The sequence below is a fragment of the Camellia sinensis genome, chromosome 7 (assembly GCF_055761805.1).
Source record: "Camellia sinensis isolate YWXY chromosome 7, ASM5576180v1, whole genome shotgun sequence".
NCBI classification, from domain to species: domain Eukaryota; kingdom Viridiplantae; phylum Streptophyta; class Magnoliopsida; order Ericales; family Theaceae; genus Camellia; species Camellia sinensis.
The window spans coordinates 186,908,676-187,052,854 of record NC_138967.1 but is presented as its reverse complement, the minus strand read 5'-3'; the positions used below and the strand labels follow the sequence as shown (position 1 = coordinate 187,052,854).

At 37.3% G+C, this 144,179-nt stretch overlaps 5 protein-coding genes, 1 long non-coding RNA gene and 1 pseudogene across 30 annotated transcripts in view; 4 read left to right on the top strand and 3 right to left on the bottom strand.

Moving 5' to 3' along the window:
- The first annotated feature begins 31,636 nt into the window (after window positions 1-31,636).
- Window positions 31,637-38,660, top strand: LOC114255912 (7-deoxyloganetic acid glucosyltransferase pseudogene; annotated as a pseudogene).
- Window positions 38,661-41,910: 3,250 nt separating this feature from the next.
- LOC114255872 (Rho GTPase-activating protein) lies at window positions 41,911-47,862 on the top strand. The gene is made up of 5 exons (XM_028195404.2): window positions 41,911-42,609; window positions 44,633-45,365; window positions 45,455-45,746; window positions 46,610-46,672; window positions 47,280-47,862. Exons 1-5 carry the CDS (start codon window positions 42,186-42,188, stop codon window positions 47,406-47,408), a joined length of 1,641 nt encoding a protein of 546 aa, XP_028051205.2. The 5' UTR covers window positions 41,911-42,185; the 3' UTR covers window positions 47,409-47,862.
- Window positions 47,863-50,506: 2,644 nt separating this feature from the next.
- On the top strand, window positions 50,507-54,323 carry LOC114255873 (protein METABOLIC NETWORK MODULATOR 1). The gene is made up of 3 exons (XM_028195406.2): window positions 50,507-50,757; window positions 52,658-53,742; window positions 53,843-54,323. Exons 2-3 carry the CDS (start codon window positions 52,717-52,719, stop codon window positions 53,882-53,884), a joined length of 1,068 nt encoding a protein of 355 aa, XP_028051207.1. The 5' UTR covers window positions 50,507-50,757; window positions 52,658-52,716; the 3' UTR covers window positions 53,885-54,323.
- A 2,038-nt stretch (window positions 54,324-56,361) lies between these two features.
- On the bottom strand, window positions 56,362-82,892 carry LOC114255874 (uncharacterized). 2 transcript variants are annotated; one of them, XM_028195407.2, is made up of 13 exons: window positions 80,794-82,892; window positions 79,362-79,483; window positions 79,115-79,275; window positions 77,428-77,539; window positions 76,676-76,710; window positions 76,259-76,334; window positions 76,142-76,172; window positions 75,318-75,601; window positions 74,600-74,860; window positions 57,922-58,023; window positions 57,729-57,779; window positions 57,490-57,577; window positions 56,362-56,913 (listed from the first exon to the last, which is right to left on the bottom strand). In XM_028195407.2, exons 1-13 carry the CDS (start codon window positions 80,966-80,968, stop codon window positions 56,732-56,734), a joined length of 1,680 nt encoding a protein of 559 aa, XP_028051208.2. In that variant the 5' UTR covers window positions 80,969-82,892; the 3' UTR covers window positions 56,362-56,731. The 2 variants fall into 2 exon arrangements, with proteins under 2 accessions (XP_028051208.2, XP_028051209.2); XM_028195408.2 differs by having other exon boundaries at window positions 57,490-57,565.
- Window positions 82,893-83,029: 137 nt separating this feature from the next.
- On the bottom strand, window positions 83,030-90,649 carry LOC114255875 (polyadenylate-binding protein RBP45). The gene is made up of 7 exons (XM_028195409.2): window positions 89,877-90,649; window positions 87,630-88,110; window positions 85,064-85,137; window positions 84,849-84,979; window positions 84,449-84,545; window positions 84,219-84,368; window positions 83,030-83,383 (listed from the first exon to the last, which is right to left on the bottom strand). Exons 1-7 carry the CDS (start codon window positions 90,261-90,263, stop codon window positions 83,381-83,383), a joined length of 1,323 nt encoding a protein of 440 aa, XP_028051210.1. The 5' UTR covers window positions 90,264-90,649; the 3' UTR covers window positions 83,030-83,380.
- Window positions 90,650-113,501: 22,852 nt separating this feature from the next.
- Window positions 113,502-116,107, bottom strand: LOC145794872 (uncharacterized). Its single transcript, XR_014334832.1, has 4 exons — window positions 115,963-116,107; window positions 114,654-114,758; window positions 114,174-114,550; window positions 113,502-113,729 (listed from the first exon to the last, which is right to left on the bottom strand). It is a non-coding gene; the product is annotated as an uncharacterized LOC145794872 (long non-coding RNA).
- Window positions 116,108-132,248: 16,141 nt separating this feature from the next.
- LOC114293941 (pre-mRNA-splicing factor ATP-dependent RNA helicase DEAH1) overlaps window positions 132,249-144,179 on the top strand; it is a 15,671-nt gene continuing 3,740 nt past the window's right edge. For 9 of the 24 annotated variants that reach the window (XM_082880140.1, XM_082880139.1, XM_082880136.1 and 6 more), the window contains exons 1-5: window positions 132,306-132,704; window positions 133,046-135,242; window positions 135,542-135,956; window positions 136,100-136,188; window positions 141,551-142,661. In XM_082880140.1, the coding sequence (XP_082736266.1) occupies window positions 133,082-135,242; window positions 135,542-135,546 (2,166 nt within the window). In that variant the 5' untranslated portion in view covers window positions 132,306-132,704; window positions 133,046-133,081 and the 3' untranslated portion in view covers window positions 135,547-135,956; window positions 136,100-136,188; window positions 141,551-142,661. Of the gene's footprint in view, window positions 132,705-133,045; window positions 135,376-135,541; window positions 135,957-136,099; window positions 136,189-141,550; window positions 142,662-144,179 lie in introns of all 24 variants that reach the window. The other 15 variants (XM_082880133.1, XM_082880132.1, XM_082880129.1 and 12 more) reach the window with 6 other exon arrangements.

The window sequence follows — 144,179 nt, the reverse complement described above, 5'->3', positions numbered from 1 at the left end:
TTTTGTTACAGGAAAATCCTTCTTACCCTCCCGCAGGTACAAGGCAGCGCCCCTTGTAGAGATCACCAGGTGTAGACACCCTATTTTTGACCGACCTTAAGACTCAGACGTCACCGATTGAGCGCCCGGTGATGGTGCATATTGTGCTCGTTCAGAAGTTTCAGATTCTCGGCTGCGAGCCTTGTCTCCAGACTTCCGGACTCTTTCATGCTTTGCCTCGGTTTGCGAACCAAGCTCTGTTTTCTCTGTTTTCTCTTCCCGAAGGGAGGGAGAGGTCTCGTAAATCATCTCTCAGTGGCCGTAGGCTACGTTTCGCGGTCGTAGGCCATTTCGCCCGTTGGGAGTCCGGTTTCTAATTTTTTCGGAGCCGTTGGCCGTGTGCCTCGGTTCGGGACCGCTTAACCACCTCCGTTTGCTCCGGTTTTCAGCATGCATCTTATTTGCTCCCTTTTGAGGGACACTGTGGCTCGAGAGACCAACTTCGTGGTCAAACACCACTTCCGGTGTGTAACAGTCAGTTTTCGGGGCCTCGGGCTGCGCGTTTCGGCCCCCGTACCTTCATTTTGCATCAGTTTGGGCTCATTCTTGGCAGGGACCTCTGTTTCATTGTTAGGGAGGTCGTAGAAGGGTGGGAGGCCAGTAATTGTTCTGACAACCAATTTTATTCCTCCATCGCCCTCCGTCGCCCGTTTTTCTCACTTGAAAGCCAATGTTGACCACCCTAAGGCCACTTTTTGCAGCCCTAAACCACATTTTGTATTGTACACACCTGGGAGGCCACTAATATCACATGGCCGGCCAGTAATTGTGTTTGACCCTTTTGAACCCCTCCTAAAAGTGGGCTTTTCTCTCTCCTGGTTTACTTTCTCCAGTTTTTGACCACATGGTTGTGTTGTGCACACATGGGAGGCCCTCTTTTTGGCATGGCCGGCCACTAATCATGATTGACCCTTTTGACCCTTGGCCGGCCAGCCATGGGGAGGGCCGACCGGCCACCTGCAACTTCAATAACCGGCCGGCCATGATCCCCACCTCAGGTACTTTACAGAAATGTATTCTGTTTCCCCCCAGATTGTGTATCCGGGGGGCTGCGCTTTTGGGGGGAAACTTGAATTCTTTCCCCCCCTTTTTTCCCCCCTTTTTCTCCCCTCTTTTGCCTATATAACAGCAGCTCCAGCTCCCATCTGAGGGTTACAAAAATTTTCCCTAAGCCACTTGCATTGATCCTCCCTCTTCTCCTCTTCCAAGCACCAAAACCTCTCAAGTCCTACACCATTTACCCTACACCCCTTAGCACAAGGCCTCCATACTCCGTACCAGCAGCTTGAGGCTGTTTTTCAGAGCTTAGGAGCACCCAAACTTGGTCCAAAAGGCTGTCAAAGATTAGTCTTCAAGGGTAAGTCTCTTTCTCCTCTTCTTGGCTCTATTTTTGCATACAATCTAAGCTATACTTTCTTGCATATTTGGGCTCCGACCCTAACTTAAAATAGCATTATTTTGAGCTCCTTTTCATGTTTGTTTAAGGGCCTCTCCCTGTTTGAGGCTTTCTTTTAACACTTGCTTCTTTACCTCTCTTGTATGCCTCTTTCTTGCATAGTATTTTTGGCCTATTTATAAACTGTTTTGAGCTTGGTTATAAACTGTGAAGTGGCTTATTTTGAGCCCTTGTTCAACATTGTTGAAGGGATCTTCACTGTTTGAGGCTTTCTTTTGTCACTTGCCTCTTTATCCCTCTTTTGGCCTCATTTTTGCATGTTTTGTTAGCCCCTTGTGCTTATATTTTTGGGCTCTGGTCCAAACTTTAAATAGCCTTATTTTAACCCCCTCTTCATGTTTGATCAAGAGACCTTTTCTGTTTGAGGTTTCCTTTTTACTCTTTGTGTTTAAACCTCTTTTTAGGCCTTATTTTGCATAGTATTTTAAGCTTGCATGTGCACTGTTTTGGGTTTGGTCACTAACTATAAAATACCATGTTTTGGGCCCCTCTTCAACTTTGTTGAAGGGCCCTCCTCTGTTTGAGGCCAGAAACCATCACTTGCTTCTTTGTCTCCCTTTTGGCCCATTTCTTGCACATTGTTTTAGGCCTGTTTGTGTTTAGATTCGTGGCTTGTTGTAAACTGTAAAGTGCTTCATTTTGAGCCCCTCTTCAACTTTGTTGAGGGATCTTGGCCATTTAGGGCCAGAAGCTGCTACTTGCTTCATTACCTCTCTTACGGGGCCATTTTTGCATGCTAGCTTAGTCCTATTTGTGTTCATTGTTTGGCCTTTCTTAAAACTGTAAATATGCTTGTTTTGGGGCTGCATTGAATCTTTATTCACACTTCATATTCGAATAATTCATGCTTTGTATAGCTATAGGCCATTGCGTGTGCCTAGTTTTGCGTTTCGGGTCTCATTTCATGCATTGGGTATCATATTGCCATGTTTCGGGGCCGTTTTGCATCATATTTCGGTACTAAAATTTGCATGCTAGTATGCCATATTCCATGCCTTGCCATGTCTTGTTAGAGTGGCATTTGGTGCCTTAGGTTCGGTCCTCGATTTGCGTACATGTGTGCACGCATTTTGAGTGTCTAATTTTTCATCTCATGGCCTCTTATGTGAGTGTGGCTGAGGTCCACTCATGTTGGTGTAAGTCCATTATGCATTGTGTATGCCATTTCATTTCATAGCATTGCGTGTGCTAGGTTGTATGTTAGCGCATTGTGTATGCCATGTTATCTCGTGCATCGTGTATGCCATTTCATAGCATTGTGTATGTTAGGTTGTATCTTAGTTGCATTTCATGCATATCATGCATATTGCATTGTGTTTGGGATAAGAGTTAGCCCGAGCACGGGAAACGAGGGACGTTTCGTACTTCGAGTGACGGAACGTGTCTCAATTCCCAGTCACCGACACTCCGGATTATCCATGATGGAGTCAGGTCTTGTTGTGTTTTCATGTGCATTCATTCTATATTGAGTTGCACAATTCGACTCCTCGGCCATCATGCATTGAGATGCGTGATTGGTGGCACGAGGATCGAGGCATGCATACATTTGTGAAAATACATTGCCATGCCCTTTTCCTGCTCTCTGTTGCAGCAAATCAGGAATCAGTAGTCTTTCAAAGGCCTTGCACGGCATTCCGGCATCAATCGCAAACAGAGGCTAATTGGGGCATTGTAGTGGATTTCTGCGCCAAAGCAACCCGAACATGCATCATTCATCATCCGAAGCGGAGTCAAGGCAGTCCCTAGCTTGCATGCTAGTTTACAGCTTACCTAGTTTAATTTGTTAATTAATTAGGATTTTGTAATTATTTGGACTGTACTATTTATTTGGGACTGTATATTATTTATTCGGACCCTCCGAGCGAGGGCACAACTGTAATAAGTGTGCGTGTGTGTGATGTATGTCTTCCAACCCCACGTCTTTCTCCCTTTTATTTACCCGCTTATGATGGTTAGATTAGGGCATGTTTCAATTAGCATACAATATGGTAGCATGTTTGCATTCATTCATCCGTTTTGCATGCACCGGGCTCGGCACATCATACTAACTGCATTGTATTTTCGATTCCAAGTTGAATGCATGTTAGCTGTAGCATTTCATATGCCATGTTTAGAATAGTCGAGCCTGCTATAGTTGCATTTCTGCATGTGTTGCATTAGGCATTTCCGTTTAATTAGGATCTTGCATAGATTTCTAATTAGTTTCTGTTTTGGCTTGGAGTACTCGGTAAGTTTTATGCTTTAGCATCCTTGCATGCGCGTGAGTGAATGCCATGAATAGCATGCTTACCATGAGGCTAATTGCTTATGTGATATAACTACCTGAATGCCTATGGGTGAAGGTTGGGTTATTTGGATTGGAACAATTCATTCACTGTGAGTTTTAAGCCCACTAGATAGTGGCAAAATCATGTTTTTCTAAGCCCACCTGAGGGTGGCAAATCCACGTCTTAGCCTACTTGCGAGTTGCACCATCAAACCATTTTCAAACAAACAAACATGAAATGTTTTGTTCCAATTCAGGCGATCCAGTCTATACTTGTATGTTGTGCACATCACATAGTAAATCTAGGCTAATAACCGGAATAAGAACGCATAATGTTTTCAAAAATAGATATCATGGTTAGTAAAGGCCGATCTTTGATCGGGCGAGCGGGGGTGCTCACGAAGTGACCTTCCCCAATCGTACCCAAGTTTCCGAGCTGAGGCAACTTTGGTGATGACGGACACGTGGCCTTAGGCAAACGAGTCAGGGTTTCCTAAATTTCCCAAAAATAAAATATTTAGGTGGCGACTCTGTATCTGGCAAAGCAGTCCATGTTTGGCACTTCTTTCAAAAATCTGTTTTCTCAAAATGATTAGCCGAATTTGGACTCTTTGGTTCAGATTTAGAACCGTGACAATTTTAGAGTCCTGAACTGTAATGACCCCAATATCGAACGGAACGGGGGACTCGTTCCTCCCGGGGCGTTCAGGGGACGTCTACAGTTTCTGGCGACTCTGCTGGGGATTTAGAGAACTTGACTCGAACTCATGATATCTGTTTTTTACTACACTTGTGTGTTTCTTTGCATTGCATTTGCATTGGTGCGCCTAGGACACCGTGTTTGCCATCTGCTATTCCTGAACGGTTTGCCAGAGGCTTGTCTTGTCAAGACATGACCATAAGGCTGACCGGTTGTGGGCTCTGCCAGTATGGGAACACAAACCCCGGTTTTACCGGGGCACCATTTTGACCATTCGACCTAGTGCATATTCGGAATCCATAGTGACCATTCCAAGCTAGGACAGGTTGCTTACCCGATTTAGGTTGTTTGAAACCGCTACGTGCGTAGTGAAACCCTAGCTCCTGACAAAATAGGACAGGGAAACCCTACCCCAACATAGGGGTGTTTTGGCTCTCACTTGTCTGCTATGTGCTTTTAGAGTGCGTCTCTATAGGAATGCATGTATCAGTCTACAAGTTTGGACATCAGGCCTGCGGGCACCAGTTTAGTAGTTTGGGCATCAGGCCTGCGGGCACCAGTTCAGTATTTTGGGATTCAGTTTACCTAAGGGTATCAGATTTGAGGCCGAATTTTGGAGGCAGAATTCAGTAAAGGGCACAGTCATCCTACTACACTCGTATCTATTTTGGTGAAGTTGAGCTGAGATGCTGCATGTTTTCTCTTTTGCTAGGTAGTCTGGGAACCATAGCTTCAGAAGGCTCCGATATCCCCCGAGGTTCATCGAACTTGTGCTGATAGACTTTGTCAGGTCAGAGATTCAGTTCAAGGGCAATCAGTGTTCCTTTGCCAGAGGCAGGGTAAAAGGGCTAGTCAGGCACAAATCACCAATTCAGCAGTTACCAGATCAGTGGCCCCTATCCACGCCACCACTGAACAGTCAGGCTGAGGTCTCAGTTTCTACTGCAGGGATAGATACCAGTCAGTTAGATGAATCAGCAGAACACATCAGGGATGGAGGCAATGATGCGCCAGATGCAAGAAAGTATGAAACTCATGCAGCAAGACGCTGCCCGGCAAATGGAATTTGCCAAACAGCAGGCTGAGATCATGGCCCATCAGGCTGAGCTAATCACCAGGCTGCAACAGCAAAATGGAGCATCTGCTTCGCACTAAGCCCCTCCCCCACCAGGAGTTCCAACACCCGGGGAGACGCCAAATGTCCAGGAAAGTACGGACATTCCAACAGGGCCGGCTCTGCCCCTAATCTTACCCCAGCTGTCTAAAGCACCAATCAACCCACTGGACTCTCCCTTTGAGTTCGAGGTAGACCATACAGCGTTGAAATTGAGCAAGCTTGAAAAGTTGTTCAAAAAATCCCAGGGGGTAAAGTCCATCCCAGACATTGAGGACGGGTACACCGACGCAGCTGTGACACTGCCGGACAGGTTCAAGATGCCTCACATCGACCGTTTTGACGGGTCAGGAGATCCCATGGTCCACCTGAGTTTGTTTTCAGATGTTCTGCGCCCGATGGGCTTGACAAGATTACAGAAGCTTTCCCTTTTTGGCAGGACCCTGTCGGGTATTGCGGCCATCTGGTACGCCAAATTGGAGGATTCAGTGAAACGAAGCTGGGAGGAGATGGCCGAGGCCTTCGTCGCACAATATTCATACAATACCCAAATTGAGATTACGACCCGTGATCTTGAGACGACGAGGCAGGAGCCTAAGGAGAGTTTTTCTGATCTCGTAGCCCGTTGGAAGGCCAAGGCTTCAATGATAACCCTGAGGCCTACTGACAAGGACCAGATCAGGATGATTGTGCGCAATCTCCAGCCAAAACTGATGCAAAAGATGATTGTACTCCCCTTCCCTACCTTTTCTGATCTGCATGAGATGGGGGTACAGATCAAGGACGCTATGAAGCAAGGCCTTCTTGACCAGAAGAAAGAGCAGCCCAGGAGGCCGTTTTCCCGCAATTCGAATGTGACCACCAGTGGTGATTCAGCTGCAAGATCTTCTGATGTGGGCATGGTTACCACCACCGTATCAAAAACAGCTACCCCATTCACCGGTGCGTCCGGAAGTAGCTCACAAGGAACCAAATACCCACCTCGAGTCAAGAGGGTTTTCACCCCACTTCATATGCCTTTGTCAAAGGCTCTAGAGGTCTTAATCCGGAAAGGGCATCTGAAACCGTTGGAACAACGGCCCCTACCCGATCCTATCCCTACATAGCATGATCAGACTAAATACTGCGCCTACCATCAACAAACCGGTCATGACACCGATAGTTGCTTTCGTCTGCGCCATAATGTACAAGATCTGTTTGACAACAGGGTCATTGCCGCACCAGGTCCTACAAAGTCTATCGGCACTTGATCAGTGAACTTGTGGGGGATAATGTGATTATGTGATCGGGGGATGAACCACCTGCGGGCGGCACTCAGTTTACTCCCGATGTGACGTGTGGCACGTACTGTTTTGAGCATTTGCGAATGCTGGTTTTTGTAGCTTCTGACTTGGGTGTTGAGTCAGTTCTGTAGTTTTGTTTTGAGTCTGTCTCTTTGTTTTGGGTTAGTCTTTTTGATTAAGGGTTTGTCTTATTGTATCGAGTCAGTCCTGTTGTACAGAGGTCGGGTGATTCCGGGGGTGTTACCTCGGATATCATTATTTTGTTTTGCGTCTGTCTTTTCGTTTCCTTGTGAGTCTGTTTCTGCCGAGGAGCCAATGGCACCAGAAGATTTGAATGAAACAGCAGTGGTTTTTCATGCTTTTGTGCTTGCTTCTGCCTTGTGCCAGTTATACCAGAAGTTCTGAATGAAACGACAGTGCTTTTCACCTGCTTTTCTGTGCTTTGAAAATCATTGCATTGACCTAAGTTTTTCAAAACCTTTTGAACATTGTGATGAAAACAAAGGGGAAGAAATTCCTCGGGATTTGCAAAACTTTGATCAATTGAGAGAAAAAGAGGCGTGCTAAGCCCTTAATGAATGAGATCATGCTTGTTAATGTGAGTACTGAGAAGGATCCTGGCTTGATCCAGATTGGTCCTACATTGTCTTCAGCGCGAGCGACTAGTCGCTTTCTTAAAAGATTTCGAAAAATGTTTTGCGCGGTCTTGCGAAGACCTGTGTGGAATTGCTCTTGAGATTGTGCAGCCTAGGATCGCTCTCAACCTCGAGACTCGACCCCTTGCTTTCAAACCTTGACCTTGGATTCGGAGTGTTTAATGGTCAACCGCGATATGAGGCCTGTGTGGCCAGATTTGAAGCAGCCCTCAAACAAGAGGCACCCGAAGTCAGGTTAAGAAGATTAGATCTCATCAGAAGAAGCTTGCGAAGCTAGAACAGCAGCCATTCTCCTGGATTCAGATAATTTCAGGATCTCAAAACCATTTGGCATGATCTTGTTATACTTTTACCCCTTTAGAGGCTCGCTGGGCCGAAAACTCGGAAAGGCGACCCAGGCAAAAGTTAGAGCAAGAAAAAGAACAAAAAGAACAAAAAAAAAAAAAATGCAAAGAATGAAAAAAAAAAAAAAAAAAGAAAAATGAAGAAAATGAAAGAAGAAAAAGAAGCAAAAGAAAAAAAAGATGAAAAGAAATGAAAAGAATAACAAAGCTCGCAAGGTCGAAAACCCGCAACGGGCGCCTTGGCAAAAGTTAGAGCGCAAAAGGAGAGGTTAATACCCGAGTGTACCTTAACCCCGAACTACGTAAGGCTTGATTCCCATCTTTGGGATACGTAGGCAACTTCATTCTGAAGTCCAACCGTAAAACACTCCAAATCAATTGTGCCCATGTAATGGTTTTGATCATCTTCGCTTTCTCTGTATCCGAGAATTTGGTTGTGTTCGTCACTCTGAGGATTGACTACAATGCGCTGCGGGGCCATTCAGACAAGGGGCAACTTTCCGTTGCCATTCAAAACGCCGCAGTGTCATTTCAAACAAGGGGAAACTTTCCGTTGCCATGCAGTGTCCTTCAGACAAGGGGCAATTTTCCATTGCTATAGGTCCGAGGTTGTGCATCTCAAGAGTAGGTTCCGTGCTCGTTGAGCAGTGGTCGTTTGCAAAAATAGTTTTTGAGAATTTTTATTGAGGTTGACTAATCTTCTCGAAAAGTACTCTATTTTTCAAAACTGGACCATTTCTTGGACCCAAAAAAGGAAAACTCTCAGTGCTCATAGCCTAACTTGCATGATTTTAAATCAGAAAATCGAACAAGCGCGTTAATCTAACTCTCATGTCAGTCAAAACTGTTTTAGTAGAAAGCAAAAATAAAAAATGGTCAAAATGATGAACTAGGGGCACAGTTGAGTCAGGCTTCCTGTCTTTTTCCCGTTGCCAATGCCTTTTCCAGAAAGGGCACCATACTTGCCAAGAAGGGCACTCTCCCTGCCAGAAAGGGCACCACTGAAGCTGACCACAAAAGGGCTGAAAGCTCTCTCATCCTCTAAGCGACGAGGTATCAAGACAAGTGGGAAGCACGAACTGGAATGGGGCGAGATATTCCACTCCCTCATCTGGACAGATCTGATCATGTCCGAACTTCCCAGCAGAGCATCATCAACTGATGCCAGCTACAGATTTGCTACATACCCAATTGTAGCGCAACCCCTATGTGGGAGAAATTCACTGTTGTGAACAAGAATCAAAAGCTGGTAGAATACCAGGGGCAAGGGCCCACGACTTCTTGTTTATCCATCAACTATCCAGGGGAGGGATTGAAAAAAACGAGAGATTGAAGAATAGAGAGATGTGCGCTGAGAGAAAAAGTGAGGAAAGGGCTTTTTCAGAAAAACAGAGCTTGAGGGCCGAGTGATGTGAGAACCACAAATGAGAAAGGGTGGGAAACACTACCCGGTGAAATAGGCTCCCTGTGCACGTCTGAGTGTCGTGTCTTTTTTGTTTTATCTCGATTCTTGCTTTGAGTCGTTCCGAGCGTGTCTCGATGTGTCTAGGTTGTTTTACCTTGTTTTTCTTTTCTTGAGTGGTGTTTAGGTTGTGTGTCTTTTATTTCCGTGTTGAGTTGTCTTGCTGTGTTCAGTCGTAGGCTCAATACCTGGTCAAAAACTCATCTCTCAATTTCAAAAATAAAATAGTTTTGTGCTCAAAATGTTGTGCCATTCTTCACGTTTGTGCAAAACAAGATTTGTTCTTTCATAAAACCGCATGGTTCAACCCAGGTCATGTGAGGACAGTAAAACCAGGATCTATCTGAAGCTATATGGGTTCTAGACTGCAAAGCAAAAGAAAAGAGGGAAAATCGAAGCATCTGAGTGTGTTTCTCCTTCAACAAATTTCGTGATTGTACTCCGGATGTACCTCCTCAGGCCTTGTCACTACTCTGAAACATGAGTGTATCTCGGCCCCAAGCTTAAGCCTATTCCAAGTCAGAATGGCAATTAAAGCAGCAGCAGATGTTGTCTCTCTCTAGTATGAACAGGGTGTGCCCGTTTTGAGCTGACTGTGTTGCAAACCCCTCCGAAAGGTAAATCAGAGGTCGCGTTTGAATTTGGTCTCGTTAAGGCTTGTATTCCCTTATTCGACATTTGGTTTTAAATATGCGTTGTCACGCACGTTCCATTTGCATCGTGATGCATGTTCCAATTGCATTGTTATGCACCCACTTCACTTGCATCGTGATACACGTTCTAATTGCATTGTTATGCACCCACTTTACTAGCATTGTTATACCTATTCATTGCATTGATTATGCACATCTATCTCGCATTGTTATGCTCATCCATTGCATTGTTATGCACTAATTCACTTGCAATTATCATTCTTTCTCCTCGCGTGTGCGACGGCTTAGACCTCCTTTGGTTTAGAGCATTTGGAACACGTTCCAATGCCCGCATCTTTTATTCTGAAACACCGGGATACGTCCCTACGTTTCTCTCCCTTTCCGAAACACCAGGATACGTCCCTAATCCTTGGGATACGTCCCTAACCTTTGGGATGCGTCCCTAACCTTTGGGATACGTCCCTAATCCTTGGGATACGTCCCTAACCTTTGGGATGCATCCCTAATCCTTGGGATACGTCCCTAACCTTTGGGATGCGTCCCTAACCCTTGGGATACGTCCCTAACCTTTGGGATACGTCCCTAATCCTTGGGATACGTCCCGAACCTTTGGGATGCGTCCCTAACCTTTGGGATACGTCCCTAATCCTTGGGATACGTCCCTAACCTTTGGGATACGTCCCTAACCTTTAGGATGCGTCCCTAACCCTTGGGATACGTCCCTAACCTTTGGGATGCGTCCCTAATCCTTGGGATACGTCCCTAACCTTTGGGATGCGTCCCTAACCTTTGGGATACGTCCCTAATCCTTGGGATACGTCCCTAACCTTTGGGATGCGTCCCTAATCCTTGGGATACGTCCCTAACCTTTGGGATACGTCTCTAACCTTTGGGATGCGTCCCTAATCCTTGGGATACGTCCCTAACCTTTGGGATACGTCCCTATGTTTCTCCCTATTCGGTTAAAAGCGTTCGGAATACGTTCCAATGCTCACACCATTCCGAAACACCGGGATACGTCCCTATGTTTCTCCCTCTTCGGTTAAAAGTGTTCGAAATACGTTCCAATACTCACACCATTCAGAAACACCGGGATACGTCCCTATGTTTCTCCCTCCATTCTGAAACACCAGGATGCGTCTCTACGTTTCTCCCCCTTCGGTTAAAAGCATTCGGAATACGTTCCAATGCTTATACCATTTCGAAACACTGGGATAAGTCCCTATGTTTCTCTCTTTGTCCCCTTCCTCACACGATTTCAGCGTGTCTGGAATTTATCTTAGGACGCATGGAACGCGCTCCTGATTATTTTCTTTATTCTTCCTCCACTCACGAGTCCAACGTGGTTGGAGTATGTCACCGTTTTGCATCTATTGCACCACATCTATTACATCGTATCTATTTTACTGTCTGGTCTAGGAGACCTTAAATCCTCTAAAGGTGCAATTCCTTTGGTGTTTGTCGTGCCCGAACGACTTCCAGTGGTCTGGTATAGCCACCTGCCTGTGTTAGCAGTGAGTTCCTAGGAGATCAACTAAGACGGTGGAAACTAGAGTTCGAATGGCTCTTGCCTAGAACACAAAGGTTCGGGATTTCCGAGACTAAAGTCTGGTTTAAATACCCAGAGGTATATTCTCGGCTTGAAATCTGTATGGCAGCCCCATAGATTGAGATAGCATGTGTATGCGCCTCAATTCTGGATACTGAACCAACCTAGTCTGTCACCCTGTTGGAGAATAGGGAAAGCTGCAACCATAGTCAGGGAGAAAAGTAGTACTTGTGGTTCAACTGAGAAGAAGAGGAAGATTCCCACATCAGCATGAGGTAGGACATTGCCGAGGTAAGTCATAACCAATTGCCCTTGTAAGGTACCTTTACCTCTTAGCTATTACATTGCATTTTAGCCACTACATTACAGTGCATTGCATGAATCCTCCAATTATCAAACCGGCTTCGCGTAGCGTATAAGTCCAATCTTCAAACCGGCTTCGCTTAGCGTATAAGTCCAATTTTCAAACCGGCTTCGCGTAACGTATAAGTCCAATTATCAAACCGGCTTCACGTAGCGTATAAGTCCAATTATCAAAATCTTCCTGCATATCATTTTGCATCTTGCCCCTCCCCCCCCGCCTGCGGGCATGCCTGCGGACACATTTCTTTGTTATTTAGTATGTTTGTCTAAGTCTTCGGCCTTGTCAAAAATGGGTCGCCTCTGGGCTTTGACATTCACTCCCGTCACGTGTGACTTTCGAGTTCTGTCAAAGAGGCGCAACTGTAGACACCCCATTTTTGACCGACCTTAAGACTCAGACGTCACCGATTGAGCGCTCGGTGATGGTGCATATTGTGCTCGTTCAGAAGTTTCAGATTCTCGGCTGTGAGCCTTGTCTCCGGACTTCCGGACTCTTTCATGCTTTGCCTCGGTTTGCAAACCAAGCTCTGTTTTCTCTGTTTTCTCTTCCCGAATGGAGGGAGAGGTCTCGTAGATCATCTCTCAGTGGCCGTAGGCTACGTTTCGCGGTCGTAGGCCATTTCGCCCGCTGGGAGTCCGGTTTCTGGTTTTTCGGAGCCGTTTGCCGTGTGCCTCGGTTCGGGACCGCTTAACCACCTCCGTTTGCTCCGGTTTTCAGCATGCATCTTATTTGCTCCCTTTTGAGGGACACTGTGGCTCGAGAAACCAACTTCGTGGTCGAACACCACTTCCGGTGCCTAACAGTCAGTTTTCGGGGCCTCGGGCTACGCGGCCCCCAAACCTTCATTTTGCATCGGTTTGGGCTCATTCTTGGCAGGGACCTCTGTTTCATTGTTAGGGAGGTCGTAGAAGGGTGGGAGGTCAGTAATTGTTCTGACAACCAGTTTTATTCCTCCATCGCCTTCTATCGCCCGTTTTTCTCACTTGAAAGCCAATGTTAACCACCCTAAGGCCACTTTTTGCAGCCCTAAACCACATTTTTGTATTGTACACACCTGGGAGGCCACCAATATCACATGGCCGGCCAGTAATTGTGTTTGACCCTTTTGAACCCCTCCTAAAAATGGGCTTTTCTCTCTCCCGGTTTACTTTCTCCAGTTTTTAACCACATGGTTGTGTTGTGCACACATGGGAGGCCCTCTTTTTGGCATGGCCGGCCACTAATCATGATTGAGCCTTTTGACCCTTGGACGGCTGGCCATGGGGAGGGCCGGCCGCCCACCTGCAACTTCAATAACCGACCGGCCATGATCCCCACCTCAGGTACTTTACAGAAATGTATTCTGTTTCCCCCCAAATTGTGTATCCAGGGGGCTGCACTTTTGGGGGGAAACTTGAATTCTTTCCCCCCCCCCTTTTTTCTCCCCTCTTTTGCCTATATAACAACAGCTCCAGCTCCCATCTGAGGGTTACAAAAATTTTCCCTAAGCCTCTTGCATTGATCCTCCCTCTTCTCCTCTTCCAAGCACCAAAACCTCTCAAGTCCTACACCATTTACCCTACACCCCTTAGCACAAGGCCTCCATACTCCGTACCAGCAGCTTGAGGCTGTTTTTTAGAGCATAGGAGCACCCAAACTTGGTCCAAAAGGCTGTCAAAGATTAGTCTTCAAGGGTAAGTCTCTTTCTCCTCTTCTTGGCTCTATTTTTGCATACAATCTAAGCTATACTTGCTTGCATATTTGGGCTCCGACCATAACTGAAAATAGTATTATTTTGAACTCCTTTTCATGTTTTTTTAAGGGCCTCTCCCTGTTTGAGGCTTTCTTTTAACACTTGCTTCTTTACCTCTCTTGTATGCCTCTTTCTTGCATAGTATTTTTGGCCTATTTATAAACTGTTTTGAGCTTGGTTATAAACTTTGAAGTGGCTTATTTTGAGCCCTTATTCAACATTGTTGAAGGGATCTTCACTGTTTGAGGCTTCCTTTTGTCACTTGCCTCTTTATCCTTCTTTTGGCCTCATTTTTGCATGTTTTGTTAGCCCCTTGTGCTTATATTTTTGGGCTCTGGTCTGAACTGTAAATAGCCTTATTTTAACCCCCTCTTCATGTTTGATCAAGGGACCTTTGCTTTTTAAGGTTCCCTTTTTTCTCTTTGTGTTTAAACCTCTTTTTAGGCCTTATTTTGCATAGTATTTTAGGCTTGCATGTGCACTGTTTTGGGTTTGGTCACTAACTGTAAAATACCATGTTTTGGGCCCCTCTTCAACTTTGTTGCAGGTCCCTCCTCTGTTTGAGGCCAGAAACCATCACTTGCTTCTTTGTCTCCCTTTTGGCCCATTTCTTGCACATTATTTTAGGCCTGTTTGTGTTTAGATCTGTGGCTTGTTGTAAACTGTAAAGTGATTCATTTTGAGCCCCTCTTCAACTTTGTTGAAGGAATCTTGGCCATTTAGAGCCAGAAGCTGCTACTTGCTTCATTACCTCTCTTACGGGGCCATTTTTGCATGCTAGCTTAGTCCTATTTGTGTTCATTGTTTGGCCTTGCTTAAAAATGTAAATATGCTTGTTTTGGGGCTGCCTTGAATCTTTCTTCACACTTCATGTTCGAATAATGCATGCTTTGTATAGCTATAGGCCATTGCGTGTGCCTAGTTTTGCGTTTCGGGTCTCATTTCATGCATTGGGTACCATATTGCCATGTTTCGGGGCCGTTTTGCATCATATTTCGGTACTGAAATTTGCATGCTAGTATGCCATATTCCATGCCTTGCCATGTCTTGTTAGAGTGGCATTTGGTGCCTTAGGTTCGGTCCTCGATTTGCGTGCATGTGTGCACGCATTTCGAGTGTCTAATTTTTCATCTCATGGCCTCTTATGTGAGTGTGGCTGAGGTCCACTCATGTTGGTGTAAGTCCATTATGCATTGTGTATGCCATTTCATTTCATAGCATTGCGTGTGCTAGGTTGTATGTTAGCGTATTGTGTATGCCATGTTATCTCGTGCATCGTGTATGCCATTTCATAGCATTGTGTATGTTAGGTTGTATCTTAGTTGCATTTCATGCATATCATGCATATTGCATTGTGTTTGGGATAGGAGTTAGCCCGAGCACGGAAAACGAGGGACGTTTCGTACTTCGAGTAACGGAACGTGTCTCAATTCCCAGTCACCGACACTCTGGATTATCCATGATGGAGTCAGGTCTTGTTGTGTTTTCATGTGCATTCATTCTATATTGAGTTGCACAATTCGACTCCTCGGCCATCATGCATCGAGATGCGTGATTGGTGGCACGAGGATCGAGGCATATATACATTTGTGAAAATACATTGCCATGTCCTTTTCCTGCTCTCTGTTGCAGCAAATCAGGAATCAGTAGTCTTTCAAAGGCCTTGCACGGCATTCCGGCATCAATCACAAATAGAGGCTAATTGGGGCATTGTAGTGGATTTTTGCGCCAAAGCAACCCGAACATGCATCATTCATCATCCGAAGCGGAGTCGAGGCAGTCCCTAGCTTGCATGCTAGTTTACAGCTTACCTAGTTTAATTTGTTAATTAATTAGGATTTTGTAATTATTTAGACTGTACTATTTATTTGGGACTGTATATTATTTATTCGGACCCTCCGAGCGAGGGCACAACTGTAATAAGTGTGCGTGTGTGTGATGTATGTCTTCCAACCCCACGTCTTTCTTCCTTTTATTTACCCGCTTATGATGGTTAGATTAGGGCATGTTTCAATTAGCATACAGTATGGTAGCATGTTTGCATTCATTCATCCGTTTTGCACGCACCGGGCTCGACGCATCATACTAACTGCATTGTATTTTCGATTCCAAGTTGAATGCATGTTAGCTGTAGCATTTCATATGCCATGTTTAGAATAGCCGGGCCTGCTATAGTTGCATTTCTGCATGTGTTGCATTAGGCATTTCCGTATAATTAGGATCATGCATGGATTTCTAATTAGTTTCTGTTTTGGCTTGGAGTACTCGGTAAGTTTTATGCTTTAGCATCCTTTCATGCGTGTGAGTGAATGCCATGAATAGCATGCTTACCATGAGGCTAATTGCTTATGTGATATAACTACCTGAATGCCTGTGGGTGAAGGTTGGGTTATTTGGATTGGAACAATTCATTCACTGTGAGTTTTAAGCCCACTAGATAGTGGCAAAATCATGTTTTTCTAAGCCCACCTGAGGGTGGCAAATCCACGTCTTAGCCTACTTGCGAGTAGCACCATCAAACCATTTTTAAACAAACAAATATGAAATGTTTTGTTCCAATTCAGGCGATCCAGTCTATACTTGTATGCTGTGCGCATCACATAGTAAATCTAGGCTAATAACCGGAATAAGAACGCATAATGTTTTCAAAAATAGATATCATGGTTAGTAGAGGCCGATCTTTGATCGGGCGAGCGGGGGTGCTCACGAAGTGACCTTCTCCAATCGTACCCAAGTTTCCGAGCCGAGGCAACTTTGGTGATGACGGACACGTGGCCTTAGGCAAACGAGTCAGGGTTTCCTAAATTTCTCCAAAATAAAATATTTAGGTGGCGACTCTGTATCTGGCAAAGCAGTCCATGTTTGGCACTTCTTTCAAAAATCTATTTTCTCAAAACGATTTGCCGGATTTGGACTCTTTGGTTTAGATTTAGAACCGTGACAATTTTAGAGTCCTGAACTGTAGTGACCCCAATATCGAACGGAACGGAGGACTCGTTCCTCCCGGGGCGTTCGGGGGACGTCTACACCAGGGTGTCCTGTTAGCCGTTCCGAGCGAGGAGACTATAACCTGGGAACTTGCCCCGACCTCCTAAGACAAGCTTCGCTTAAATTAGGACTCGCACGGCGGGGGAGCATTGAACCCACACCAAGTGCTGATTAGACAACTTGAGATCTAACCTCCTAACCAATTGTGCTTTGCCCAGGAGATTGGCCTAGGGGGGAGGGAATTGAACTTGTGACCTTGGGGCTTAAACCCCAAGCCTTAACCACAATGCCACCCACCCCTAGATTAAATTATCAATTACGCACAATGGAACGTGGATATCGCTTTGGAAAGATAAAGCCCCATTTCTCTTTCTAATAGTGATTAATAATTGGGCATTGCTATTCAAGTCCAAAAAGAAAAATTAGATTTACTTTTCAAATCTAATAATATGATAATTAATTAAAATATTTAAGGTAAATCACTCTCTCTCTCCCTCTCCCTCTCTCTCATATTTTAACTAATTATCAACCAATCATCTCATTTACATGTAATTAAATTAGAAAATGAATTTAAAAAGTGGACTTATATATATTATTTTTTTTAATTAATTTAGTGTGTAGTTTATTAGGGAACTCTACTCTAGCTTCTTTTTCTTTCTTTTTTTTGTGAAAGGTTGAGGCAAAGTGGGGGTAGCCCAAAATCTTACCCATTTTTCTCTTATATACACACACACATATATATATATATATATATTGATTGATAAATCTAAAAGCTAAAGTGCCACAAATTGAAAATATTTTTGCTAAACAAAATGTATCCCATGGGATGGGCCTGGCTGAAACAAATAACCCATCATTTTTCTGGGTTGGGTCTTGGAGTAGAAACATGGACATTGACTAGAGCCCAACATGACCTTTCATATTTTTCAAGGGGTAAATTACACTTTGCCCCTCTAAAGTTTCACCCATTTTCTACTTTGGTCCTTTAAGTTTGATTTTTCCTATTTTAGTCATTTATATTTGTAATCCTTCTCACTTTAACCCTTCATGTTTGCAATCCTTCCCACTTTACTCCTAGACTAACTTCCTCCTAGACTAACTTCCATCCAAATAAGTAACAGAATTTGTCGCATCACTAACACATCAGCTCCATATGTGATGTAAAAAATTCACTAAAGATGCAAAAAATAAAAAATAAAAAACAAAAAATTTTTTTTTAGTCTTTAGTGAACTTTTTTTTTCAAATGTATTTATAAACATTATTACATTATAGATGAATCTAAATTAAATGCAGCTAAAAAAATAAAACAAATTTAACTATAAAAAAAAAAGTTCACTAAAGACAAAAAAAATATAGTAAATTTTTTATTTCAGGATTGGCAATATAGGTGTTTAAGTCAATGTATTTTCATTTTTTTTGTCTTCAGTAAACTTTTTCCTTTTTTTAGTTAAATTTGTTTTTATTTTTTTAGCCGCATCTAATCTAGATACATCTATAATGTAATAATGTTTATGAATAAATTTGAAAAAAAAGTTCACTAAAGGCTTTAAAAAAATTCCAATTTTTTTATTTTTTATTTTTTACATCTTTAGTGAATTTTTTACATCACACATGGAGTTGATGTGTTAGTAATGTAGCAGATTCTATTATTTTTTTGGATGAAAGTTAGTCTAGAAATAATGTGAGAAGGATTACAAATATGAAGGGCCAAAGTGGGATAGATTGCAAACATGAAGGGCCAAAGTGGAAAAATTAAACTTAAAGAGCCAAAGTAGGAAGGATTGCAAACATGAAGGGCCAAAATGAGAAAAATTAAACTTAAAGGGCCAAAATGAGAAATGAGTGAAACTTTAGGAAGGCAAAGTGTAATTTATCCTCTTTCAAGACATCACATATATATATACACAAAATACAAAATAACTTCAAATAACTTTAACTTTAACACAACTTTAACAGTTTAAGCAACTTACAATTGTTTACTGGAATGAAGCAAATGTTTCTTCAAAACACATAACTTGAAAATAGAATTGCAGAATACAAATTATAGGGATAGCTATTTGTTTAAGGGATAGGAACTCTCAAATTGTCTAACTCTACCTTACAATGAACTGAAGAGGCTCTTTTATAAGCAAAAGAGGTTACTGTGAGCCTTGTGAAGAAATGTTGACTGAAAGAAGCACCTGGCAGCTAGCTGCAACTTTCGGTGAATGACTAAAGCTGATGGATGCTTTTGACTGTAGTGGATTTGTCTAATTGATGAATAGTGACTAGTAAATTTGACTTTTTCACTATTTATTACTTTCGGTGGAGGCATGTGACTGAAGGAATCAATATAGATATAAATATCAGCAGCTTTTCTCAAAAGGAGAGAATTGATTGAAGCTGATAATTATAGCTATATAAACTCCGTTGACTGTATCAAGCATATGGGTCCTGAGCATCTTGAAACTAGGGCCCGTAAGGATCTTGATTGGTTGAACTTTCAGAAGAGTCTGAACCCTTTGAACCTTCTTCTAAACTATCTTCATCAGTTTGTGACTTGGCTTGGGCCATGAGTAGACGAGCCATTTGGAGAAGCTCATCCTTTGATGATCTAGACTTGACTTTGGGCTTAGCCTGGGATAATGAGGGCTTGGACTTAGCCTTGGACTTTGTTTGATCAGATTTGGGCTTTGCTGACTTAGGCTTGGAAGAACTAGATGTTGGGCTTCCAAGATTGACTGGAGGAAGTTGGCTTCCTTGTGTTACTAAAGCTGTTGGGTTCTGCTGAGCTTTAACCATGGCAGGTGTTGGAGCATGAAAGTTGACTTGAAATTCTGCCTGAACTTGTTCAATGATCTGTGGAGTTTTGAAATTATCCCACCATTTAACAAAATGTTGGCGAATGATTATGTCATCAGAAATAGCATACCGCCACTTAAATATCCAGGGGACTTTGTATTTGGATATAAAAATGAGCAATGAAGGAAATTTATTTTGTTGTGGACTGAATGAAAAAATAGTGGAGAAATAGTTGACCTGTTCGAGCAAAATAAAGGGGAAAATATCAACAATAGCCCCATACTGAGTCTATCATCTTAGAAACCAAGTGGGGAATTCTGACTTGAATTTATGATCAAATTGAAGGAACCAGGAGTGACTGTTTGACTCATTTTGGTATAAGAGAACTTCAAACCAGGCGTCAATATAGTCATAATAACTATATTGGATTGTATGACCAAGTAAGTCTCGGAGTTGGAAAGGAGGACCCCAATCATTCAAAGAGACTATATTGTGAATATATAAAGAATGATACACAATTTTACTAGTGTAAGTTCAATCATAAATAGGTTTAATAGCAATGGACTGATGATTGAAAAGGATGCATTTGTAGTAAGTAATTGACTTTTCTGGATGAAAAGGAACAAAATGCCATCCAGAAGGAAAACAGGATTTAACCAGGTTAAGAACAGTATTGGTAGTTTTGTGACTGGGTTCTTTGAAAAAGAGATTAGTGGTATAAGATTTAACATAATCAGAATGAGCTGATTTAATAGGATTAGGAGGGTAACGAGTAATTGACTGAGAAGAAGAAACAAATGGGTCAGTAGCCAGTGCAGATGTATAACTAGGTTTAGAAATATTACCAAGAACTTGGTAACGATTGACTAATTCAGGATGGTATCTAGTGACTAATTCCAAAGGAGGAACTGGTTAACTAGAAAGATCAAGAGCCTTGCTGGAAGGTCTCAAAGGTTTCTGACCAGACATCTGTAGAACAAGTGAACTGAATTTAGCATCCACTGAGGATATCTAATTTGCTAAGATGATAATCAGCACAGTTAATGTAATGAGCAAGTAGATTACGGCGACTGCGAATTGTGTGGAAGCGAATAAATTGAGCACGTTTAGTAGATTTTTTGGCTAATTTGAGGCAAGCAATACGGTAAGAAGTTTGGTGAATGAGGTTTCTATAATGGGTGACTTGTAATTTATGATAGGAAATAAAAGGAGTTGGCATCCCTATTCCTCCTGTAAAAATTCTCTGGTAAGAAAGTCAGGAATAGAATTTTGACTACCAAGTATATATTCAATATCAAAATAAAAAATACTTAATATAGATTGCCAACAGGCAAAAATGTTTACTAACAAGATTTTGAACATCTTTTTCTAAAACATATTTAGCAGATTTACAATCAACCCTAAGTAAAAAATTTTGATTTAGTATATCATCTTGAAATTTGCTAATACATAAAACAGTAAATAAAATTTCTTTTTTAATAGTACTATAATTTTTTTGTGCTTTATTCCAGACACCAGAATGGAAACGAACGATTTGTTCGGATGACTGAGGAGTGACTTTTTTGAGAAGGATACCACCATACCCAATATTAGAAGTATCAGTCTGAATGATTTTAAAAGAATTTTCAGTAGGAATACCAAGACAAGTAAAGACTTGACATATTTCTTGACTTGTTGAATAATAGCAGTATGAGTGGGAGACTAAGGAGGAGGATTATCTTTTAACCGATCAAAAAGTGGTAGACAGGTTTTCCTAAGGTCTTTGTAAAATTCAGCAATGTAATTGAGTGATCCTAAAACCGTTGTAACTGGGTTTTATCTAGGATTTCATCAAGAAATTTAGAAGCATATTCAATAGATCGACTAATAGGTAAAATTGTATTCTGATGAATATCATAATCTAAAAATCTGACTTTAGTTTGAAACAATTTAATTTTAGGAGCAGAAATGACTAGACCATGAGTTTTTATTGTGTAAAAGAAAGCTGTAAGATGTTTCCAATGTTCACTAAGGGATTTAGAAAAAATAAGAATATTATCAATATAAGCGATGGAAAAATGACTAAAATGATTGAAAATGTCATTCATTATATTTTGGAATTCACTAGGAGCATTTTTTAACCCAAAAGGCATTACATTCCATTCATAATGACCAAAAGGTGTAGTAAAAGCAGTTTTATATCTATCTTTAGGATGAATTTGTATTTTCCATAATCCACTTTTTAAATCAAATTTACTAAAGATGATGGCTTGACTAAGTCTTTTGATTAAGTCTTTTTTATTAGGAATTGAATAGTGAATCCATTCTAAAACTTTGTTTAAAGGTTTGTAATTAATTACTAATCTGGGAACTTCTTTTTCTAATTTAGCCTTCTTATTAACATAAAAAGTCAAACAAGACCATGGTGACTTGCTGTAATGAATAATGTTATTGTGTAATAGTTCATTAATTTCTTTTTTACACATTTCAACTAATTTATGATTCATTTGAATATGTCTAGATTTAGTAGGAATTTGTTTTTCATTAAAAATTTTAATGTATGGTAATGTAACTACATGTTTTTTCCTACGCCAAAAAGCATTAGGTAAATTGGAACAAACAGTTGATTCTAATTTTTGTCTAAATTGTTCAATTTGAGAAGTAATAATAGGATCACTTAATTGATTTTCAATTCTTTTATAATTTACTTCTTCTTTAAGATATCTTAACTGACGGGTTAAATGATTAATAGATTGAGAAATAGAACAATCTTTTAATTGGTTTAATTATTTAACTTCAAGTGGAGACAAAAATTTAAAAGTTACTGTTTGACCAAAAGCTTGTGTAGTTATTCCTTGATTAGTAGTGGTAAATGGATAGAGTAAAAATATAAATGGGGTTTCTAAAATAACCTTATCAGTCATATTTCTAACTAAGACAAATGATGTTTTAAAACAAACATTATTTTGACAAATATGAACTTTTGGTAATTTATATTTGATATACATTTTACTACCATTAGCAGAGGTTAATTGTTCACCTGTTTTATGATAATATTTTGTGGGGAGTAATCCTTCTTGGATACAATTAAGATCAGCACAAGTATCTATTAGAGTTATAACCTCTAACTCAAAATTATTGATAAATAATTTGATTTTTGAATGGCATTTTTTAATATTAATTTTATTGGTAAGATTTAATCGTTTATTTTCAAAATGATCTAATTGGTGTGATCGATTATCAAACAAAACATTTTCGAGATTAGTATCTTCATTAGTACCCTCAGATTCATTAGATGAAATGGCACCATTTTGTTGAAAATTATCTAAGTTTTTATTAATTTTTAATGTAGTAATTTTATCTTCTAATATTTTATCTTTATTTTGTAAGTCTTTGATAATACTTTTAATCTGCTTAATTTCATTTCTTTGTGTTTAGTTTTAAAGCGTTCCAAAGTTTTTGTTAAGCTAATAATTGGCTTATCATGTTTTGGTTTATTATCTTTGTTGATTAATAAAGATTTTAGTTTTTCAGTATATTTTTGTTTTAATTCAAGATCTTCTAATTTACTAATTAATTCAATAAGAGCAATTTCTTCTTGATGTTGTTTAGTAAGAACAGTGATTTGTTTAACTGGTTTACAACAAGTATCATTACATCCTAATTCAATATTATCATCAGAAGTATCACTAGGTGAATGGTAATCAGATGAATTATTAGAATTGTGTAAGTCGGTAGAAGAGTTACTAGGAGATTGATTTAATTGGAAAATTTCGAATAATTGAGTTTTAGATTCATCATCAATCTGGAGTTGATTAACTTTATCTTTTAATCGTTGTTTTTCTTTGCATTTATTGGAATAATGACCATTTTTCGCACAATTATAACAAGTAATATTGGCAGGAGATTTAGGAGGTTTGGATTTTGATTTCTTAGTATATTTAGATTTAGAGTAAGATTTTGGTTTATCATAGTACTTATCAGAAGATTTGTAATTAGAATATTTCTTATGATATTTATGACTTGATTTTTTGGAAAATGGTTTATTTCTGTATGACTTTCTTTTTGAGGGCGCAAGAGGAGGTAAACCATATTGTTCGCAGAAATTTTCTAATTCGTATTTAGCCTTATGTTTATCTTTGGCAGTTTTTTGACTAATTTTAAGGTCAATACACATTTTTAATCCTTCTTTTTGAATAGTACTAATTATATCTCCATAAGTTAAATTATCATATTCAATTATACCAGTAGGTTGACTAAGAACATCTCTAATTTTATTAGCAAAAAGACTAAGTAATCCATTAATAAATTTTTCTTTCTAAAATGATTTAGTACAATCTTCATGAAGCATGACTCTGGATGTAAAAACATCTTTATACCATCTAAAATCACTTAATGTTAGACAAGTAAGGTTACTAAATTGATCATGTATGAGGGAATATATATTAGTAGGTGTGCCTATAAAATGTCTAACTATAGTATAAATTAGTGTATTAATACCATCAAGTCTATAATATCCAATAGTTTCATCAAATATAGGTAAATCATTTTCATCTTTTTGACTTGCATGTAAAATAGATTCGCATTGATCTTCAGTGAGATATTTTTCCCACCAAGATTTTAGCATACCAGTAAAACCAGAGGTGATTAATGAAACAATTTCAGGTTGAGTATAATCTGGATAATTACTAAAGTAACTATTTGCAACCATAGATAAATGATTTAATTTTTGAAGTATTTGATCTTCACTAAGACCATCTATATTCCATTCATATAGTTTTTTAGCAGAAACAGAGAGTTGATTACTAAGGTTGGTCTCTTTGTATTGAAGATCAGGCGGAGTAGGTCGAGAGTACCAATTTTTGGTAAGAGTTGTAGGATTTACCTTAGGATAAGTAATTCGGTTAAGATTGGAGGATTGAAATTGTTGAGCTAAAAGATTAACTTCATTATCAGAGGTTTTTGAGTTACTTATAATTTCTAAAGTGGGTTACTGGTTTAATACTGTAAGACCTTTTTCAGTAGAAGGAGAGGCTAACTTAGTGAATAATGGTTCTATAGCCTTAATAGTGGAACTATCCTGAGTAACTAAACTACCTATTTTGGAGCGATGACTGGGTAAATTAAGCAAAGGTTGTTCTCAAGGTTGTTTAGTAGAGGAATGACTAATAGCATATTCATCTAAATTTGTTTCTATTTTATCTAATTATTTACCAATTGTTTTTAAGCATTGGTTAGTATAATTATTTTGTTCAATGACTTTCTTTAATTCAGGCTCAGTACCAGCTAACTTAAAGGGAGAAGCATGAATAATAGATCCTTGGTGTTCTATAATTATGGCTTCTAGAGGAGGATGACTAGAACTAACAGTAGTATTAGGAGAAGTTTTCCATTTAGTTTTCGTAATTGTATTAACTTTTTTGTAATAATTTCTAAATTTTCAAAGAAAGGGACTTCTATACTATGTTCAGTCATAAATTTATACCATTTATGAGTAATCTTAGATTGTTGATGAGTATTATATTTAAGCCTGTAAGCTTAACGTTTAAGCTTATTGCTTTTGGATTTAAATTCAATATGTAATTTGTCTAAATCGGGAGCAAAAGTTTTACTAATGGTTAATAGTTGGGGATTAATAGGAGGTATGACTTCAAAGTCAGTTTGTGTTGGTGAATCTTGAGAGATAGTATCTTCTTCAGGAAGATGAGTATAACTAAAATAAACAGGTTTACTAATTTGAGAGGTTGTAGAATTATTTACTCCTTTCATTTTGCTTTGTGAAGTTTGACCAATATGAATTTGACTATTTTTTCTGAATGAAGGTGTATTAAATATTTCATCTTCAGTTTTAGAATTAGTAAGTACACTAGAAGTACTATGCCTAGAGGATTGACTTGATTTATTAAACTTAATTCGGACTGAGCCATCAATGAATGGTTGAATATCTTGGATATCTTGACTAGTGGATTGTTTTTTATTATGTTTGTAATTTTCATTGACTGTAACCCATTAGTCTGGGAGAGTAATATCTTTCCATTCAATCATTTTAGGAATATTTATATTAGTATCATTACTACTACTTTGAATGAGTAAAGTTTTGTCTTTTGGACTTTTGTGTAAGGCTTGAACATTTAGATTAGTTTTAATACATTTATAATAAATACGATAGATTAAAGCAATATTATGAACTTTTTCTTTCATGTTTGTAAAAGAACCATTTAACTGAATATTTAAAGTTAAAGCATCTAATATGTGTGGATCCCTAAGACTAAGAGTGAAATCAGGAAAGCAATTAAAATGGACAGGTCCTCTGTGGAGGCATGTTTCCATCATACCTATTAAACTATCATTATAGTCCAGAAAACGAGCATCTCGTAAGCATAATAAAACAGAAGTATTTTTACCTTATTGTGTTAGTGGTTTAATTCCAACTTGAATTAGTCCTAAATGAATAAAATTATGACCAGTTTTTAAATGGCGTTTAATAGTATTTGGATCAAGTAACTGGCATGTTTCTCTAGGTTTTTCTAGTGCATAAACCTGTTCTAAGGTTTTGACATGAAGATTAACATTAAAGGTAGATTGCAGAAAAGTAGTTTTGTAAATTTCTTTAATTGGTAATTGTGGTATATTCCAACTTAAATCAATTTTATCATTTTGTAATTGTACATCTTCTTCATTAATTATCAATCCTTGATTAGGTATAGAAGGTAAAGTTGTGGATCTAGAGCTGACTGAAGAGTTACTTCTAAATAATCGACTCACAATTACTTCTTTTAAAATGGTTTACAGTGATCTTAATACATTGTCTAAACTTATCATGTTTTCACATACTATGTTTTCACACATACCCTTTTCGGGAAACCCCTATGTGTCCTACACAGCCTAACCAAAGGACTTACTCTGGACCTGGAATGAAAGGTGGATGGGTGGCTACTAACAAAATGGAAAGACACAAATAAAATTATGGACAGATTAAGAGGACTGAAATCAAATTAAGAAAGAAGTAACAAAGTTGACCAAAAAGAAGGTAACAATTCAATAAGCAGACAAAATCAACAAATATATATATATATATATATTATTAAAAGTAGTGTTCTTTCCATATTTAGGTGACACATTATAAGGGTTTATTTTTTTCTAAGAGAGTTATATCAGCATGTATTTTCTTAATTACGTACATAAACCCAAACCTAATATAAATTATACTAACTTTACCTATTTTATATGCACTCTATTTAACAAATATTTCTTTTCCATATATTTTTCATGATAAATTGAAATAATTCACAAACTCAATACCAATTTTACATTTTACGTTTTTTTTTCTTAATTCTTTCAAGGGTATTAGAATTTTTTTTTTAATGCTAAATCGCCTTCTTCTTTTTTTCTTTTTCTTTTTTCTATATTCTCGTGCATTATTTTATACCCAATACCAATTTTATATTATTCTATGTTATAGATTTGTCAATTAAAATTTATAGTGATTCTATATATGAAATTATACTTTATTTCCTACATTATTTTATATAATCACAATTCACAAAAGGTAAAATTTGCACAACAATGATACTCTCGAAAACCTCTAAAGTTTGGATTTACTGCTTGCGTTACTTTTTAATTGTTGAACACTAAATTCTTTTATGCTTTGATATCATATTACAAATGATTAATCACTTCACACACTGAGATATATCTATCGTTTGAATGTTTGCATTATTTTTTCTTTTTGAGTTTAAATGTTTTTATGTGATTCTCTTGATTAGTCGTTGGTAAACTTCTTTTATATAATTGATATTTAATTTAATTAAAAATATTTATTTTATAATCTTATAATTTAATATATATATATATATATCATATAAAATCATTATATGATAATCTAACTACAACATATTTATATTTAATTTTTTTAATAAATTTTATATGATTTATATTTATAGATATTTTTATTTTTCAAATGAATATAAAAGAAAGTTAAATAGTTATAATTACTTTTAATTTTATGTTACAAATTCTTCTTCTAATTTAACTATTATTTTTAATATTAAAATGAATATTTATTTTACTATTTTATAATTTAATATATATCATACAAAATTATTATATGATAATTACACTTTTATAATATGATAGAATTAAAATTATCAAAATACACAAATAATTTAATTAAAATGAATGTATATAAGTATTCAAGTAACAATTTTATAGAACGATAGCGTCATTATTATCAAAATAAATAATTAAAATCATACTTTAATTTTAATTTTAATTTTAATTTTAAATTTAAATTTAAATTATTCTTTTATAACGCACATTATATCATCAAATATTTTTTTAAAAAAAAATAACACATGCATTGCACATTATATCATCAAATATTTTTTTAAAAAAAAATAACACATGCATTGCACGGGTCAACTGCTAGTAAAAATCTATATAATAAATCGTAAAGACATTTGAACGATTCAGATTTATTCAAACTACAAAGCAGTAGTTGAGATGCATTTTTTTAAAAATGTCCTACAACTTTCTTGCTTCTCTCTTATACTTTTTCATTTTCTCACCCATCCTCCCATTATCACATGAATAATCCCATGATCTCCCATTCCTCCCTCTTTCATTTTTTTTTTTTTCCTTTTTATTTTTCTCCCTATTTTTTTTCTCCTTTTTGTTCACTTATTTGTATTTATATTTATGCAATATATTAGTTATATTATATATATATATATATATATATCTTAATTAGGATTTAAATTTGATAAAAAAATATACGACAGTATAAATGTATATAATTATATATACATATTTCTTATTTTCAATGTAAAATATATATATATATATATTAACCAATTTAAAAAGAAAAATAAAAGTAGGTAACCAAAGCCCTCCCAAACTAGCCTTTTTGTCCGTCTTTAATTGACAAGTTTTGATAGGAGGCATATCTCCAACGCTTCACTAAATCTGGTATCAAATTTAAAATTTGGTGAAAAAATCACTTTTTTGAGCTCCAACGGTTTTACCAAATCGATATCAATTTGAGAATTCACCAAACCTTTCACCAAAATGAGAACAGGGGCAGCATTTCACCAAATCACTGTTCCTGACCATTGGGGGAGACCAACCGATCGACTAGCCGGTTGACCGGCCAGTTGACCACTAAAGGGTTCAAACAGTTCAAAAAAAAGTTCAAACAGTTAAAAAAAATTTGTCTTGCCGGTCGACCAACCGGTCGTCCCCGAAAAAGGTTCAGACAGTTCACTGAAAAGGTTCAAACAATTCAAAAAAAAATTTGCCTTCACCAGTCGACCAACCGGTTATCCCGGCGCAGATTTGATGAACCATTAGAGCCCTCCGTATCAGAATGAGAAAAAAGTCAATTTTTTATTCAGATTTGATAAAAATTTTAGTAAAATCGTTAGAAATGCTCTTATAATCTTTAAACCTCAAAAATTTTTAAAAATATTGTCCCGAAGTAAATAGGAGGATCATGTACACTGTCCTTTTTATTTGTGACATGTACTATAATGACTATAAGACTTCATGTGATGTCTAAAAACCGCCACCAACCATACTTTTCATGAGCTTTTTTTTTTTTAATATTCTAAAATAATAATAATTTAAAGAATTGATTCACTTTTCAAACTATTTGAAAAATTTACCTACTTTTGAAATCTTATTTTGAAATTACGATTTTGAAATTGAAATTACATTTTCAATATGTAATTTCACCTTGAAATAGCATGTTGTAAATGATTTCAATTAAAATCGCATGTTGAACATGTAATTTTACCATATCATCATAAATTGCATTTTTAACCTGCGATTTAAAGGTGAAATTGCATATTGAAAATACAATTTCAATTTTAAAATCACGTTTTGAAAATGTGATTTGAAAAAGTAGGTTAGTTTTCCAAATAATTTAAAAAGTGAGTCAATCCTCTAAATTGTTTTTTTTTTTTAAGGATATTAAAAAAAAAACTCTACTTCTCGTGCCCTAATATAAATGAAAGGGTAAATTCATCTATAAATAAAATTGTGTTCTTATCTCATGAAAAAATTATTTTAAAATACTATACATTAAAAACTGTTGGAATTTCATTAACCTACTAAAAAATTATATTGAGGGATTTTCAGATAAATTTTTATTTTTAAACCATCCTGACACGGGATGCTTCTAAATGGATCCCAAAATAATTGTTGGACATCCCCAAAATAATCGGGCAATCAATTTGGCACAATTAGGTCTTTTTTTCCTTTAAACAAAATTAGGATATTATTCAGTGTGTTTGCTTTCAATTTTCTGAAAATAATAATTTTGTTTTTCATATTTTTTTATTTTTAGTAAATATTTTTAAAGTTTTAAGTAATTTTTTTTAAAAAATTTTTTAGATGCACCTTATTTAGATGTATCTAAATACATTTAAAATGTAAAATATTTGTTAAAAAATTAATAAATATACAAAAATATTTTAAAAAATGTACGGAATTATATATATATATATATATTTTTTTGTATTTAGTAAATTTTTTAAATATTTTTTTTATAAATATTATATTTTTTAAGTGTATTTATGTTAGGTGTATCTATTTTTTTTTAAAAAAAATACTTAAAATATCAAAAAAAATCAGTGAAAACAAAAAATAAAAAAATAAAATTTTTAAAAAGTGAATTCTGAAAACTAAAACTAAAACTAAACAGGATGATTGTTTTGATGTAATGTTTATGTTATTTATTTCTTGTATTTTTTTTTTTTATGAGAAGATCCACATGATCTGTTTGCATAAATATGCCATCGGCAACGTGCGGGCCTGAACAAATGTACTTTTAAATTGTACAATATTAATTAAGATATAATAAACTAGGAAGAGTAATGTTATAAATTTTAAAAAATTTATTAAAATTTTTATTTTATATGGGTGTGAGATTTACATATATGAGACATTTGATAAAATTTTTGAAATTTCTAACATGTTTTAATTAGGAAAAATTACCAATAAGTGTTTTTTTTAAAAAAACTTATTATTGATTCATGATAAATTTTATGTTTTTGATTATTAATATTTATAAAATTTCACTTATTTGTAATTACTTTTCAAAATTACCTCCGAAATGAAAATAGTTACTTTTCAAAAACTACCAAAGAGGTACATAGGGTTTGTTACGTATCTTGTTTCGATAATCTGAATTATTTATTTTGTATATTGTGCCTATTATCCATGAAAATAGTTAGGTCAATTTGATAATGGTAATTTTTTCATTTTATTTCATTTATTTCCAAAAAAAAATGAAGGGCATTTCTATTCTAGCCCAAAAATTAGACTCACTTTTCAAATCAATTAGAATATTTAAGACTAGTGATGGCAATTGATAGGGTATGGATCGAGAGCTTCCTACCCCAACCTCACCTCCATTTCTACAGTTTGCTCCCAACCCTACCCGATTCACAACAAAATTAGAAATTTAACAATAATATTAAGACTCAATATTTAAAACTAGAAAATAATATTTATAATTTTCAAAAGAAAAATTCTTAGTGGCCCGAATTTGTATGGCCCGAATGGCTCGAATGTGTCAAACTGCTAAAAAATTGTTATAAATTGTTATATTATTATTTTTTTTTATAAAAAAATTAAAAATTAATTAAAATAGGTAATTTCTAAATAAGACTTAAATAAAAAAAAAGTTTATAAACAAAAAATAATTATGAAATTACACATAATCTTAATTTTTTTAAAAATTATTTTACGAGCAAAGTTTTCCTGTAAACAATGGATGATATTATGCCCCATTTGGAGACTTTAGTAAAAGAGAAGTTAAAAAATCATTATAAACTGTTGTATTAGCCTTTGTTTGGGAATTTTTTTTTTTAATTTGATTTTTTGATTATTTTAACTTGACTAAAAAAAATTTATTTAGGATGAACTTTTAACTCTTTTTTTTTATTATCATTTAGGATGAATTTTTCACTCTTTCTGATTTGAATGTGACATTTTATTTTATTGACTTTTTAATCTATTTTCTTTTAATAGACTAAATTAATCCCAACCAACTTACCAAATACAGCCTTTCTTTATTTTTTTAATTTCTTTTACAGTATAAAAAAATTAAAAACTACCTAAAATAATGGATTCGTATTTATATATTGAGCTTGATCTCGCCATTAACGGTCATATAGGAGCTTCTATTCTTTCCTATCTATCCAGTTGAAACACTGCGGAGCCGACTCCCAGGGAGTTTTTGATCTCTGATCGCCGGAGAGGTTTGAATGTCGCCGGTGAGTTGCATTATAGCCGATGGGTTTTTGAGTTTTGCTATTGATGTTGGTGAAGAAATTGGGATACCGGTAATTTCGTTTCGGATTTCGAGTACTTGTAATTTCTGGGCTTATTTTTGTGTGCCCACAAGCTCATTGAGCTAGGGAGTCTCCATTTGAAGGTTAGTCTATAATGTTGGATACGATCGTGATATGTTAGTATAATTTATATGAGCTGGTTATAATTTTTTGTTAAGAATTTGTGACAAATTGTTCGGTTAGCTTATGTTTATAGCTTACTCAACATAGATAATTTAAATAAGTTAAAAAAAATAAAGAATATTACATATATCTCTTCTTTTCTTTTTTTCTCAATCATAAGCCTGGTTTGGGAAGACTAAATAAGTCTACATTTTTTATATTTTTATCTTTTTTGGATCACATCAATCAATATTTTTTTTCTATTTTTTTACACATTTTTTTTATAAAAAGTCAAAAAGTACATTGAGAGGGTAATTTTTAAACAAATTGGACCGAACTAGGAAGAGTTTTCTTTGGGAGATGGGCCGCGTAATGGGCTGAGATAAGGGCTGGAGTATGGACGACGGGTAGCTCGGTCCCTTTTTATCTGAGTACCAAACTGGGCAAGGGCGTTGACCGAGCTACCTAAATACTAGGCCCAAGGGTTGGCCGAGGTGTTTGGTAAGACAGATGGCCAAGCTAGGTATAGCTCGGTCGATACTTCTATTCCATTACTTAGTTGAGCACAGAGCCGAGGTAAAGGAGGTAACATCAATGGCGAGGGCCGAGCTGCATATAGCTCGGCAGGGTGGCATTCGATAGATTGACTTTTGATTACACGGTCTGAATGGCAGGGAACCGAGATAAGTCAGTTCGGTCAGGAATGTATAAACCGAGGTAAAGGGTTCAGCCATCTCACTTGGCTTGCAGTGATGAGACTCATAGTAGGACTTTACTAAGGAGAGTAGAGTCCTACTAGGATTGTGCAAAACCATCTCACTTGGTTGGTAGTGAGTAGGGTGTGTGATTCCTAGGAGGACTCTCATAGGAAGAGTTGGAATTCTACTAGGATTGTGCCAAAGTAAAGTCTATAAAAACTCATGACCAGACCTTTGTACAGGTATTCCAATTCTTACTCTAGAATACACAGAGCTTATTGTCTATTGTCTAGTTGCTGACTTAGGCATCGGAGGGGTTTCCGGCACACACTCGCTAGTTAGCTTACGTTTGTGTTTTCAGGTGACAAAGCAACGTTGTTCGGAGGAGTGCAAACTTGATCAACAAGATCATACGAGAAGAATTATTTCGTGCTCGTATAATTGGCGTTGTCTGTGGGAATTTCACAAAGAGCAAAACCTCTTGATCAAGTTTTCCTCTCTAGTTGAAAGCAATGGCGCACAATGAAGACTTGTCGCAATCTGCTATTGATGAGCAAACACCGGAAGGGGATGGGAGGCGCAAAAGTTTACCTTCTATCCTATCCATGGCGGAATTAGATCCCCAGCGAAGGAATCTAAGGAGAGAAGCGAGAGAAAGGCAGGGCTCCAGTCCTCGTCGCTCCCGAAGCCCTGAGAGGCAGCGGCGAAGGTTGGATCCCCAAGTTTTAGAAGATCGAGTCAAGGAGCAAGATGAATTGATACGGAGGATGGCGCAAACATAAAGACTATGAAGTGCCAGATAAAGGGCATAGGGATGACGAAAGAAGATGTAGGCAAGAGTAGAGAGCACCCTCGCCTCGCAGAAGATCACGACAGACAAGTCACACCATCGCAAGCTAGAAGGAGAAACCTCAGGTCGGGTGATACACAATCAAGGACTTCCAGGACACGCTACTCCAAGCCTGAGAGAATGAGGACTGAAAGGGCTCAAAGGAAAGAAGACACTCAAGCTCGCGACCCCCGCACAGTCTCCGCACTACACCGATTGGTTCCTAGAACACATGGGAGTGCCGAGGTAGGAGTGCCAGAGCCACGCCTTGCCTATGAACCAGCAGACAAAGTGTTGGTAAGGTTGCAGAGCTCGCCGTTCATTCCGGCAATTGAGGACGCACCATTACCTGTAGGCTTCCATCAGCCTAAATTCACTACTTACGAGGGGAAGTCGGACCCCTACATACACTTGAGCCACTTTTACCAGGTTATGGCTGTGTATCGGCGAAACAAGCCTCTAATGTGTATCATGTTTCCTTCCAGCCTTGGTGACCTGGGTTTAACGTGGTTTGAAGGTAGCATAGCTTCGTGGGCGTATCTAGCGGAGGCATTTGTGACCAGATTCAGAACGAACACTAAGACACCAGTGGAGATTGACCAGCTTCTCTCCATAGACATGGGCGAGAAAGAAACATTGAGGTCTTACAATAACCGGTATTAAGAGACTTTTAATCAGATTGGAGATTGCCCTACAAATCTAGCTATTGCGCAGTACAAACGAGGTCTGTCGGCTGGCAATAAGTTAAGGGAGTCAATGACAATGACGCCGCCCCTTACTATGGAAGCCCTAATAGAGAGAGTGCACTAACACATCCGGGTAGAGGAAGATGGGACGCGCACCATGGCAGAGTCTGGCGCAATAGGGATACCAGACAAGAAGCTTTTTTACCAGAGTTAACACGGCTGACAAGTAGGATTGACCGCGTAAAAGTCTTTGCCCGACTAGGGGGCAAATGAGAAGGTTGGCAGGATTGGCCAACTCTTTCTAACAAGTCTGTGCCCGACTGGGGGGCAATCAAGAAGCTTGGCAAGAATGGCCAAGCATTTAGCTCTTCTTTAAGCCGAGATTAGGATCCGCGCTGAAGAAAGTTGGCTGGAAAAACCAACACTTCTCCTAAGCCCAAGATAAAGATCCAGGCTGCAGGACGTTTGGCTGGAAAAACCAAACACTTCGCCCAGAGTTGGCCGGAATAACCAACTTTGTACTCTCTTCAGCTAAGATTAGGATCTAGGCTGAAGAGGTTGGCCGGAAAAACCAACACTTCTCCTAAGCCCAGGAAAAGGATCCAGGCTGCGGGACGTTTGGCTGGAAAAACCAAACACTTCGCTCAGAGTTGGCCGGAATAACCAACTTTGAGCTCTCTTCAGCTAGGATTAGGATCTGGGCTGAAGAGGTTGGCTGAAAAAACCAACACTTCTCCTAAGCCGAGGATAAGGATCTAGGCTGCAGGACGCTTGGCTGGAAAAACTAAACACTTCGCTTAGAGTTGGCCGGAATAATCAACTTTGAGTTCTCTTCAGGTAGGATTAGGATCTGGGCTGAAGAGGTTGGCTGGAAAAACCAACACTTCTCCTAAGCAGAGGATAAGGATCCAGGCTGCAGGACGTTTGGCTGGAAAAACCAAATACTTCGCTCAGAGTTGGCCGGAATAACCAACTTTGAGCTCTCTTCAGCTAGGATTAGGATCTGGGCTAAAAAGGTTGGCTGGAAAAACCAACACTTTGCCTAAGCCGAGATAAGGATCTAGGCTGTAGGAAGTTGGCAGGTTTGACCAACAAGTCTTTGCCCTACTGGGGGGCAATCAAGAAGTTTGGCAGGAATGGCCAAGCATTTAGCTCTTCTTCAAGCCGAGATAAGGATCCGCACTGAAGAAGGTTGGCAAGAATAACCAACATTTAGCTCTCCTAAGCCGAGATGAGGATCTAGGCTGCAGGAAGTTGGCAGGTTTGATCAACAAATTTTTGAACTCTTTGGCCGGGATAATGGTTACCTCGGCCAAAGCAGGTTGGCAGGTTTAACTAACAATTTTTTTCCTGGACCGAGATGGTTATCTCGGCCATAGCAAGTTGGCAGGGTTAGTATAAACTGAGTTAGTCTGCTCAGCGAGACACAGAAAGAACGACTCGCTATACGATTGCAAACTCGAAGGATATATACGTTGAAGGCAAAAAGCAAGGCTATTCAAATTTTCGGCATGACGGTGGTAACAGGAGAGCGAGGATTTTGGGGGCACGCCATGTATCCTGGGAATGACGTCGTACAAGATTAGTGGAAGGACATGTTGAGCTACTGACAAGGCTTGTTGGGGGCCGAACAAACTTTTTAGCTCGGCAGAGTGGGGGCGTTCTTAGCTCAGCTGAAGGAAAAATAATCCCAATCATGCTACGCAGATGGAATTAAGGGGCAATTGAGAGGGTAATTTGTAAACAAATTGGGGCGAGCTAGGAAGAGTCTTCTTTGGGAGCTGGGCCGCGTAATGGGCCGAGATAAGAGCCGGAGTATGGACGACGAGTAGCTCGATCCCTTTTTATCTGAGTACCAAACTGGGCAAGGGCGTTGACCGAGCTACCTAAATACTAGGCCCAAGGGTTGGCCGAGGTGTTTGGTAAGACAGATGGCCGAGCTAGGTATAGCTCGGTCAATGCTTCTATTCCATTACTTAGTTGAGCACAGAGCAGAGGTAAAGATGTCAGCCGAGGTAAATGAGGTAACATCAATGGCAAGGGCCGAGCTGTGTATAGCTCAGCAGGGTGGCATTCGATAGATTGGCTTTCGATCATATGGTCCGAATAATAGGAGACCGAGATAAGTCAGTTCGGTTAGGAATGTATAAACCGAGGTAAAGGGTTCAACCATCTCACTTGGCTTGCAGTGATGAGACTCCTAATAGGACTCTGCTAAGGAGAGTAGAGTCTTACTAGGATTGTGCAAAACCATCTCACTTGGTTGGCAGTGAGTAGGGTGTATGATTCCTAGGAGGACTCTCATAGGGAGAGTTAGAATCCTACTAGGATTGTGCCAAAGTAAAATCTATAAAAGCTCATGACCAGACCTTTGTACAGGTATCACAATTCTTACTCTAGAATACACAGAGCTTATTGTCTATTGTCTAGTTGCTGACTTAGGCATCCGAGGGATTTTCGGCACTCACCCGCCGGTTAGCTCACGTTTGGCAAAGCAACGTTGTTCGGAGGAGTGCAAACTATTTTTTTACACATTTTTTTTATAAAAAGACAAAAAGTACACTTATTTAGAATATCCCAAACAACCCTATAGTCTATGAGTCAAACTTAGGTGGGTTCAACCCGAGTAATTCGAGTCCAGTTTGATTTTTTTTAGGACTTAGATAAGACATTTTTAAATTCAGTATGGGTTTGGCAAAAATTCAAAAAATCTAATTAAATTTAGATGGATTTGGATAAAAAATATCAAACAATCTGAGCAACCCGAAACCCGAATTATATATATATAAATTATTAGCTATTACATGATATTAAAATAATTTAGATCATTAAATCATATTAAATATATATTATATACACAAGTAATACAATACAAAATCTTATCTTTTTTATTCTCACTCATAAATTGTAAAGACCACCATAACAGCATGTCTCTTACATTATATAAATTAATTATTTTGATGTTATTAATAATGTTCTAAAAAAATAAAAATAGAGTCTTAACTTTAATAAATTAATAATTTAGTTGCACGTGCGTAGACACACCAAAAAAAAAATTTGAAATTTACATATAATTCGGACAATTCGAGTTTAACTCAGGTCAGTCTTGGATATACAACCTTGAGTTATAATTAGGATCTGAGCAAGTCTTAGTACAACTTGGGCCGGACGTGGATAACCGCCCAATCCGATCAAACCCGCCCAAGTGGTACCTCCACTCATAAACACAAATGAATGAGTTTTATGTGAATTTATTGATGTGAGCCTCATTATTTTGTGTTTGATAGCGAGAAAATGAGAATATGTATAGCATTGTTTGAAAAAAAATAATTTTTGAAAATTAGAAAAGTAGTGCTTTTGACTTCTATTTCCTAATACCAAACAGCTCTATGTCACATAGGCGTCAGACACATAAAAAAATGAAATTCACCTAACCTAAAAAGATTGTCTGGTTTTGTACTCAGTTTTAGGTCAAGTTTGGCAACTCTTAAAAAATTCAAAAAGTAAAAAAGTTACTATCCTATTTAAATCACATCATCTTATTTAAGTCACATCACCTCTCTAACACATCACTTCAAACCCAACCCATATTTCATAAAAAGTCAAAAAGTACACTTATTTAGTCTTCCCAAACTTAACCTTAGTGTTCCTCAGACTTTTTCTTATCCTTCCTGTAATTGAAACAGTTCGGATTTTGATTTTTCCATTTTATAGATGAAATTTTTCTACTTAATTATACAAACCGTCTGTAGGAAACAATTTGGATGTGCCCATAACAAGCATTCCAGGCATGAATGACAGAAACTTCCAAATGCTTTTACATATAACCCAACAAACCACTCGAGCACAAGCTCTGATATTCAACATTTTTGAAGAGTTAGAAGAGCCTATACTTTCTCAAATCCGATCTCAATGTCCAAACATATACACCATCGGATCACTCATGCACATATGAACAACAGATTCACATTCACAGGCACGACAACACTGATCTCTTCAAACAGTTTATGGGAAGAAGATAAGAGTTGAATGAATTGGCTCGATGCGCAACTGTTCAAATCTGTGATATATGTAAGTTTTGGAAGCATTACAACGGTGACAAAGAACCAACTCATGGAGTTTTGGCATGGTTTGATAAATAGTGGGAAACGGTTCTTGTGGGTTGTTCAGCCTGATTATGTGATGGACAACGATGGAGAAGATTAGATTTCAATAAAGCTTTTGGAGGGTACGAAGGAAAGAGGGTACATTGTAGGGTGGGCCTCACAAGAGGTCTTGACTCATTGAGCCATTGGTAGGTTTTTGACTCACATTGGGTAGAACTCGACTTTAGAGAGTATTGTTGCAGGAGTGCCAATGATTTGTTTGCCTTACCTTACAATAGTAGGTTTGTGGAAGAGGTTTGGAAATTTGGGTTGGACATGAAAGATAGTTGTGATCGAGTCATCCTTGAAAAGATGGTAAAAGATTTGATGGATGTGAGGAGAGACGAGTTTGTAGAATTGGCGGATGAAATATCAAAATTGATTACAAATGTCATTAGTGAAAGTGGGTCATCATATTGTAATTTGGATCGTTTGATTGAATACAAAAAATTATTTAGTGTCGAATCATTAACATAATTGAAAGACGGTATTTAGTGTTCCTAAAGCAGTAAACTAAGATTTTAAGACATTGTTCATGAGCATTTTTTCAATATTTTTTTGAAAATTTTGAGTGCATAATTGATTTGAAAAGAAATAAAAAGACGGTATGACTAATAGGGTTGAGCACAATCTCGATTTGATATGATATCAAAAAAATAGTTATTTATAATTGAGTTGTCTCTCTCTAGGTGTCTAATATATATATATATATATATTTTTAGAACGTTTGAATTTGATTGGAGTTAATTTGATTACATAAATGATTTGAACTTGAGCACATTCTAATTATTAATCTAACTCTGTTCATATATTATGTAATAGTATCAATTCTATTTGATATGTAAATATCATTTTTTTTTTTTAAATAAAAATTTAAGAGGTAGATTTATTTATTTACATCTATTATATTTATTAATAAAATGTCCTAGGATAATCATCTGACAAAGGCTACATAGACCTCAATTGGGTAAAGGCTCATTTAGTAATTTTTTAATTTTTTACAAAAAGATGTGTAAAAAAATAAAGAGAAAGATGTGACAATTTATAGTAAATTTTTGACTAAAATATATAGTTGACAAATAATACTTTAAATTGTATGAAACAATTGAGATGATTATGAAATGGTTGACAGATTTATGAATTTTTTTATTTTTAATGAAATTCACAACAACATTAATTTATTTTTTTTTGAGCATTTATCTTTGATTGATACTCTAATGAACAAAAAAATAAAATCAACAAATCAAAAACCATTATGTCCAATTATCCCTGCATCCAGTCTAGGTGCAACTGCAAATATATATAAATGGAGTAAATTATACTTTTGCCCCTTATGTTTGACCATTTTCTCACTTTGACTTTTAAAGTTTTTTTTTTCTCTCACTCTGATCCTTCATATTTCAAGTTTTTTTTTTTTTTTAAATTTACTCCAAAAATTAATTTATGTCCAAAATTAGACAAAAAATAATAAATTGACAACCACGTGATATAAAAATATTATATTATGGGTTGGTTTGGGAAGTAGGTTGGTTTTTTGGCTTTTTTTTTTACAATTAGTCTGGGCTAATAAGCTTGGTTTGGGAAGGACTTTTTGACTTTTTTGATTTTTTTTTGTGAGAGAAGAGTGTAATGATTATTGGTTGGATGTGATGTTTTGTTTGTTGTGGCTAAAATAGCCTATTTTGTCTTTTGTGACTATTTTAGCCACAAATCTTCTTCCCAAACAGACCCTATATATAACTCACATATCTAGCACAAATCCAAACTCTAATATAAAAATGCATTTTTTTTTGTCATGTAACAACTAACATAACATTTTTTATATAATTTTGAATAGAAATTAATTTTAAAAATAAATTGAGAAAAATATGAAATATTGAAAGACTAAAGTGAGAAAAAAAAATTTAAGAACTAAAATAAAATTTTAAAAAAAACCAAACATAAAGTAGGTAAAATGTAATTTATTTGAAATGGGTAACTATTTGGTAACGTTAACAAAGTGAGAATTTGGAAAGATTGGTGGTATGGTGTTGGGGCTTTTGAATTGGTTTTGAACACACCTACCAATCAAACTCCAAATTGTGAACATACTACTGTGAAGTCTCTTCTTGATACTCATGGTGATTGGGACTTAAATCTTGGCAAAATTCCTTCCATTTACCTATGGTTGAAGCTATTTTAAAGCTACAACCACCGAGGCTTAATGTTGGAGAAGACACTCCCAGATGAATTAAATCCTCTGATGGGGATTCTCCACATCTAGTGCATATAATTTATAATTGTTGATCATCATAATCAGGAAAGGGATTGGGGATGGATTTGGAAGCTTAAGTTTCCTCAGAAACTTAAAAGCTTCTTGTGGCTGTCTTTCATGGAAAAATTCTTACTAACAAACTGAGAAACCTGAGGGGTATAACTTCTGATCCCAATTGCCCTTACTGTGCTAATGTGGAAGATCTTGAACATTTGCTTTGGTTTTGTCCCAAAGCTACCCAGATATGGTGCCATGTTTATAGTAATGAGTGGTACTGCAGTAGGCTCTTGTTACCTTGGAAAGATTGGATCATCCAAAATATGAAAGGGAAGAACCACAACTCTCATTTATTCCTCATCTCCCTTTGGACTATTTGGAAAAATCGAAATAAGATGGTTTTTGAATCTAAAACTACTAATATCCATGAGAGTGTTAAACTCATATCAAATTATGCCAAGGAAATCTTTCAAGCTTTCACTTGGATGTTACTCAACCACTTCAAGCTAAAAGTCTTTCTGTGTGGTCTTGTCCAATTGCAGGAAAAATCAAACTTAACACGGATGGTAACACTCGCAAGCATGGAGGAGGTGGAGGTTTTGGTGGTTTATTTCGGGTTGAATCTGGAGCATGGATTAGTGGATACTATGGAAGACTTGAAATATGTACCTGTCTAGAAACGAAACTTTGGGCAGTCTACAAGGGGCTGACAATAATACTTCAACGAGGATTCAATGAAGTGATTATAGAAACTGATGCGGAGCAAGTGATGAAATTATTGAGTGAGGATCTGGGAGAAAAATGCCCTTATCGGGACATTGTGGAAGATGCGCGTATTATCATGAGAGGTTGTGACTGCTCCACCCAACACATTCGAAGGGAAGCTAATATTTGTGTGGATGCAATGGCCAAGTTAAGTGAATATCAACCAGCAAGCTTGCTTATTGTAAACGAACCCCTTGCAGAACTCCGCCCCTTAATTGTTGCGAATATTGCTCATCTCTCTCAGGAGAGTGGTAGGATGTAGTCCATCTTTTGTTTTATTTCCGATGTACCCAAAAAAAAAAATGGGTAACTATTTCGTTTTCAGTTTATATTTATAAAAATGTAAAAAAACTGTCATAAAAGTTTGTTTGATAATTTTTTTGGTTTATAAATGACTGTCTCAGTTTATAAATTTGAGGGAAAAAAAAAAGTAAACTCAAAAAATGAGTTTACGTTGATTTTTAAACAAAAAATTAAAAATTGGCTAATAATCTTTTTTTCAATTTTTTTTAATTATAATATGTATGATTCCATTATCATAATAATAAAAAATAAATATAAATATTTTAAGTTTGAACAAATATATTTTTTTATTTATGTTTTTAAATTTTTTTAAATATTTTGTTCAAACAAAATTTATATCTTTTTAAAAATAAACAAAAATTAATTTATAAAATTTTTATAAAGAAAAAGTAAACGTTACCCAACGGTAACTAAATTTTCAGTATTATTTTTTTTTTTTGGTTCACAATTTCATCTCTTTATTGTAGCCCATTGGGAGCCCATTGGGCTATCAATGTTTGTCCTTCGGTCACCCATTTCACAAGTAGCTGCGAGAATTGCAGAGCGCGCAACACATATTTCTAATACATTTTTGGCGCAAAAACCCCAAAATTCAACTCAAAAATTACAATTCTCTCATTACAAATCCCTCAATTTCTCCAAATTCAATCTTTCTCTCTCAATTTCTCTCTATCTTCATATGAATGGCCGATTTTGAAGCTCCATCGTTCTCTCTAGGGCTCGATTTCGACTTAGATTCAGAGCCCCAAATCAGTGTTACAAAACACCCTTCTTCAAGCAATCCGAGCTTTCGTTTAATCGAAGACGACGATTTTGATTTAGAGCCTCAATCAACTGTTACGAAAAACCCTTTATTGAGCGAACAAGCTCGACCGTGTTCAACCAATCCGAGCTTTCGTTTAATCGAAGACGAAGACGATGATGATTTCGAGATTCCAACAGTGGAGCGAGAGCCAGTTGTTTCGGAACCACCGGGGACCCTCAAGCGTCTCAGGCGTGGGCTTGGATCCGACTCCAAATCGGTGGCTCCGAAGAGAAAGTCAGTGGAGTTGTTTTGTAATGTTGATGATGAGATTGAAGATTTCTCTTCTCAGGAGGATCGTTTAGGTAAAAATAAATTTATATTCTTTTTAGCTTGTTTGGTTCCTTGGAAATTTTGCATAAAGAAAACAAGTGAAATATTGAATTTAGGGTTTTCGTTGTTTTTATTACACTTTTCAGAATAGTGATCCGAGTATTTGGGGTAGTTAGAGAATGGAAAGTTCGGGTTTTGGCAAGATTACTGATCGTATGCTTTTAAATTCTCGTTGTTATTGTAGTAAAATTGAAGGGTTCGAATGTACGAAAGAGAGAGTTATTGCAGGATCATTTGTTATTTTGAAATGCCTCAAAAGAAACAACCTCTGCCTTTGTTTTATTGTGTGTATGAAAGCTACTAGAGGAGTTGAACACATTGATTAAACCGGAAAATTAAAATTGAGATAGGGATATTGCACTGCTGAAGTAGACAATATTTATTGTCATGATCTCTAGGGTTTCAATTTGGTAAATACTTTACCATTTATTTGTAAGGTTTATATCTAATCTCTTGGATTCATAAGTAGTTAGTGAGTGTTTGGGATGTAAAAAACCAAGCTGACCATACGTGTACCATCTTGGCTTGGACTCATCTTTTGGAACGTGTACTATTTCAATTTCTTATTGAACAAATTCCATCTCCTGGTTATATTAAAATTCAGAAGCTAATTAATTTTGATATTTTGGGGGCATAATGGTTTGAAAGGCTTGTCTGGGGTGTTTTGGGAAGATGGTTAAAAGCTAGCTTTTTAGCTTTTTTCACTGTTTCATGTGAGAGGTAATGTGACTTAAAATGGGTTAAAAGCTGGCTTTTGGATTTTTTAGTGTGTTGCCAATGGTTTGTCTTTTAAACGCCTCAGCATGGTAAGGTGCTTCGAGTGAGAACTTCTGCATGAGCATCATCCACATGCCTAGGTGGGTGCTGATCACTTGGGCACTTGCATTGCACCCTAATGTGATTGGTTGCATAGCTTGATAAAGTGCCTCTTCTTATCATGAGATATGTTCTCTAGTTTTTAATGAGGGAGCTAAGGTGGTATACTTATACAATAGATAAAGAATCCTCCTTATGATGCTAAGTGTTTTGTCTTGAGAAATGATGAAGACCACTACTGTGTTTGTGATTCATGTTCGTGATTCATGTTCGTGAATTTGGGTGGTTAGATAGATATTCAGGAACATTGCAAAGCATGCAGTTTTGGTGAAACCCAGTAAGTAGACTACGATATGTTCTACTTGTTGCTCGAAGACTATGGTTGCGTTTGGTAGAGTTTTGTAATTATGATTTGAGAGTATGAGTTGGATTTTGAGTTTGTGAGGTTTGGAATTATGATTTGAGTGTGGAAAATTTGTTTGGTAAAGAGTTTTGAAAAGAGTTTTGATTTGAGTGGGGAATTGTTGATGTGGCATTTGATATTTGATACAAAAATTTACAACTCATAACCAAACATACAATTCAAAATTATTTTAAAGCACATAAAAAATTTTAAAAAATTCAAAAAATATTTTTTTCGATTATATAAAAATTAACATATCATTTGCACAAAAAATAAATAAATTTAATATTCCGATCAACCGGCCGGACGACCGGTTAGGCAAAATTTGCAAAAAAAAATTCCGAAAAGCGCACCTGAGACCGAGTTCTGTGCAAAGTTTTGGAAAATTGATTCCAAAACTCCTACCAAACATGATATTCAAATGTAGGTGTAGAATTATGTTTACAAAACACAACCAAACGGAGCCTATGTTTTTTTGATTGGTGTTGGATGACCATTGCAAGATGGTTGAATCGATATGAGATTTATGCTCTTCAAAGGTTCCTATCTAAATTTGGAATCTCTATCCTAATACATCTGTGGTGGAATAATTTTACTAGTACTTAAATTATTTTTGCTATCCTCCTTAGGCAGCTTGGGAGCTTGTTTTTAACTTCCAAGTTTAAAATTTGATAATTTGGTGACTCACCAATTCCAATGTGGATTCATGTAGAACATTGTGCCACCTATTTCTCTTTTCTTGGATTATTGTTTGTCATTTTTTTTATTCTTAACAGCAAATGAGCATTCATCAACGCAATACCGTTCTGGATGTAGCAGTTCAAAGTTCCCATTGCATGGACATGGGGTTTTCACCACACAATCGACAAGCCAGTCGAAAGCAACAAAAAGGAAACAGGCTTCAAATACCCCAGCCTCTGCAAGTTTGGGGACAAGTTCCAATAAATTGATGTTTCCAAAGTTAACTGTCAGTCCCCTTAGAAGGTTCCAGTTGATCAATTCTGATTCAGATGATCCTTCTGTTAGTGAAGATGCAAACAGAGAGGCTAATAAAGTAAATTCATCTTTGAAGGAGAAACAATATGACCCTGGTCAATATCCAACTACAAGTGGACAGAAGAGAATGAAAGCATCATCGAGTACGTCTCAAACAGAGGATTTATGGAAAGATTTCTATGCAGAGAAGAGCTTCCACATTCGAACTCCTGCTCTGGACGAGCTCTGTGCAGAATATTTCAGATCTGTGAAGGATAAGAACGAAGTTTCAAATCGGAGGCATGATAAATGTATGAGTGACAATAAAGGCTCTTATCAGAACTGTAATGTCATCAACAATGATGAGAACCAGTGCAGGTTGGGTGACTCTACTGTACCTGCTCATAATTATTTTTTCCATGATGATCCAAGGATCCAGAAATTAGTCCGGAGTTGCCTACCCTACTTTTTTCCCTTGGGTGCTACGAACAACAGAGGAAATACGAATCCCATTTCATCAGTTATTGATTACATGTAATATGCTTTAATTCAGTTCATCTTTAATATTTTGTTAAGTTTTCATCTATGTTTTCTTATGGGATGTACTTAAATTGTGTTTTTAGGAGTCAATTTAACCACGGAGAAACTTCGAGACAGCAAGCAACTCAGAAAACTAATGCTGAGACAAGCTCAACAAGGGGAAGAAAGAATTCAAAAAAATCAAATGCCGAGACAAGCTCATCAAGGAGAAGAAAGAATTCGAAAAAATCAAATGCTGAAGAGTTACCAGAAGGCTCTGGAAGTTGGGTGAATCCCAAAAGCAGCGTGGGCATTCCAAAACTTGCTGGGAAAAGAAGGGTTCAGGCAGTTGATCAATCTGCTGGTCATTGGTTCACCGACCCAGATGGAAGGAGAGTAAGTAAAAGTCCTTTCAATGTGTTCTAAATTTTGTAAATTCAAATTTCATTTGCAATTATTGCAGTTTGAACTCACTCTCTTTCTTGATGAGCACAAGAGGCCATACAAGGGGTATGTAAGATCTTTTTTGCATAGATCTAAAATTGTTATAGCTATACCTTTTAGCATGTTAATACGCTGCATGGTGGCTAGTGATCTGGCGTTCCTAGAAAACCATATCTTTTAGTGCTAGTCTGTTCTTCACAAATCAAGATGTCATTTATGTAGATCATGGTGTTGCATGCTAATAGTTGCCAATAGATAAGATTTTTCCTACTCTATTTGAGAGCCATGTGCCACAAATTAGCGCACTTTGGTTCTGATAATTAGGAAGAATTCTATGGCTCCAATTTTGTTCCAGCAGTTTATGCACATCATTCCTATGTTGCTGTGCATTTGTAGATGGTGCTTGACTTTTAATTGCATGCCTCTCCATTTACAATTTATGGTACTGATCTATTTTACATTTATCAAAATAAATCAAATATTCGTGTCAGACACCCGACACTTTGACAAGGGTGTGGGATATCCGATGCTTTCTGTCAAACACTTCTTAAATATTTGTATATAACACTATCATTATATATATTGTTCTATAGTTGTTATAAAATGAATAAAATACATTTTTGATGCTGTATGTTACATATAATACTATTTTATCTCACATAATAAATTAAAAATATAAAAATGACCCGTTGTTGCTGAGTCAACTTAGCCTTACATTTGACGTTTTATGGATTCAACCCATAGATATACACCCGCACCCGATACCTACACCCGAATCCATGTAACATTAGTACTGATCCATTTTGATACTTCAGGTTTATGTGACTAAAAATGGGCAAGAGTTGACTGGTCAAAATGCTTACAGAAACTACAAGAAGGTACTTATCATTATATTTCTACTGATACCTACTTCTGTGAATAATTATCATGCATGCACATGTCCATTCATGCCTTTCTTTTTAGTTTGATGGTGCTTTAGCTTGATGTAGATTATCTACCAATTATCACTTGGTTTATCTTTAATAAATAATCAACCGATAATTGATTACATCAAATAGTTTCGTCTAGTTTGTTGCTTGAATTGTGATTCATCTTTGCTTCCAAATAAATGATAGATCTCATGTTTTTCATTGGTCAATTGAGAAAATAGTTAACAAGCATGATTTAAGGTCAAGAATGGTGTGGATCAGTAAACAAAGAACCACTCTATGGTTTCTGAAATTCTTCTCAATCATCTATATTCCATGACCAAATTAGGAAATTAAGGGGAAAACGAGAAAGAGTTGAATTAGAAAGAAATCCTAAAATTACTAGGCTATCAATTGGCGTCTCTTGCACCTAAAATGTCCTCATTCCTTTCCTTTCTTGATCCCCAACAAAGAAGCTCAAGTAAAAACCTTTCAATCCCTAGTTAACCTTCTGTACTGGGAGTGAGAGATCACCAATCTTTGCAGTTGTATGTTAATATATATTTGCTGATGACAGGAAACTGGAGCTGGGTTTAGAAGGTCGGGAAAGAAAGCTGCCTCAAATAAGAAAACCGCTGCAAATAAGAAAACTGCTGGAAAGAAGACAACCGCTGCCAAGAAGAGAACTGCTGCCAAGAAGAAATAACAGCTGAAGCCCACTGCAACCATTTGTCGACAGTGGCATCGACAAATTTGAGTACACTATGCATATTGGGCACCTACTAGGATTCATCTAAACACTTCAAACAAGATGTGTAATTCACTACTCATAGCAAGAAGTCTCTATTGCCTCATTCAAGGATGGCATTACTAAGGCAGACAGCTGCTAAGTCTGAAGGTTAGTTGATATTGGAGAAAGAGCATTTCTTATGTACTTGTCATCTACAACCCTAGTGAGAGCATGGCTATTCAAACCGACTTTGGCTTATCATTTTTCTAGTAAGTAATTGTATCAAATGTATAGTTTGGGTGCCCGGGTGCCTTTTTTTTTTTTCATTGATTTTATATCACCAGGTGCATGATAAGATATTATTTTCCTTCAATATGGAACATATGAGATCTCAGATTAATGCATTGGCACTTGCTACTTATGTGAAAAAGGAATGGATAGAAAAGAAAGTATGTGCAACTTTAACAATATGCTAACTTTACTAGTGAAAAGATTTTGAACTTTAACAATTCTGAACTCTTATCTATTGCCTTACGTTTCTTGTTGGGCTAGATAGGATCATTTTAAATTCTAGGACAGGATAATTTCTAAATTCTTCTATCCAAATCTAGTTTTATAACCATTGGCCGAGCCTTTATCCAACCATCTTCTTTTTTGTTTACCCCTCAATTTTTGTTGTCTATTTATGTTTTTAAATAAAAAAAATGTAAACAAATTTACAGAATTTTACTAAAAACTATAATGGAAAAAAAGAAAAAAAAAAAAAAAACAAGTGTGTTTCACTTGCTTTGAGAATATGCTTTTATTTCTTTTTCATTGACCCATACATCCGCCCATTCCCTGCCTCCTAACAATCTCTTTGGACCACCACTATTGATAGTCTTTTCCAACTGTTATTGCCGACAACCATCTCCGACTATTACAAGTATCAACTCCTTTGACCATCATCTCTCACCGGTCAATCTTTAACTTAATTTTCAAAAATGTGTACCAATAATATATTTTGTTTCAATTTTTATAAGAAACATACATAAACATGGAAGTTTGGTAATGTTTATATTTATAATAAAAAAATTCAAAATTATTTTTTTAAAAAAATGTAAATAATTTACAAAAGTATTATAATCACACCCAAAAAAAAAAAAATGATTTCACATGTTTATAATAAAAACTAAAAAAATTATTCGTTTCTCTCTCTTTATTCCTTCAATCACCATCCTCTACAACTTATCACCATGTTCGACCACCGCCACTGATAATCTCTTTCGACCATCACCTCACGTGATTGGTAATACTTCCGATCATCATTAATCATTTCAAGTTAGCACATTCATTGGTTAATAATCACTTTCGACTGTCATCTTGACAATCATCTAACTAACAACTCTTGTTGATCACCCCTCTCACTTATTTTTAAAAAGGGATTTTTGGTAAGACCCTTTTTTTTTGAACATTTTTTTAAGATAAAGAACAACTCAATGAATTCTCCTTCAAAAAGTACCTGAGTAAGAGAAGTCCAACTCAGTAAGGACATTCTATAATTTGTTTTTTCTTTTTGACCATATTGCCCTTATATATATATATATATATCATATATTTAAGCAATCTCAGCTCATGCATAAAACGATTTTGAAGATGATCTGCGAAATCCATGAAGACGATCTCAAAGTCTACAGATCTCACCGCCGACGATCTCACCCTTGGTTAACAATACACGATCTCGCCATCCAAGATCAACGCTCTCAATTAAATGAGAGATTACGTTGCAAAGCTGTATAAATCTGTTGTTATTTTTTATTTGTTTTTATTGATTTGCTGAGTTCAATCAGGTGTGTGCTCTATTTTTGTTTGGCATGATGAAAGTAAAATTTTACTCTGGTTTGTGCTCTGTTTTTGTTTGACAGAATGAGAGTAAACTTTTACTCTGGTTTGTGCTCTGTTTTTGTTTCATAAAATGAGAGTAAAATTTTACTCTGGTATTATCTGTTATATTTTCTTAACATGCAAGTAAAATTTTACTTTATTTCAGAGTAAAATTTTACTGCATTTCAGAGTAAAATTTACTTTGAATTGAAAGTAAAATTTTACTGTGCTGTTGAATATTCATCTATGCAGTTTCTGATTTGTTTTCTGGTAAAATTTACTTTGAATCTTCAGAGTAAAATTTACTCTGAATCTTCAAGTAAAATTTTACTTTATTTTAGAGTAAAATTTTACTGTATTTCAGAGTAAAATTTACTCTGAATTGAAAGTAACATTTTACTGTATTGTTGAATGTTTATCTATGCAGTTTTTGATTTGTTTTTTAGTAAATTTTACTGTATTTCAAAGTAAAATTTACTCTGAATCTTAAAGTAAAATTTTACTGTGTTGTTGAATGTTTGTCTATACATAAGAGAATACACTTTATTTTTCATTAACCAAAGTAAAATTTTACTGTTCCAAAAACAGAGTACATATTAGATAAATGAATTATAGTCGAATTTTACTTTAAATCTATGAACAAACAAATAAAAAACTCTCAATTTTTTATTGTAATATATTAATTTATCATTTTTTTGGACATATATAAGGTCATTTTATCTCAAATCTGAAACTATTGATCTCAAACATGAGTTCATAAGCATCAAATCTGAGATGGTGATGGATTTCAATGGACGATTTCAAGATTTCGATTTTGTGAGGTGGATCGAAAATGGAGATCAAAAGGGTTTAGGGCTTAAAAAGAGAGAAAATAAAGGGAAGCGAGTAATGTAGAGATAGAAAGGGAAGAGAAATGGTTCAACGAGGGTTTTGGATTATATGGAAGGGCATTTCAGCATTTTTATCATATTTTTTTATTTGAGGACTTTTGAAACTATTATTTTATTTGGTGGGCTTCACACAAAAAAGCCCTCATAGAAGGAACTTTTCACCAAAAATCCCTTCTAAAAAACGTGTATGAAACATTTTTTTAAATCATTTTTTATAAAATATATATAAATATAGCAATACTTAATATTTTATAATTAAAAAAAAAAGCTAACAAATTGTGACCCTCACTAAAAAAACACACCCACCCACCACTTCGGAGTCCGGATCTCACCTCGTTCTCTCCGCCCCGTGCCCGTATGTGACTCTCTCTACTCAGAATCGAACCGAACCGTTTCGATTTTGACTCCCTCATTTATTCTCTCTCTCTCTCTCTCTCTCTCTCTCTAAACAAGGCAATAGTAATAAATTTCTCTAGGGTTTTCAGATTGCTCCCACTCAACTCAACACAACACAACATTAATCTTCAATTTCTCTTAATTGAGCCCCAAAACCACTTAACTCTCCCCCAAAGGTACGATCTTTCTCAAACCCTAGCTTCAAATCTCTCTCTCTCTATTTGTATATACATTTACATATATAAACACATGTCCTTGTTGAATCCAATCACTGCACACAAGTTCGGGTCCCTTTGAGCTGATTTTTGTGTTCTCTTTTTGCTCTTGTACGCAATTTCTAACTGTTTTCACTTATCATATGGTTTAGTTTCTTTCTTTCTTTCTTTCTTTTTTCCAGATATATAACTCATTTTTTCTTTCTTTCTTTCTTCTTCTTTTTTTTTAACTTTTTTAAATTTTTAGTTTTAGTTTTTGCATGTTGTTATGATACTTTAGAAGGTCTGGTATTTCTGTTGATTTTTTTTTTTTGGAAATGTAATTTGTAAAATCGTGTTCTGTCAGATAAAAAAAACAAAAAGGCTTGATTGGGTGCCAAATGATATGAAAACATTTATGTGATAATGTTTTTGTTATTTTGTAAATATGTTGGATGATTTTTTTCTTTTTATTTTTTATTTTTGCTATATTTTTCTTAGGACTGGGCAAACATCTAGCTGACCTGTCCAACCCACCCAACCTGACCTAACCCGAGCTCAAATGGGGCGGTTTCGATGCAAAGAACGGGCGGATGTGGGTCTGACAATTCCCCAACGTCAGCCCCTGTTTTTTAACCAAAAAAAGTCCAAACCAGAAAGGAAAATAATTGAGAAATTAAGCCCCAAAAGGCCCCCCCAAAATAAGGCCCAATAGGCCACTGCCAATCCGCTCAACCCACTTGATCGATTTCGAAAACCATGGGTGGTCAGTTGTGGATGGGATTTTCTCAACCCAATCCCATTCGGTCTGGTTACAGACGACATGCAACCCGACCCGACCCGCAACCCGTCAGCACCCCAAAATTTTCTTATATGGCTAATAGTTTATTAGTTTATCTAGCCTTTCTTTCACAAAGTATTTCTAGATGCATCTTAAATGGCTGGTTGTTCAATCTAGAGTTCATGAAAGAAGCTTTTAACCACGGGGCTCTAGCCTAGTTGTGTAACCCTTTAGCCACCAAATCTCTTTTAAGGGAGAGGTCTTGGGTTCCACTCTTAAGAGTGGAATGGGGGCATTGACTTTTGCCAATAAAAAATAAAAAATAAAAAAAAAATGAAAGAAGCTTCTCTCTACTAGGTTTTATAATCTAAGAGGCATAGACATTGCAAAATGAGGGCCGTGTCTGCATACACTTGTCAGACACCAACACTGCGCAAACATGCATATCAACATGTTAAACACGTCACTTGGCATGCCAATTTTTCCAATTGTTATTATTATTTTTGCAAGACACATTGGGACCTTCATGGACATGAGGGTCTGGACAAGTCTCATGATACCTTTGTCGTGTTTTTTTTATTATATAATTTTAAAAAGTTGGTTTAGGGTCAAAGAAAAATATATGAAAACAAAGCGGGAAAATGAACAAAACATAAAACATAAAATAAAAATACAACTACATATAGATACTTCTCATGTCTTTATGCCCGAAATTTATATTCATATACATAACAAATAAAAATGTATCTTTTTTTTTTATTTATTTGTATCCCGCTGTGTTTATCGTATTTTTTTCAATGTTGCCTTGTCCATGTCCGTGCTTGTGCATCTTAGCTTACAATCATATGGACAATGTGGATCTATCTTTATCCCTCAAAAATGGAACAGCGATTTTCAATGTATGTACATGCCTTGGATATTTTGATATGTGCTTCAGGGTGAAGTTTTGTCCAGAAATTGGGGTTATTTCATGCAATTTGAAAACTATGACTGAGAGGATGCAATGATTAGGCTTTAGCTTATGGGTTTGTTTAATGCAATCATATTTCATATTACTTTGCTTCTATGTACTTGACAATAATTGTACTTTTTTGTCTACAGCGAAGTTCAGTATAGCAAGTTTTGCAATAGGAATTTGAGTTTTTCGATAATTCCTAAAGATGAACCAAGTCAACCAAGTGAAAAATTACGATGCTCCACCGAACATGCCTATGAAACGAAAACGAGGTCGCCCGCGTAAGGATCACACCCTAAATCGTAGGGAAGCTCCTCCATTGCCTCCTGGATTTGGAGTGTTTAACGGAAACCATCCCCGTCAAGTAGATGCCATTGAAGTTTCAAATGAAAGCATTGTGGGTCAGTCTGTTACAGGCGTAGTTGAGGAAGCATTCGACGCCGGTTATTTGCTCGCTGTCAAGATTGGCAACTCAAACACCAGTCTCAGAGGTGTTGTTTTCAAGCCAGGACATTTTGTTCCTATCTCAACAGAAAATGATGTGGCCCCACATGTTCAAATGATTCGAAGGAATGTGTTCCCAATGGAAAATCAAAACCAAAGTCGTGTACATGGTCATCGCCCTCGATCCAGAGAGAGGAAAGAGAAGCATGGAAAACTTCGCAGAATTGAAACTGGTAATTTGTTGAATGGATCACCCACTGCAAATCAAGTGCACACACATGATCCTCAAATTGCTGATCTGGCAGCTTCGAAAGGCAAACACGTGTTACCAGTGTCAGCCTATGCTACCCCATCTATGGGCTCAAGAGGCACCATGGTGCCTGTTGTACTTCAGCCTGTCAGCGTATCAAATGGATTGCCACCTGTCAACCAAGTGCCCTCGGTTCCATCCCAAGCTGGTCACATGGCGGACTCAAAACACAAACCGGTGCAAACTGTTACAACCCAAGTGCCATATTTGCAACCTCAGACCAGCCAAAATGGGGAAGAAGTCAAGGCAATGAATCCAACTGGTGTTTCACAATCCTCTGAAACACGCATTGAGAATAGTATGGCAGTAGGTAAATCATCAGTGGAAGATTCTGGGCTTTCTGGGGAAGCTGACAGTGATGAAACTCTCTTCGTAGAGCCCATCCGAACTATACATTCTTGTGTTCGTAATCAATCTGGACCTGTACCTATTTCTTTGGAGAATCACAGAATTGGTAGAATGTCCGAGCTTTTGCAGGTAAATTGAAAACTTGAACTCAAATCAGTTGTTTGCATGGGTTTGTTATGGACTTGAAAATTCATTGATATAAATGACTGAAATTAAACATCTTGTGAAGGCTGTGCAGGAAAATTTGACAGAGAACCAGAGGAATCCTTGAACGTGTCTTTTTTTTTTTTTTTTTTTTTTTTTTTTCAGTTGAAAACTCGATCTATGTCAAATAGATTCGCTGCCTTGAACTTGTGTATAGTATCGTTTCTATCACTATACCACCGCCAGAAAAGTGGGCAGAGGAATGCCGGGGAACTGAATTCAAGGAAAGGCTGGAATACAAAACTTTGTTCTGTTGAATCTTAATTTAAAATTAAAAAGATATGTTTTGTTGAAACTGGAGTACCAGAAAAAGTAGTGTTACTTTAAACTACTTTGACTGTCGGATCGCTAATTTTTTTTTTTTTTTTTTTTTTTGGGGGGGGGGGGGGGGGGAAACCTAACTGCTTTTTTGTCATTTGGTAGTTGTAATTCTAGTACCTGTAAAAGCCTAGCATGTTGCTAAATATGTGCCATTGCATTTACAGTAAAAATTATCATTACCAAAAGTGCTTTCATGAAACAGTGATTAGATCATTTCCTATTGTGGTTCCCGTGTTGGAATGTTCTAGTGATCTTTTCAGTTCTTCAGATATAGATTTTGTTGGTTACTTCATATATAGATCTTTTTCAGTTCTGCCATGTACACAAAACGTTCTGTCGTTTTGGTATACAAATGTGAATCAAAGGGTGGGGTCCACCGTCTGCGGGACCCACTTTTTGCCCTCACAATCTATGTTCCGTTATATATGGAAATGTGCATTTAGATTTACTTGTAGCTATGGAGTTTTGTTGATAATGTGATTGTTCTCTTTGAATAGGTGAGATGCTTGTACATGAAAATCCAACACAAGTTGGGAAGAACCTTACGTGGATTAGTGATAAATTGATGGGTTTCATTTCATTGTTGGATCTAGGGGTCCTAAAATGGTCTGTGGAAAAAAAAATCCAATATTATTCAAGTTGGCCAATCCGTTCCATGGCTTGTATCAAAACCTACTTGAGTATCCAATCCGTCTCAACTCATAAAAGATTATTCGGGGTTTTAGATAAAAGTTTGTAATCTGAGACTGCTTATAAGTCCGGCTCATAAAAGCCGGCATAGGTAAGTCTAATGTTTAGTTTGATTTTTTTTATTTAAAGTTTTTATGTTTTTTTCCCTTCATTTGTAGGTATTATATGTTACTTGATTGTTTTTTTTATTATATGAGATGTAAGGGAGGGGGGGGAAGGAAATCAAAATACTTGAATTATGTTGGAAAGTAAATGAGAAAAATAACTAATGAAAATATTAAAAATATGTTAACGAAAAATGTGTAGCTTGATTCGGTTTGATTTTGATTCATAAGATTTAGATTTACGAGTGAAACGTGAATTTAATTTTTTAAATAGATCCGATCTGTACTTTTTTAAATAGACCCGATCCGTACTAACTCCTTAAAGTTTGAAAAATCTGTTAAAACATAGGATTTAAAAATAATAATTATGGGCTGGATAAGTCCAGCTCATCCATTGATGACCCGGATCATAATTGGTGCTTTGTCTCAACTATTAAAAAAATTTACTTTGAAAATTAGCACTTACCTAGCAAGTAATTATGATCCATTGATGACCCAGATCATAATTGAGCTTGCCTAGCAAGTAAAGGAACAAATTTTTTTTTTTTTTTTTCAGAAACTGCATTTATATTTGATGGGATTCACATTCCGTTTGAATGAATGCAGCGCTATGGTAGAGAAACTCCATCATAGTAAGCTTAGTTACGAATTTTTATGGTGTCAGTTACAAATCATTGTGATATAGGTAAAAAAAGAATATATTATAATAAAAAAAAATCTTAATTAGGAACCACTACAATGAAATGAACCAAGTTATTGTAATTTTGTTAGGAAACACTCTTTTGAGGTGTCTTTCCGATGAGAGAGAGAGAGGACTGGAATGTGAGGCCTGTGGAAAACATGACACAAATTTAACCAGTATGGATTCAAAGCTTGAAACTGAACACTTCTCATCATGCATTCTGTCGTGGTTCACAAGTAGTGTGTCATCTCCAATATACACTTATGGACAACAGCAATCATCAGTAAAGCTCTGTTTGGATTGGATGTTGGATTTGTGATTCCTTTTCTTTCCCTCCATGAACCAAACACAGCCTAATATATCTAACAGATATGGCCACCATAACTTCATTGTTACCAACAAGGAAAACTGGGTTGATCATTATTTAACTTGATGATCAATCCGAACTCTCTCCTTGACAAAAATTTCAACAGAGAACTAAGGTTTTGTTTGGATCAAAATTTGAATAGCGATATAGGAAAGGAAAAGCGAATGCGAATCCAAACATAGCTTAATGGAACCAGGAACAGATTCAGGATTATCACTATGAAGGTGTGAAAGTATGTTTGGGAGTACAAATCCTTATAATTTTAAATTATTTTAAATTTTCTAGTATAATATATGATATTTTTCAAATTCTCAACACTAAGTTATTAATGATTCTCAGTTTGTACATAGAAATTTCAGTCATTCCATCCACAAAGGGCATGATTAAAAAAAAAAATGCATAAATTGCAAATAACAATATCAAATGATGTCACCTTACAATTTATGTATATAAAAAGTAAAAAATGAAAAATGAAAAATGAAAAAAGAAAAAAGGGCTCTTTAAACTAGAAAATTTTAGTCATTTCCCTTCATATCAATATTGTCAAAAGAAAGAATTTCCCAACAATTTTCAATTAACCCAATAAAACTTGCTCTTAGACCAGGCTTTACCGAGACTAATACACCCCCATCATTGCATAGAAAACTATACCCCTCATTGATGATTCCCAATTGAGCTAACCAGAGTCCAAATTTTGGAGGGAATAAAGAATATTTTCCTGGTGAGGCGATGACAAAAAAGAAAACATATTTACGGACACTTAGTGTTGAAGATACCAGTAGAACCCGGGACTGGTATAGGCTGAATAACAGGAAAGGGAGGCTGCGGAACGGGGAGGGGTATGTTGCTTTGTACTGCAAATGGCTGCTGCTGCCCAGAAGCTATAAAAGGCGGAGTCAAACACAGCTGCAATGCTTGAGCTGCTGCACTTCCTGCAAATTAATGTCAAATTGCTTCCATAAGATGTGCTAGCGGCTAAATTTGAAAAAAAAATCAACCATTGTAAAGGAGCATTATTGACTTCACAGGTCCATTGAACCAATTTGCTTCAACAAGCTCTTCAAAACTATAAACAAGCTCTTCACAATCACTGGTTCATTGAACCAGTGTCCTTCAACAAGCTCTCCACTTGAGAATTGTGTCACATATAATTTTGGACACTAAAGACAAATTTTGGAGTGGAACTATAAACAAGTGAAGTGGGGATAACAATTACCATTTTTTATTGATTTTATTTCTTGGTTCCCAGAGAACTAATTATCTTTGGTTATAAAACTTTTATTTCAAGCAACTACAAGGCCTTCATATGAATATATGATCCATAGAATTGCCTCTCCCAAGTGTGCATTGGCACACTAGATTGTTACTGGTTACTAAATTGCAGTATCTTCATGTTACCAAGAATTCTTATCAGTCTAACATAAGTCACACTAGATTTCTGCACACTTAAAATATACAACTATGCGTAATACGTTCAAATAATTCACCGTGTTTTGTCATGTTCAGACCTTGGTGCTTAGGAAGATGGCCCTGATGTGTATTCAGCAGAGGATGTGTAGATACTTGAGAGAAAGCCGCCACACCCTGATTCACACCCTTCAAGCAAACATAGACGGCAATTAGGCAATCATGATATTGCAGTCCCAGCTACCTTTATTTTGTACTAATCCAATTAATGAACATTTCAAACACACAAAACAATCTGTCATGCAATATTTTCAAGTTGCAAAGACCGACAATATCTTACATGAGAAACAGGATGCATGTAAATAAGCTGCCCCAATCGTCCAACCATAACCTGGGAATATCAATGAACAATTTGACAATGTAAGAGTCAAGACTCGAGACATCTCTTGGTCTTTTGCACAACACAAAAATAACCACTAGGAAGAAAACAGCTCAAACAGGGCAGAGCAAAGTCAAATCCATCCACTACTTACATTTTGGGAATTTGAATGCATGTAGGCAGGCCCTGCTTGGATAGAATGATGATCACCAGCATATCTAGCTGGCTGTGTCCTGCTTCCCACATGTTCAATTATCTGCACTTGGAAAACAAAAATCTAGTAAGAAACATTAGCCCAATTGATAAAGCTTGTTGATGATGCTGAAGCCACTTAAACAAGCGACTAAATTATGCTAAAACTGGAGCACTACGATATACCATAAATTTAGAGGGGCGCCGACTTTTTTGGCCTTTGCTCCCTTTTTTCCCCTCCTCTTATTGATAAAAATTCTCTAAGCTATGCCCAAGTAATCTTAATAGGTCAATTAAATTAGTGATGCAACAAAGGCACATATTTGAGATTTGTACACAAATTTTGTCTGCAAAATAAAGACAAAAAAGAAATTGAGTGACAAACATCAATTTATAAATTTAGAAAAAAAAAAAAAAAGGAAAAATCTATATAGTACTCCTTCACAAAAGAATCATCCTCTAATTCTTTTTGTCAAGAATATTGACTTGAGGGATTCACAGCATGTTCCCAAATCAAACAGTTAGGTCTTCTCTAATATGCACGAAGAATATGGTGAATTTGTAGCATGTTGATTTGAGGGCTTGGCAACTCATTCCCAAATCGAATTGTATTATCTTTGTGGAGTTGTGGTTTGGAAATACCCTTTGGCCCAAGCAGACTCTCTTGATCCTCGAGTTTGTACCTAAAATGGAAATGAACAATCCGGTCAGGGGGTGCCGGAATTAGCACTCCGATGGGCAAGTTAGTATTCACTCAAGTTTTTCTTATATCTCAAGTTATCTTTTTCTCACATACCTCCCTTCTGGCTGATGCTCCTTTTTTATATTACTCTTTTGGAGCCCACTTTCTTATTATGGACACCCCGCCCTGACAACTGGACCCCCAGTCATTCGGTAGAATTTATAGCCTATTTAGCCCGCAATCTAGTTCTATTTGGCCACGGCCGGCCCACTTCACTCATCTTCTCAGCAATCTCATCCCAAGGGTAAAGCCATTACGAGCCGACTTACACGTGGCTCCTATTTGTATACGGCATCTCAAACTTGGCCCCCACAATTGCCTCCCAAACATCCGAGTAAGGCCATTCCGGTCGGCATGTTTGGTTGATGCATACCTCTCGGCTAATGAATCGGATAAAACCTTGAAAGTCAGAAATACGGCGGTTGCACTCCTTTTAGTACTGATTCGTCAGAACAGGCGCGATGTTGCAATCATTACAGCTTCCCGCCCCTTCGTATTTGACAATCATTTAATGTTAGATTTGAAAACTATCTCTCTGTGTATTCTTAGCTCGAAAGGTTTTCAACTTCTGGCATCCTTCACACTAACCTTCATCACGACCTCTGTAATTCCGCTCCCTACTGTTATCTTCTCCTTCAACCTGTAAGTTCCCCTTTCTCTTTTCATTTTGTTCTCATTCCAATCCCCTTCGCATTTTGTTCATATTCCGATTGAAATGGCGAGGCATTTGAAAGCCTTCCTCTCAAAGGAGCAAGTCACAGCCTTCCGTCCTCATTTTTCAATTCCAGACAACGTCCATATATCCCTTGTTGTAGACAGTGTATTGGACATGGACAGAGTTGACACAAACACCATTGTTTTCCCCCTCTTGTCCATTGCTGAGGGTGGAGTCCAATTCCCTCTCCATCCCCTTCTTAGGATGGTCCTGCGTTATTGGGGTCTGATTCCCTCCCAACCTAACGTAAATTTCTACCGAATAATCATGGGTGTAGTAGAACTGAATAGGAGACTGGGTCTTAACCTAGGAATCCCAGCCATTCGGCACTGTTACGTCATGGCGAAGTCAACCGGTCGGCAGGGCTGTTACTTTCTGAGAGCCAAAGACATAGATCATCACTTGGTGACCATGCTTTGCCAGCTTTGGCAAAAGGGTTGACAATGTCATGGTCGCCGTCCGAGGTAATTAGGAATTCGGCGAAGGAGAAGATCGCCAAGACCTAGTGCCGAGGCAAAAAGGGAAGCCAGGTGGCCAACTACCATGTTTTAAATAAACCATCTACTCGGCGAAAATATTGAGTACTGATCATTATTTCTGTCATGCAGGCAATGACCTAAAAAGAGTATTGACATTAGCAGACGAAGCTGTTCTTGAACAAGTAAAGGCGGTCCTTAATTATAAAGGCCGCCCAAACCTTCAAGGACAAGGACGCGCAGCCCATGTTTTGTTGAGGTATGATCCGACCTGCTCTACCTTCTCGGCCGCAGACCATATCCATGTGCCGAGTGGTGAACGGCAACTTACTGCACTAACATTCCCTAATTACAAAAGCCTAAGGGAGATTGGTGTTGACAATTCCGACGTCGGCGAATAAATCGGCGAAGACGCGCAATCAAAGGGCCATGCAAAGGACCAAGAACTTAGCAGGGAAATTGACTTGGCCTTTGAGCATATCAACCCTGACCATCAAATCGACCACCCATCCATCTTTGGCCAAGTAGCTTTATCAGCACCAGAAGACGATATTTTCACTGGCTTAGAGAATCTTCCTAGGGCTAAATCCGAAGCCGAAGAAATGGGCGGAGAATCTCTTGCCCAATTTGCCAGGAGACAGAATGCCGAGAGGATGGCGGCCAGGAGACAAGGTGGCGATTCTAGGGGGAGCCAAGTAACAACCACAAGCGAGGTTCCCCCAGAAGAAACGGCCCGCGAAACGATAGTGGCCGAATTTGTTTCTGCAAAAAGCCAAGAAGTCATGGGAGCCGATCTGATAGGGCAGAAGCGACCTGTCAAGGTCGTATCCGATTTATCGGAGGCCCCGATTGACACAAACGGCCAAGGATAGAGATGTTGTCCACCACAGATGACTTATCCGAGCCATTTGTCGTCCAACCACAAATGAAGAATGCGTAGGTTCTCACTAGTGGGTCGGCCATCAAAGATCCTGCCGTGGCCCTAGTGTGGCTTCAGCTCTCTCTGCCAGCAAATAGGGCCACTTTTCGTGCCAAACCGGATGTCGTCTCAATTACCTTGGCGGCGTAGTCGGCCAAATTGGTAAGTTGCGATCCTTTTTGCCTCCGTTTAAGATTTCATTTTTGACTCCAACTAATAAATCTTAGCTTTATTGCTTTGCCAGGCGGCGGGTAGGATTGCCAAGATCGGCCGTTGTCACTATGACGCCGTGGAATGACTCGGCATTCTTGAAGGCCAGCTAGAAGTTGAAAAGGCCAAGGCCATAGCTGCAACCGCCGATTTGGATATGGCGACGGTTAAAGCCGAATCTGAAGTCGCGAGGGCGAAAGAAGAGCAGGCGAGGGCCGTTGTTGCACAGGAAAAGACGCAACACACCGACCTGCTACATAGGGCTACTGAAGAAAGAGTGAACTTGATAGACGGCTCCTTCAAGTTAGCGCAAGAAGAGGTCTTAAAACTGAAGACAGATCTCGAAGCGGAGAAGAAGGCGAGGGAGCTTGTTGAAGCAAAGGCCGCCAAAGCTTTTGACGCTCAAGAGCTGAAGGCTAAGGAATTGTATGCTGATGAAGCCTTAAAGTTCGAGAATCGAGGTTTCAAGCATAGATGGCTCAAAGCTTTGGCGGCCGCCAAAGTGACTCTAGATCAGTCGATTCCCTACAAGCAGTTAGAAGTCAAACCGCTGACATCGGATTCAAAGGATTTGGACTTTTGATCGGCCACTTTAGAAATAGATATATTTTCCTTTGGTTTTTTGTTACTGTTTCTTTTCTTACCTTTATTAAACGGTTTAGTTTTTTGTACTAAAGCCATTTTCATGTATAAAGTGTCGAATGCATGAGTGCAGTTTATTAATGAAAATGTACATTTTGCTTATAAATGTGTGGATGAATATGCTTTGCATAGTAGAAATGAAAACAAGAACAAAGCAGAACTTGTCTTAATTCGGCAAAAATGTTGAGAATATAAACCATATGAAAACAAGTGGTGAACTTGTCTTAATTCGGCAAAAATGTTAAGAATAATTCAATCTTCCAAACCCAAACCGACCAGGCACATGCATCTCCTCCTGGTTATTTTGTTCGTCTGCAGAAAAGAAAAGGTCCAAAGGCAGCTCCTGTCAAAGCTGATGCTCAGAAGGTTGTACCACCTATTGAAGTGCCAGCACTATCCTTGCACATGGGGGGCACCCACTCATTTCTTTATTTTTTTCTTTTACTCACCCATGTGACCCACGATGCAACCTATACTTTTTCTTTTCATTACACTCTTGTTCCCCACTTTCTTTATTATATATATATATATATATATATCTCTTTTTATTATATTATATTAAAAAAAAAAAAAAAAAAAAAAAATCATCATCTCTCCTCCGTTTGATTTCCAACTCCATTATTTTTATTTATTTCCCCCATCTTTCATTTTTGATTTCAAATATATTTTTATTATTTTTTCTTTATTTTTCTTTCACATTCTTTTTAATCTTTTTCCAATTCCCTTCATACCATATAGCTTTGCACACCAAACCATATTTTATTCATCTCAAGGATCCACCCCGATCACAATTTTACACACACACACACAAAAAAAAAAAAAAAAAAAAAAAAAAAAAAAAACAACACCAACAGCTTTGTTTTCTTTTCTGCAGCCGGCTACCAACCGACCTCACTTCTTCGCCTATTCCGCCGGTCTTTTCTTCTTGCCTCCGTCCTGGGCGGCCCTTGACGGTGTTGCCTCCATGTTTCCCACTCCACTGGGCACGATCACTACTCCCTGCTCCTCCACTGCAGCATATGGCGGACCTCCAAATCGGAACATCACGGTGGCCTTCCGCTTCAGCTCCTTATTTTCCGCCTTTAGCACACTTATCTCTGCTCGCGCATCCTTATACATGCGCTGGAGCAGAGCCAGTTGGGCGTTTAACTGCTGCACCTCATTTGTTCTACTCTGCAGCCGGTGCGACAGGTTTGTGACCGCCGTCATGGTCTCCACACATGACTTCAAAGTATACTGATTGGCCTCAATATCCGTTTGCACTGCCATTTTTTGCTCCACCGACCGCATCGGAAAGTTCAACGGAGCAAAACCAGAGGCGCTTGGTTGAGGTTCACTGGCCACCGCACCAGTTATCTCTCTTGTTGACTCGTTGAGGTCAGGAAAGAGAGTGAGCAGACCACGGGACGAAGAGGCCATATTCTGGGTAGCTGAACGGGAAGACGAGGCCATGTTATGGGTTGCTGAGTGTTTCAGAGAAGGGTTGGTTACAGAGTGTTTACAGAGTGTTTCAAGATTTGCAGCTCTTAGCGACAAGCTCTCAGAGAACGAAGAGGTTTCAACTGGTTTGTTATGCTTCCAAGCCTCAGCCTCCGCTTCGGTTTATAAAGACCATGATGAAGAGGCAGACACGCGCATCATGCGCCTCTCGGTGCTCGCCGACAACTTGGGCGCGCCTTTTGATGGCACGTCTTTTGATGGCATGCCTTTTTATGGATTGGGCATGCCTTTTGATGGCACGCTTTTTGACAAATTGGGCACACCTTTTGAGGGTGCGACTTTTTAGGGGTTCGACAAGACTCTGTAAACTGTCCCGACATTGATTCCGGTTAGCTCCTTCATGGGTCCGACAAGACTCTGTAAACTGTCCCGACATTGATTCCGGTTAGCTCCTTCATGGGTCCGACAAGACTCTGTAAACTGTCCCGACATTGATTCCGGTTAGTTTCTACAAGGGTCCAGCAAGACTTCGTAAACTGTCACAACAACTGTCACAACATTGTTTGCTACAACGGTCCGACATGACCCCATAAACTGTCTTCTACATCGGTCCAACACGAGCCAGTGTCTTCTACATCGGTCTGCCATAACCATACAGTCTTCTACAACGGTCTGACACGACCATACAGTGTCTCCTATCCATTTTTTATTTTTCAGATTATTTTCTTGTTGTTACTCTCTCCAAACTCAAGTTGGTTAGTTCTTATCCCCCTTGAGTTTGCGGGGGGCTGTTAAAACCTACCATCACCTACTCCACCTACTACACCTACCACCACCTACTACCACCTACTACACACCTACCACTACCACCTACTACCACCTACTCCACTACATCTCCTATATAAGGAGCCCCTCACCATTTGTAATATATAACATTCAATCAATCAATAATATAATCAATATCTATACAATTCTCTATTTTTCTTTATACATTAAATTTCTACATAAACCATATGAAAACAAGTGGTGAACTTGTCTTAATTCGGCAAAAATGTTGAGAATATAAACCATATGAAAACAAGTGGTGAACTTGTCTTAATTCGGCTAAAATATTTCAAAACTGCATATATTTAAAATGGGACATTTGTCTAAATTCGGCAAAACTATTTAAGAGCCGAATAGATTAATAAATTTGCCCTAGCCCCAATTGACCACTAAACAGAATCGCCGAATAAGAGAACTTGCCCCAATTGACCACTGAACGGAACCGCTGAATACGAGCACAAGAAGTTCATGGGGTCAGGTGGCACATTTGTCTAAATTCGGCAAAACTATTTAAGAGCCGAATAGATTAATAAATCTACCCTTACCCCAATTAACCACTGAGCGGAATCGCTGAATACGAGAACTTGTCCCAATTGACCACTGAATAGAACCGCCAAATACGAGCACAAAGCAAATTCATGGGGTCAGGTGGGGCATTTGTCTAAATTCAGTAGAGCTATTTAAGAGCCGAATAAATTAATAAATCTGCCCTTGCCCCAATTGACCATTGAACGGAACCGCCAAATACGAGCACAAAGCAAGTTCATGGGGTCAGGTGGGGCATTTGTCTAAATTCGGAAGAACTAATGAAGGGAGGCGGTGGCGATCGTAGGCGCCTCGTAATCATTGCACCCGTAATTAATAAGCGGGGTAGCCAGGCGCACATGGGGCCTATGGCTCTTTAAATAGACACTACTCAAACCTAGATGAGTGTGAAAGGAAAAAGAGCACTGCGTGGACCTAAGCAAATTCGTATGTCTAGTAGAGTATTCTTCAATAGCAGAGGCGAGGGAAAAACACTAGCTGAACCGGATGGAGAGATGAACCGCGGAAATGAATCCATCTAGACGGGTAATATGGCGTCGGAGGAACGGGGGAGACGTCGGTCCCTCGTCGTCGGAGCAGATCCCTAAGAGGGGGCGCAACAACGAGGGAACAACGAGGGAACTCAAGGACTGGGAGTGCAACAACAAGGGAAAAATCACCAAGGATGGGGGTGCAACAACGAGGGAACTCAAGGACTGGGAGTGCACATGCCTCAATGTGAAGCGAACCAACCAGGCCACCAAGCCCGCTAAGCTTTTCGATGTTTATTGGGAACAAACCAATGACCGAAGTGGATTCAATTATCCGTGATCCGAACGTTTCAGTAGAGTTTACTCGGCAAATTTTTCCACCCGAAGTGCAGCAATCAATGATTGGACGAGGTGACTACAAAATTTTCAGAGAGGATGTCCATGGAGCGGTCAAGGGACTTTACAGCTCATATGAGATCGGTATACGCTTTCGCGCTACGTAGAGAGAAATTGAACAAAAAGACGTGCTTATTCGGAACTTGGAACACCACGCAGAAAGGGCCGAGGGTGAGCTAAGAAGGGCCAAGGTTGCTGAGACGCAATCGGTGCTCCCAACACACCCGGTCGCGACGAACAGGGTAAACCAGCGTCTGCTCGATCATGCCATAGTTGATTGGGACACGGCAAGCATGTTCGTCAAAAAAGTGATAAGAACACGAGCTTATGAAGAAGGCTTTTTTGACAGTTGAAAAATCAGCATTGAGAAGACCAAGGAAAAGTTGGTGGATAACGTTTGCCGATGTGAGAATAGTGGTTTTAAGCATGGACGAATCAAGGCTTTGCAGGCCGTCGGTGTCGCCTCGGCGTCTCCGTTGTACCAAAGTTACAAGTTTCCCTTCGAGGCTTATGATGCCGAAAAGACCGATGATGAAGAAGAAAGTGTCGATCTGGAGAAGGCTTAAATAACAAGAAAAACATATTGTATTTTTTTTTCTTTTTTATTAGCACCCATGTATTTGCACGTAATTGTTGAAATAAATACATTCTGCTTGTTTGTTTGATGCTTGTGTCAGCTTGTCATTATAGCATATTTGCGGCCCCATGCCACTCTATTGCCCTTTTAGTTCGTTGATGTATCTTTACGACTATTTGTTAATTGCATATTCGAAGACTTATTCGGCCAAACGTGTCAAGCACAAAGGACGCTTCGAATTCGGAATCTTTTTGATGGCCAGACGTGATCACGCACGAAAGGCGCTCCGAATTCGGAGGATTATTCGGCCAAACATGTCAAGCACAAAGGGCGCTCCGAATTCAGAGCCTTTTTGATGGCCAGACATGATCATGCACGAAAGGCACTCCGAATTTGGAGGATTATTCGGCCAAGCGTGCAAAGCACAAAGGGCGCTCCGAATTCAGAGGCTTATTATTCGGCCAAACGTGCCAAGCATGAATGGCACTCCGAATTCAGAGTCTTTTTGATGGCCAGACGTGATCATGCACAAAAGCCGCTCCGAATTCGAAGGATTATTCGGCTAAATGTGCCGAGCATGAATGGCGCTCCGAATTCAGAGGCTTATTCGGCCAAACATGCTAAGCACGAAGGGCACTTCGAAGTCTTTTTGATGGCCAGACATGATCATGCACGAAAGGCGCTCTGAATTCGGAGGCTTATTTGGCCAAACGTGCCAAGCACAAAGGACACTCCGAATTCGGAGTCTTTTTGATGGCCAAACGTGATATGCACGAAAGACGCTCCGAATTCGGAGGCTTATTTGGCCAAACGCGGTCATACATGAAAGGCCCTCCGAATTCGGAGGCTTATTCGGCCAAACGTGCCAAGCACAAAGGGCGCTCCGAATTCGGAGTCTTTTTGATGGCCAAACGTGATCATGCACGAAAGGCGCTCCGAATTCGGAGGTTTATTCGGTAATTTTAAATGAGACGGCAATGTGGAAGGCGTATTGTATTGTTGAGTAACTACATAGATGCATACACGTTTGCACAGCAGCAAAAACAAAAACGAACTGGCATATTGTACAAGTTGGTTTTAATGATAAAATTTACACAAGTGGGTCAAATTCTAAGGTCATAGTAGACTTCGGCCAGTCATGTCCAAAAGGCGATATGCTCCCGTGCCAGTAATCGAATCAATCTGATAAGGGTCGTCCCAGTTGGAGTCTAACTTTCTGTTTGTCGGGTTTTTCGTAGCAGGAAGCACTTTCTTGAGGACCAATTCTCCGAGAGCATAACGGCGCAGCTATACGCACTGATTAAATGACTTCGCGAGGAGTTGCTGATATCGTACCATGCGTGCAAAAGCCCGATCTTGGCATTCCTCAAGCAGATTTAGATCTAAGGGCAACATCATATCGTTACGCCCTGTATCAAAAGCCTTTGATTTAATAGTGGACAGGCCGATTTTTAGAGGGATGATAGCTTCTGTCCCAAAGCACAAGGCGAATGGCGTTTCTCCAGTGACGCGCCTTGAAGTGGTGCAGTGAGCCCACAATACACGGGGCAACTCTTCAACCCACTTGTCCTTGGCCTTCTCCAATCGTTTCTTGATTCCGTCCAAGATTACCTTATTTGAGGACTCGGCCTGACCATTGCTTTGCGGATACGCTGGTGAAGAAAAATAAGGCCGGATACCATATGTGTTACATAGTTCCCAATAGACGCCGCAGTTGAATTGGGTGCCATTATCGGATACAAGTGCTCTAGGTATGCCGAATCAGGATATAATACTTTTCCACACAAAGCGCTTAACATCAACATCTCGGATATGTGCCAACGATTCTACTTCGACCCACTTTGTGAAATAGTCTATTGCAATGATCAAGAATCATTTGTTTCCCGAAGCTTGCGGTAGTGGTTCGACGAAGTCAAGGCCCCATTGAGCAAATGGCCAAGGACTAGTAACGGAATTTAATTCTTCAGCAGATAGGTGAGTTAATGGGGAGAAATTCTGGCATTGTTCACACTTCTTTATGTAGTTTTCAGCATCAATGCACATTGTCGGCCAAAAATATCCTTGCGTTACAGCTCAGTGGGCCAATGAGCATCCTCCAGAGTGGGCACCGCAGCTACCTTCATGTATTTTAGTCAAGAGGTCTTCAACTCTGTTTGGGCGAACGCATTCCAAATATGGCCCTGAGAGAGATTTTTTGTAAAGCTTTCCCTGGGGATCTAGGTAATACCGTAGGGCTTTATTCCGTAGCTTATAGGCTTCTTTCTTATCTCCTGGCAGCTGTTCTGAGGAAAGAAATGCAGCGATGGGATCCATTCAACTCTGCTCTGAGCCAATGATGTTGACCTAGACAGGTTCGGGGGAACTGATACTCGGCTCTGGGATGAATCCCACTTTGATTGTTCGTTTGATTTCTAAGTTGATGGCAGAAGCTAGGCAAACAAGGGCATCCGCATGTGTGTTCTGATCTCGGGTTATCTGATTCAGCTCGTGGTGGTCGAATTTCGTGAGCAAGGAATTAGTCGGTTTCATATAGGCTGCCATTCGGTCGTTCTTAGCCATATATTCCCCTTTCAACTGGTTGATGACTAATTTTGAATCACAAAAAACCTGTAACCACTTGGCACCTAGGTGAAGCGCGTTTCAGAGGCCAGTTAGCAATGCTTCATATTTGGCCTCGTTATTTGATGCATCGAAACCCAGTTTCACTGCTTGCTCGATTATTGGTTATGATTACTACACCTGCCCTGCTGCCACATTGATTGGATGATTCATCACAATACATCTGCCAAATGTCTCCGACATACCTTCTCCAGTCTGGTTGAGGTTGAGGGAAGGGTTGGTCTGGCTTGAAGTCGGCATGGCACCCTGTGAACTCGACTACAAAGTCGGGCCAACACTTGCCCTTTGATGGCCGTTCTAGGTAAAAATTGGATGTCATATTGGCCAAGTTCCAAGGCCCACTTAAAGACTAGCCCTGATGCCTCCGCACTACAGAGCCCTGCTCAGAGAGGATAATCCGTTAGTACCCCTATGGTATAAGCCTGGAAGTAGTGCATCAGCTTTCTGGCAGCCACCACAAGAGCCAAGATAAGCTTTTCCAGTGGTAGGTATCGTGTTTCGGCGTCAACCATCGCCTTGCTTACATAGTAGATTGGTCACTGCTCCCCGAGTTCCTCCTTTAATAACATGGCGCTGACTGCCCGATCAGATACTGCTAGATATAAGATGAGTGGATCACCTGGCGATGGGGTTGCCAAAAGTGGCACTGAACGGGGATAAGCTTTCAAGCCGTCTAGCGCAGCCTGGCACCCGGGGGTCCACTTTGCCTTGCTGAAGTGTGAAAAAATGGTCAGCAATGATCCAAGGAACGGCTAATTAACCTGTTGAGAGCGGCGGTCATTCCCATCAATTTCTGAACTTCTTTAGCCGACTGAGGTGAGCCGAGTTCTATAATGGCCGTGATTTGTCTCGAGATGGCTTCTCCTCTGCGATGGTTCACAATATAGCCGAGAAACTTGTCGGATCTGATGCCGAATGCACATTTCGAGGCATTCAGTTTCATTTTGTACTTTCGGAGTATGCCAAATGTCATGGATAAGTCGGTCTTTTCCTTGAATTTCACCACCATATCATCAATGTATACTTCCATGGTGCGGCTGAGCTATTCTTTAAACATAGTGGTGACTAGCCTCTAGTATGTTGCCCCGCATTCTTCAGTTTGAACGGCATGACCGTGTAGCAATAGGTTCCCCGTGGCGTGAGGAATGTAGTCTTTTCCTAGTCCTCCGATTGCATAGCAATTTGGTGGTAACCCCGGTAAGCATCCAAGAAACTCATGCGTTGGTGATGCGCAATTGCGTTCATAAGTTGGTCAATTTGGGGAAATGGAAAGCAATTCTTGGGGTAAGCCCTGTTCAAGTCCGTGAAATTTACACAAACACGCCAAGATCCGTTTTTCTTCTTAACGACCACGATATTGGACAACCAGGTGGGATAAGTTACTTCACGAATTGTCCCGGCTTCCAACAGCCTGTCGACTTCGTGGACAACGACCGAAGTATGCTCTGCAGCCAACCGTTGACTTTTTTGAATAACTGGTTTAACCTTTAGGTCAACGTTTAAATGGTATTGGGCTATGCTCGGATCCACCCCCAGCATCTCATACGGAGTCGAGGCAAATACGTCGATGTTGCCGAGTAAGAAAGAAACCAACTCTTGTCGTTCAGCTGCGTTCAGAGAGGTGCTGATCATAAAGAATTTGTCAGGTTCCCCTTTGATGCCGATCCGATCGAGGTCTTCGGTTGCCTTATCGCTGGGGGTTTTTCCTACATCCTCGAGGCTTTCGCGATCTGGAACTTCAATTGAGTTCACTTCCAGTTCCTTCGGCTTCCTCACCGAAGCAATAAGATAGCATGCCTTTGTCGATTTTTGAGAATCGTGAATTTGCTCAATGCCATGTTGTGCTGGAAAACGAAGTAACTGATGGTAGGCACTCGGCACCGCCTGCATCGCGTGCAATCAAGTCCTTCCCATGATGAGATTGTATGGTGATGGAAGTTTGACGACTAGAAACTCCACGTCCACTGATTTGGTACCTGCACGCATTGGCAATACGATCTTGCCCAGAGGGTACTCGGGATTGGCGTTGAAACCGAACAGGAGGTACTCGGCCGGTAACAAGTCCGAATCGGTGAAGCCGAGTTTAATGAATGCCTTGTGATACATTATCTCCGAGGTGCTCCCCTGATCGATTAGAATGCGTTCCACAACAAATCTGTTTACGCGCAACTCAATAATGAGGGCATCTTCGTGGGGGAGCGTTACCCCTTCAAGATCAGTGTCGTCAAAGCTGATTTTGCCGGTCTCATGAGGCCATTTGGCTGGTGTGTACGGCTTGGGCAAGCTGGGTTATAGCTGGATCGTATGTACCTTAGTCGACGGCGGTAGACTATATATTATGTGAATCACCAAGTGGAAGGGAATCCGGGCGTAGAGCCACCGTGCTTGGTAGATGCCCTTTCAGACATATTGTGCCAGTCGGCCATCTTACACCAACTCCTCCAGATGGTCCTTCAGTGCATAACAGCTATCAGTCTCATGGCCATGATCCTTGTGATATTTACACCGTCTATCCCTTCGTCTAGTATCAGGGGTCCAATCATCTTGGACGGCCATTTAAAGGATGGTAAATATTGGACTTTAGGTAAGATCTTGCTGATTGGTTCTACCAATTCCGTGTACTTCTTGTCCGAACATCTGGGGCACCTGCTATCCAGTTGATACTGTTCGTTCGAACGGCGCGAACACTGTTCGCTTGACCGACGCGAATCTCGCCGATTGCCGCACTTTGATCGGCACCGCGATTCAAGGCTCCCTGGTAATACGGCGCTTATCGGTTGAACCAAACCTGATAGTGCCATCTTCACAACTTTTTGTCCTGCTTTGACGCGATGGGCATCGTCTTTCACCTTGCAATACTCCTCAACTTTCTTTATTAGCACCTAGACCGTTTCAGGAGGCTGTCTGGTCAACGAGCTTCTGAGAGGACTGTCAGGTTGTAACCCCATTTTAAAGGCAGTGATGACCATGGAGTCATTGCAGGCATCGTCTACCAAGTTGAAACATTCCCAGTAGCACGCCGAATATTCACAGAGTGTTTCTTCTGGTTTAATTTGCATTGCCTAGAAAGAGTCGGCTTGCTTAGGCTGGAGCTCGTTGGTGATGAATCTTGCCCTGAAGAACTTTTGGAGCTGATGAAAACTTTTTACTAAGGCCGGCTCCAATTTATAATACTATCTGACGGCCAATGGCCCCAGGCTACTCGGAAACATTCAGCACATAAGTGCTTCATCATCAGCATGCAATGTCATTGCTTGTTTGTAATGACGAATGTGATCCGTAGGGTCTGACTTACCGTCATACAAAGTAAACGTTGGTGCTTTAAACTTTTTTGGCAGTGCAGCCCTTGCAATGGGTCGTACAAAAGGATCGTGTTTATCTTCTGCATCCAAACCATCTCATTTTCCTCGCCTACGCCGTACATACGGACTTCCCTCGGATGAACTGGATACGTCAACTCACCCCTTCTTCATGGGTTCCTGAGATGACGAATCAGAGACACTGCTACTATCATGTTTCCGGTGCCAATGTCGTCGATCATCCTTACTCTTTTTTGGCGACCGACCCCGGCCATGATGCGGTGCGGTTTGTTAGGATTTGGCTAATTCAAGGACCAACTCCTTGCGTAAACGTTCGTTATCTGCCGCCATATCTTCCAGGCGTTCGTTTGTTTTGCTTGATCCATGATCGCCTGCATGGTTTCCTGCATCGAGGTCGAGGGCGAAATTTGAGCTACTGGGTTAAAGTTCAGGGCCCTTTGCGCGGGGATATTCTCCGGATCAAGCATGGTTCTTGGTGTAACATCATCTCTTGGTGTAACATGTTTAGCAACGAGCGAAGGATCATCTGTTAAGTTTGCCATGAACGCATTTGAGTATTTCCACAGACGGCGCCAATTGTGGAGATGTGATTTGGAAATACCTTTTGGCCCAAGCAGACTCTCTTGATCCTCGAGTTTGTACCATAGCACTCCGACAGGCAAGTTAGTATTCACTCAAGTTTTTCTTATATCTCAAGTTATCTTTTTCTCACACACCTCCCTTCTGGCTGATACTACTTTTTTATATTACGCTTCCAGGGCCCACTTTCTTATTATGGACACCCCGCCCTGACGGCTAGACTTCCAGTCGTTCAGTAAAATTTATGGCCTATTCGGCCCGCAATCTAGTTCTATTCAGCCATGGCCGGCCCACTTCACTCGTCTTCTCGGCAAACTTATCCTGAGGGTAAAGTCATTACGAGCCGACTTACACGCAGCTCCTATTTGTATACAACATCTCAAACTCAGCCCCCACAATCTTCTATTTGGCAGAAGAAAATAATAAATTAGTAAGGCTTCACAAAGAACTCTGACTTGAAGGTCAAAACTTACGAGTGTAGTAAAGAGATTGATGGTGTTTCACTATGAACAGTTGCCTCAAGATCAAGGGCTTAGACAAGAGTCCTGTGAGAATATTAGGTTAGGTTTATATATATGGCAGTGTATATTATGTATATATTCTGAAAGATTGTGTATATATATATATATGACAGTGTTTTATTTAGAAAACATCATCCCGATACAGAATTATGAAACCAGGTCAAAACTTGGGAATTATCACGATCCCAAGTGTCATAAGAAGTCAGATATCCTTTTTGTTTTGGATTTGATGGACGAGGAACAAAACCAAAAACATATCCCCATTTCTTTCGACCGAGAAGAAAAATTTTTATAACACTAGACAAATAAGCATAGTTGTCACCAGTAAGTTTGCATTTAATAGCCTGAATTTTATCTTTTGACATTGTAATGAACCAGAAGGAAAAGAAAAGGGAACTAATAGGGCAAAGTGTAATAACCAAAATAAATAAATAATCTAAGGGGTCAAAGTATAATAAATAAAAATTCGAGAGCTAATTGACAATATATCAATAACCCAGTGTTTAGTAGATAGAACCAGACTCAGACAAGTGAGAGACAGAGAGAGAAAGAGCAAACTCTTCGCAAGAGATTGCGAATCGCAAACCAGGGGGGATGAACTAGTGAACCAGAAAACCACAATGGCAAGACAAGGAGCAGAGAGAAGAAGTGGTGAACGTGATTCCAGCAGTCGATCAACCTGGACAAACCAGTCGATCAATCAATGGACCTAGACAGACTAGTCGATCGAGAGCAAGAGAGGCCTTCAAACCAGACAAGCCGTCAATCGTGATCAAGGGATACGACCATGACTCGCGATGCAGAGAGGTGAACAGTTTCTAGGGTTTCTAGGGCTCTAATACCATGAAAGTTTTTCTGAATGATCTGTATATTCAACTTTTTGTCATAATACAAAGAATACATCTGATTATATAGTAATCCTAACCCTAAGACTAAAAAGGAAAAGAAAACACTACTATATATATATACACAATCTCTCAGAATATATACACAATATACATTGCCATATATATAAACCTAACCTAATATTCTCACAAGTCCTTTGGGGGTTTAGCAGTGGGAACTCTCTCTTACATGATGTATGTAATTGTGTATTTAGATCTGTATGGAACATGATCCCTATTTATAGTTGTAGGTAAACAGGAGCCACGACAAGACTCTGACTGCATGATAATTATCTCTTTGTTTATTTGTAAAGACATAAAAATCAATCTACGAAGCATGGGATAGTATTAAAGACAAACAGTTTATTACAAATATGTTATGACAGAATTTCCTTTTTATTTATATGCATACATACATACATCATATAGGATGTACACACACACACATATCCTCGTATTCCTAATGTACTTGTACCCAACTTTTTTAGAATTCTCTGTACCAATGTATTCGTATCTTGTCATTACCCGTATCCATATTAATGCTTCATAGAAATCAATATTTCCATGCGGCCAAATTTGGTTGGAGGCCCCAAAAAAAATACGTATACTCTAGATGAACAAAGTGAAGTCAAAGTAACACATACAGATATTGTTTACATAATTCATTGTCTCACTTCCGAAAAAGCTTGTATCACTATTAAGAATAATGCCTGACTACATGTAAGGAATAATAAAACAACAGAAGCTTATAGGACATACCGGTTGAGAATATTGAGAATCGTTGATGCCATTTCCAGCTATCAAGTTACCATGTGGAACAAACTTGACAGGCAGAGATGAGTGAGGAACAAAAGAGCTCATGTCAACTTCGGGCAGTGCACTAGCAATGGGTACCACAGGAAAGTTGTCTGGAATGTATGACACATTTGCAACTGTTGTCGGCATTGCTGGAGGAGTCACCGATCTATGATTTGCAAATGACGGACAGAATACCTTTGCCCGAGGGTTGAGCTTAAATTCCTAAAGCCAAAATAGTTCAAAAGAATTACCAACTTGGTCTAAAGCAAAAATTAAATGCAATGGTGAGTTTTTGAGGAGGCATTATCATTCACTCCCATCAAATTAATGAATTATACGGTCTGCTTCGAATTTCATAGAGTTGACAACTGTCACATTCCAAAAAAAATTAGGTAATAATTGAAACTTCCTATCAATTTGCCTAATCACCTGTCTGTACCAATGGCAACACTAGCAATGAAGCTATAAGCTCCGAAGTTATTCATACCCCTATTGTTACAATATTTTTGGTCAAGGTCATCTAACATCCAAGGGGCCCAAAAATTGAATGGTGTGGACTATTTTCAACTATCATAGAATGGACAAAAGAAAGTTACAAACATGAAATCCTATTCCAAGCATTGACTTAACTATGAATTAAGTTACATTATATGAAATAATATTCCAAGCATCCACTTACCTTAGAAGTCAAACTTGAATTTTTTGGAAGGACCATTTCAGTTGGAGTTGATGAACTGACGCATGATTCTGTGATAGCCTCCACAAACAAAGTGCCAGAAGTAGAAACACTAGAAGCATTTGAATATGAACTGTCTTCAGAAGTATGCCTTTCTTGATTTTGATCTTTCAGTTTGACAATGGAGGAAGCAGGACGATCAGAAGGTCCACCACTTGGTAGCTGCTTGGATGCAATATCTTGATGCACTTCCTCAACAGCTTTTGACTGGGAAAAGCAAGCATCCACTGCATGCAAAGTGTATAAAGTTAAAATCTGAGCTGAACAGGTTAAATTGTACATAAAGGAATAAACAACTTCAAATGTAATAACAGTTTGTATTTAGTTGGGCATGAAAGGCATCCTGAATAGATGGGATTCAAAATTTTGTGATGTGCTAGCTGCAATTTGTCGGGTAAAGGTTACATCCATACGAATCATAATAATAATCTCCTAATAGCACATGGATAGAAATCCACAACTTACACCGAATAACAATCCCCAGATGCATCCCATGATCCCATCTAGGAAAATGTTCGACAATGTCAACTGAATCAGATGACAGAAAAGCATCCACCAAATTTCAACCAGTATTATAATACTAAAAGGGTACTCATTGGTCACAAAAAGAGGCCATATGAGGGCTCTGTTGAATAAATTCTTCTGCAAAATATCCTAAATCGAATTCAAAGGCAGTATATGCCATGTAACGTAAAACATCCAATTAATGTACAGGCAAGATCAAATCATTTTTAACCATTAACAAGAAAGAGGAATATTCAACTCACAGCTTGAACCTGAACCTTGAACTTCACTTTTCTGCAGAAATGGCAACAGAAATAACATTAACATTGATAATTCCAATTCCTATAAAAATATGTCTACTCATGTTTATCTCAACATACAGTTTCTTCCTTTTGAAAGTCGGACTTCCCTTCGAAATCAAACTGTTTCCCTTGTGATCTGCCATCTACAACCTGTCTGTCAGAAACAATTGGAGGAATACAAGTATGACACAGTGGCTTCGTCACCAAACAAATAAAACATAATAAAAATGGAAATCAAATTATTGGGTTGTGGAAAATTCAATCAGAGAAAAACACCAAACATAGCACACATCTGAAAAGAGGGCTGCCAGAAATCAGACGTGCAACATATATCATATATTTGATGACAGTAGTAAGTAAGAACACAAAACATAAATTCATAGAAATACAAATGTAATGTCCGACACAAAATGGGGAAATCATTGTGGTAGGAAACCAAGCGGTCCAAAACAAGGACTAAAAATAAAACCAATAAAAAATGTTGGAAATACATACCTCCCATTAACTTGAGCACTGGAAGCTTCTTTGTTCTGCATTGGGAGAAAATGAAAAAGAGGAAAAAAGGAAAAAATGAAAATTCACTACTTACAACTTACAACATGTCATGCACATGTTCATTCAACATGAGACACATGGCTGGCACACATGCAAGTGCAAGCCACACGCACAAGCACACATGAACATCCAGGATCATATCACAGAATAGAGCACACGACGATGGGCAACTAAACATCTGCTCAGCACTCACCACTCATGAATGCAACAAAATGGGGTATGCATCCAAGCATATGCATTTAATGTGCCCTCTCCACTTTAAAGTGCGCACCAATTAGAATCATTTAAATTGTAAAATATATGAAGCTTGTGACAAAAAAAAAAAAAATCTACATTGGGTACACAAGATCTTTCTAGAACCATAAAATATAGGAACATAGTACTCAATTCAACAATCCTTTGTCCCATGCAGCTAGGACGGGCCTACCAATCCATTTCCTCCAATTAATTGTATTTAAGTCATACCCTCAGTTAAGTTTAAGGCAATCATGTCCTTTCTTACGGTGCAAGTATCAAGCCCAAAAATGTTTTGTCTAGGAGATCTCTATAGGCTCACTTGTTGGTAGATCAATACCAAAATTAAGTGGCAACATTTCCCTAAGATCAAGGAGCCCCTACCTAAATGTTTGCAAAGTTAGTCACTTCAAAGAAAAACATAATCTATTAATGAATTCAGAGAAATTTATCTTTACAGAATCTATGCCATCTGATTTCCCATTTTCAACTATTGGAGCATTGCCTACATGGCACACTGCTGTAGGTGCAAATCCATAAGCAATCCTGTTCTCAACTTGAGGTGGTCTCCTGCATTTACAAATGAACATAAGAACATTATTCTATCCAAAGTAACTGAATATACACGACATTATATTGGCACCATATAACTAAGATGACCAACTGTATTACATGGACTCTTTTATTTCTCCCAAAATCCATAAAACACTAATTATCTTTATCAATTGCCTGAATTCAATGTGTCTACTACTCAATTTTGAATATCTATCATAATGTACTATATTTTATAGTTAACTGCCATTGTAGACTACTGCTATTAGTCTAATGCACGTAATGCAAATTGAACGGGATATCTAAACAAAGATTTTTCTATCATACATGCACCTATACTCTGCTCAGAATAATGCCTTGTGCTGCTTCATGCAATTAGACAGCTTTGGCACCTTATTTTCCCTTGAGCCTTTAATGATAATAACTATGTTCCATTTCTAATTTCAGATCAACCATTTCTTCACTCAAAATTATCCTTCCACAAGTTCTCTTACTAATCTACTCCCTCCATCCCATTTTATTGGTCCACCTTTCCATTTTAGTCTGTCCCAAAATGTTTGTCCACTTTCTATTTTTAAATGCTAAATTTGGTTAGATTTCCAAAATTGCCCCTATAAATCATTATAAAAACATTTTAAAATTGAAATATAAGGGTAGTGGTGGGATTCAAAATTTGAGTTAAAATGTAATGATTGCATGTCTCTTTAAAAAGTTGGATTTTCTATAAGGGACAAATATATTGGGACAAAGGGAGTACTATACTTCGTTGATATTACTGAAAAAATTTACACCTCGCCATGGACATTGAAAACATACATTATTTCACTTCTGGAGTTGAAGTTCATAAAATATCAATTTTACTATCTAATGTTCATGCCTACTAGGCTTGGCATCAGCAGAGTGAAAGATAAAAAGACTTTAAGTCACTAAACATGATGAAGGTGGAGTCTTAATATAGAAAAACATTCAACACACCTGGCAAGCAAAACTTACATGACAAATAGGGAAAATAAAAATAAAAATTTAACGTTTGCATGTTGATCATAGACATCTGAATTCCAATTACTAACTTAATAGCCTAATGCCATAGAACATTCATGAGTTTTGTGTCGTAAAATCAACATGTTTCACTTTTGAACATTTGTTTTCCATGTCCCAATTATTAATTGTAATTTATTGTATAGCACTGCCTAACAATTAATGCCAATCCAGATCAGATACGAGAGCTAGTAAATAAAATTGTAAAATATTTTATCATTACAATACCTTGTCCGACTAGTTTGAATTCTCTCCACGTTGATCTTGTTAAGCAAAGCTTACATGACAAATGGGGAAAATAAAAATAAAAATTTAACGTTTGCATGTTAATCATAGACATCTGAATTCCAATCACTAACTTAATAGCCTAATGCCATAGAACATTCATGAGTTTTGTGTCGTAAAATCAACATGTTTCACTTTTGAACATTTGTTTTCCATGTCCCAATTATTAATTGTAATTTATTGTATAGCACTGCCTAACAATTAATGCCAATCCAGATCAGATACGAGAGCTAGTAAATAAAATTGTAAAATATTTTATCATTACAATACCTTGTCCGACTAGTTTGAATTCTCTCCATGTTGATCTTGTTAGACTTTTTCATTTTTACCCCTCTGTCTGCACATTCAAGGGTAGGAATAGTGCCCACAACATCCCCTGCATCATCTCCAGCAACATTGCAAGCAACACCATCTGTTGGAAGCGAAATTCCCTATTTAAAGACCCCCAAAACATTGGTCATTCAACATAGCATCAAACTGATCAATTATACATAAAAGAAAAAAGATGATGACATGCCTTAGCAACCACTTGAACAAGATCTTCTGATATGACCACAAGTGTTTCTATCAGATCCCCACTCACTACATTAGCATCACAATTCCCCTTCTTAATCATCCTTGCCTTTTTCAACACAATACCTAAACCATGCACCAATCAATCTCATAAATAGAAGCTAACATCCTCAATTTGAATAAGAGGCTAAAAGGAGACGAGAGAGAGAGAGAGAGAGAGAGAGAGATTAAAACAGATCACCATCTTCTTTTATGTTGATTAGAAAGTAAAGAAATGTTATTGAAAATATCACAATCTTAACCAATTAAGCTCAGCTGAGTGTATAGACTCACCCTTTATGAAGTCCTACACTATGTAGAAATTAAGATTCAAAACATCAATTGATTATCTTTTCCCATTTTTATAAGCAACCAAGCATAGCAACAAGGAGAGAGAATGAAAGATAACTTGAACAAATCCAGATCAGAAAGTGGACGGATCCAATCCAATATGAAGCAGACCACGCCACCTAATTCACAAAAACTCAAAACCCAGATACAATTTCATGTCATTAACAAAACCCAGATACAAATTCATGTAGTTAGCAAAACCCAACTAGTGATTCAGAAAATATTGTCTCTCTCACTTCTATCTCACTCTCTCACGTTTCTTCTCTATACTCTCGTTCTTTTTTTGGTGTTGGCATGCAAGGATAATGTTTCATTTGCATTTGCTTTTACTTTTAGTTTTGGATGTTTTATGAATGCTTAAAGACTCTTAGCTTAATAGCAATCCCTCTCTTTATTTATTAATTTACCTTAGGTTTTATTTTCATGCATATTACGTTATTAAAATTAAAAAAATAATTTTTTTTTACGAACGTATCCCCGCCATACCCGCATCCTACCTTTTCAGATTTTGACATATCACCGTATCAGTATCCCCATAACGACGTAACCCGTATCCGTGCTTCCTAGGTCGTTCTCTATGCAGGCAGTGTAGAATATTCCAGAATAAACTGAACCATCCTTGACATGAATATGGACTGGGAGTCCAATGATGCACATGGTGGTGAATATCAAAGGAATTTTATTGAAAATATCAAAATCTGAACTAATTAAGCTCAGCTGAGTGTATGGATTCATGCTTTATGAAGTCCCAAAGTATGTAGAAACTTAAGATTCAAAACATCAATTGATTATCTTTTCCCATTTCTATCAAACAGAACAATATGGAGAAAAATGCACAACATAGTGAACAAATCCAGATCAGAGAACAAACGGATCCAATCCAGTATAAAGAAGACCACCCCACCCCACCCAATTCATGAAGACTCAAAACCCAGATACAATTTCACGTAATTAACAAAACCCAGATACAAATTCATGTAATAAACAAAACCCAAATAGTGATTCAGAAAAATTCAAACATATTCAATGAAAGCTAGCCAACATACCGTAGTCATTTTCTACACAGGCAGTGTGGAATATTCCAGAATAAACTGAACCATCCTTGACATGAACATCGACTGGGAGGCCAATGATGCACATGGTAGTGAACAGTAAGGCATCGCTGAATGAAGCTGGGACAGCGATTTCTTGCCCATGAAGCTCTCTGTTTCTGTAACCCATCTGTTTTCTTGTTGTTTATACGAGACTGTCACTTTCTATCACTTTCTCTTTGTCGCGTCTATGGAGATTTGGAGATTGAAATCGGAGGTTGCAGAGGAGAACTAAAGTGGGCCTGAAGTGAAGAGACGAGAAGAAACGAGACGAGAGGGAATTGAAGAAATGAAGAAAATGCGATGCGACTGTGTGCGCTTGTATGTATGTATGAGTATGTGCTCTTTGAACTTTATTTGTAAATGCATTTTTTTGCTCAGGTACCCCTGCACTTTGACTTTTTTGCAAATCTATCACTTCTTTTTGTGAATCTGCAATCTCTCACCTCTTTTTCTTGGAAAAAAAATTTTACACCCTTGTTTAATTTTGAATTTTTAGTCAGTATTTTTTTATTTTTAATGAACATTTTTAATATTTTAATAAATATTTTATAATTTAGATATATATAATTTAACAAAAATAAAATACAAAACTCAAAATATTTTCTTATTTTTTTATGTTTATTGAATTATTTTTAAAATTTTTAGAAATATTTTACTTTTTAATTGTATCTAAAAAGTAAAATAAAATAAAAAAATTATTTATAATATTAAAACAATCTTGCTAACAAAGTGTCCATAGAGCATTTGAAAAAGACAAATATATATATATATATATAAATCAAACCTAAGACATTTATTATTAAATTCAATACCCTTTTAATAAATTTCAAAACATTTTATAATTTTCATGAAACAACTCATTTTTTCATTCTTTTTTCGATGTGGGATTATAAAATAAATCATAAATTAATTAGAATTCTTATTTTAAAATTTAAACTGTCCTGAACTAAACTATGCATAACACTATATTATTAAATGAGTATAAAATTTACTTTATATAAGTAAAATAATTTACTTTTTCCTTCTTCTCCCAATATGGGATTGTAAAATAAATTATAGACTAATTAAAGTTTTATTTTTATATGATTAAATAGAAACTAGTCAATGAAAATTTTTTTAATTGCTTAAAATTAAAAAAATCTGCATGAGAAATCGTGGTTAAATCAGTCAAATCGAAAACGGTTTAATCTAATCGATTAGATCAAAAGACCAACCAACTTATACAAAAATTAATTAATTAAAACTTTTAAAAGTTATATTAATTTTAAAATTTAAACTGCCTTACATTGAAACATGCATAACACTATAATATTAAATGTGAGTATAAAATTAACTTTATATAAGTGAAACAATTTACTTTTTCCATCTTTTTCCGATGCAAGATTATAAAATAAAAGTTAACAATTGTTTAAGCTGAAAAATTATTTATAATCAAACAATCTTAGTTATTCAATCTTTAATCATATTAATCTTTAATTTATTTAGAATCAAACAAATATAACCATTATATTTTGATAAAACAGCCACCAAACAAATTTAAACCATTATATTTTGATAAAATCACTCCCCTAAACAAAATGAGGATCAATTTCTCCCCTGCACAAAATAAGCATCAATTTCAACAATTATCACTTAAATTATTAATATTAATTCACTTGATCACAAACCGTGAACAAATTTTACAACACAAAAAAACATTTTATGCATATAATTTGCTACAATTGATTGTATGGTTTGATGAATATTCTTCAAGCAATATTTTATCACGTAATCTTTGAATGCGTCTTCATTTGTTTTGTTACCATGTTACAAAATGAATCAGTACCTTCGATTAACGGGTGTGATATTCTGAAAAATAATAACATTACAAGTGATTTGAAGTAAAATGATCTAATATCAAATAGTTTGATAATTGTTAAAATTAATAAGTAATTTTATTAAAATAATACAAGTGTAATAGTTTGAAGGGATAAAATAAAATTTTCTTTTATTTAACAGCGTCCAATTGTTTTCAGAAAAAACATCCATCTACCAGTTATATCCATCACATGCCAATCCAATAACTTAGTTGCAAACCAAGGAATACCAAAGAAGAGCAAAGTATATCACTACCTCAGTGAAACAGAATTTGAACAGCCCTGTTCGACTCGTAGGATTTGCACAGGAACAAAATTCAAGACAAGGCTCATACAACTAAACACATATATATCCAAAAACAGTAATAATCCACATCCATGACATAAATACGATGTCAACCATAGTTATCATAGGAGAAAGTGCATCGATACTGTCATAATATACTTCCAACACTCAAGTTGCTCAAAGAAAGGCTAAAAACAGAAAAGGGAAAGCACAAAAAGGAAGATAACAATGCAGAAGAAAATACTCTTTAATAGTATACGAACTCCACAACCAAAACAACCATCATATTACAGCCAGTTCAATGAACTTGACAACTGTGCAGCTAACCAGCTGAAACTGGAACCGAGTGAACCCACTCACGATGGCCCCCTCATGCTTCCCTGCGGATGGCATTGGATCACTGCAAATAAAGAAATGCAATCAATTCATCTTAACCCGATACATGAAAACATTAATCAATTCATCGGATCGCAGCAAATAAAGAAATGTAATCAATTCATCGGATCACTGCAAAGAAAGAAACGTAATCAATCAATTCAGAGGGAGTGTTATGAGGAAGCAATAAATAAGCCTGATACATGATTATTGTTTTCAAAAATGGAAGACCAACATCTGCCTAGCAGCTAATAGCATGATACTTTATCACTGTATAAACTACCTCGAGCCCTTGTTAATATTTGTCATTGTCAATGGAATCACACAGCTGTCAACAAGCAGGTAACTCGGAGGTGGTGGATGGTTCTGGGCAAGGCAAACCATACTTTTTCTCTAATTTTACACCCTTTTATTTTACCTAGTAATGTTGATTGAAGTATTTCAACGGTGGCATAACCAAAAGGAGTAGCAAAATGTAAATCATTATTGCTGGATACATGACGACAATTTTTTCCTAATCAGGAAGACTACATGTTTGCCAACCACCACTAGTATGAGAAAACTAGTTTAGAGATGGCAGTCGCAACACATTTTCTTTCTGGTATGGGCAAGGAGGTGAAAAATGTGATCTCCACTCAATAGCTACCCACAAGTTATGACTAGGCACAAGACATCAGTTGGTTTATAAGATAAAACACACAAACATTTCTTAAGTAACCACGGGCTTCCACAAATTAACTAACTAAGCACAAACAAAAATGTAAATGTTTTGATGGCAAATGATCACCCTTTGCAACTTAAAATGATCTAAACTCAAACAAAGAATAACAAATGAGAAAAAGTTTATGACATTCTCTTACCTGCTGTGGCTGTTGGTAATTCCCATAGCCAGGATAGGCTCCATAGTACATGTTAGGATCTTGAGGAGGAGGTGCATATCCATATGCCTCGTATCCTTGAGCAGCGTATCCATAATATGCACCATTCCATTGAGCCTGATCGGGTTGAGCCTGAGCCAATACTAGCGTCAGATAAATAGGAACATGCACTAAGCCAAAATTACACACAATACAATGATAAATTGATGCACCTGTTTGTTTGAAGGACTACGACCCCATGAAAGTCGAATATTTTGTCCACCTAATGGAGTACCATTCAACATTGACAGCGCTTGCTCAGCACAAGCTCTACAACCCACATGCAAACAATAGAAATGGTTAGAAAGTTGAATAAACAAAATTAGCTACACTAATGGTCCTACATGATCCACTTGTCACACTTCAGTAACCAAAGTATGAAATGTGTGTACATATTATATAAAGGACTCTACACACATAAACACAAAATTCATACTAAATTGACACAATTGATAAATAGAGACCAAAGTAACACAGAGTGCATACTTTAAGGACTATTAGTGTAATTAGTCCAAAATTACATCAGAAAAAATAACTGCCGGAATTTATCAGGAAAAGCTTGTTCTTCATTACCTGTCAGCGAATTGAACAAAGCCACAACGCTTGCCTGCGGGTATTTTCACATGAACCAACTCACCAAATTGGCCAAACACTTGTCTCAGAAGGTCATCTGAGACACTCTCATCCAAACCGCCAACAAATATCTGCACCCATATTGCGAAGGGTCACTAACACAACCTCAAAACAAACAAACAAAACAAAATCCAACATCAAAACAAACTACCCACTGTTGTATTATTTGGATCAGTCTCGCCCTGACTTCCCTGAGAATTCTGATAGGTAGATGAATTCTGGTAGGTAGCTGCAAATGACAAATAAATGTGAATAGATGTGCAATAAACAATGGTGAGAGAGGGATTTATTCAGGGTTCAGAAATTGATGAGATATTACTTAAGGACCCATATTGTCAAAACTATTAGGAGCTGTAAGCATTGTATTTTGTAAAAACAAATAAATAAACAGAGCAAAAGGACATGACTCATCAACCAACCAAATGATTCTGCTATATTGATCTCTATTTTAACAATAAAAAATGACACTAGTAACAATCTCATAAATCTTTCCTTTTTTCTGCGAGAAAGAAGGTACAGTCAGTGGCTTGTTGCTTGGATAAAAATAACACAGCAGCACAACTAGGGATCCGTTAATAAAATAATGAATACAATGCCAGTAAAGTCCATACAATCAAAGTAAAGAAAACAGAATTATTCACAAACAGTCATCACCAAGAACAATTCTCACTGCAAATGCAATAAGTAATGTTCCTCAACAACCAGGACTCGTTACCACATCCGTAGTGCATTGCTATTGCTGACAAAGACAAGCAGCATATACACAAAATGCCAAATCCAAGGTTCCTGCAACTCTTCAAACAGAAAAATTCAGAACATCATGTTGTATAAACAATCTGCAACTGCATTTTACCTCCTTTTTTCTTTATTTCTTCTTTTCTCTGGTTAGGGTTTAGGGTTTACCACCAAGAGTTAGCAAATTGTTGAGTTGCCTTCAGTCAATTCACTAGGAAAGCAGATCAAGAGTTGATCAATGTGACACCTCCGGGTTGAATTGACCTAACAAAATGGCCTCAACAGCATATGTTGCTATGAATATGAACATGGATCAAAGTGACCAATGGATCTATCTGTACAATCCTGACCATAATCCTCATTGCCAAGATTCTCCATGGAATGGTATATTTTGTTCGAACAAAAGTTCCTTGTTTTCTATTTTGTTGTACATGAAATTAGTAGAGCATGTGGATTTTCAAAATAAATATAGCCTTCTGTACTTTTCACCCTATATTCTAACTGATCCATTTTAATTAAGTTTTGAGTGTAGGATACAGAAAAACACATAAAACAACCTTATTTCTTGTGTTACATAAAAGGCTACGCCCAAAGCAAAAGACTCCCACTTGGGAGAGGTAGTATTTAGGCAGCCTTCGCCCACTTCACTCTAATATACAAGTCACTTCAACATGTAATATGTAAAAGATAAAGCAAAGTTGTTGACTACTTTGGTTGACTTACATTATTCTTTTCCTTGATAAGTTTGGTAAAAGTTTGGTTAACTTTTCACAATAACTGTGTATATCTCAAAATTTCATAAAGCCAATGGCGTATCAAGAAATATGTTGTTTTTCTAGAACATAATTTTCTATCCTGCCCTTTTTGTGCCATAAGTATATGTCGTTTGTTTTCTTCTCTCTGTCATCCTCACAAATATTTAAGATATGGTAAAATCCCACAAACCTCGATGGCTATAATGTCAAAACCATCCCCAATAGGATATCCATAATTGATTACTTTTTTTTTTTAAATCCCTAATAGTAAACACCCACATTAGCAACAAAACTACTAGGTAAATACGTATTTATATTCAAGAAAAATAATATATTTTTTGTGCAATGAGGACAACCAGTAAATCTCTTCTTACAACAATTAACAGACTGAACAGTTTCAAACAACTGAAACTGTCGAAGCTACATGTATTGGCCAGCGTTCCAAGTTCAGTTAAAAAATTTGAACTCTAATAAGAACACATTCTCAACGGAATAAAGCTGGAAATATGAAGAACAGATACACATGGGTTCAAAAGTTGGATAACTTATTGACAGCAATCTGTTTATAGCGCAAAGGAAATGATCCACAAAGAAGTAAAACGAGGAAACTTGTGGACTTGCATAAGATGGAAAAAGTAATGAATAAAAGGAAATTTAACTTTTGGAAATATAGAAAAGAAAAGTAACTGGACTGGTAACGAAAAGGAACTCGAAAGTACGTTTATGTAGCATGATAAATGCCACGAATTAAGGAAAACAAAAGCTTTATGACATAAACCAAATTTACTGACCTAAAATGAGGCCACGCACTAAAGTGGAATCATTTCAGCTGAAATCAGTTCCAGGCCCCCCAAAATGAGAGCCTCTCTGTGTGTCCTGCTTTGAGACAACATGAGTTTTATAAGTTGTTGCAAGTTTTAACAGAATTAAATGCGCCCAAGTTTACAAAGGTAAATACTGGAAGGAAATGACTTGTGTAATTCCGCGTATCTTCAGCATCAAATTTGAAACGCCGTTGAAAATAACACATCAAACATATCAAGGGTACTCAACTTATTACTTCAAACAATGATAATTCCAAATGAGGAAGAATATACTGAACGACCAACATGTATCAGCTCAAAAACATTAATATCAAAATAGAACAGCAATATATACCAACAAAGATTGTTTTATCAGGTAGCAACTGTGAGGTCTAAAAGGATGCTAAAAGAACTAGTAAAGATCATACCTTTCTGGTATTGCTGACCACCTCCACCGGCTGGTTTCTTGGTAGCAGCAGCTCCAATCCGCATGGGTCTAGTAGAACAGAGCACTCCATTCATTTCAGTCATAGCACGCACTTGTTCACTCTCGTCTCCAAACCTAACAAACCCATAACCCTTGGTACGCCCAGTCATTCTGTCAGTAACAACCTTTGCACCCTTTATTGACGGATAGTGAGGTTTGAATGTTTCTAGCAACATGTAATCAGTAACATCAGCAGCCAAATCTCCAACAAATATTGTATAGTCTGGACCGTCGTCTGCACGCCTTTCACCAGCACCAAGAGTGGCCCAGTTCAGTCTGAAATTCTGTTCAGAATTTGGCATTAATGTGCCATTGTATGTTTGTAACAGCCTTTCTGCAGCTGCGCGAGTTGTAAACTCAATAAAACCATAACCCTCAGGTTGGCCAGTTTGCTTGTTGCGAATAACCTTCACTGAAGAAAGCTGAAAGAACCCAAAAAAAAACACATAAATATCTTACTATTATATTAGTGAATGTTAAAATTTGAAATGACACAGGATAAGAAGTAACAGAAAACCATGATAACTTTATCACCAGAGTTCCATACATTCACTTGAATTGAGCAAATATATAACAAATATCAAATAGTTACAAAAAAGGCAATTTCTTGCCCTAGCCGTGGTTGGCATTAAACCAACCAAAACTATACATTACAAGGGTTATCTTTTGAATAACACCCACCCCTTTTCTTAAACCATCAGGTTCACTTTCTGGAGCAAGAAAGCAACATGACAAGAAAAAAGTAAGAACAAATAAAAGCAACTCCCAATTAGTACCCATTTATGGGTGTTTGGGAGAGGTTAGATTGGGGACATAGCTAACTTTAGGCATAAAAGCACAAAGTAACTGTCCTTAGAATTGAACCCACATCTCAAGTTAGTAGGCCAAGATTTTAACCACTGAAAAGGTGAAACAAATATTCAACTAAATTAGTTTTGCATGCTACGTACCTTTTTTTATAAGTCTCACCAAAAAATCAACATGACAATAGAAAGTGACAACAAATAAAAACAACTCCCAATTAGTACCCACATTAATGGGTGCTTTTTTGGCATAAATGCACAAAGTCGCTGTCCTTGAACTAGAACCCAGAACCTCAAAAGGTTAGTAGGCAAACGTTTTAACCACTGAAAAAGTGAAAACAGATATTCAAATAAATTAGTTTTGTACAGCATGCTAGGTATTTGCCCCCTCCTCCTCCTCCTTTTTTTTATATGAATATCATGTTAAGTTTCGAAAAACGGTTGCGGTCACCATAACGGTTGCGGTGTATAAAGGCCACAGTGTAACAGTTGCGATAACCGAAACCGTGATTTTTTTATGTCTCGCACGAGTTTAAAAAAACTTACCGATATGCATATTTTTTTTTTTAGAATCACATTTATAGGGTTTAAAATTGATTTTGATCCATTTTTGTTAGTTTTTAAATATGATCCAATATATTTTATATTTTTAAATCACTATAAAAGGAATTTTTTATATTTTATTTCAATAGTTAATGATTTTAACAGCAATTGATTTTGAATGTTTACAAATTATTTTTGACCAATATCTCAACTACCTGAATAAAAAATATTCACAATTATTAAATGAAATGATTATAAAAATATATATTGTGCTATAAAAAACAATTATTTTTTAGGCATTTGTTTAGACAACAAATGCTAACTAAATAAAATTATTTTCAATTAAGTATTAAATGAAATAATTGTAAAAATAAAAATAGTGCCATAAACAAACAAAATATTTTTGAGTTACTGATTTTATTTATTTTTTAAAGACATTTTTTTGAACCACATTACAGTAGCAAAATAAAAAATATTTACAATTTAATATTAAATAAAAGGATTAAAAGTGTAACAGTGTATATCGGACGGTTATGGCCGTTACGGTAACACCGACTCGACGGTTACAAAATTTCCGTCACACTGCTATAGCAGCCGAAACCGGTGGCGGTAACACCACAACAGTTCCGTAAGGGATTTTTAAAACCATGCATGTTATACAATTGCCCTACTAAAATGGCAATATCAGCTGTTTGGTTGCCAATAAAATGCAGGAAAATTCAATTGATTGAGATTACAATATATTCTTTCCTATCACTCGTTTATTGATAGAATAATAATTGAAGGACGATACTAACTAGGTTCAGAAAACAAAAAACATAAAAAAAGGACCCAAATATTACCTCTCCAGTTTGAGCAAAACAGGTGTAGATATAGTTCTCATCCATCCAATACTGCAAGTCCCCGATCCAAAGCGACTTGATCTCATTCGAACCAGCCGAACCCTGATACTGCTGCTGTTGTTGCTGAGCCTGCTGCATCTGCATGGCCTGCGGCTGAGGCTGCTGCGGCACCGCCGCCTGCGGTGGCTGCTGCGCCCACACCGGCGGCTGCTGCTGCTGCTGATACGGCTGTTGCTGCGGCGGCTGTTGCTGGTGGTGGTGCTGCTGCTGCTGCATCATCATCCACTGCTGATACTGCTGTTGTTGCTGTTGCTGCTGTTGTTGTTGTTGATCCATTGGCATCGGAGGCATTGGAGGAGGGACTACACCGCTTGCTGGTTGCATCATCTTCGAATAAAACCCTAACCCTAACCCCAACAAAGAAATAGATCTACAGAAAGAAGAGGAACCCTAGAGAGATGATAGATAGAGATACTGATCTATATCTATAGGTATAGAGTTTGGATGATTGTAAAGGTGCGAGAGGGATCGGAGGAACCCTAATCTCGAAACCGTGGAGAGAGATTGGGGGGTAGAGAAAGAGAGAGAGGATATTTGTGGGGGATGAGATGGGCTTTTATATGGATAAGCCCAGGCAGTGTTTGGGTGGACACAATTTGTGATTGGTGTTTGTTTGAGTCGGTGTTTTTGAGTCGGTGTTGATCACAACCACAGGGTTTGAGCTTGTTTGGGTGAGAGAAAGTTGGACTGGCTTTGAGTGGAGCCATTAAAAATGGGGTTCAAATTATTCCTTCGATTATTTTATTTTTTTTGTTTTTGCAAAAAACTTTGCATTTTCATCCAACATAGGGAATAAAAATAATGAAAATTGTTTTGTTTTATGTTTTTTATTTTTATTTTTTTAGCATGAATCTATTTAAATCAATCACAAATATATGCTTGGAAACTTACAAATTAATGACGAAAACATGTTAAATTTATATTTTTGCTCAATTTAGTTTTGTCATTTTCTCATGTTTTGTTTCCCTCTTCATTGCCTTACATTCTCTAACTACTCGCCACTCCTCCCTCTATCTTTTCTAATTGTCGCCAACTTTACCCTCATTTTCTTTCGATTTTTGTGAAATTTTCTTCCATTCTTCCTAACATCTCAAACCTTATTTTTGTCACTATCATTACACCCCTTAGCCTTTTTTCACTCCTTCCACCCATCTCCAAACTCTTAATCTACCATAACGCAATTCTTTATGAATAAAGCTTCGGACCTTCAGTGGGGGTGCGGGGGTCCCTTCCCATTGGTCAAAAAAATAGTTTTTTTTTTTTTGGTTTTCAGCCAATCTCAGGCCGACACGTGACACTGGGGGGGTCACTGGGGGTTTGTAGCATTGCTGATTCTTTATTGCCACTATCATAAATACTCAAGTACTCCATGGTCTTCCTCCAAATCACTGCACTCAACTTTAGTCCAACCTTTTATTCGTCACCGCCACTATAAAACACTTGAGGCTTTTTTTAAAACCATCAATGACCTCAACCCCTTTTAGGAAACCCTAGACATTCGCGATCTCTTACTCTCTCATCGCAATCTCTGTCATGGTGATGGCTCATGGAAAAATGGATCTAAAGTAAAGGAAGAGCTAAACATGGGTGGAGTAATTTGATGGAATGTAGATATATGTTAGGAAATAAATAAGAGGAAGTTAGGAGAAAAGTTGGGAGTTGGGTAAGATTGGCACGAGTTAGAGAAAGTGGAGAAAAGAAGAGGAATATAAAAGATATACAGGAAAAAGATGTATAAGAAATAAGGGCTGGTTTGGGGTGTCCTAAAAAAGTGCACTTTTTGTCTTTTTAGACTAAAAAAGACAAAAAAAAAATATGGAGGTTTGGGTTAACTTTTTGACTTTTTATGGAAAAATGTGTATTAAAAAATTGTATAAAAAAAGTGTGTAAGAGATGATAAGAGAGGAGTGGGCCCCAGCCATACAACCGGCTGTACAACCGGCAGACTCAATTGGAGTTGGAAATTATTGGCTAATTTTTGTACAAAGCATTAGATGGTTTTGTTTGGCCCGTGGGGGTCATCACGGGTCCCATTTTAATAATCTGAACCGTTCAATGTGTGTAACTCGTCGAACACTATATGTTTGCAAAAAATCACGTTAATCGAATATCGATAGCTATCTGATCAAATCTATTTATTTTTCAATCATTAATTATAACACCATCCATTTGTTGTACATAACTGATTTGATCATATAGTTATCGATATCCGATCAATGTGATTTTTTGCAGACATATAGTACTCGACGATTTCTACACATTGAACGGTTCAGATTATCAAAACAGGACCCGTGATGACCCCCATAGGACGAACAACGGTGTGTGTAAAAACCACACCCAATCATTTCTTTTTTCTCCACTGCTGCACACAGCAGCTGCACACACATCAATTCGGTGTGTACTTTTTTTTGAAAAAAATTGATTTTTTAATTTTTTTTTTTTTGTGAATAGTGATATCTTTTTGGATTTTGGAGTAACTTTTTGACTTTTTGGCTTATTTAGGATAAGCCAAACCAGCCCTAAATTCAAGAGGGTAAAAAATATAATTTTATGAGATTTGTTAATTAATTTATAAGTTTCATTTCAATTCTATCACATTCTTACAATTGTTTATTTATTCTATTTTTTTTTTTTTTGCAATTTTCCATATAATTTTTATGATTGGTTCAAATATTTGATAACATTATATGAGAAATGTTGCAAATTTAAAAAAAAAATCTAAATCTAAATCTAAAAACTATTCCAAATTTAAAATCAATGATTGAAATTTACATTAATTTTTACTCTACGAATTGGTTATTTTAGCAATTTTTTAAGTTTTTTTTTATAAAAAAAATGTATAAAAATAACGGATAATACGACAATTTATAGTAGATTTTTAAATTAAAATTTAGTTGCCAAACAAGACTTAAATGTAAGGGTGATAAACAAACCAAATAACTCGAACTCGACTCGTTAAAAGTTCATTCGAATTCGGTTCATTAAATAAATAAGTCAAGTTTAAACATCTTTTAGAACTTGTTAAGGTTTTTAAACCAAATTTAAACAATTAATTATATAAAATATCAAATTGCTTGGGTTAAGCTCAATAAAAATTTGTTTAAGATCAGCTTAAAAGTTTAACGAACCAAACTTAAATAAATTTTAAAATTCATTAAGGCCTAATTTGGCATCTCTAAAAAATTTAAAAAGCCAAAAAGTTACTTAAAAAGTTAAAAAGTTATCATTATTTATAAATTAAAAATATAAAAAAATTAGTTTATTACATATTTTAATACAAAGACGTGACTAATACTGAGAATTGATGGGAAGGTTGTCAAAAAAAAAAATAGGTATATATATTTATTAAATTGGAAGGTAATGTTGGGCCAGTGGGGGCCCACCACGAGTCTCATTCTGATAATCTGAACCATTCAATGTATAGAACTCGTCGAATACTATATGCCTATAAAAAATCACGTTAATCGGATATGGATAGCTGCATGATTAAATCAGTTTTGTATAAACCATAGATGATGTTATAGTTAACGGTTGACAAAAAAACTAAAACGATCAAATAGCTATCGATATCCGATCAACGTGATTTTTTATAAGTATATAATACTCGACGAGTTCTACATATTGAACAGTTCCGATTAGCAAAACGAGACCCACGGTGGGCCCACACGGGCCGAACAATACCGTCCAATTCAAGCACGAAAAGGAAACAACTATTTTTCATCTCTACTGCCTGTATGGGCTACTCAATCGCTTCTCCTATATATTTACTAGTGTATGCCCATGCCTAAAGTCACGGAGGAAGTAATATTGGGATTATCTTGTCTTGTCCAATCTTTTATGTAGTACATGGAAAATTTATTCACAAAATAATTTCGGAAAAAAGTTGTTCCTTTCTTATTGCATTATTATTATTCTTATCCAAGTTATCAATCTTTCTTGTTCTAATTGAAGAGGTTGGTCTCATTTGAACTTCGGCTAAAATTAGAAAAGAATAAAATCTCAGTGATTGCAATATTAACAAACTATCTCTAATGTTTTAAAAGAAAAGGCATGGAAAGAAAAATAGTACACTGCCGCTCACCCCCATTGTGCAAAATTGAAGTGTATCAAAGCCCAAAGTTTAGCAGGAAAAATGTATCAATTAGTTAAATAAAATGTATGATTAGCGAACTCATGAATATATTACACTTAAGTCTCATGAATATAGTTACAACACTCATTTCACTTTCCTAAGCTTAAGTCTCAAACTTTGCATATTACACTTCTCTCTTGCTAAAGCTTAATTAATAAACCAATTACAGAGAAAGAGAAAAATAGAAAGGGAAAAAAGATGGAAACTAAACCTTAATCAAGAAAATCACCTCTCTTTGGGCAATCAACTAACCCTGCAGTCAAGCATATGTGTCTATGGATTACACCGATCTCAAAACATCAAGCACTATTTATAATAATTGCAAAAGCAAAAATCATCAAGCACTAATTGCAGAAGTTCTAAACACATTATTAGATTTTAGGTCTTAAACACATCATCAAGCACTAATGTTTATAAATGACTCCCTCCATCATCAAGCACTAATGATTCAACAAATATATTTAATTTCTAGCATTAAGCAGTCTTTTAGAGACATGAAATTCAGCACTTACGTAGATAATTTTTCAAGAAGCAATTTGTTTCACACCATTTCACTTTTTGCCTCCCTCCATCTCTACTCCCCTCATCCCACACTCGCACACACCCTATTTGTTTTTAAATTTATGTAGCAAATATTTATGCACCCAGACACATGCAGTGTCTACCCAGGAAACTACAATATATCAAAAAATGTTTAACAGAGACACATCCATATAAATGGAAAAGAGAGATTTATTGACCAAGAAAAAGGTTCTTTACTTGATAACCTTTCATGGATATCTATGGCACCACAATGCAAGAAGCGTTCGTTTCAAAAATCTTTAAACCACAATCTGAAAAGAAAGATTTCATAAACTCACAACTAAGATCCAATTGAGAGCATTCAAACTATTTAGAAGTGTTGGCTACATATTTTGTAAAAGCCAGTTACAGTTCGACACGTGGCATAGTAAGGATAATAAAGGAAGGTTATTCAAGCCTTTAATCCTGATCGTACACGTGGTAATAAATATTGGTCCTCACATGATCTGAGTAACACTAGATCAAATAACGGGATGCAAGATGACGTGTCTTCAACGGTTACTCATATTCAAATCCAAGTACAAGAGGGAAGCTCAACTGCCAGTAATGGCGTAATGGAGCTAATTGTAAGGAAGCATGATCAGCGATCATGGAGGAGCAGTTCGACGGTTCGAAGTGCAGTTCGAAGGTCATCACTGACGAGTATAAATAGCAGGACAGCCCCCAGAAAAACGAAGGGACTCAGATCATACAAATCAGTCATTTACTTCATATATTTTCTTTTCCAGTCTTTTACATTTCCAGTCTTTAAATACCTGTTCTTTAAATACCAGCACTTTAAATACCCGCACTGCACTTCGATTCATAGGAGTAGTTTCAAGTAGATTCAAGTAGATTGCTGTTGTAAACCTCTTCGAGGCTGAGTTCGGACCATTGTAAGTGTTCATTTTTATGAAATACTTCAATTGTTCTTCATATTACTGTTTTCTCTCTTAATTTCTCCTAAGTCAAGCCACCAGTAAAAGTCCTCTTCATTGAGGCTGAAAAGAACTAAAACACAATCGTCTGATAATTGGTTGGCAATCACAATTTCTGTAAGGACTGATTGATCCTTGCTGACACGCTCACATTCACAAAAATACCCTTCGAAAAGCCAAAAAGCCAACATATATTTTTGGCACGCCCAGTGGGACTTAATTAAAAATGGCTAGAAGAAGACGACAAGGAGAAAATGAACGCTTCGAAGAAGGCGTGGAAGGAGAGGTAGAAATACCAAATCCAGAGGATAATGTGGTAACACATCCTGTGGAAACTCCTATATTGTCAGAACCTATGGTCGAACAAACCAATACTTCTGGACAAGAACCATATGTTCATATTATTGGACAAAACCAAGGAATTGGACCGTCCACTGTGCCATTTATTCAACCAACAAATCCATGGGATGGTTTAGTAAATGCCATGGGACAACAATTAATGAATACAATGGAAAGGTGGGCAACATCCTTTTTGGATCGAATGAATAACCACCAACCAACGAACACAAGACACACGGAGGAAGTCGTAAATGTCCCCCAACAAAGATTGGCTAGAGAAAAACAGCCTATGCAAGTTAATGGACATGCTAATGGTCAAACTAGTACCCAAAACTTTGAAAGACCATCACCTCAGTCTTGGTATGAACCCATTTCAAGGCCTATAGCAGGCCAAAATGCCTCAGTACTTAATAATGAAGCCACACAAGTTGGTGGATCTGGCCAAGTACAAGAAATTGGCATAAGAATGGTTACAAATCCCATGTTCGAAGCCATACCTGGCACAAGGGGGTACATTAATCCCTTATTCGAATTTACACCCGGGGGGTTGGAGGGTTTTCCCACAAATGGCAGAGACACAACACCTGTTCCAGCACCTTTTGCAGGTCCTTTCGTAGGTCATGCTCAAAGAGGTTACCCATACCCTCAACAGCAACCTGCACCACAAGGACAACCAGCCCCAAATTTACCACCTTATGGACCAAGAGGACCACAAGCACAAGTTTGTCCACCAAATCCTGTGTTTGCCCCTCCAGTAGTGGTTCAGCAGGCACAAAATATGGTCCCTAGAGACCAGATTGCTGATATTGTTAGGGAGATATGTGGACCAATGGCTCGGGGGGTCCAGACTCCTATATACAGAAAACCATAGCCAGAATGGGTAGATAGGGTACATGAATACCCAAGGGGATTCAGGATACCAGATTTTACCATTTTTTATGGGACTGGAAATCAATCAACGATAGAACATATTGCCAGGTTTGCTGCTCGATGCGGTGAATTTACTAACCATGACTATATGAAACTGAGATTATTTCCAAATTCCCTAACAGGGGGAGCATTTGTATGGTACATCAACCTTACACCTGGCTCCATTCAAAATTGGCAACAAATGGAAGAGGCATTTCATGCCCAATTCTTCCAATCAGAGCCAGAAGTATCTATGGCAGATTTGGCTAGATTGAGTCAAAGGCCTGAAGAAAAGGCTACTCAGTTTATTGCCAGATTTAAAAGGGCTCGAAATAAATGTAGAGTCATCCTGCCAGAGCCAGAATTCGTCAGATTGGCTCAAAATGGTTTAGAATTCAGGCTTCGAAAGAAGTTTGATTCAACTGAATTCAGAGATTTGGTCGAACTGACCTATAAGGTGTCTCGATATGAAACATTATTAGAAGAGGAACAAGATCGAAATAATGCATCATATAAGACATATTATAGAGATCCTAATTATGAAATAGATGCAGCAGAGATTGTAGGCAAAGAACCCGTAATCTGTGAAGCATTAATTCATAAGGATACAACTATAGACCAGCAGTTTAAAAAGAAAGACTTTCACAGAAAATACTCTTTCGATTTAACAAAAGCAGATGACATCTTTGATTATTTGCTCGCGGCTAATTTCCTTAAGTTACCAAAAGGAGTAAAACTACCATCTCCAGATGAACTGAAAGGAAAAGTATACTGTAAATGGCATAATTCTTGGTCTCACTCGACTAAAAACTGCATTGTTTTTCGAGACAGGATCCAAGAACAGATTCGGAAAGGAAGTTTGAAGTTCCCAGCTAAAACAGAAAAAGTCATGGGAATTGACAGTGATCCGTTTCCAGAAGTTGGAGAAGGCACAGCCAATGTGGTTGTTCCAAACTTCCAGAATCTATCTCTCCAAGAGTTGGAAGAGGTCAACGTGCAAATGCATACTGCCAACCAGATAACTGCTAAGAAGGAGGCTAGAAACCCACCAGCTATTGGACAAGGTTTCTCACATCAGGAGGAGCAATCTGACGAAGAAACACTAGATGACAACTCCTTGGAAGCAGCGGTGATGCAGAGAATGTGCCCCAGGTGCAGACTCAGTTACAAGTGGTTGAAGGGGCTTCCAACTGATGGGAAGCAATACTACAGGGATGTTCAGAGACGTCCTAAGTCAACCAATGCTTACAACAAAAGGCCGTATCCGGCTAGTGATAGGCAGAGACCACCAGTGGTTGAGCCTGTGGTGAACAGAATGCATGACAAAGGCAAGAAGCTCTTGCATGAATCCAGGCCACATAACTATTATAGAATGGAGAGTAGCCATTCTGAAAGAAAACTGGAGAGAGGTTCAGTTCATGGAATCAAAGCCAGAGATTGGCCCCCCAGACCAGTTTCACGCAGGACAGAAAATGGTCACCCTCATCGAAGGAATGAATCAGATTCAAAACATGAGGACAAAACCAAGCACTTACCTTCACGGCCAGTTTCGAAGATGGCTTCGAAGGTGGAAAAGGGCAGTTCAGCATCTGAATCAGCAAGTTCATGGGTACCTGGAGTCCCAGACTGGTTTGTAATGCAAAACAAACCTAGAGAATTCCCTATTCGAGGAGATGTTGTAAACCAAGGCAAGATGATCAGGCCTCCTATGGTGGCTCCGAATAACTGGGTGCTGCTTAAACACCCAAAGACGAGGGAACCAGGCATGGTCCCAGTCATCTCAAGATCACAGAGGAGAAAAATTCAGCGCAGGTACACCCAGTACCAGAAAGATCTGAAGGAAAGTGGAGAAAATTCTTCACCAGTCAAAATGGAAGGAAGGAAGAACCCAAAGTCAGACTATGCTCCAAAGCCGGTTCCACAGAGCAAAGTGGTCAGCAGCCGAGAACAATTGGCTAAGGTTCATGCCGAACTAACAGCCAGAGAGAAGTCTAGTTTAGTTGGATTGGAGAAGACTCTGATGGAGACAGATAGCGAGACCGAAGAAGAGAGTAGCGTAAGCCAGAAGAAAGAGGTCGTGGAGGAAGAGATGTTCGAAGCCTTCATGGCTGAGCAAACGTTTCTGACTGAAGAGCCAGTTGAGAAAGATCCTTCGAAAGGATCAGTTAGCGATGAAATACCAGAATGCATCATGCAGGATGTTTCTGTGGGAGTCGACCAAAGTAACCAAGAGGGGAAACAAGTACAGCCAGCCATCCAGTTTGGCTCGTTTCCCCCAGTATCAGTGAACATGGTACACATACTACCACAGGAATTCCAAGCTGGGGATGAAGATCAAGAAGGGCAGGAAGCTGATCCAGTTCAGATCTCTAGTGAAGACTCGCAAGCAAGTATGGTGCAAGATAACTTCGAAATGGTTACCCCGATGGAAGATGAATATGAAAGTGAAGAAGTGGTAAGCATCAATCTATCGTATCCATTTGAGTACCCTTCGAATTCGATGACACAGCACGTCAGGCCTTTGTATATCAAGGCTTTCTTTGATGGAATACAGCTGAACCGAGTCCTGATAGACAATGGGGCAGTAGTAAACCTACTCCCGAAATCTTCTTTGAAGAAACTAGGAAAAAGAATCCCAGGTTGATACCAACCAGCACAACCATTGCTGGTTTTGCTGGAGATAAGCAAATGGCTCAGGGGATTCTACCCATTAAGTTAAGTGTGGGAACCAGGGATTGTATGACAGCATTCTTCGTAATTGATAGTAATGCTAAATATAATGCTTTGCTTGGAAGGGACTGGATCCACACGAACAAATGTGTGCCTTCTTCTTTACATCAGAAAATCATGATGGCTTTAGGCAATGGAGAGACAGAGGAAATCGATGCGGATCCTTAACCCTTCATAGCCTGTGCAGACTTTGCGGAGGCTAAATTGTATATTGAGGGAGTGTCGCCGCTCAGTATACTGATGAAAGATGACGATTCAGCCGAAGTGACGGCTGATGAGGAAGTGGCACACTTGAAGCACTTAGTCCAAAAAAGTGCTGGTGAAGAGGTTGTCCTTAGAGATGACAATGATGCCTGGTTATAGGCAAAGAGAGGAACCACAGGAAGCCAGATCCTTGGCTTTGATTAAATTTTCAGCATTGGATATAAAAGCAATAGTCCAGAAAGTTCAGGAGCAAGAGAGAGAGGCCATGATAATTGGCTGCAAACAGCAGCAGCAACAGGCTAGAGTCTTGACTCTTGGTAAGTACTGTGCCTTGGACATTGAAACAAAAGTCCAGGAGATACAGGAAGAGGAAGCCTTGTGGACAGATTTTGTCTATGAGGAGGAGGACAGAGATATTGAATTGAAGAACCTGGGGGCAGAACCAAGCTTGAAGATCACTTCAAAGGTAGCAGAAACCAGAGGGAGTTCTCATGCACAAGACCCTTTAGAAGAAGTAAATCTAGGGGAAGGTTCTGTACAACAGCCCACTTATGTAAGTGCTTGTTTGAATGCTCTAGACAGAAACCAGCTTTTGGTTGTTCTGAAGAAATACAAAGATTGCTTTGCATGGTCTTATAATGAACTACCAGGATTGGACAGGTCATTAGTGGAACATAGGCTCCCTATGAAGCCTAATTTCAGGCCATATAAGCAGAAACCAAGAAGGATGAGTCCAGAAGTAATTCAGAAGGTCAAGGAAGAGATCCTTAGACTCCTCAAGGCAGGTTTTATTAGAACAGCCAGGTATGTCGAGTGGCTATCTAATATTGTGCCTGTAGTCAAGAAGAATGGCAAAATGAGGGTATGTATCGATTTCAGAAATTTAAATCTGGCAACTCCCAAAGATGAATACCCTATGCCTATAGTGGATTTGCTGGTGGACAGTTCAGCAGGTCACCAAGTCTTGTCAATGATGGATGGGCATTCCGGCTATAACCAAATCTGCATTGCAGAGGAAGATATCCACAAGACAGCATTCAGATGTCCTGGGAATATTGGCACCTTTGAATGGGTTAAAATGCCATTTGGTCTAAAGAATGCTGGAGCTACATATCAAAGAGCCATGAACACTATCTTTCATGATCTTATTGGAGGATATCTGGAATGTTATATTGATGACATTGTGGTTAAATCCCAATCCATGGAAGAGCACCTGTTTCACTTAGAAGCAGCTTTTGAAAGGATGAGGAAGTTCAAATTAAAGCTTAATCCTCTTAAATGTGCTTTTGGTGTATCATCTGAAAATTTCTTGGGCTATGTTGTTCACAAGAAAGGAATACAGATTGATCAGAATAAAGCCAAAGCAATCATTGAAGCCAAACCCCCATCAAGTAAGAAAGAATTACAAAGGTTCCTTGGGCAGGTTAACTTTCTTCGAAGGTTCATTTTTAACACTGCAGGGAAAACTAAAGTATTTTCTTCCTTGTTAAGGCTGAAAGATGAAGAGGAATTTGTGTGGACAGCAGAGCATCAAATTGCTTTCGAAGGTATCAAGGCCTACTTGGCTAAACCTCCAGTGCTGATGCCACCAAAGGGGAACAAGCCCTTGAAGTTATACATAGCTGCAGCAGAGGATTCATTGGGAGCTTTCTTAGCCCAAGACAATGAAGAAGGCAAGGAGCAAGCTATTTATTACCTTAGTAGGTTTTTAAATTCTTGTGAATGTAAGTATTCAGCTGTTGAAAAGCTGTGTCTTGCTTTGTATTTTGCTGCAATAAAATTAAGATATTATCTTTTGCCTACAACTGTCTTGGTAATTGCAACCACAGATTTGGTTAAATATATGTTATCTAGACCAATGTTGAGGGGAAGAATTGGCAAATGGATACTTGCCTTATCAGAATTTCATCTAGAATATGTCCCTCAAAGGGCAGTAAAAGGGCAGGTTTTAGCCAATTTCTTGGCAGATCATCCATCTCAAACAGAGAGCTAGGAGATAATGGAACTTGGTATGACCAGTGTTGAGCCGTGGCAAATGTGGTTCGATGGGTCGAAAGCAAATGGGTTAATTGGAATTGGTATTGTAATCAAGTCTCCACAGGGGACAGAAACTACCCATGGTTTTAGAGTGGATGAAGCTACCTGTTCCAATAACCAGGCTGAATATGAAGCCTTAATTATGGGACTAGAGATTCTTATTGGATTACAAGTACATGCAGTTGACATATTTGGAGATTCTCAATTGGTGGTTAACCAAGTGAAAGGAATTTTCAAATGTCAAAGCATAAGTATCCTGCCATATTATGTTGTTGCATTACATTTGCTTTATCAGTTTCAAATAGCAAATGTAACCCATGTTCCAAGATTCTTGAACAATAGAGCCAATGATGTGGCTCAAAAAGCTTCGAACTTCAAGAGAAGGGATAATACCCAAAGGGACATAAGCCAAACAACATATCAGAGATTAATACAACCTTTGAATAAAAGGAATGTAATCTTGGAAGTCAATCATAATGACTTACAAGAACAAGACTGGAGGCATCCAATAATGCAGTACTTGGCTGGTCCATCTTCGAAGGCCAGTAGAAAAGTTAAATTGCAGTCTATGCAATATATGGTATATGGTAATGCTCTCTACAAAAGGGGGGGAGATGGCTTATTGTTAGAATGTCTAGGCCCGAAAGAAGCATTAACAGCCATGGCTGAGGTTCATGAAGGCATCTGTGGTGCTCATCAACCTGGTGTAAAAATGAGATGGTTGCTTCGAAGGCATTCCTATTATTGGCCAACCATCCTTAAAGACTGCATAGAATATGCAAAGGGGTGTCAGGCATGTCAAAAGCATGGCACAATAAGGCACGTGCCCATAACTGACCTACATGCAGTAGTGAAGCCTTGGCCATTCAGAGGATGGGCTATGGATATGATGGGAAAAATACACTCACCTTCTTCGAAACATCATTGTTTCATTCTAGTGGCCACTGACTACTTCACTAAATGGGTCGAAGCTAAGCCATACAAGGCTGTAGACCAAACAGAGGTTATTGGTTTTATTAAAGATTTGATCCATAGATTTGGCATCCCGCAAACCATAACAGTTGATAATGGAACTGTGTTTGATGGGAAGATGGTGAAGGCTTTTGTGGCAGAATTTGGAATTAGCCTTGTTAATTCCACACCCTATTATGCACAAGCTAATGGTCAAGCTGAGTCATCCAATAAGTCCTTGAAAAAAGGAATACAAAAGGTTGTGGATGACAATCCCAGGGATTGACATAACCTATTATTGGATGTTCTGTGGGCATATAGAACCTCACCGAGGTCAAGCACAGGAGTCACTCCCTATGCCTTGGTGTATGGACATGATGCAGTCTTACCAGTAGAGATTAATGTTAAATCTTTGAGAGTAAGATGTCAAGATCAATTGAATCCTGAGCAATACCATCAAAGTATGTGCTTAGAATTAGAAGGCATAGATGAAGCCAGAATTTTGGCATTAAATAGCATTCTTTTCCAAAAGAAGAAAGCAGCCAAGAATTATAATAAAAAAGTCAAACACATTGGCTTTGATGAAGGTGATTTGGTATGGAAGACAATACTCCCAATTGGGATTAAAAGCCATAAGTTTGGCAAATGGTCACCTAACTGGGAAGGTCCATATCAAATTCATAGGGTTCTGCCTTTTGGAGCATACCATTTAAGAAATTTGAATGGTTATGTACATCCCAAAAAGATTAATGGCAGATATTTAAAACCTTATTTTCCAACCATTTGGGAAACACAAGGGATAGAGTGAACACCATATGCAAAAACACAAGCTTGCTCAAATGATATACAGAATATTTTGCTTTCATAAAGAATCAAGTACATTGTGCCACAAATTGGCCCAAAAATCATTACAATGCTTTAATTGTTTTTGTACAATAGCTTTCCTATTACTAAGAGAAGGAAATAATTGGATAGCCACAGCCATGTCTTCTTTTCGATCAGCCAGCCCTTGATCAGTGATGTGCAGTTTCTTATCAGTTCGAACCAAGGCTTGGTTTACTGCGGCTAACTCCTCTTCGAGCTGAGCTTTCTTCTCCAGAAGTTGGACTCGAAAGTGGGAGGCAGAAGAGTGTTGTTCTTTCAGAGTTGATACTTCAGTGTGCACTTGAGAAACAAAACTCTGGTCCTTAGCCAGCTTATCATCCGCAGCCTTAGCAGCATGGCAAATGTTGAGATAAAAATCAATAGTAGCTGCAGCCTGAGATAGATGACTCGAGACACTCATTGCAGACTGTTCAGCAATGTTACAGCATTGAAGGAACCCATTCCTGATGATAGGCCTTTGTAGAGCCTCGAAGGGGATCCTTGAAAAGGAAGTCAATAGTTGCAAGCATGTGTCCAAATCTATTGAAGGTACAAAAGGCTTGTTGCTGGAGGAAGGAGAACTCTCGAAGATTTCCAATAGGGAGTCAGCCAAGGCTAATGGCTCAGCTTCAGCAGTAGAGGTGGGAGAGGTAGAAGGTATGTCAAAGAGACTAGCTAGTCTTCCCTCAAAAATGTCTACCTCATCCCTTGACATGAAGGGCATAGAGAGTGTTGTGGTGGAAGACGCAAGGGGCTGCATAGGGATGGGAGAAACGGATGGAACATCTTTGGCAGCCTCTATGGTCTTGGCCACTAGCAAATCAAGAGAAGAGGGGCTGGAAGTGGGCATTGGTGATGAACCCTGAATTGAAGGGCTACCAGTATCTTTTGTGGGAGAAACAACTGCCATTAGGAATGGAGTAGCAGTTGGAACAAGGCTCGAAGGAAAAGTAGACTGAGGTAGGTCACGAGCCAAAAAAGGGAGGTATGGTTTTAATCCAAGAAAGAGAGAGGCAGGAATACTGGGACTTAAAGAAGGTACGCCAAATATAGGCTTTGGAAATGGTAGTGCGATTCGAACAACCCTGACACTCTGCATTTGATCAACCTCAACCGAAATTGAGGAAGGCCTCATTGGAAAGGTGAGTGCAGTAGTTGTCGCTGCAAAAGGAGGAAATGCAGAGCAATGTTAAACTTCAATACCACAAGCTGACAAAAGTAAAGAATAGCAGAGGTATGAAAGAAATTACTTGTTCCAGAGGCGCTAGTACTGATGGGAGAACTGTGGAGAGAGTAATGTCCACCAGTCTGCTGCCTTCTTACCATTTCCCCTTGTGTTGCATCGGTAGTAGCAGCTCCCTCTCTTAGCATTTGCTCTTGCCATCTTTTCTTGGCCCTTTCAAATACAACGATTGCCTTGGAATGTTCTTGTTCGACTGCCTTGGCAGCTGCTTTATGAGTAGAGTCCTCAACATGGTCAGTGACAGGAACAGTCATTCTCTTTCTCTTCTCCCTCGGCAGAGATACAACCAATTCTTTTCCAACCTCCCCTTCTTCAGATCGAGGTTCAAACTCTCCAGAGATAAGTTCTTTCTCCGCTATTGTAATGATTGCCTCGCTAACAGGACTTTCAATGGCATCAGATGAAGATACAGCTACCTTTCGTCTCTTTGTTCTTTGTAAGGGCACTTCCTCCTCTAGCTCAACCTCTCTTTCTTCTTCAAGAGATTCAGGTACTTCAGGAGGAAGGACTAGTCTCTTTTTTGTTTTTTGTTGTTGTTTCTTCTTGAGAATAGCTAAAGTCTCGGCTCTCTTGGGGGACTCTTCTTGTGGAGACCCTACACCAAAAGCATGAGTATAAGGAAACCAACAAAAGATTCTGAAATAAAAGGGGAGGAGAAGAACTTGAAGATACTCACCCTTCTTCGAAGCAGCTCTAGTAACCCTGGCCGGAAGGGGTAAAGTGGCAGGAGTGGTGGTGACAACTTCAGGTGGGGAAGAAGTGTTCTGGGCTGTTGTTGACTTATCCTTCGAAGGCAATCCCAACCCCACCAACAAGTCATGAGGGTGTGCAGAGAGGCGCACTTCCATATTGGCTGTCCACCAGTTCTTAAACCTTTTTAAAACTGAGCCAAAGGGGCGAAAGGGGATAAATTGGAATTCACTCAATTCCTTCAGCAGTATGAGTACTGCTGCCTCTGGCTTGGATTTGGGTATTCTCAAGTCCCTGGCGGTGAGATGGACATTTGAAAGACTGCAAAGAGGAACAGGTATCCCTTGAGAGAGCCCAAATTGCCTTGCAAATTGAGAAGGGCAGTATACCTCAGATATGCATTTATAGGCTCGAGGGTTCAGAGTGCCAATGAACAGCTCCCTTGGTAATAATATAGAGGCCCACATATCTTTGTGGGGAGAAGTGGAACATTCCTTATCAGCCAGAAAAGATTGTAGCCAGGTTGGCCCTCTATTGGCTTCGAAAGGACTAAAGAAGGAAGCAGATGGAGAGATAGGAAGTTGGTAAAAAAAAGGTAAAGTAATAAGCAAAGGAAGCAGGGTAAAGAGCAATCCTGGCATATTTTTCCCCGTAAGTACTAGGATCCTGAACAAGGAATCCTAAACACTTGGGATGTAGGTCAGTGAAATAAGCAAAGAGCCAGAGTTGGAGCACCCAGAGGGGACCTCCTTGGTTAGCATCGAGGGGTTTTTCGCAAAATTGGGAGCAGGCTCTGTAGACATGACCTAGAAGATAAGGAGCAAGAGCGATATGTTTTTTCAAGACGAGTGCCTTCGCAAGTGGAGCAAACTCAGGCATAATCCTCTGAGATGAGGTGCAAAAGAGGAATTTGCACAACCAGTATAATATGAAGGAGAAGAATTCTCTGTCCCGCACAGGACCTTCTCTCTTATTTTCAGCCTTTACGAAGTCACTATAAGAAGAGTTTAGGGCTGGAAGAGAAAATTTGACAAGAAGGTCTGGATAGTTGGGAGTAAAAGGAGAACCATGGGGTGAAAGCCCTAGGAGATGGCAGATATCAAGAACGGTGGGGGCCATCATACCGCACCGAAACTGGAAGAAATTGAAAGCCATGTTCCAAAAACAAAAGGCAGCAAGAATCAAAAAGGGGTCTTCAGGAATAATGAACCTGGAAAGTCGAAGGGCATCGAGGATATAAAGCTCTTGCAGGTCATCTTCTCTCGCAGGCACCACTCTGTCATACAATTCCTCCCATTCAGTCCTCAATGTCGGCCAGCAACGATGAGGACGATTTACCCTCCAACTTCCCCAATCAAGCCTTCCTTCGTAGAGAAGGAAATGGTCCTCCAAACGAGGGTACAGAGCTGGGAGTTGAGCAGGAGCCTCCCGGAAGATAGGACCTAGGACGTACTCCTGTTTGTTGCTATGGCGAGGAACGAAAAGACGACCATCGATGTTACTTGACTCACCAGATGTCAGCTTGCTGATTTCTTCATCGATACAGTATTTCAAAGCCATGGTAGGGCTGATATGGTCGCCAGCAAGTACCTTTAGAGAAGAGGGATCCATTGGTAGTAAGCAAAGAAGATCAGAAGAACCAGTAGAAAGAAGGGTTTGTAAAAGGCAAGAGATTTCGGAACACAAAACGAGAGGGTTTTAAAACCTTTGTGTCCGAAATTATACCCCGTAAGTCGTTAAGTACTAAAAGTACGAATGCGAGGAATTTCTTCCAAATTGATAGTTTTGGAGGGAAGAGCTTATTCCGGGGATTGGGGCCAGCTTCGAAATGAAATATTTGGCTTCGAAAACAAGATTTTGGCGTCAAAAAATCAAATAACAACGGCTTCGAAATACATAAGTCAGCTTCGAAGCCTAGTATATGCTTAAAGGGGCTAAATTGCTTGATTATGGGTCTGTTTAGGGGTTATAAATCAAAGTAACGACCTTCGGAGCAAACCCTAGTATTCTCTGAGTATGAGAAACGTTGTTCAGAGCATACTACATGTTTAAAAATGCCTGACTGCTCAAAGTATTGGTCTACTTCAAAAATCCAAAGACCCGTTTGAAGGTTGTCAGTCAAAATGATAACATTCGAAACAAACCCTAGGACTCTTTAAAGAAGAGGGGCACTGTTCGAAACATCGAAGACCAATCATTGGTTTCTGTATGAGCAAAAGGGAATTGCCATAGGTTGCCCTTCGAAGCCAAAAGAGACCAGTTTAAAATTGATTGGTTATATCAACCACGACCATATATTGGTTACAGTTAGTAAAGTCATTGGAATCGAAGTACTAAGATAATATCTGCCAGAATTGTCAATTTTACTCCATGAATTGGAAAAAGACATGATTGGTTCTTTTAGTACTTCATTAAACAGTTGATTCGAAGGATGAGATTGTTCAATTCGAAGTTATGAGTTAGCTTTTAGAGATGAAAGGAAACAGAGTCAAACAGTGTTAAGTACAGAAAGACTTTGTTTGTATTAAAGCCAAGATGATTACATTAAGTAACTCTATCTGGGTACAAATTCAAGCTCATAAAAATAAGGAATAGAATAAATAACAAGGTCATGAAATTTTGTCCAGCAATGGTCAATAAATTTCTGTTCTTTCTTTATTATTTCTTCTATTTCTTCTAAAGTTGATTGCATAAGCTGATGAGCTCTCACTTCGTAATAGAGTTCTTCAGCCTTTGCTTCGAAAGCCTCTTCCCTCGATTCTGGATGCTGGGCAAGGTGCATTATCTTCGTAGGCATGGAAGAAGTATACCAAGCCACAAGCAGATTCTCCTCCAAGCTACGTCGAAGGTCAATGGGCACGTAAGGGTAAACCACTGAGCTTCGAGCGTAGGGGGGAAACTCCAAGTGGTCAGTAAACTCAACAAAATGGTGATTGATTCGCTCCCTTAAATCATAAGTCTCAGGAGTTGACCAGCTTGTCCAGCCAGAAGCCCCAGAGGATGAAGAGGTCACAGTTTCATCCCATGTAGAGGTCTGTGAAGAAGAGTTTCCTAGATCCATATTTGCAACTTGTCGAAGCAAAGGCTCGAGGGTAGTTCGGTCAGAATACAAAGGGAGCTTAGGGGAAGAACTCTTTGTATCTGTAAGTTCGTAAACCAAGGGATTAAAGGCAATGTGTTCATAGTCCAAAGGTTTATAATCTGCAAAAGCCTCCATTACCTGAATATAGAAGGGCGGGTAAAGGTGGCTAATGAATGCGTGGAGGTTCTTTCGAGGAGGAATAACATCACTCAAAGGCTCTTCATATGCTTGATCAGTAGTAAGGGAAGTTGATGCAGCCATTAGCCTGTTCGAATACTAAGGTATTGGGATGTTCGGCGAGTTAGTGCAAATGATCACCAAATGAATGACGGTTGTGTTTCCAGAATTTGGACTCCATACACGTTCTAGAGACACGGGAAAACTGCAATCCACTAATATCACCAAGTATTGGGTATATTAGTGCGGGGGGTAATGTTGGCTACATATTTTGTAAAAGTCAGTTACAGTTCGACACGTGGCATAGTAAGGATAATAAAGGAAGGTTATTCAAGCCTTTAATCCTGATCGTACACGTGGCAATAAATATTGGTCCTCACATGATCTGAGTAACACTAGATAAAATAACGGGATGCAAGATGACGTGTCTTCAACGGTTACTCATATTCAAATCCAAGTACAAGAGGGAAGCTCAACTGCCAGTAATGGCGTAATGGAGCTAATTGTAAGGAAGCATGATCAGCGATCATGGAGGAGCAGTTCGACGGTTCGAAGTGCAGTTCGAAGGTCATCACTGACGAGTATAAATAGCAGGACAGCCCCCAGAAAAACGAAGGGACTCAGATCATACAAATCAGTCATTTACTTCATATATTTTCTTTTCCAGTCTTTTACATTTCCAGTCTTTAAATACCTGTTCTTTAAATACCAGCACTTTAAATACCCGCACTGCACTTCGATTCATAGGAGTAGTTTCAAGTAGATTCAAGTAGATTGCTATTGTAAACCTCTCCGAGGCTGAGTTCGGACCATTGTAAGTGTTCATTTTTATGAAATACTTCAATTGTTCTTCATATTACTGTTTTCTCTCTTAATTTCTCCTAAGTCAAGCCACCAGTAAAAGTCCTCTTCATTGAGGCTGAAAAGAACTAAAACACAATCGTCTGATAATTGGTTGGCAATCACAATTTCTGTAAGGACTGATTGATCCTTGCTGGCACGCTCACATTCACAAAAATACCCTTCGAAAAGCCAAAAAGCCAACAAGAAGTAATGCAAACAAAAAACAAAAAAAAATGCTAATTTTTTGGTCTTTCCCAAAAACAATAAATAATAATAAAAATAATTAGTAAAGAGAACATCATCCAAAAAATAGATAAATTCATAAATTCAACCCAATCAAGTAAAGGGAGCTTTTTTTCTCACCCTAGTCAAAAGTTTAGCAGAGGGGAACTTTTTCCCCAACCAAAAGTTTGATCATTTGATCAATCTCCTTTTACCTTCCATTCCCTGTGAATTAACAAACGCATTAAACAAATCAAATAGAGAAACAATTTACGAAACATTTGGCGAACATATGAAAATGATTTTTTATCAAACAATTTATCAAGCATTTGGTGAACATTGTAGTAGCAGAAATTATGTAGTGGCTCAATCAATTATTTTGAATTTCAATTATTGCAAAATTATACCCAAATCCTTACAATGGAATGAATAACAATAAATTTAATTAAAATAATAAGAAATAGGTTATAATTTATGCCAAGTGACATGAAGAAGTTGGTCTTTGAACTATGGAAATTGAGTAAAAGATTAAATCATTAACTTACAACATGAATGTACAAAAAATAAAAAATAGAAGCAAAAAAATGATGGAATTTTAGTTACCTCTGTTCATAGAGCCTTTAGAACTATTCTCCTCACCAAATTCCAATGCCTCTGTCATCTTTACATGAATTGATAATTTCTCTACAACACTCCAACTCAACATAAAATTGTGCATTGATTTTAGGAGAAAATATCTTTCATACTTAAAACTAAAAAGAAAAATTAAAGTGAAAGCAATTTCAAAAATCAAAACACATTTGCAAATGAAACCCATCTCACATTTCAGAAATCAAACATGTTTAATTTTTCCAACACAAACACAAATACAATTTCAAATTGGAACTTTGTATATAATATTCTTCATTAAGCTAATAGTATGTTACCTATAGATCAATGATCTGATTTTGATAAGAAAAATTATTATACAGTAGAGTTGAAAATGCATATATCAAAATCTAAAACCAAACACAAAATTACTATAAATAATACTTGGAATTCGAAAATAACTTCATAATTGAAACAATAAAAAATGGGGGAAAAAATTTAAAATTTGAAATCATATTAACGGAGAATTCTAAGAAAATAAAAAGACATTTGCTAATGAGATTAATTAAAGCTTGAACAATGGCCAATTAAGTCATGAATTTCAAAATTAATTAATTGAAAAATATTCAAATCCTAACAGTTAACAGAATAAAAATTTAAAGCCATGTTTTTTTTTTTGGGTAGGTATTTAAAGCCATGGTTGTCTAACTTGACTACACAAATCCTAACTATTAACACATTCATTCATCAAATGAATTTGTAGGTATTATTTTTTTATTTCATCATTAACACATGACACATGACACACAAAAAAATATGTATTTTTATTGTGTTCAATCATATACCTACAAATCATACTTATAGCAAGCATGATGGATGATAATTTCCTAGATTTGTATAGTGAAGTTAGACAACCAACCGAATAAATAATCACTAAATAATAATGATCAATCACTGCTTCAGTAAGAATACAAATCAAATTCTTACCTCAATGTTTGGAAGTCCTCAAGCTGTCTAATGATCGATCACTGTTCTTAGGAAGTATCAAGCTGTCTAATGTGAGCCTATTAAGCAAACACAATGTTTTTTTTTTTTTAATTTTTTTAACAGCAAACACAGAACTGAAGGAACAAAAATCGAGCTACAAATTAATTCTGGTGTATTTCAACCCTTCTAGAGAGTGTAGAAAATCATTAATGTTGCAATGATAGAGATTGGCCCACCCATTCACCCAAAATGCAATTCTAATTTTGATAAATTTCACGATTTCGAACCAAACTGGTTAATTGTGGTTGAAGATTCATTCATTTCTAGCAAGCCAAAGAGTCAAAATAATAGAATCCAAGATAGTTGGGATGTACATGGCAGCAATTAAAGAAATCAACACAAAATTTACTTTTACATGACAGCAAAACAAAAGACATCCAAAAAATTAGAGTAACAAAAAATGAATACCAAAAACAATAGAAGAAATCAACACAAAATTTAAAATTTTATATGAGAGCGAAAGCTAATGAATACCAAAAACAATAGAAGAAATTTGCACCATAATTTCCCTGTTGTAAAGATATAAATTGAATTTTGATTTGGATTAGTAATTAGAGAAAGCTAATCAAAGTGCACAAACAATTTGTCATAAAAGCACAAACAATTCACTATAACAAATTTGGGATTTAAAGACGAAACAAATTTGTCCCAAAATGTATATATTTCGTCACCCAAACTAATTACGATGAAAATTTTTCGTCGCCCGTTTTGTTGCCAAAGCCTCGTCGCTAAAGGGTCTTAGAGACGAAAAAACAATTTCGTCATTGAAAATGATAAATTTGTGACGAATATTTTTGTCTCCAATACGCTCTGTTGGGAACATACTTGTAAGTAATTAGCGACAAAATATTTTGTCATTAAAGGAAGAAATTAGAGGCAAAAGTATTTTGTCATAAATATAAGAAATAGAGACAAAATAATTTTGTCACGTTTAATATAAACGAAGACGAAATTTTTTTGTCAAAGAAGCTACCAATAGAGACAAAAACAAATTCATCATTAAAAATGATAAATTTGTGACGAATTGTTTTGTCTCCAATACACTCTGTTGGGAACATACTTGTAAATAATTAGCGATAAAATATTTTGTCATTAAAGGAAGAAATTAGAGGCAAAAGTATTTTGTCAAAAATATATGAAATAGAGACGAAATAATTTTGTCATGTTTAATATAAACGAAGACGAAAATTTTTTGTCAAAGAAGCTACCAATAAAGACAAAAATAAATTCATCATTAAAAATGATAAATTTGTGACGAATTTTTTTTGTCTCCAATACACTCTGTTGGGAACATATTTATAAATAATTAGCGACAAAATATTTTGTCATTAAAGGAAGAAATTAGAGGCAAAAGTATTTTGTCATAAATATAAGAAATAGAGACGAAATAATTTTGTCATGTTTAATATAAACGAAGACGAAAATTTTTTGTCAAAGAAGCTACCAATAAAGACAAAAACAAATTCATCATTAAAAATGATAAATTTGTGACGAATTTTTTTGTCTCCAATACACTCTGTTGGGAACATACTTGTAAATAATTAGCGACAAAATATTTTGTCATTAAAGGAAGAAATTAGAGACAAAAGTATTTTGTCATAAATATAAGAAATAGAGACGAAATAATTTTGTCACGTTTAATATAAACGAAGACGAAAATTTTTTGTCAAAGAAACTACCAATAGAGACAAAAACAAATTCATTATTAAATATGATGAAATAATGTCAAAAAAAATTCGTCACACATTGAGGGTAATAGTGACAAAATGTGACAATATTTTTTGTCATGACAAATTCATTTAGCGACGAAATAAAGAATTCATGACAAAATTAATCATCCACCTAAGCCAAATAAGAGACAAGAAAACCTTCTTTAGGGATGGAAAATTTTGTCAATAATTCCACAATATTTTTTTCCACATTATATACCTATTTTATCAAAATCTAAATTCTATATATAACAATTCCATCACAACTTAACCTAACCTGTTATCAACACATTTACGAATTAACAAAATGAAAATATCCATTCATCATTACAAATAATTTCATCCTAATACAATAAAATAGTGAAATATCCACAAAAAAAACAAAAGTTATAACTTGTTCAATTCCACAAAACATCCAACAATAACTAGTGCAACTCCACAAAGTATGTATATCCTTATCAAACAAAAATGAACATTCAAGCAAATTATATCATTGTTGCACGTCAAAAATGCCACCCCAATCCAATCTGCAAAAAAATAAATTAAAAACTTTAGTAATTAATCAATTATACAAAAGATTAAAAATATTAGTAACTCATCAATTTTTATACAATTTATCCCTCTAACAGACTTTTTTCGAGATTATGAGAACAAAAAATTAATTTTAAGGCTAATTCACAAATGATGCATCCCATTAATGTGCCGTAAGTTCATACAACTTATATTGGTCCCTCCTAAGGTGTTTCTATTGGTTCCTGTACAAATCTATAGTTGTGTGATAATTTAGCATTTCGACGGCCTTTTTTGAAGCTTTAAGTATAGAGAAAAAAAATATTTTTTAGACTAATTCACAATTTATACATCCCCTGCACCTGTACAAATTGGATGTCATGCATGTTTCCATTACTTTCTAATTTTTCAAACATATATTCTTTTATAAAATTTGTTATATTAAAGTTAATATACTTTACCAAGAAGTATGTCCACTTGTGGATGAGTCCCCTACACTTCCAAAGTGTCCAGTGAATCCTTTGGTCCTCAAAAAGTTGACAACATCGGCCATTATCTCCCCTTGCTTCTTCTTACCCTCTTCAAGATCTTCTATTTTATTGTTCTGCATTTGTATTTGTTCCTTCTGTGTCTCTATTTGCATCTCAAGGCGCTTCACATAATCATTTGTTTTAGCATATATGGTAGTGGTCCTCCTAATAGAGGATGAAGGTCTCATGCCAAGTCCCTTCACATAGCCAGACCTTGGCTTTAGGACTTTAATTGACAGTTCTTCTGCAGTCAAAGGGATTGATCCCGGCTGTGAGAGGTGATCAGCCTGTGTCTGTATCATATTTTCCTATCAAATATAAAAAAAATTAAATAATTTTTAGAAAATTAAATAAGATCATAACAAATAGTATTATAAAATTTTGTTAATAAAAATTGCAATATATACTCACATAATTACACTGAGCTTGAGATGAGATCCACTCATGTGTTTTCTCATTATAGTGAGTTTCCTTGTACAACTCTGCTAGATCAGGTAGCATCTTTCTTTCTCGTGCCTAATTCGATAGGCCAAATATTTAATTTTAATTTTAATTTTAATTTTATTTTAAATTATTTAAATAATGTAAATAATCTAAAAAATTTAATAAGCAAAAAATTAAAATAAATATTCAAAAAATTTAAATCGTAAAAATTTAAATAATTTAAATATTCAAAAAATTATTTTAACAAAAAAATTTAAATAATTTAAAATATTAATATTTTAAATTTAAAAACAACTCTATTTGTCCCCATGTGGCTAAAAAAGCCACCTTTGTCGTGGCATGGCTATTTTAGCCTAAGTTTGGCTTCCCAAACACCACCTAAATTTTCTTCTTACCTTTTTTTATTCAAATACTTTTATTTTTTAAGAAATTTGTTTTTATTCAACTTAATATTTTATTGTAATTTTTAAACTAAAAAGAATTTCTAAAAAATCATATCTAAACTATTTATGCTATTATAAAAAGTAATTTTTTTTAATATCAACCTAGTGATAGTTTGTTCCTCCCAAGTAATCAAGTTGAGAGTAATTTGAGAGAGAGAGTTTGATGTTTGTGTAGAAAATACTAGAGAGTCCAACGTTTTTATTTATACAAATATAAAACATATATATTTTAAATATTTTATTAAAAGTTTATATGAGTATGAGATTTATAAATCTTATATTTTATTAAAACCTACTTCGTACCATACTCCCTAAAGCCCTATTTGGATGAAGATATTCGTGCACCTAAAAACCCTCTAAAATTTAAATAAATAATAATGTTAGGGATCGAAAAAACAATATCATGAAATGTTTTATGAAAATTCTCTATCTTTAAATTACACATATAAGAAAACACTATATAATAATCAAATTTTTTGTAATTAATCCTTACATTTTTCGTTTATTTGATATTTTCTTTTAAAATTTTTTGAAACAAACTAGTAACTTCATAATTCAATTTTGTTCGTCTAGAATATCCTGATATATAATTCATCAAAGACGATCAAAACAGGTGGTCATCAAAGACAATCAAAACAGGTGGTCAGAAACTAGTTGGAATTAAATAATGATAAAAAAACCCTCATCACAAAATAATAATAAAGAACACCCAAGCATGAATCTTGCACAAGAAACCAGAAACCAACAGCATTGCATAAAATAGCCTAGAAATTTTTTCATCATCAAAGAAACACAAGAGAGAAAGTGAGAGAAAATGGAAGCAGCAGCAATACCTGATTTGTTCAATCGAGTGGAGATGTCAGACTCGGAAGAAAGGAAAATTGAATTTATCTACCTCTACAAAAACGAAAGATAGAATATAGATGTTTCGATGGGAGAATCAAAGGCATAAAGCATATGAAAATTTTCAAGTAAAAGAAGATGTCATCATTTAAAGTCAAATCTATAAATCATTATGTTTTATCTATGTTTTTTTAAAAGGCATAACTATTCAAAATTTATGTTTTTTTAAATTATGTTTTTTTTCAAGTACCAATTTATGTTTTTTTTTTCAAAATTTATGACCACTAAATTATATTTTTAATCTTTATAGTTTGATTAAAAATTTATTTTATTTTAAGAGAAAAAAAAAGTGAAATATAAATAAAACATATTATGTTTTATCTATGTTTTTTTAAAAAAAATTATCAAAATTTATAATTCAAATACAGTCTACAAATAATCTAAGCTTGAGTAAATTATTGCACTAGATTATAAAAAATAAAAAAGAGATAGCAAAAAAAAAAAAAAAAAAAAAAAACTTGTTTCAACACACATACCAAACAAAAAATTATTTATAATTACCTGTTTTAATCAAAATTTAGTTGAAATTGTAAGCTTGTGTAGAAATTGTCAAAAAATTAATAAATAACCATTAAAAAAACTCCATTCAAAACAAGTATATTTGTGTCAAACATATATATATATATATATTAAAATTTCATTTGATTATATTTAAAAATTTAACTTTTTGATTAAAAAAAAATTGAATTTAGAATAGAATGAAAAAAATTTGAATTTGAAAATTTAAAGTCAAATCTATAAATCATTACAATTTTGACCATTTCTATCTCATTTAACTTTTCAGATAGCATGGTACAATTCTTGTTGTGTAATTTATGAAATTGTTTATAATTTTTTTTTCCCAAATATTTGAAATAATTTTTTATTATTTGTGGCAAAAATAAATTAAATAAGATTAAAAATTAATTAAAAAAATTTAAATATATTTTTAACTTAAATTTTCAAGTATCCATTTGGAAAAAGAATATGTCATCATTGTAGTAGATAGTTTAGCTTAAAATATTATGGGCATGACCACTAGATCAACGATGGAATAGCTGGAGATAAAAGGCATAAAAAGAAAAAAGTGAAAACTGATTTTATTGAAGTCAGGGATGCCATCCCGATTACATAGGCAAAAAAAAAAAAAAAAAAAGAAAAGAAAAGAAAAAGGAGCAGGGTTCTTGTTTTTGATAACAGTCACATGCCGACTTCACTGTTTCGACTCTCTCGCCGAGCTCTTCCTTTTTTTGTCGCCTTGGGAGACCCTTGAAGGCTCCGCCTCAGTGTGTACAGGACCGCCTAGAGAGTTGACTCTCTGCTGGTTGTCAAAGGCGATTCGAGTCAAGATGGTGGTCTTTCGTTTCAACTCCTTATTCTCCGCTTCAGGGCACAAATCTCTTCCCGTGCATCTTTGTACATGCGCTGGAGCAGAGAATGTTGGGAATTTAATTGTTGTACTTCACTGGTCCTATTCTGCAACCGGTGGCATAATTTGGTAACTGCAGTCACTGTTTCCATGCAAGAGCTCAGTGTGAAGTGGTTGGCCTCAATGTCAGATTGAGCAGCCATGATTTGCTCAACTGAGATAATGGGAACGTTAAAAAGAGTGGGAGCAGGGACACTCGGTCCAGGAAGGTTAGAAAGAGTAGGAGCAGAGGCACTCGGTCCAGGAAGGTTAGGAAGAGTAGGAGCAAAGGCACTCGGTCCAGGAAGGTTAGGAAGAGTAGGAGCAGAGACACTCGATCCAGGAAGGTTAGGAAGAGTAGGAGCAGAGGCACTCGGTCCAGGAAGGTTAGGAAGAGTAGGAGCAAAGGCACTCGGTCCAGGAAAGTTGGGAAGAGTAGGAGCAGAGGCACTTGGTTCAGGAAGGTTAGGAAGAGTAGGAGCAGGGGCACTTGGTCTAGGAGAGTTTGGATCATTGAGGTCCGGAAAGAGAGCGAGAGGACGAGATGAGGCCATGTGTAGTGAGAGATGTAAAGAGAAAGAAAGGAGAGTCAGATGGAAGATACTGATTTAGAAGAAGAAACAGAAGCAAAGTGATGAAGAAGAAGGAGATGGAAGAGAATGATGAAGAAAAAGGAAAAATGAGTGAATAAGTAGAAGATGGAAGGTACTGATTCAGAAGAATGCAGAAGAGAAGAAGACAAGAGGGAGAGAGAGCCGAGGTGAGCTTACAAATCGAGGAGGTCTGCTTTTGTCGGCCAACTGACGTAAAAGCAAGGCCGCATGTCAGACGCAGTTTTCGAAAGAAGAGAGAGAAAGCGGGAAAGTTATATACATATATGTATCTATATTGTATATTTACGCATTATATACATTTATTCGACTATATCTGGTCACAAGAATGACTTGGGTTTAGTGGTTTGACTCTGTGGTTGAGGGACCAACGGACAAAGCTTGAGGTCAGGGGTTCGAGACCCCATATCCCTGCATTCGTGTTTTATTTCTTGTTTTGCGTACGCGCGATGACGTCAGCTAACGAAATATTCTGTCGTAGTAACGGCATATGCTCATTGACGTCCGTAGACAGAAACAAACCAAACAACGTCTCTCCACCATGGCCTTCAAGAGCTTATTATTTTTCTTCTCAATCGGAGGGGTTTTTTTACTTTAATATAATTACTTTTCATGTTCTTAAAATTAAAAAAAAATTAAAAAAATTGCCTCACCCATTTATTTGATATAAATAAAAATTATAATTCTAAAACTTATAAATATCCCATGATAAAATATTTTATTTTACAAAATTAATAGAAAAAATAAAATTCTTAATTATTCTCCTATACAGCAATTTCAATCATATTTCATTAAAAATTGTAATTAAAAATTGTAATTAATTTTGTAATTTATTAATAAAAGAAGTCGTTGACTATGTGATTAAAACTGTGAAGGGACAAAATGTATTTTTCAAAATTTCGAGGATTAATTGATATTTTAAATAAATTTTGAATAGTATATTTATAAATTTCTTCTATCTTTTTTTCACTCTTCTTGAGTTATACCTTTCGTACAAATATTATTATTTGTGACAAATCTAATTTTGTAACGATGATATTGTTGGAAATAATGATTTTGCAGGCTTATTTTGGGTTAATTTTGAGGGGGAAGAAAAAGAAAAAAAAGAGTCAGATAAGGACAATGAGTTTTGGGGTGGAATATTATTAGGGGTTTTGGGGTGGATGATTAAATATATTTTATTGGGTTGATGATGGTTTTGGGTGTGTAAAAATGGCAGGGTGTAAAGGCACATGAGGGTGATCGTTTTTTGTTAAAAAATGAGATGAGAAGGGGTCAGTATGAATGATGATGTTTTGGTGGGTGGTAAAAAAGCTTCTTAGAGAATGATTATTTGGGGAGAGAGTGGACAGAATGGAGGAGAAGAGGGAGAAAAAAACAACACACACATGCATGTGCTCTCTCTTGCATGGGTTCGGTCTTTAGTTGAAGGAGGAGATCAATCAAAAATAATCAAGAGGAGGAGAAGGCACTGATCAGGGGCTAAAAAGGGATACACACACAAGGGACCAACGCTCTCATTCTCAAGAACACACCCAGTTCTCTCCCTCTCGGAGAACACACAGAGATCCACACACCAACACAAAGGGAGGAGCTGCTCCCTCTCTCAATCTCTCTCTCTCTGGGGTTGCATCGACACAGAGCTTCATACACAACACACACTGCCACGAACACACACACTGCCCATACACAGCACACACACTAAGCTTCACCATTCAGACACTCACACACAAGACACCACAGCACAGACCTCTCTCTCTCTCTCTCTCGGGTTTGAGTGTGGAAGAACAAAAAATACAAAAACAGACAGCACCTCTTTACTCTCTCTCTCTCTCGCTCTCGGTTGGGAGAGCAACACACACACACATTAACAAGCAGCGCACACACACCATTTTACACACAGAGGCCAACCCCTCTCTCGATCTCTCCCAAGCTGTAAAACACACACAGAACATACACAGAGGAGAGGGTACACACTAGACACCCAGCGCACAACACAAACACACAGCACAGGCAGGCCATACACACAGACAGATGCACACACACCTCTCTCTCTCTCTCTCTCTCTCTTGTGGGAATCAGCTGCCTCTGTTTTCGTTCTGAATTTTATTTGAAGGTACCTGTTGCTGTCTTAAAGCCAAATGAGACTGCTTTTGAAAAAGAAATGGATGGGCTGCCTTCCACTCGTTCTGTTGGTGATCTTCCACCTGAATTTCACTGCTCTTTGTGCAAACAAGTTATGAAAGATGCACTGCTAACAAGCTATCACCGAAATGACGTCAAATTTGCAGGACTTACTTTGGACACTGCCAGAATGATGCAATGTTTGGAATGAGAACCAAGTGGATTGCTCTGTCAAAAACATCCAGTTGAATCACGTGAGAATGGTGCTCCAATTGATCATTCTGCTATTTCTGGGCTAATTGTTGGTTATTAATTAGTTTAGTTAATTCATTTAGTTAATTAGAATTTTATAATTGATTAATTAGTTTAGTTCATTGGTTAATTTAATTAGTGGTAATTAAATAATTAGTTAATTAGAATTGTATAAAGTAATTAACTCATAAAGAAAAAAATCAAAAAATTAGAAAATGAGGATTAGGATATTGGAGCTCTCACAAGGTCTATGAGTTAAAAATCTCATTTTGCTTAATATATAGTATAGATAGATATAGATATAGATATGGCACATACCATTTATATGACACAAGGATCGAAGTACCAGGACAATTGCTGCAATTTGCCCTCATCTAAATTAAAGGGATTTAAAAAGTAAAAAAAAGAAAAAAGAAAAAAAATATATAATATTAAAAAATGTTCACTAAAAAAATATAGATTAAAAATTAAAAATTAATTATTGAAAACTCTATACTAAACAAGGTAATGTTTTCTATTAATTTTGAAAATTAAAAAATTATTATTAATTTTTTTCTCTGTTTTTTTTCTCACAAAAAAAAAAAATAGCTACATTAATTATCTTTTTTTTTTTTTTTTTTTTTTTGTGGAGAGGGGTTTTGACCTGCGATTTTTCTAAAATGGGTGTTCTAGACGGAAAAGGTAAAGTTGGTTCAGACAATAAGAAAAAGTGCTTATGCAAGAGGCGCTTTCACTTGGATAATAGATTCAATACTAGCACGCATGAAGGGCTTAAGTGTGAGACATATGAGAGGGGCTTTAGTGCGAAAATAAAAGAAATGGTTTACAGACTGTCTTCTTGCTTCACGACTTCAATACTTGTGAGAGAGGAGTAGGCTCAAGTGCGAGAGAGAAATGAGGGTTTGTAGGAAGTGTCTTATTGGGTCACGACTTGAGTGTCCGTACACATGAAAATAAGTGATAAGGGTCAGAGTGTGTCTCTTGGGGTCATGGTTTCAGTGCTCCGAAACACAAAACTATAGCATATTAATAAAGAGAAATAATTAGTGACAAAATATTTTTGTCTTCTTAAATACAAGAACAGAGAATTCATTGTTGGTGATGAAATATTTTTATCTTCCACAACATAACCTTATGAAACGAAAAATATATTCGTCGCGCAATCAATCAGAATTTATTAGTGACGAAATATTTTTGTCTCACACAACTTATTCTTCCGAGACAAAAATATATTTGTTGCCCATTTAATAGAAAGATGGAACGGCATCGTTTGCATGATGGAGTGTTTATTGGTGACGAAATATTTTCATCTTCCATAGCTTATCATTCCTAGACAAAAATATATTTGTCGCCTAATAAATGAAAATATGCAACGACATTGTTTAATAGGTAGGGAATGTTGGAAAAAAATGATTTTTTGGGACTTTAATTTAATATTAAAGTGTGGTTACTTTAATTAAAGATTAAAGTGGGTCCCAACCATTTATTGTGTTGGGTCCAAGTGGGTCTAGATACTTTGCATTGAGATCTTTACACCACAGATAGAATGGCCAAAAATCATTGAGATTTGAATGAGAAATTACCTCATGAAGTTAGCTTCATGGAAAAAAGGTAATGAAGTTTGTAACTCTAGCATTTATTACAAAGTTTAATAGAGCATTAATGGGGTTTGTAACTCCCGCCTTTATTGCAGAGGTTAATGGTGCATTATGAACAGCCATAAAGGCTGGAGGCTTTTCCTCTCTCCCCTATACATGTATAAATTGAGACCCTCCTGTCAAGTCTCAAACACAGAAATTTTTACTTCCATTTCACAAGTCAGTTTGCCTGAAAGTTCTTACAGTGAGAGAGTGCTGCCACTGTTTTGTTCGCTAAGCTAGACAGAGAGTGCTTCTGCCGTAACTGATTTTGACCGTCGTATCCTGGGAGACAGACGCCGGGATTCCTCAAGCACTCGACCAGTGAGGCGGCGAAATCTGTTTTAAGGAAACTGCTTTCGTGCAGGCTTCGGTTTCATCTCTTTACCCTTTTATTGTTTTGTGTATTTCTGTTGAAATTTAGTTGTAATTATTAGCATGTGTTCTTAGTATATATATAATTTGATTTCTTCATAAATCTATTTATTTAATTTCAAAATTTGAACAACAAGCTTAAAACAAATTTTTCATATATGTTTTTCCTATGAAATTGATCGAATAGATTTATATAGACATTTGTATAATGTTACTAGGAACTGTTGCGGAATTGCTCCATATTTCAATGATTGTAAATTATGCAATGTGATTTTCTAATTGTTTAGTTTAATTAGAATGCCCTATCATAATTTGTATACTTAATTGTATTACTCTGATCTTATTTTATGAGTATGGTTCATCATTCCCCTTCTATGATTTGCATGAATTTTAAGGTTATAAAATATAATTTATTGATGTTGCAATTTTGACATGCTAATTCTATTCTATTCTAGGTTTTAATTTGTTACATGCTTATTATTTTCTAGACTAGATTACATGATTTAATCTTTAGAATTTTTGCATGTTAATGGTTGAATGGTTATATACTTGAAGTGCTTGGTTATTAGTTTATTACATATAAACAATTCAAATTATTTACATAAACCGCATGCTACTTATTTGGTTTCATCCTATTTGTCTAATGTTGCATATGTATATTTTGATTTTGCATGCTTCTAGCTTTACTATCTAATTTGCATGTAAAATTGCTTCTAGTTTTCTAGAGTTATACACATAAGTTATTTCCATAAATAGTGTGTGATTTAATTAGATGAATTAAAGTTTGAATTAAATGTAGTTCTTTGGAGTTATAAAATTTGTGTAACTTGCCTATATTTATTTACATGGTTATTGTGAATTAAATTCTTATATAATTTATGGCAATTAATTTTTTAATTTAATGTAGAAGTTATAAGGTTTTGTAACTTGTATAGTATCTTAATTCCTTAGTTATTTTGCTATTCTATGATTTGCTAGAAGGTTAAATGATATTTGATTGTATGTACAATTGTTTTATATTATGTTGTCGTTTTCTACTAACTCTCTTTGTAGGCATACCTAAGCGTAGAAAGGAATTGTATGGACTACTTATAATCCTCAATTGGATTGGTTATTTTCTTTATGTTTGAAGAAATTTTTTACTTGAGATTTAGTTGGTTTGGTTACCAATTTGTAGTAGCGAGTTATATTTGCTTATTAGACGCATTTTATATGCATGTATTTGGTTGTAGCAATTTTAAATTGTTTGCAAGTTTAATTTGCTTGTAAGTTTGGATTTTGGTTTGGTTTTCTGGAATAGAAACCAAAGTATTTAGCCTTGGCTAAAAAGGAGGTTTTATTTGTTCGAAATGGCAACTATCACTGATGCTGCTGCTACTGCTAATGTTGGTGGGGATCTGAACCCCGGGGCAACTGGGTTGCCAACCCCTACTGTTGTGACCTCTGTGGTCAACCATGACGTTACTCCGGCTGTTCCAGGAGGACCGCTTAGTCATCATGAGCGCCCAGAGAAATTTGCTGGGGTGAACTTCAAGAGATGGCAGCAAAAGATGCTGTTCTACTTGACCACGCTAAACCTTGCAAAGGTTCTGAGCGAGGATCCTCCAGCCGTGGCAGAGAATGAGCCTGATAGGCAGAAAGTCATAGCGCTTGACACATGGAAGCAGACAGACTATCTTTGCCGGAACTATGTGTTTAACAGCTTGGCAGACTCACTCTATAGTGTGTTTTGTTCCAAGAGCTCAGCAAAAGAGTTATGGAAAGGCGTTAAGACTTCGTATAAATTCTTACGAATGTGGGGGTGTCTTGCAAAAGTGGCAATTCCTACACCCAAACGGGTTAGGATAGGCCCGAAATCCATGGATTGTATATTCATTGGTTATGCACAAAATAGTAGTGCATATCGGTTTCTTGTACATAAGTCTGAAATTCCAAACATACACAGGAATACCATTATGGAGTCAAGGAATGCATGTTTCTTTGAAGACATTTTTCCTTGCCGAACCCATGAAAGGATTCCAAGGTCTTTGGAGAAATTTGATGAGCTTGCTAGTGAGGATGATCATATTGATGATTCAGGTGATGATCAAATTGAGGTTTTAGATGAGCCCAGAAGGAGTCAAAGGGCTAGGATATCCAAATCTTTTGGTCCAGACTTCTTAACTTATATGGTTGAGAACGAACCTCAAACTTTCCACGAAGCTGTGACTTCTCCTGAGAGTCCATTATGGAAAGAAGCGATCAAAAGTGAGATTGACTCCATCTTACAGAACCACGCCTGGGAGTTGGTAGATTTACCTCCAGGTTGTAAGCCTTTAGGCTGCAAATGGATTTTTAAAAGAAAGATGAAGGCCGATGGGTCTATTGACAAGTATAAGGCGAGGCTCGTTATCAAAGGGTACAGGCAACGAGAAGGCCTGGATTACTTTGATACGTACTCACCTGTTACTAGGATAACATCCATTCGGATGGTGATTGCGATTGCTGCTTTGCGCAATCTAGAAATTCACCAGATGGATGTAAAGACAGCTTTCTTAAATGGAGATTTGAATGAAGAAATCTACATGGAGCAACCTGAAGGATTTTCAACTCCAGGGCAAAGCAGGAAAGTTTGTAAACTTGTCAAATCTTTGTATGGTTTGAAGCAAGCGCCTAAACAATGGCATGAGAAGTTTGACAACGCAATGTTGTCAAATGGGTTTAGAATCAACGAATGTGACAAGTGTGTTTATGTCAAAGATACTGACAGAGGTTATGTCATTTTGTGTCTATATGTTGATGATATGCTCATTATAGGTAGTAACGATGAAATGATCAAAACTACCAAGAAGTTGTTAAACTCTAAGTTTGACATGAAGGATATGGGCATTGCAGATGTTATTCTGGGAATTAAGATTACCAGAATCTCTGACGGAATTGTACTATCTCAGTCTCATTATGTTGATAAGATACTTGAGAAGTTTAGTGGATCAGATACGAGTGTGTCATCGACACCTGTAGACTTAAGTCTACATTTTACCAAGAATAATAATGAAAGTGTCTCACAGTTAGAATATTCTCGGGTAATTGGAAGTTTAATGTATCTGATGAGTTGTACTAGGCCGGATATAGCTTACTCGGTTAACAGGCTTAGTAGATACACAAGTAATCCCGATGCTTCTCATTGGAAGGGTATTGTGCGGGTGTTAAGGTATTTACGCTACACTTGGGATTATGGGTTGCATTATACTCGATATCCAGCGGTGCTTGAAGGCTATAGTGACGCAAATTGGATATATGATATAAAGGACTCAAAGTCCACTAGTGGATATGTGTTCACTCTTGGTGGAGCAGCGGTGTCTTGGAAATCTTCCAAACAAACGTGTATATCTAGATCAACGATGGAATCAGAGTTTATTGCTTTGGATAAAACAATGGAAGAAGCTGAATGGCTTTGCCATTTCCTTGAAGATATTCCAAGTTGGTCCAAACCTGTGCCTACTATTTGTATTCATTGTGATAGTCAATCTACAATTGGTAGGGCACAGAGTAATATGTATAATGGAAAGTCTAGACATATCCGTCGTAGACATAATTCCATACAACAACTACTCTCGAATGGAGTTGTCTCTATAGACTATGTAAAGTCTAAGGACAACATTGCGGATCCGCTAACCAAAGGGTTAAATCGAGTGTTAGTCGAAATGTCGTCAAAAGGAATGGGGTTAAGGCCTTTGGAAGTTACCGGAATGGAAACCCAACCTAGTTGACTGGAGATCCCAAGATCTAGGTTCAATGGGACAATCTAATTGCGTGTAACGGTGGTATGTCACTGAGGAGGTTAAACCTCTAGCCATTCCTTCTATCAGTGATACCTGCAAGTGTAGAGGTTAAGCTGAGCTTTTAATGACTCTAGTGTGTTAAGCTATTGAGCTGAGTATAGCAGGATACTCAAGTAGAGTCACCTATGTGAGTGTGAAGTGGGGCCGCTTCTAGAAGAATTAGGCAGGCCAAGGTTTTTTGAAACCACTCGCTGAACCAGGCTAGTGTCCAGGGCCACATAGGGCACACCAGTGAGAACATAATGGTGGTAGGAGTAATTCCCGTGTGAGATCTATTGTCTCAGTTTACATAAACGGCAGAGCAGTTCAAGATGTCTTATTCACTGATCAGCCAGTAAACTCGATAGGTTTTCACTGGGAGAGGTTCAAAGCCAAAAGCTACCTTCTCTGATGTCGGGGTTAGTCCGTTGTACTCTCTCTCAGAGTCTTTATTGTTGAACGGTGTTCGTTTGTTGCGTCATTCGGTCAATTTTTATTCATGTGGGGGATTGTTGGAAAAAATGATTTTTGGGGACTTTAATTTAATATTAAAGTGTGGTGACTTTAATTAAAGATTAAAGTGGGTCCCAACCATTTATTGTGTTGGGTCCAAGTGGGTCTAGATACTTTGCATTGAGATCTTTACACCACAGATAGAATGACCAAAAACCATTGAGATTTGAATGAGAAATTACCTCATGAAGTTAGCTTCATGGAAAAAAGATGATGAAGTTTGTAACTCCTGCATTTATTACAGAGTTTAATAGAGCATTAATGGGGTTTGTAACTCCTGCATTAATGGGGTTTGTAACTCCCGCCTTTATTGCAGAGGTTAATGGTGCATTATGAACAGCCATAAAGGCTGGAGGCTCTTCTTCTCTCCCCTATACATGTATAAATTGAGACCCTCCTGTCAAGTCTCAAACACAGAAATTTTTACTTCCATTTCACAAGTCAGTTTGCCTGAAAGTTCCTTCAGTGAGAGAGTGCTGCCACTGTTTTGTTCGCTAAGCTAGACAGAGAGTGCTTCTACCGTAGCTGGTTTTGACCATCGTATCCTGGGAGATAGACGCCGGGATTCCTCAAGCACTCGACCAGTGAGGCAGCGAAATCTGTTTTAAGGAAACTGCTTCTGTGCAGGCTTCGGTTTCGTCTCTTTACCCTTTTATTGTTTTGTGTATTTCTGTTGAAATTTAGTTGTAATTATTAGCATGTGTTCTGTGTATATATATAATTTGATTTCTTCATAAATCTATTTATTTAATTTCAAAATTTGAACAACAGGGAATTTATTGGTGACGAATTACGTTCGTCGCAAAAAATATATATATTTTGTGACAAAAAATTTTCGTCTTTAATGAGCTAAAACAATTCGCACTAATGTAAATGAAATTGGCGCCTGAATTTTGGAGACGAAATTCGTCTCCTATACGTTTGAGAAAAATTAAAACAAACGACAAAATTAATATTTTGTCATCTTTGGGTTAAATTTTAATATAAAAAAAAAAATTCTTCACCAAATTTTGTCATAATAGCTTAGATTTCTTATATTTTGTTTCCTTGTTTATTCATTATTATTATTTTTTTCTTTTTGTGGAGAGGGGTTTATTGTAAGAAAGAATAGTAGCTTTGCACAAAATGTCTTCTTTGATAATAATGTTTGCATGCACAAACAGCTTAAATGTGAGAGAGAATAGAGGAGCTTCAGTGCGAAATAGAAGAGATGGTTTATACAGATTGTTTTCTCAAGTCACAGCTTCAATACTTGTGAGAGAGGAGACTCAAGTGCGAGAGAAAAAATGAGGGTTTGTATAGGGTGTCTTTTCGGGTCACAATTTTAGTATTTGTGTGTGTGTGAAAGTAAGTGATTAAGGTAAGAGTGCCTCTTAGCTTCTGACGACATTTTAATAAAGAGAAATAATTAGTGATAAAATATTTTTGTCTCAAACTCATATGTTCATTGCCTAATCAACAAAAATACAAAAACAACGTTGTGTGAGGATGGAGAATTTATTGGTGATGAAATATTTTTGTGTCCTTCAACTTAACCTTGTGAGACAAAAATATATTCGTCGCGCAATCAATCAAAATGCAACACAACACATGGAGAATTTATTAGTGACGAAATATTTTTGTCTCCCAAAACATATCCTTCCAAGACAAAAATATATTTGTCGCCTAATTAACAGAAAGATAAAACGAGCATGAAGAGTTTATTGGTAACGAAATATTTTCGTCTCCCATAACTTATCATTCCCAGACAAAAAATATATTTGTCACCAAATAAATAAGAAAATGAAACGACATCGTCTTATAAGTTTGGAATTTATTGGTGACGAATTCATTTTGTCGCAAAAATCTTTAAATTTTGTGACAAAAATGTTCGTCTCCAATGAGCTAAAATAATTGGCGCCAACAAGAAAAAAAATTGGCGCCTCTTTTTTTCTGACGAATTTATTTTTTCGTCTCCTATAGTTTTGAGAAGAATTAAAAGAAATGACAAAAGTAATATTTGGTCATGTTTGGGATACGTTCTAAAACGAAAATAAATTTTATCACCAAATTTTATAAATTAATTATTGAAAACTCCATACTAAACAAGGTAATATTTTCTATTAATTTTGAAAATTACAAATTTTTTATTATTTGTTTCTCTGTATTTTTTCTCACAAAAAAAAAATAGTTACATTAATTATCTTTTTTTTTTATTTTAATTTATTTATGTTTTTGTGGAGAGAGGTTTTGACCTTCGATTTTTCTGAAGAGAGGGGCTTTAGCGCGAAATAGAAGAAATGGTTTATAGAGTCTCTTCTTAAGTCACAACTTCAATACTTGTGAGAGATGAGTAGACTCAAGTGCGAGAGAGAAATGAGGGTTTGTAGAAAGTGTCTTCTTGGGTCACGACTTCAAGGTCCGTGTACATGAAAATGAGTGATAAGTGTCAGTGTGTATCTCTTGGGGTCACAGTTTCAATGCTTCGAAACACAAAACCACGGCATTTTAATAAAGAAAAATGATTAGTTATAAAATATTTTTGTATTTTTAAATACCAGAACAAAGAATTTATTATTGGTAATAAAATATTTTTGTTTTCTACAACTTAACCTTATGAGACGAAAAATATATTCGTCACGCAATCAATTAGAATTTATTACTGACGAAATATTTTCGTCTCCCACAACTTATTCTTCAGAGACAAAAATATATTTGTCGCCTATTTAATAGAAAGATGAAATGACATTGTCTGCATGATGGAGTGTTTATAGATGACGAAATATTTTCGTCTTCCATAACTTATCCTTCTCAGACAGAAATATATTTGTCGCCTAATAAATGGAAATATGCAACGACATCGTTTAATAGGTATGGAATTTATTGGCGACGAATTACGTTCGTCACAAAAAAAAAAATATTTTGTGACAAAAATGTTCGTCTCCAATGAGCTAAAATAATTCGCGCCAATGCAGATGAAATTTGCGCCTCATTTTTGCAGACGAAATTTTGTTTTTGTCTCCTATACTTTTGAGAAAAATTAAAACAAACGACAAAATTAATATTTCGCCATCTTTGGGTTAAATTTTAAGACAAAAAAAAAATTCGTCACTAATTTTGTCACAATAGCCTAGGCTTCTTGTAGTGATTTGTCATAAAAAAAAAAAAACCAAATGATCTAAATCACTGAATAAACTTCCATTGCTAGCAAAAACTAAAGAAACTAAAAATACCCACAAAAGAATAAACATAGAAATACAAAATTTTGAGTCCTTGAGAAACTTTGAGTCCATAGAAGACCGAAGTAAGAAAGCCAAAGAATAAACAAAGACAATAATACTGATAATAATTGCATTGGAGAATTCTACCATACACACCTTAGTTATGCCATTTTCTTATTTAGTTATAAAAAAATTTCTTCTTTAGTTGTGAGATTATTTTAGTTAGGACTCATAAGATCTTTGGTTAAGCCTCATGTGATGTTCGGTCATATTTTTTTTTTTTTTTAAATATAAAGTTATACCATTTTCTTCTTTAATTATAAGGTTCATATGGTAGAAACCTTTTGAGAGGTGTGTACATAGTCTTTCCCGCTAGAAAGATTTAATAAATTATGGGAATGATGCCTATTGTATTAGCTTCTACCGGAAATATATATTAAACTGTAAGAAAGTGATACTATATACACCTTTCAAAGGTGTGTATGGTTTGTACCTAAAATTTTAACCACAAAGATTCATGACTATAACCAATTTGAATCATAATAAAAAAATCCATAACCAAGATCACTTTCAATTCATAGCAAAACACCACAAACCCTCACATAAGGCAACTTGGATTCATAACCAAATATTAAAAAAAGGTATCATAACGAAAACTAATTTAAGTCCTAATAAAAATCTCATAACCAACTTTATTATAAATTTGACTGGCACAAAGCTCATAACTAAGTACCAACATGATTTATAACTAAAACCACAAATTTTCATAATTGAGGGATATGGTACATACTTTTGAAGGGATATGTATCATAAAATTCATAACCTGTATATGAGAGATTTAGATAGAAAATGGGCAGCGTCGTGGCTCCCACCAATCCCTCTATAGTTCCGCTACTGACCATAGAGTGAATGAGTCCAACATAATCTCTTTGGCAATCAGAACAATCTAACTGATACTCGAGTTAATGTATAATAGAGGTCAAAACAGGGCTCTAACATAAAGCACTTTCAAAAGTAATAATCAAGCTGATGCTCTCTAGCCTCTAGAACTGCAGGCAAGGGAAGTAAACTGTGGAATGAACTATACACATCAATTGTATTTCGGCCTTAATTGATCAATGAAGAATTTATTTCTAATGCAAGCTTAAAACAGAATCTATAAATTAAAAGATAATAGTAGTAGCATCACATACCAAGAAACTAACTAAAACTTTTAAGAAGATAGAAATTTAGAAGAGGTTATTGAGGGACTTATCTACTGAAACATGTAGGACATTGATCAAACAAGTGATAGGCTTTCAATGAATGGATACATATTACCAAGATGCTTCCCAATTTTCAAGATCCTCTGCGTGAAGAACCTTGAAGCTCCTTCAACGTCTTGGAGTTGAGATCATAAGAAATAACTTTGCCAGGAACAACTAAAACCAGAGTAAAATCTTTTTCATTTGCTCCCTAGTAATAATAGAGCACGTAAAATTTACAGAATCTAATAATGGTTGTGTTTACCACGTCAGGGAATAAAGATAAAATGGGACTAAAATTGACCCGGTATTTCACAATCCAACTGCTGTAATCCCTGCCCATCTGACGGATTCTAAATCTCAAAGCAGAAATCTGATAAATCTGAATAAGAAACAAATGCCTATCACATTTTCCAAATACCTATCTTATCACAGGAAAGAATTTTAGGGTTTGGATGCATTGGAGTTTGACACACAGAGGAGAGGTGGTCGGTGGTCAGCGGCGTCGCGATGGTCGGTGGTCGTCGCATGGAATGGGCTCCGATGCAGGTAGAGAAAGAGAGAAAGAGAGAGAGAGAGTTCAAAATTGAAATCAGAAAAAGAGGAGATGAGTACATATGATGGAGATGAGAGAGAGTTCAAAATTGAAATCAGAGAGAGAGATTTTCTAACCATTAGATCTTGATGGTAATTCATCTCAACCGTTGATGCTCAAAGAGCATTTGGGCGGGAAATAAAGACATCTCAACCATTGAAGTTGAGACGAGACAATTTAAACCATTTGATCAAAATGTATCTCTGAGATAAATTAGATATTTTCAAATACCCTTCTCCCTTATTATATAGATTTATATAATTTTTTAACACACATTTTTTCGTACAAACTGAAAAAATTAATCCAAACATTTATTTATTTTTTTCTTAACTTTTTAATTTAAAAAAATAAAAAGTGCACTTAGGACACCCAAACAACCCCTAAAACTATCAAATAAAACTTAAATAATTAATTGTGCGGTTCGTTTGACTCGATTATCATCAGTACTTAAAATGTATATGAATAAAAAATTCATGATATATTTAATAAAAAATTCATGATATATTTCTGGGAACTCTTCCTCCTGGACTTTTCCAAATATGTTTCCTTTACGAGATCAAATACGTATGAAACATATGAAAGATCAAATACATATGAAACATATGAAATATACGGTGGAAAAAGCCGTGTTATTCTGTAGCAATGCTAGGCGCCAAATATGACTAACTTGAAACCTACAAGGATTAGGAAAAACCCATTAGCCGAGACAAGCGTTGCAGTCAATTCCGAAGAATTTTCGTTTTCTAAAGAGAGAGAGAGACAGACAGACAGACATACGGACATAGGACTCCCAATTTTCACAGTTTGGTTCTGAAATCGGTCACTTTTCCGGCGAGTTTTTCAGTATTTTCAGGCGTTTAAAGGCCGCACACGGTGGTGCTTTGCGGCGGCAAGATTTCCCCCCTTTTTTCCGGTGGTTTTGCCCCAAATCGTGGTACGTTTTTTTTGTGATTGTGTTTCGAAATATTTTAATTACGCATAGGGTAATTTGAAGTTCTGGGTTGACTGATTGAAAATTTGAAACTTGTTAAACGACAAACTTAATTTCATTATAATTCCGTGTTTTTGCTAGTTGGATTTGGGACTTGTAAACCCATAGCATAGGGTAATTTGAAGATTTGGGTTGATTGAAAATTTGATACTTGTTAAACAAGAAACATAATTTCATTCCAAGTCTGTGTTTTTGCTAGTTTGATTTGGGACTTGTATTATATCTATCTGATTACACACACTGCCCATACACAAATTTTTCCAATTGATTAGAATAAAATGCAGGAGATTGAGTTGAAAAAATGGGTCTCCGACAAATTGATGTTGCTATTGGGATACTCTAAGCCTGAAATTGTTTTGTATGTTCTTGGTTTGTCCGAACAAGCATTGTCCCCGGCTGAATTGGCCCAACAGCTAGAGGATGTTGGGTTATCAGCGTCAAGCGAAACATGCTCGTTCGCTGAAGAAATTTTCAAGAAGGTTCCACGTGATAAAGCTTCTTCCGGCTTGAATCTTTATCAGATACAGGAAAGGGAGGCAATGATTCTTGCTAGGAAGCAAAGGACACACACAATTCTGGAGGCCAACATTGATGCCGATGATAGTATTGGTGATGCTGGCAACAGAAAGTGTTTCAGAAAGAGGAAAATTGAAGAACAAGAAGGTGATGAAAAAGGAAAACAAGTTAAGAGACAGATTGAAGAGAGATTGGGTGACCAAAGAGAGAGCAATAATGTCAAGACACTGAGAAGAATTTCGAGGCAAGAGTACTTGAAGAAGAGAGAGCAAAAGAAGCTGGAGGAGATGGGATATGATATACAGGACGAGGAGTACCTGTTTGAGGGTGTAAAGCTGAGTGAAGCAGAGAATCAAGAGATGAGGTACAAGAAACAAGTTTATGAGCTTGCCAAGAAGAGGTCTAGAGAATCTGATAATGATATGGGCGAGTACAGAATGCCCGAAGCTTATGATGGAGAAGGGGGTGTAAATCAGAAGAGAAGATTTGCTATTGCAAAGCAAAATTACAGGGATGCAAGTGCCGGAGATGAGAAGAAGCCATTCGCAGAACAATCAGCTTGGGTAGAGCAGCAGATCAAAAGGGCTACTCTCAATTTAAAAAAACATAAAAACCCAACAAGTGATGAATATGAGTTTGTGTTCGAGGACGATGTTAATCACTTCATCAATGCTACGACTATGGATTGCGATGAATTCAAAGTTGAATCACCTATTGAGCCAACTTTGGTTGATGAGAGAGAAGCTCTGCCAATCTATACGTTTCGAGATCAATTGCTCAAAGCTGTTTGTGATCATCAGGTCCTTGTTATTACAGGAGAGACAGGCTCTGGAAAGACTACTCAGATACCTCAATATCTTCACGAGGCAGGCTACACAAAACGTGGGAAGATTGGATGTACTCAGCCACGTCGAGTTGCTGCTATGAGTGTTGCTGCCAGAGTTGCACAAGAAATGGGTGTCAAACTTGGGCACGAGGTGGGTTACTCTATTCGCTTTGAAAACTGCACATCAGAGAAGACCGTTTTGAAATACATGACTGATGGAATGTTGTTGAGGGAACTTCTTGGTGAACCAGACCTTGCAAGCTACAGTGTGTTGATGGTAGATGAAGCTCATGAAAGAACTATATCAACTGATATTTTGTTTGGTTTAGTTAAGGATATTGTTAGGTTTCGTCCTGATCTCAAATTGCTCATATCAAGTGCCACTCTTGACGCAAAAAAGTTCAGTGATTTTTTCGATTCTGCCCCAATTTTCGAAATACCCGGAAGGCAATATCCTGTTGAAATATCCTACACGAAAGCGCCAGAGGCTAACTACTTGGATGCGGCGATTGTCACTGTTCTTCAAATCCATGTGACTCAACCAGATGGTGACATATTGGTCTTCCTCACCGGGCAAGAGGAAATTGAGACAGCTGAGGAAATGCTTAATCAGAGAATGAAGGGTCTGGCATCAAAGATAGCACAACTTGTAATTTTTCAAATCTATGGAAACCTTCCAACTGAGCGCCAGGCAAAAATATTTGAACCTGCCCCTAAAGGAGCACGAAAAGTTGTCCTTGCCACAAATATAGCAGAAACCTCTTTGACAATTGATGGGATAAAGTATGTCATTGATCCAGGATTTTGCAAGATGAAGACTTGTAACCCGCGGACTGAGATGGAGTCGTTATTAGTCACTCCCATATCAAAAGCGTCAGCAATGCAAAGGGCTGGTCGAGCTGGGCGAACAGGTCCTGGAAAGTGTTTCCGCTTGTACACAGCATATGACTATCACAATGATATGGAAGACAATACTGCACCGGAGATACAGCGTACCAACCTTGCAAACGTTGTGCTGACTCTTAAGACCCTCGGTATCAATAACTTGATGAATTTTGAGTTTATGGATCCCCCACCGGTCGAAGCTTTACTGAAAGCTCTGGAATTACTTTATGCGCTGAGTGCTCTGAATAAATCAGGTGAGTTGACAAAAATTGGTAGAAAAATGGCAGAATTTCCTCTTGATCCGAAATTATCTAGAATGATTGTTGCATCTGATAGGTACAAGTGCTCAGGTGAGATCATAACGATTGCTGCCATGCTTTCTGTTGGGTATGATATTTTTTATTGTCCTAAGAACAAAAAACTCCTTGCAGACAGTGCAAAGATGAATTTTCATAGAGGGCATGTCGGAGATCATATTGCACTGTTAGATGTTTATACTTCTTGGAAGGAAACTAACTTTTCGACTCAATGGTGTTATGATAATTTTGTCCAGGTTAGGAGTATGAAACGGGCCAGAGATATAAGAGACCAGTTGGAGGGGCTATTGGAGAGGGTGGAAATTGAACTGACTCCCAACACAAGTGATATAGAAGCTATAAAGAAGGCTATAACATCTGGTTTTTTCACCCATTCTTCAAGGCTGCTGAAAAATGGATCTTATCAAACCGTCAAACATCCTCAGACAGTTTATATTCACCCTACCTCAGGTTTATCACATGAGCATCCAAAATGGGTTATTTACAATGAGTTGGTTCTGACGACCAAGGAGTATATGCGGCAAGTTACCGAGATAAAATCTGAATGGCTGCTTGAAATAGCTCCTCATTATTATCAGTTGAAGGATGTTGAAGACAGTGGATCAAAGTTATTGGGACACAAAGAAGGGCATTAATTGAGAGGAGAAGATTGTAAGTACAGTCATATAAACAAAATTTAAAAATTGTGGGTGATAATTTTTCCGCAACATTATGATCTTTATTCATTTTCTCATGTATGCACAATATATTGATTGTTGAAAATGTAATCCCAATTTACTGATATGGATTTGTAGATTTGGTAGCTTGTGATGCAAGTTCTGAGATGTTGTAAGGTGTGACATTGGCTCTTTGAATTTCCAAAACGAAGAGAGATTATGCAAAGGTATATACATTGCTATAGCCAAAACAAGGAAATTAATATCTCTCCAGTCTAAACAAATCTTCTGCTGAAGGGTATTATTCCACTTAGAAAATATGAGGAAGAAGAACTCCGAAAATATGAGGAAGAAGGAATATATTTTTTGTTATATTCAAAACTTCTTATCTTACAAGACCAAATGACACTCCTTATATAGGAGATATTACAAACATCATTATAACCCATTATATGCCACTTACATATTATATATTACCACTATCTACCACTATCATATTATATACATGCCACTATCTACCACCAACACCACTATCATATTCTATACATGCCACTATCCTTCACCAACACCACTATCATATTATATACATGCCACTATCTACCACCAACACCACTATCATATTCTATACATGCCACTATCCTTCACCAACACCACTATCATATTATATACATTAACACAAATTTCCAGCACTCCCCCTCAAGCTGGTTTGAAGATATCTTCCATAGCCAGCTTGCTAGTCAGCTTATCAAATTGCTTCTTGTGTAGTCCCTTCGTTAGCACATCAGCTAATTGTTCACCTGTTGGAAGGTAGGTCATACAGATTATGCCAGCATTGATTTTCTCCTTGATGAAATGTTTATCCACTTCTATATGTTTTGTGCGATCATGTAGAACTGGATTATGAGCTATAGATATAGCTGCTTTGTTGTCACAATAGACCTTCATAGGTGTCGGGTGAGAAAGCTTTAATTCTTCAAGAATTTTTTTAATCCACATTACTTCACAGATTCCATGGGCAACAGCTCTGAACTCTGCTTCTGCACTACTTCTAGCTACCACATTCTGTTTTTTATTCCGCCATGTAACTAGGTTCCCACCTACAAAGGAGCAGTATCCGGATGTTGATCTCCTGTCTGTAACACTTCCTGCCCAGTCTGCATCTGTGTATACTTCAACTTGAAGATGCCCATGTTTCTTGAACAGTAAGCCTCTCCCTGGAGTTCCTTTCAAATATCTTAAGATCTTATAAACGGCCTCAAAGTGCTCTGCCCCTGGTGAGTGCATGAACTGACTTACCATGCTGACTGCAAAGGCAATATCAGGCCGCGTATGAGACAAGTAAATCAATTTCCCTACAAGTCGCTGATATTGTTCCCTCTCTTTGACTTCTTCAACCTTAGCAGCTTGTAACTTCAAGTTAAGCTCGATCGGAGTCTCCATCATCTTACAACCAAGCATACCTGTTTCTCCAAGGAGATCAAGAACATATTTTCTCTGATTAACGAATATACCTTCCTTGGATCTTGCAAATTCCATTCCGAGGAAATACTTGAGGGCTCCCAGATCCTTAATGTGAAATTCTTTTGCGAGTTTCTCTTTGAGGGCTGCTAACTCTGCTTCATCATTACCAGTTAAAATGATGTCATCAACATAAACAATCAAAATTGCAATTTTACTGTTTTTTGAATGTTTATAAAATATTGTGTGATCTGCTTGACTCTGCGAGAAGCCACAACTGATAACTGCCTTCCCAAAGCGTTCAAACCACGCTCTTGGTGATTGTTTGAGTCCGTATAATGACTTGTTCAATCTGCATACTCTGTCGCTTCCAAGTCTCCGCTCAAATCCCGGCGGTAGGCTCATGAACACCTCCTCTTCAAGATCACCATTGAGAAATGCATTTTTAATGTCAAGTTGATGTAGAGGCCAATCTGAATTTACTGCAAGAGATAACAGTACTCTGATGGAATTTATTTTAGCAACAGGAGCAAACGTCTCCTGATAGTCGATCCCATAAGTTTGAGTGAAGCCTTTAGCCACCAGTCTCGCCTTGTATCTCTCAACGCTTCCGTCTGCGTTACATTTTATCGTAAACACCCATTTACACCCAACTGTTTTCTTGTCTTTGGGTAGATCAACTATCTCCCAAGTACCACTTCTCCTTAAAGCATTCATCTCCTCCATGACTGCTAATTTCCAATTCGGATCATCCAATGCTTCCTGTATATTCCTTGGAACAAACAAGTGTGAAATCCTAGATGTGAAAGCTCTATGGTTTTTAGACAGTCTTTGATAGGAGAGGTAATTTGCAATAGGATGTTTAATGCAATTTCGGACACCTTTCCTAATTGCTATAGGAACATCAAGGTCGGAAATAGAAGGAATAGGATTACCTAAAATTTCGATGCCAGAACTCGGGTGGACATTCGGGTCATTAGGATGGACATTCGGGTCATTATTCCTCAGATGAAATCGCTTCCTAGTATAAACCTGAAGCTCAGGATTTAGATCATTTTGTAGTACTTCTCCCCCTAAACAAGAATCTTCTTGACTAGGCACCATAGAACTTGGTTCTCCTAAGTGATCATTATCAGACAGATGTGGTTTTTGTGTAGGATAAATGACATTGGGGAGCGGGATAGAAATATCCCAAAAACGGTCTTCTACTCCACTTGTCTCCCCCTGAAGAGAAGTGTTGGGGAAATAGGATTTTGTTTCCACAAATGATACATCCATACTCACATGAAATTTCTTGGTTTGAGGATCGAAACACTTATACCCCTTTTTGTTTGAGGAATAACCCAAAAAAACACATTTTATAGCACGGGGGTCAAGTTTTGAACGAAATTGACTGGGAACATGAACATAGGCAGTACATCCAAAAACTTTGGCGGGTAAATCAGAAACCAACCTCGTGTCAGGAAAAAAAGTCTTGAGACAATCAAAAGGTGTTTTGTATGTTAACACCTTTGTAGGCATCCTGTTTATCAAATACGAGGCTGTTAAAATTGCTTCACCCCATAAATATTTAGGAACATGCATGTAAAACATTATAGCACGTGCTACTTCAAGTAGATGTTTATTTTTTCGTTCTGCAATGCCATTTTGTTGAGGGGTATCCCGACATGTAGATTGATGAAAAATTCCCTTTTTTTCTAAAAACTCACCCAACTGCTCATTGAAATATTCTGTTCCATTATCAGAATGTAAAATACCAATTTTGGTTTGAAATTGGTTTTCAATCATATTGTAAAAATTTGTGAATAAATTTTTCACGTCAGATTTTTTATTCATCAAATAAATCCAACATAAGCGGGTATGGTCATCAATAAATGTAACAAACCATTTTTTACCAGAAAGAGTAGGGATTTTAGAAGGGCCCCAAACATCACTATGAATCAAATAAAAAGGTTTGGAAGCCTGGTAAGGTTTTGGCAAATAAGTAGAGCGATGAAATTTTGCAAAAATGCAACTTTCACAATGAAAAGAAGAACAATCAATCCCTTTAAATAATTCTGGAAATAAATGTTTCAGATAAAGAAAACTAGGATGTCCTAGCCTATAGTGCCATAGCATTATTTTTTCTTGAACAGAGATTGAACTAGTACTATTAAAGCTCTGAGCTTTTTTATTACTAACAGGTACTTCATCAAAGTAGTAAAGACCTTCAAGCATCCTAGCACGCCCAATCATCATCCCCGAGTTCTGGTCCTGAAATTCACAATGGGATTCAAAAAATGTAACACGACAATTAGAATCCTTAGATAGTTTACTGACAGACAAAAGGTTACAGGCTAAGTTGGGGACGTGAAGAACAGCATTGAGATTAATTTTCTCAGTTAGTTTAATAAATCCTTTTCCTGCAATAGGTGAAAAACTACCATCGGCTATTCTGATTTTGTCATGACCAGAACAAGGGAAATAGGTACTAAATAAATGAGAAAAACTAGTCATGTGATCAGAGGCACCGGAATCTATGATCCACGGAGAGAAGTTTAGGCAAGAGAAGGCTTTAGGATTTCTACCTGTTTGTGCCAACAAAACACTAGGAGTACCAGATGAGGAGTTGGATTTTATCAGCTTTAAGAGTTGATCAATCTGCTCTTTGTTGAAGGGACCTGAATCGGCTTCATTAGTGGTAGGAAAGCCACGATTCTTCTCTCCTTGTTTGCTGCTTTTCCAGTTGACAGGTTTGCCATGGATCTTCCAACACGTTTCGCGTGTATGGCGAGGCTTGTTGCAAAAATCACACCAGACCCGTGGCTTATCATCAAACCTGCGCTGGTAATTTGCAGCCTTGTTGGCCGCAGCATCGCTAATTAAAGCAGAAATTTCAATTGATTCACCAGTACCTTTTTTCTTAAGCATGACGCTCCTTCGGCTCTCTTCCCTTCTGACTTCGGCAAATACTTCGCCAATGGATGGGAGAGGAGGTCTGCCAATAATTCTTCCTCGCACTTCATCGAACTCAATGTTGAGGCCGGCAAGAAACTTGTAAATACGGCTGTCTTCCACAGTTTTCTTGTGGTGGTTGCAGTCGTCAACCGATTTCCATTCGTATGTGTTGAAGATGTCAAGATCCTGCCACAACCTTTTCAACGAATTGAAATATTTGGTGACGGAATCATCTCCTTGACGAATCTCTCCCAACTTCAAAGTTAATTCGAAGACTTGAGATTGATTTCCTAGGTCAGAATACATCTGACTAACATTATTCCACAATTCTTGTGCAGTAGTATAGCACATGTAATTAGAGCTTATATCCTCCTCCATGGAATTGACCAACCATGTCATAACCATGGAGTTTTCAGCGTCCCAACTGTCGAACAGCGGATCATTAACAGCAGGAGCCTTCTTGTCACCAGTGATGTAACCGATCTTCCTTGCCCACGGATATACATCCGGACAGATTGTGACCAACGAAGAAAATTATCACCATTTAGGCGGATGGTGGTGATTTGGACAGAGTGAGAGTTGGACGTTTTCACCGGAATGGCAGCGGCAGGGGTTGAAGTGGTTTCGGACGTGACTTCCGACATGGCTATGACGGTTTTAGGGCTGCTGTGTTTTTTGTTGCTCTGATACCAACTTAGAAAATATGAGGAAGAAGAACTCCGAAAATATGAGGAAGAAGGAATATATTTTTTGTTATATTCAAAACTTCTTATCTTACAAGACCAAATGACACTCCTTATATAGGAGATATTACAAACATCATTATAACCCATTATATGCCACTTACATATTATATATTACCACTATCTACCACTATCATATTATATACATGCCACTATCTACCACCAACACCACTATCATATTCTATACATGCCACTATCCTTCACCAACACCACTATCATATTATATACATGCCACTATCTACCACCAACACCACTATCATATTCTATACATGCCACTATCCTTCACCAACACCACTATCATATTATATACATTAACACAAATTTCCAGCAATTCCCTTCTGCAATATGTGATTTTTTTAATGGGAATCCAACTTTCTTCTTTTTACATTGTCTATTTAGCAATTTATTCTAGTTCAATTAGTGAAGTTGGTTGATCCAATTTTACAAATAGATTTTGCAGCTTTAGTGTTGCTGTTGCTCCACTAGGATGCTATTGTCCATTGAATTCTAAGTCTATCTCCAATTTGCAACAGATAAGCTCATTTTACTCTCTCTCTCTCTCTCTCTCTCTCTCTGTTTAGTTTATTTCTGATGTAAAAATATTGTCAATATCTTATACTATTATCTAATGACTAGTCTGACATTGTAGCAATTGTGTTGTTTTGGTGAGTGATATCAACCCACAACTTAAAGTTGCAAAAATCAACAAGTCCAAGCAGTTGTCTTCTTCATATGCTTAAATATAGAGACAGATTTTGGTAAAACATACATGAAATTGATGTTTCCAGAAATGGAAGTTTATAGGGGTCTGTTAATACATGCTGTGTTAGTGAGGATGGAAACAATCAGACGTATTCTTTGACCATGGCTGTCCCTTGAGACTTATAAATGAAATTGGGATGTGGTTCACTTTCTTATATGATAGACAGAAGGTAAAGTTAAAAATGTCAAAAGTGCATAGTTTTATATATTGTACTGTTAATTACTTGGAATTCGTTACTGTATACTTACTAATCTGATTTCATATGGGGACTGGTTGAGACATTCGATCTTTTGATGCTAGGTGTCGAACATACGTTTTGTGTTAGGCATTTATATGCCAATTTCAATATCAGATTCTAGGTTATGGAATTAAAAGACTTAATTTAGCATGTATTTAAGCAAAACATAGATAAAATTAAGAAAATTAACGCTGATGCACATTATTGGCTCATGCATATCCCACCTGAATGATTGACCAAGTCTAAGTTCTCATGTAGATCCAAATGTGATTTATGCTTGTCATTATGTACATAGGTAAGGCTTTGGACATGCCTTTGTTGATTATTTTTGAAATGATAAAGAGCCAAATTGGAATGGATGGCAGGGGATATGGTCCTAGTTGTGGTTATGGCAATTGGAATGGATTGGGCATGTGCACACCAACTTGTTGGATAGCTTGATGTTGATGTACATTGTTGGGCCTAACCTTTTGGAACAATTGGTGACTTAACAACGTGTCAGAGCCCAGTTTTTTTTTTTTTTTTTTAAACTGAAAGTGTCAGAGCTCAGGTTGAGAAGAGGTATTGCATTCAACTTTCCTGTTGGCATTTGGTTTTCAGTCTGTGTTTAGTTTCTTCTTCTTTGTTTTGTTGTTTGTTTATTGTAGAAAAGAGATTCAATGGGTGAATGGTGTATCCATTGATGTTCCCATCTGTGATCAAGTCCAAAATTTCTAGTTTAACAATTATTGTGCCATTATTTTCTTATTTTTCATAGTGCTTACTTAAATGTAAATATTAATTGTTTGGCATGTAATAAACACTATAAAGAATTCATTGAGATAGTATTAAGTTTTGTTTTTTGGATGTATGTGGTTAAGAATTGTTCTACCAAATCACTTTGATTTTGATACTTACATTGCTTTTACTTTCATTCCTCATAATTAATTTTTTTCTTCTCACAAGGTTGATTAAAAAATATTGTTTATTTGTTGTTTTGGATTATATGAATTGATTTAATTTACTTTAGTGAGTTTATATCTTGATGGTTGAAATTCTTCAAAATAGTTTGCTTGAGGCATGAGGTCCACATCTTGAGTGGATTCTTTTTTTTGGGTACAACAGAAGGGGAAAATAGATATGTAGATAGGTTACTCCACATACCCACCGGGGAGTGTTGTCCCTTAGCACACACAGCGTATCTACAGGGAATCCCACTGCACCTACGTCGGGCCCGAAGCTAATGCTAAGGCCCCCGCTTGCTATGGGCACTAAAAAGTATGTTTAATCCCAATAAGGTGTTATGGAGATTTGAACCCAGACTTTGAGCGAGAAATCCGAACATCTTACCACTGAATCAATCCCTGTGGTATCTTGAGTGGATTCGGTGGACATGAAATGTTGTTAAATTAGGAATATACTCCATTTTAGTTGGGTAAGATTGTGTTTGGAAGTGCCTTCAGGCACGAATCATTTTCATATATATTTTAAAGTTAAATTTTATTTTTTATGCAGTATCATACTATAGACATAACGCACCGATGTAAATGAACAGTAAATTTTTCGTCCTCTATAAAAGGTCTGTTCTGCCCTTATGTTTGCTTTATTGTTTCATTATTATGAGTGGGTCCTTTTGACTTAGTTTGAGGGTGTTTGTGTAAAATCAAGTTTTGTTAGGTGTGGATGATATTGTTCCACGTTGCACACTTTTCTCTCTCCCCTCTGCCCATTCGTTTCTTACTTGTCTTCCTCTTTCATCTTTTTAATGTCCCTCTACTCTCCCCCATGGTCTGCCGACTCACCCTAACAGGGTTCATAGATCCACAAGTTTTTTGCAGTTTCGATATGCAAAATTTTGCTTCAAAGATACCCATTAATGCTGTAGATTTGTGTAGTCTTGGTGTTATGTGTATGGATTCATTTGTTTTCTCTATTCTTTCACTTTTCTTATTTTCTTATTTTCTCTCATCTAATAAATTATTTTTGTTTTTTATTTAATAGAGGTTTTACTGTATACTTTGTTCTGTATTATGATCCTAATTTGCTTATTCTTTTTTGTTTTGTATTGTTTGGGTTTTTATACATGTTGACATCAATCTG

Coding starts and splice junctions, on each gene's coding strand:
- LOC114255872 (XM_028195404.2), top strand. CDS start 42,186: ATGGCCGATTTTGAAGCTCCATCGTTCTCTCTAGGGCTCGATTTCGAC. Junction 42,610..44,632: donor TTCTCAGGAGGATCGTTTAG/GTAAAAATAAAT, acceptor TATTCTTAACAG/CAAATGAGCATTCATCAACG. Junction 46,673..47,279: donor CTTACAGAAACTACAAGAAG/GTACTTATCATT, acceptor TGCTGATGACAG/GAAACTGGAGCTGGGTTTAG.
- LOC114255873 (XM_028195406.2), top strand. CDS start 52,717: ATGAACCAAGTCAACCAAGTGAAAAATTACGATGCTCCACCGAACATG. Junction 53,743..53,842: donor GAATGTCCGAGCTTTTGCAG/GTAAATTGAAAA, acceptor CATCTTGTGAAG/GCTGTGCAGGAAAATTTGAC.
- LOC114255874 (XM_028195407.2), bottom strand. CDS start 80,968: ATGGGTTACAGAAACAGAGAGCTTCATGGGCAAGAAATCGCTGTCCCA. Junction 76,711..77,427: donor AATCAGATGGCATAGATTCT/GTAAAGATAAAT, acceptor CTCCCAATGCAG/AACAAAGAAGCTTCCAGTGC. Junction 75,602..76,141: donor TCAAGGTTCAGGTTCAAGCT/GTGAGTTGAATA, acceptor CTTTGCATGCAG/TGGATGCTTGCTTTTCCCAG.
- LOC114255875 (XM_028195409.2), bottom strand. CDS start 90,263: ATGATGCAACCAGCAAGCGGTGTAGTCCCTCCTCCAATGCCTCCGATG. Junction 88,111..89,876: donor GTTTTGCTCAAACTGGAGAG/GTAATATTTGGG, acceptor GGGTTCTTTCAG/CTTTCTTCAGTGAAGGTTAT. Junction 84,369..84,448: donor GTAGTCCTTCAAACAAACAG/GTGCATCAATTT, acceptor GTATTGGCTCAG/GCTCAACCCGATCAGGCTCA.